General features: G+C 64.4%; 5 protein-coding genes across 17 annotated transcripts in view; 1 reads left to right on the forward strand and 4 right to left on the reverse strand.

The window, feature by feature from the left end:
* Window positions 1–15514, forward strand: part of WNT1 (Wnt family member 1) — a 19248-nt gene extending 3734 nt beyond the window's left edge. The window contains exons 2-5 of one of the 2 annotated variants that reach the window (XM_065575964.1): window positions 7067–8625; window positions 10475–10728; window positions 12281–12546; window positions 14076–15514. In XM_065575964.1, the coding sequence (XP_065432036.1) occupies window positions 8525–8625; window positions 10475–10728; window positions 12281–12546; window positions 14076–14564 (1110 nt within the window). In that variant the 5' untranslated portion in view covers window positions 7067–8524 and the 3' untranslated portion in view covers window positions 14565–15514. Of the gene's footprint in view, window positions 1–7066; window positions 8626–10474; window positions 10729–11751; window positions 12547–14075 lie in introns of those variants that run through there. The other variant, XM_065575965.1, reaches the window with a different exon arrangement.
* A 13508-nt stretch (window positions 15515–29022) lies between these two features.
* On the reverse strand, window positions 29023–35342 carry DDN (dendrin). Of its 3 annotated transcripts, none has more exons than XM_065576032.1 (3): window positions 34181–34923; window positions 32823–32909; window positions 29024–32305 (listed from the first exon to the last, which is right to left on the reverse strand). In XM_065576032.1, the coding sequence occupies exons 2-3, from the start codon at window positions 32894–32896 to the stop codon at window positions 30412–30414; spliced, it is 1968 nt and encodes a 655-aa protein (XP_065432104.1). In that variant the 5' UTR covers window positions 32897–32909; window positions 34181–34923; the 3' UTR covers window positions 29024–30411. The 3 variants fall into 3 exon arrangements, with proteins under 3 accessions (XP_065432102.1, XP_065432104.1, XP_065432103.1); XM_065576031.1 differs by lacking the exon at window positions 34181–34923 and adding an exon at window positions 34930–35342 and having other exon boundaries at window positions 29026–32305; XM_065576030.1 differs by lacking the exon at window positions 34181–34923 and having other exon boundaries at window positions 29023–32305; window positions 32823–34173.
* Window positions 35343–42456: 7114 nt separating this feature from the next.
* On the reverse strand, window positions 42457–53070 carry PRKAG1 (protein kinase AMP-activated non-catalytic subunit gamma 1). Of its 2 annotated transcripts, none has more exons than XM_065575853.1 (12): window positions 52926–53070; window positions 49621–49669; window positions 49050–49156; window positions 48691–48772; window positions 48528–48586; window positions 48179–48224; window positions 47848–47902; window positions 47435–47561; window positions 45818–45983; window positions 45413–45450; window positions 44409–44555; window positions 42457–43334 (listed from the first exon to the last, which is right to left on the reverse strand). In XM_065575853.1, exons 1-12 carry the CDS (start codon window positions 52932–52934, stop codon window positions 43230–43232), a joined length of 990 nt encoding a protein of 329 aa, XP_065431925.1. In that variant the 5' UTR covers window positions 52935–53070; the 3' UTR covers window positions 42457–43229. The 2 variants fall into 2 exon arrangements, with proteins under 2 accessions (XP_065431925.1, XP_065431926.1); XM_065575854.1 differs by lacking the exon at window positions 52926–53070 and adding an exon at window positions 50593–52404.
* A 605-nt stretch (window positions 53071–53675) lies between these two features.
* Window positions 53676–99008, reverse strand: KMT2D (lysine methyltransferase 2D). Of its 8 annotated transcripts, none has more exons than XM_065575851.1 (56): window positions 98858–99007; window positions 93583–93661; window positions 92638–92755; window positions 92064–92281; window positions 91591–91700; window positions 90723–90885; window positions 90104–90269; window positions 89672–89786; window positions 89098–89252; window positions 88657–88793; window positions 88055–88171; window positions 86900–87873; window positions 86376–86489; window positions 85653–85763; window positions 85337–85441; window positions 84747–84928; window positions 84199–84363; window positions 83245–83354; window positions 83082–83129; window positions 82004–82219; window positions 81207–81350; window positions 80870–80986; window positions 80513–80637; window positions 80172–80361; window positions 79854–79934; window positions 79005–79109; window positions 78178–78342; window positions 77568–77652; window positions 77111–77355; window positions 76641–76714; window positions 76478–76528; window positions 74433–76187; window positions 73794–73967; window positions 73185–73333; window positions 70519–72596; window positions 69166–69289; window positions 68982–69069; window positions 68616–68682; window positions 68147–68379; window positions 66861–67451; window positions 64194–66677; window positions 63914–64057; window positions 63001–63165; window positions 62649–62805; window positions 62184–62265; window positions 61751–61926; window positions 61313–61440; window positions 61019–61154; window positions 60750–60889; window positions 59339–60488; window positions 58923–59059; window positions 58501–58631; window positions 57971–58256; window positions 57764–57837; window positions 57083–57191; window positions 53676–56679 (listed from the first exon to the last, which is right to left on the reverse strand). In XM_065575851.1, exons 2-56 carry the CDS (start codon window positions 93629–93631, stop codon window positions 56587–56589), a joined length of 15606 nt encoding a protein of 5201 aa, XP_065431923.1. In that variant the 5' UTR covers window positions 93632–93661; window positions 98858–99007; the 3' UTR covers window positions 53676–56586. The 8 variants fall into 8 exon arrangements, with proteins under 8 accessions (XP_065431923.1, XP_065431924.1, XP_065431919.1 ...); XM_065575852.1 differs by having other exon boundaries at window positions 64194–66641; window positions 66828–67451; XM_065575847.1 differs by having other exon boundaries at window positions 66720–67451.
* Window positions 99009–107531: 8523 nt separating this feature from the next.
* RHEBL1 (RHEB like 1) lies at window positions 107532–116779 on the reverse strand. Of its 2 annotated transcripts, XM_065575821.1 has the most exons (8): window positions 113257–116779; window positions 112093–112164; window positions 110643–110710; window positions 110061–110143; window positions 109501–109557; window positions 109131–109178; window positions 108836–108920; window positions 107532–108378 (listed from the first exon to the last, which is right to left on the reverse strand). In XM_065575821.1, the coding sequence occupies exons 1-8, from the start codon at window positions 113582–113584 to the stop codon at window positions 108289–108291; spliced, it is 831 nt and encodes a 276-aa protein (XP_065431893.1). In that variant the 5' UTR covers window positions 113585–116779; the 3' UTR covers window positions 107532–108288. The 2 variants fall into 2 exon arrangements, with proteins under 2 accessions (XP_065431893.1, XP_065431894.1); XM_065575822.1 differs by lacking the exon at window positions 109501–109557.
* Between the last annotated feature and the right edge of the window lie 864 nt (window positions 116780–117643).

The following is a 117643-nucleotide window of genomic DNA, read 5'->3' on the forward strand; positions in this document are numbered from 1 at the left end:
AGGGACTCAGCCCGTGCGGTGCTGAGGGTGGTGTTTCACGGTGCTGCGTGGCAGCCCCTTGCCGCCCGCACCGCGTTGGGGGAGCCGGGTCACGTGGGGCGGAATGAATTGGAATCGCGACGGTGACACGAGGAGAGGTGCACAAGTGCCGTGCGGGGTCACAGACACCCCTTTCCAGGGCTGAGCTCCGCAGGGGGTGAGGATCCGTCGCAGGCCTGGGGTGGGTTGTCTGGGGTGGGCTCCGGGGGGGGGAAGCAGACCCCCTTTGCTGTTCCTGCCCGTAAAGGGGGAAACATGCCAGAGCACCCCCTACAGCCAGGTCCCAGCGCTGCAGGGGTTCTCCCACTCTACCCCCCCTTTGGTTCCCAGTCATAGAGCTGAAGGCCAGAAGCCCCACCAGACCACGGAGGCTGACCTCCCAGCACCCACACCCTAATCCAGTGGGTCTCACCCTGCGGCCCGTGGGCCACTTGTGGCCTGATCAGCGGCCCATGGGACGTCCTCCGGGCCGGAGAGGTAGGATGGGATGCAGCCCACAATGGTAAATAGGTTGAGAGCCGCTGCCCAACAACCGAAAGGAGACCAAAGCCTCAGCCCACGGGGGGGCTGGACTCTTGTGTGTCACAGGCCGAGAACAGGAGACGGAGTGCACCAGTGTCCAAGCCCTTCCCGCCACAGGGACCACTGCGGGGGACAACTAACGAACAACAGGGTCAGGAGTGAAGGTCACAGGTTCATTCAGAGGGGGACAGCGAGCCGAGAACCCCAGGCAGCGCCCACTGCTCCTCACAGCTGCCTAGGGAGCCAGGGGACGCCGCCCAGAGGAACTCTGCCGGGTGCGTGAGACCGGGGAGAAGTGGAAATAGGCCCCCCTGTCGCAGAGCCCCTCCCTCGTCCAGCATCCTTCTCCTGGGGTTGAAGACGGGCACTTTGGCCAGGGCCAGGAGGAGGTTGACGAGGTCTCGTGACTTGGTGGGGCCATGGACAGGGTGTGTGAATATAAACAGGTGTGGGGAAAAGGAGGAGCCGGAATAGGGGCTTCAGCCTGGCGGGTGCCAGGTTCTCCCTCACGCCGCAGAAGGGGCCGGTGTGAACCACGAGGGGTGAACCACGCCAGGTACACGCCCGTGCTCACAGCTCCATGAAGGAGCCAGAAACCCATATCCCCGGCATGGGACCAGGGTGGAATAGAGGCAGGGGGCAGTGACACTGACCAACCCCGCCATTGCCTTAGCAAAGAGATGGTGTTCGGCCCCTACATTGCTCACGGGCTCTGTCCCCGAAGAGCTCTGGAACAGGCTAGTTGGTGCATTATTGGCATGCTGGGGCAGCACGCCGAGGGCAGAGTTAGGGTGGTGTTGCAGGAGGAGCATGGCCCTTAATGCTGCATTTCCTGGGTTTCAGAGGTTCGCATTTAGCCACATTCCACGTTCTGGAAAGCTGCCCAGGTGACGGCCTTTGGCAGCCTTAACTCTGCATTGACAAGGATTTGAGCATTTAATTTCCTTAGTTTTTAAAACATTAAATCTCACACACACACCCCATGTCCCACAGGCCCCCTCTTCCCTTCCGCTGCCTCCGGCTTCTTGGCAACAATTACCCCAGCCATGGAATATCCCTTCCCTGCCCCTGCAGTGTCTCCTCAGGCCACACCGCCCAGCCGGGTTCTCCCGCCCCACGGGGCAGGACCTGCGGAAAAGGAGCAGAGACTAGCATGGAGTCGGGGGGGATATTTTTTAGAGGGGGTGGGGGGTACTGAGGGAGGGCAGCAGGACAGTCCAGTGAGTAAGACCTGGCATGTGGGAGACCTGAATTCAAGTCCTGGTTCTTCCACAGTACCTGGGTCAGACTACACCAGAAGTTATTCCCGTAACCCTCAAAGCCCCGTGTGCTTAAACCAGCGAAAGGCCCCGTCCTGGGGCCTGATCCCCGGCTGTGTCCCTAGTGTGGTAAAGGCCCCCCGACCGTATGCTGGGGGTCTGCACTCCAGCGTCTCTGCCCCCTAGCGGAGATGCAGCAAACGGGTAGAAGGAATCTGCCCCCACCATTAAACCATCTCCCCCCAGGCCCGTAACGAGCCACAGCACAAACGGAGGGGGGTGAGGGGCTGCTGCTTCCCAGCCTGACAAATGGCAGTGAAGTCTGGGGGGGTTCAGACCAGAGCCTCCTAGACTGGGTGCTTAGGGGAGACGGGGGAGGGGCTGTCATGTGCTGGGGCCCCGATCCCGGCAAGGGGACCTCAGGTAAGGCCCCTGTGCTCTGGGGGGAGCAGCAGTAGGTGGGGAAGTGGGGGCACCGGTGGGGCAGTGGCGGGAGGGGGCTGGGGGTCCATGAGGTGGGAGAGAGGGGGCTCCCTCGGGTGGGAGGTCTCTGAAGGACCTGGGGAGCAGAGTCCCTGTAGGGGAGGAAATGAGGGTCACTTGGGGGGAGTGGGGGGCTCCCCACAGCTGCAGCAGGCTCGGCCCCTGGGCTTTGTCTCCCCTGAACTGAGGGGATAAACGCCCTCTGCGGCGCGTGAGAAGAAAGGGCCATTAAAGGCAGTGAAGGGATTGAGCGGGGCTAATCCATCCCGCGCGCATGACTGACCCGGGGAAACGCGCGGGGCTGGGGATTAGACCTGGGGGGCTGGAGGGGGCCGAACAGCGGGGCCTGAGCGCGGCTCATTTCACAGCCAACTAAACCCAGTTCAGTGCCCAGCACACCCTGGAGCCAAGCGTGGGGACGGGATGGGACGGGGCCTGGTCCGGCCTGGGGGGGAGCAGCGTGGGCTGCAAGCCTGGGGGGGCTAACAAGGGTGTCAGTGCCCCCCCGTTCATTGGGGGGGGGCAGCCCTGGACAAACTCCTCCACCTGGCAATCCGCTGCATAGAGACCCGTCAGCCACTGTCCTACCTCATCCCTCCACCCCCCACCTCCTCCATCCCTCATCTCTACCCACTCCTCCATCCCCTCACCCCCGCATCCTTCCCATCTCCCCCCTCCATCCTCCCCACCCCCTACCTACCTCCTACCTCCCCTCACCCCCTATCCACCTAATCCATCCATCCCCCCCACTCCCCCACCTCATCCATCTCTCATCTCTACCCACCTCCTCCATCCATCCCCCCCACCCCTACCTACCTCCTACCTCCTCGATCCCCCCCACCCCCACTACCCACCTCATCCATCCATCCCCCCCAACCCCTACCTCCCTCCTACCTCCTCCATCCCCCCCACCCCCTCTACCCACCTCATCCTTCCCATCTCCCCCCTTCATGCTCCCCACCCCACCTACCTCCTCCATCCCTCACCCCCCTCATCCTTCCCATCTCCCCCCTCTGTCCTCCCCACCCCCTACCTACCTCCTACCTCCCCTCACCCCCTATCCACCTCATCCATCCATCCCCCCCACTCTCCCACCTCATCCATCTCTCATCTCTACCCACCTCCTCTATCCATCCCCCCCAACCCCTACCTACCTCCTACCTCCTCGATCCCCCCAACCCCTCTACCCACCTCATCCTTCCCATCTCCCCCCTCCATCCTCCCCACCCCCTACCTACCTCCTACCTCCCCTCACCCCCTATCCACCTAATCCATCCATCCCCCCCACTCCCCCACCTCATCCATCTCTCATCTCTACCCACCTCCTCCATCCATCCCCCCGACCCCTACCTACCTCCTACCTCCTCCATGCCCCCCACCCCCTCTACCCACCTCATCCTTCCCATCTCCCCCCTCCATCCTCCCCACCCCCTACCTACCTCCTACCTCCCCTCACCCACTACCCACCTCATCCATCCATCCCCCCCACTCCCCCACCTCATCCATCTCTCATCTCTACCCACCTCCTCCATCCATCCCCCCCAACCCCTACCTACCTCCTACCTCCTCGATCCCCCCCACCCCCACTACCCACCTCATCCATCCATTCCCCCCAACCCCTACCTACCTCCTACCTCCTCATCCCCCCCACCCTCTCTACCCACCTCATCCTTCCCATCTCCCCCCTCCATCCTCCCCACCCCCTACCTACCTCCTACCTCCCCTCACCCCCTATCCACCTAATCCATCCATCCCCCCCACTCCCCCACCTCATCCATCTCTCATCTCTACCCACCTCCTCCATCCATCCCCCCCACCCCTACCTACCTCCTACCTCCTCGATCCCCCCCACCCCCACTACCCACCTCATCCATCCATCCCCCCCAACCCCTACCTCCCTCCTACCTCCTCCATCCCCCCCACCCCCTCTACCCACCTCATCCTTCCCATCTCCCCCCTTCATGCTCCCCACCCCACCTACCTCCTCCATCCCTCACCCCCCTCATCCTTCCCATCTCCCCCCTCTGTCCTCCCCACCCCCTACCTACCTCCTACCTCCCCTCACCCCCTATCCACCTCATCCATCCATCCCCCCCACTCCCCCACCTCATCCATCTCTCATCTCTACCCACCTCCTCCATCCATCCCCCCCAACCCCTACCTACCTCCTACCTCCTCCATCCCCCCCACCCCCTCTACCCACCTCATCCTTCCCATCTCCCCCCTCCATCCTCCCCACCCCACCTACCTCCTCCATCCCCTCACCCCCATCCACCTCATCCATCCATCCCCCCCACTCCCCCACCTCATCCATCTCTCATCTCTACCCACCTCCTCCATCCATCCCCCCCAACCCCTACCTACCTCCTACCTCCTCCATCCCCCCCACCCCCTCTACCCACCTCATCCTTCCCATCTCCCCCCTCCATCCTCCCCACCCCACCTACCTCCTCCATCCCCTCACCCCCCTCATCCTTCCCATCTCCCCCCTCCTCCCCATCCCCCTACTCACCTCATCCATCCCTCATCTCTACCGTAGCTCTACCTCCTCCATCCATCCCCCCACCCCCCTCTACCCACCTCATCCTTCCCATCTTCCTCCTCCTCCCTCCCCCTCCCTCCCCCCATCCCCTACCTACCTCCTTCCTCCTCCATCCCCCCCACCCCCTCATCCTCCCCACCCCCCTACCTACCTCCTCCCTCTCCCCCATCCCCTACCCATCTCATCCATCCATCATCTCTCTCCCTCTCACCTTCCCCATAGGGCCCATCTCTTCGGACAAATCCCCAGCCCCAGCCCCTGCCCTCTGCGTCTGGGGGGTAGCCCAGCAGCTCCCCAGACCCATGAGCGCTCACACTGCGGGGGCGGGGGGGGGGAACTGGGAGACTCTTTCTTTTTCCCAGTGGAAAATCCCCCCCCCCCCCCCCGCCCGGCAGCTCCCCATCGCTGTCTGGGGCCGGCCTGGCACCTGCCTGCCCCACTCCCAGCTAGCCCCATGGCTATAGCCAAGCCAGCAGCGGCCCCTGCTGGCCAGACAGGGAACAGCACCCTGCTCGCCCATTCCACAGGCTGGGGAAAGGGGATGTAGAAAAGGTGTGTGTGTGTGTGTGTGTGTGTGTGTGTGTGTGTGTGTGTGTGACCCCCACATGGGGGTGTCACTCCTTGGCCTTGGATTGTTCTATGGTGGTTCTCCTCCCGCGCTGGTTTCCGTGGGATCGGCGCTCGGTGTCACTCCGGAGTGGTGGGTCTGGGAGCGCTGCCCGCGGCGGCCTGGACATTCCCACCCCGGTGCGGTCAGTTCCCCCTGCTGGTCGCATGGGTCCGGCCCATAGCAAACGGGGAGGCCTGGAAACGTGCAGGACTTTGTGGGGCAGGGTGGGGCTGGGCACGGATTGACGTCCCAGCAAGTGAGCGGCGAGGTAGAGTTACAGGTGTCCGCCCAGCCTGGCAGCCACTTTAGGCCCTGGGCCCTGATCTCTTACAGCCTGAGCCCTCCTGGGCTGCTTGTGGGTGAGCCCAGCCCCACAGCCCCCGGGGGGAAATATCGCCTCCTGCATTCTGCGCCCAGCGGCGCCCCAGTGACAGCTCGAGGCCCTGAGTTAAGGCAAATAACATGAACGTAACCCCCCATGTCTGCAAAATCCCCAGCCGCTCTTTGAAACGACAAGCCTGCATGATCCAGCCCTTGTCCCAGCCTCACCCCCCGCGAATCTAGCTGTGCCGAGGAGACCAGTCACTACGCTCATAAAGGGCCCGATCCGGCTGCTCTTGAGACCAAGGAAGGTGCTGGTGGGGGAGGGGGGGGGGAGACCTTGATTTTAATGGCAGCAGAATCAGGCCCCAGGTACAAATGTCCACATCAGATTAGCCGAGACCCCCAAACTTGGAGAGAGGAGCCAGGAGCTGTGAGCTGGACCGTGAGCCATAAGGCCAAGGTGCCTGAGCACAGGACGACGCTAACAGCACCCGGGCTCACCCCGTTTCTCTCCTCTCTTCAGCGCCTGCCCCTCCCGCTCACCCCACCCCTTCGCCCTCTGGGGGCACCCATGGGGTGGACTTGTCCTGCCCTGCAGGGGTGAGGCTCATGACATACAAACCCTATTGCTGACGGGAAGTCCCGCTCGCTCTGGGTTCGGGGAGGGGTGGGCAGTGCTGCAGGGTGCCAGTCTGTGTGTGTGCGGCATCGTAGCCCTGCTCCCATCCCGGCCCCTCCGGGATGGCTAAGGGGGGGGGGGTTCTGCTCTCCCCTCCTCCTCGGCCCCTGGGGTCAGCTTCATTTGAGACCAAACACATCCCTGATTCAACATCACGGACGACAAGAGAGTCACTTGGGAGGAGCATGGCCCCGTCTGGGTGTCAGTCCCAGGGTGACCGCGCGTCCACACATGACACAGGTGTCACCTACAACTTACACGTGAGAACATGGCCCTTCCGGCGGAGACCCGCGTCTACCGCCAGGGATGGAAGAGGGTCCAGCTGGGGTCTGATCCTCAGCGGGTGACCTGGAGCGACAGGATGAGAGCGAGCGCGAGGGGGGGGGGTGCACGGCGCCAGGCGGAGAGAGACGGGGTGCCAGGTGAGGGGTGCAGGCCTTGGGCTTTATCTGGCCATTCCAGTCCCCGCCCACCATTAACTAACGGCGGTGGGCACCGTTCCCGTGTGCCCTCTGGCCACCTGTCTGAGGCAGGGCCTCGCAGGGTCCCAGCCCGGCCCCATGGATTGTCCCCAATGCCAACGTTTGATTCGTTTCTTTTCCCCTTAGGCAAACCCCCCAATGCTTCCCTCTCCAGCCCGGCGCTCCCGTTCGGGGAGGTCTCAGCAGATGGGATGGAAAACCCCAGCTCCAGCCCGTTAGCTGCTGTGCTGTTAATTTGCTACATCTGGTCGCCGGGGATGGGACTTGCTCAGTTTTTATCTCCCCGAGCTTCTGCCTCGAGCGCCAGCCCCATGCGGTGAAAGGACACCGTAAATACTGCCAAGCCAAGCACACACGCGGCCAAGAGGGGAGCGAAATCAGAGTGGGAACGAAGCTGCCGCAGAAGCCTCAGGCGCATTCAGAAGCCAAATGTGGCCACTGGAACCCCAAGCGTTGCTGTGAGCGCAGCCGTGCCGGAGAGACGGGCAGAATGAAGCTGCAGGAGTCCACCGGCAGACCATGGCCCGTCTGATCCCGGGCCAGTCTCAGCAGGGGGACCTGGACCCAGCCCAGAGACCCCTTCTCCTGCAGGGAGATCTTAGCTCTGGCCCCCCTCCCCGGCACCCCTCACTTCTGGACTCGGATTTCCCTTGGGATAGTGTCAACTCTCCTGCTTCTAAGGTCATGGTCGCTTTGGGGGCCTCTGGGGGAAAATGAGTTGGAAGAAACCTCCCGGACTCAGCCAGCGTCGAGCAGATGCTGCTGCATGGAGCTGGCTAGGAGAGGGGTAGGGTGGGGGTGGGGTGAGGGGGGCGTGTGAGTGACAGACACTAACATTCATCCCCCTCATCTGGATTTGCTCCCATGCAGAGAAGGATTTTGGAGGAACCGATGGATTTACAGAGCCCGGACACTTGACAGAATTAATCTCAACCCGAGTGATGGACAGTCAGATGGCCAGATAGCCCCGGCGCGGGCTACCCCATAAGAAGTGATGCATCTCTTCCACTTCCCATTGTTAGCATGAGAACACAGCCTGGGTCCTACACAGAGGTACCGTTCCACAGAGACCCACCTCGCTGCCCCTATAAGAAGGAAGGGGCTCTCCGAGGCACTGGAGATGGCTGGAGGATGCGACGCACTCAACAGCAGCCGTAGACCATCAAACTTTTTCCCCTAGTGGTTTAATTCCTCTCTGGGGGAATCATCTCTACGAGGCTGCCAGAAACCAGAAGCTTGGAGCCTTTCCTCCAGCATTTTCATATTTCTGAGGATGCCAACACTACTGCAAACTCCACTGTGACACGAGTTTTTCTTTAGGTTCTATTTTTAGGGGTTGAGTTTCTATACATATATCTCTATATTTATGTATCTATAGGTTTCTATACGGCCATATCCACAGACACCCCATCTTTCTTGCGCGCCGTGTGGCTGTGGATATAGCTTTCGAGATACAACGATTAAGCCAAAGAATTTCTTGTAGGATTCTCCTTGCAACAAGACTTTCTAGCGCAATCATTTTTTGTGCCCAGACAAACTTCTCTGGGGAAGTTTTGTACGAGCCACTGCCCTGCAGCCCAAACAATGAGACCTGTGGCATTAATTGTAGGGTTTAAGACATTGTGGGTTTTGGCATTTTCGTCTCTTTCCAACACTCTGGCGGTGAATAACAGTGGGAGATGGTGGTAAGTCTCTGCTTTTGCCTTTATATCCATCCTGTTCATTCTCCTTTTGCGACTAGAGCAGCCGTGGAGGGAGAGAGAAATCCAGCAGACAAGTGCAGAGAGGGGGCTGCTCTCCGGGCAGGAGGGAACGCAGCTGCTCTCCACAGCATCCGGAGATGTCTGGGGAGACATTGCAAGAACTCAGGTGTTTGCTTCTAAGGATGAAAGAATAATGATACTCGGCGTTGATGAGAAAAGGCACCTTCCAAGGGGCTTGGACCCAGGGTGTTTCATCCAACCCCAGCACACCTGGCCCCTCCGGTCTTGGTTCTTTTTCCTGTAGACAGATTTTGATATTTCTAACCAGATTTGTTTTCCCTTCTCTGTGCTCCTCTGTCCGTCATGGGCTGGGGTGGGGGGGAGTTGCTGAGGGAACTTGTTGTAACTTCCCCACTAGCTAGCGATCCATTCATCCCCATCCCCATCCCCAGCTGGGCACGGTGCTGTACAAAGACAGGCATAGGACGATGCACACAGCGTCTTGGGCTAATTCTATGGAGCGGGGACTGTCTTTTCATTACGCGTGTCCAGTCCGTGCCGGTGCACCAGGCGCTAAGCCCATACTAGACACAATCACCAGAGTAGTCTGGCTACACACGCTCGCCGTATTGACACCTACAAACTGAGGCACTGTGTAGACACGCGCCTACCCCCAGCTCTCCAATACACACCACCCCTTGGTGTGTGCGCACTAGTTCTGCTTCCCATTTGGGAGCCTGGACACCCGTATTCACGGGTGAGATTAACCATCCACTGTAGTGCAAGCCCTGCACTGACATTTCACACTACGTGTGTACACGCACATGCAGACACACACACACACACAGAGCAGCAGGTATACCGCGCTATGCAATAGCTTATGTATATACACACAAAGAGACACAGACCCACATTTACGCCATATCATATGGGCCACAGGTGTGTGTGTGTCTGTTGTGTGTCTGTGGGCTGTGATCGCTAGCTGCAGCGCGGGATGCGTGGGGATAGACGGGCGGGTGGGTGCATTAGGCTCTGTTCTATGTCCCCCCCCCAACACCGCCCCCCCAGCGGACACACACTTGTCCCCGCTGGGAACTCTCATCCCTGCCGTTGCTGGGGGGCAGGGGCAGCTCCTTCCCCTCCCCGGCCGGCTCCGGGGGTGGCTTCCCTCTCCTCTGTTTTAATGACTGCCTAGTCCGGGCCTGTCAGGCTGATTTAGGGCTGGGGGGGGGGGGGGTTGCAGCACTTGACCGCTCTGCGTGAAACAGGCTGCTTCAGAGCACGGCCGGCCAGGACTTAGAGCCGCCTGGAGCCGGCCCCCTGCCCCCTGGCATCTCGGAGCTGGGAACCCAGGGCTCTGCCCATACCTGGAGCCTGCCTCTGGGGCCGGGCCTGAGCCTTTCCCGCATCCACGCACTGGCTGAATGTCCTGGTTCTACCCCTTGCATCTGGGAGGGGAGTCAGAGCAGGGGGTTGGGAGCCAGGACTCCGGGGTTCTCTCCCCAGTGCGGGGAGGGGAGCGCGGTTAAGTGGTCAGAGCAGGGGGTTGGGAGCCAGGACTCCGGGGTTCTCTCCCCAGTGCTGGGAGGGGAGCGAGGTTAAGTGGTCAGAGCAGGGGGCTGGGAGCCAGGACTCCGGGGTTCTCTCCCCAGTGCTGGGAGGGGAGCGAGGTTAAGTGGTCAGAGCAGGGGGCTGGGAGCCAGGACTCCGGGGTTCTCTCCCCAGTGCTGGGAGGGGAGCGAGGTTAAGTGGTCAGAGCAGGGGGCTGGGAGCCAGGACTCCGGGGTTCGGTCGGCCCTGCGACGTGGCACCTTATCCCCGCTGTCCGCAGGGGCATCATCAACGTGGCCTCTTCCACCAACCTGCTGACGGACTCCAAGAACGTGCAGCTGGTGCTGGACCCCTCCCTGCAGCTGCTGAGCCGTAGGCAGCGGAAGCTGATCCGCCAGAACCCCGGCGTCCTGCACAGCGTCAGCAGCGGCCTGCAGAGCGCCATCCAGGAGTGCAAGTGGCAGTTCCGCAACCGCCGCTGGAACTGCCCCACCACCCAGGGGCCCCACATCTTCGGCAAGATCGTCAACCGGGGTGAGGCTGCCGGGGGCTCCCGGCGGGGGCAGGGCTCGGAGCGGGGGCGCCCGGCAGTGATCGTGGCCAAGAGGAGGGGGAAACTGAGGCAGAGCAGGTGCCAGGCCCTGGCACACCCAGGAAGGGGCTCCGGGTGCCACGCGGCCCCCTCCTACCACGTGTTGAGGGCCCCGCCCCCGCGTGCCATGCCTCGTGGGTCACGTGCCCCCCCATGCATTGTCCCCCCCCCATCCCCGTGGGTCACACAATTGGCCAGATAAGTGCCGCGATGTCACCTCTCCTTCCCTGATTGGACGAGCTCCCCGGCCAGGCCTGCCCAGGGGATCCCCCAGCCCGGACTCCGTGGGCATTTCCCTGGGCTGGCAGCGAGGGCTCGGCAGGGGCAGGGCCTCAGGCCCACATGCCCAGAGCAGCCCCTGGCCAGCCAGTGGGGCGACTCCTCTGCTCGGGGGCTGCCAGCCCCAGCCCCGGTGCCACCTCGGTCAGCGTTTTAAAAAACACTTTCCAAACGATGGCCCCGTGGCCTAGTGGATGGCGCCTGAACTGGGCTCCCCGGACTCCTGGGATCCATCCCAGCTCTGCCACCTTCCCTCTCTACCCCACCGTTTCCCCTCCCGCCCCTCGCCTAGACTGGGAGCTCCCTGAGCTGGGCCGGGGTCTGTGCAGCGCCTGGCGCGACGGGCCCGATCCCGGCTGGGCTGTAACGCCCACGATAACGCCACGGCCCCTCTGTGGCGTGTGGGGGAGCTCGGTCGTACCCCCACCGAAGGGCAGAGCTAGCCTCACCTCTGCCAGGGTGAAAGGGCCGGTGACCCTGGGGGGGGGGAGGTTGGGCTCCTTTCTAAGGCAGAAATCCCACCCTGCGAGCCGGCTCCCCTGGCCCAGCCCTCTGCCATATCCAGCCCGGCCAGTCAGGTGCTCCCCAAACTCTGGGTCTCCCCCACCAGCTCCTCCCCACCCAGCCCCCTGCTGCAGCCCCTCCCCCAAAGCCAAGCTCGTAATCCCCCCCTGCTCACCTGCACAGGGACCCCCGCCTCCGCAGCAACACAACAGGAGCTGCAACTTCCTGCCACCTGCCCCTTCCACCTGGCGGCCGGGAGGAACCCCCCTCACTTCCCCTCACCGCCGCTAGGGGGAGCCAGGGCGCTCAGTATGCAAACGAACCTGGCCGCAGGTGGGAACACACCTTTCATTTCCCCCTTCACCTCTAGAGGGAGCCAGGGCGCTTCCCCGAGCTGGCACCAGGTGTTCCCTGCGCTGCACGGACACAGGGCGAGCCAGCCCCACCGTACTGCTGGGAGACAAAGTTACTCAGGCCTGGCCTGGCGCAGCCCCCCGCCCCCCCCCCCCCGCCTCTGGAGTGAGCCCCTATCCTCTGGCTCCCCCCCCCCCCAAGCCAGGCTACCTTTTGCACGGTGCCCGCTGCTGCGTGGGTGGGCAGTGTCTTGGGTGCCCTGCCAGAGGCAGTGGGTGCCCTGCAGCGCCCTGGGGCGCTCAGCGTCAGCCCGCACGCGGTGCCGGTGCCCTGAAGGCCTTGGTTCCCTGCCCCCAGGCTGTCGGGAGACGGCGTTCATCTTCGCCATCACCAGCGCCGGCGTCACCCACTCCGTGGCCCGGTCCTGCTCCGAGGGCTCCATCGAGTCCTGCACATGTGACTATCGGCGCCGCGGCCCGGGGGGCCCCGACTGGCACTGGGGGGGCTGCAGCGACAACGTCGACTTCGGCCGGGTCTTCGGGCGCGAGTTCGTGGATTCCAACGAGAAGGGGCGGGACCTGCGCTTCCTGATGAACCTGCACAACAATGAGGCGGGACGGATGGTGAGTGTGCACGCGTGGGTGTATGGGCACGTGGGGGTGGGGAGACTGTGTGTGCATGTCCGTGTGTGTCCATGTGTGTGTGTGTGTGTGTGTGTCCATGTGTGTGCATGTCCGTGTGTGTCCATGTGTGTGCATGCGTGTGTGCATGTCCATGTGTGTTCACGCATGTCTGTGCATGCATGTCCATGTGTGTGCGTGTCCATGTGTGTTCACGCGTGTCCGTGCGTGCGTGTCCATGTGTGTGCATGTGTGTCTGTGCAAGTGTGTGCATGCGTGTCCGTGCGTGCCCGTGCGTGCATGTCCATGTGTGTGCATATGTGTCTCTGTGTGTGTGTGTGCATGTCCGTGTTGTCCATGTGTGTATATGCGTGTCCGTGCGTGCGTGTCCATGTGTGTGCATGCGTGTCTGTGTGTGTGTGTGCGTGTCCATGCGTGTGCGTGTGTGCGTGTCCCTGTGTGTATGCATGTGTGTGTATGCATGTGTGTGCATGTGTGTCTCTGTGTGTGTGTGTGCGCATGTCCGTGTGTGTCCATGTGTGTATATGCGTGTCCGTGCGTGCGTGTCCATGTGTGTGCATGCATGTCTCTCTGTGTGTGTGCGTGTCCATGTGTGTGCATGCGTGTATCTTTGTGTGTGCGTGTCCATGCGTGTGCGTGCGTGCGTGTCCCTGTGTGTATGCATGTGTGTGCACGTGTGCGCTGTGGGAGGAGCATCATCTCTGGGGCTCTTTTCCAGCCCATGTGGTCTCTGCTTTGCAGACAGGAAGCTAATGGGCTCCAGCATTCAGAGGGCAGCTGCAGGAGCCCCTGGGCGGGGCAGGTTCCTGACCTGCGACTTCTCTTCCTGGGGGCATCAGCAGAGGGCCCGGGGTTGCCGCAGCCTCTAAGCAGAGGGACGGCAGGAGGGCAGGGGGTGTGCAGAGGACAGAAGCGCCCTGGGGGACAGAGAGACCTGTCCTGCCCTCCTTGCCCCCTGCGAACTCCCAGCTCGGGGGGCCGTGGGACTGATCAGAGGAGAGGAGGGAGCCCGGGGAAGGCAGGGTGGAGGCGCGATGAGTGGAGCAGGGTTGGGGCAGAGCCGGGACACGCCAGCTCTGACGGGTGAAGCCAGGGCTCCTCGTCCAGGCGTGCTGCTGTGCGTGGCCCTGCCGGCCTCCAGCACATGTGGGAGGAAATGATGCCAGTTCCTCTAATTGCAGTAAAACCCCACTGGAAAGGAGCCCTGGGAGCCGCCGCGGGCTGCCTCGGGTTTCCAGCGCGGGGGCGGGCGGAGCGCGGCTGGGGCCAGCGGCTGCAGAGCGCTCCCGGCGGAACGGTTCTGCCCAGGGCAACCCCCGCGACCTGCTAGATGCTGGCTAACGAGCGTTAACAGGGAGGGCCCACGTGGAATGGAGGCCGAGGGGGGCACTGCCGTGGGAGCGCTCGCCACCCTGGGGTCCCACCTGGGCACCCCTACAAGGCAGCACCTAGCGCTGCGGCACTGCTATGGGGAAGCTCGCAGCGCTAACCGGGCCGGGCCTGTCTTGCAGACGGTCTTCTCGGAGATGCGGCAGGAGTGCAAGTGCCACGGCATGTCGGGCTCCTGCACCGTCAAGACCTGCTGGATGCGGCTCCCTACCTTCCGCACGGTGGGCGACTTCCTCAAGGACCGGTTCGACGGCGCCTCCCGCGTCATCTACGGCAACAAGGGCAGCAACCGGGCCTCACGTGTGGAGGGGCCCCACCTGGAGCCCGAGAACCCGGCCCACAAGCCCCCCTCCTTGCACGACCTCGTCTACTTCGAGAAGTCGCCCAACTTCTGCACCTACAGCGGCAAGACGGGCATGGCGGGCACGGCTGGGCGCTTCTGCAACAGCTCCTCCCCCGCCCTGGACGGCTGCGAGCTGCTGTGCTGCGGGCGGGGCTACCGCACGCGGACCCAGCGCGTCACCGAGCGCTGCAACTGCACCTTCCACTGGTGCTGCCACGTCAGCTGCTTGAACTGCACCAACACACAAGTGTTGCACGAGTGCTTGTGAGCCGGGGCCAGGTGGGAGGAGGGGGACAGAGGCAAAGACCTTCCCTGGGGGGGGATCAAAATCAGGGCCCCACCCCCATCCCGCCTAGCAAGGGCACCGCACCCAAGCAGCCGCCGCAAGCCGGATTCTGCAGCCCCGTGACCCGGAGCCGCTGCTCTCAGTGGCAGACCCGGCCCCCGAGAAAGGCGAGGGCCTGGCAGACGAGGGGAGGGGCCGTCCTCTCCAGACCTCTCCAAACTCTTCCAGGCCAGGACACCTGCAGGGGCGTCAGCGATCACCCAGCGGTGACCCAAAGGGCCCTGTGGCAGCCCCCTCCCTGCCACCCCGCAGGGTCTATCCCTGGGCGCATTTGGGCGAAAAGGCCTGGATCAGCAGCCTGGATCCCTCTCCCTGCCCCGCGTCCCGTGCCAACGCCCCTTGCGGGAGGTGGGGGTGGGTCTCCACAGCCCAGCGCTGGCCTCTGTGCCGAGCCCCGGCCTGGGACCCCCACCCCACCTCCCCGCTGCTCAGTCACTCCCCGCCTCGGGCAGGATTCGTCCATCCGATGCGACTAGCCTCCCCCCGCCGCTGGGCTGGCCAGGTCCATGCCGCTCGTTAGCTTCTGGACTTGGCGCATTGTGCCAGGAGCAGGGTAGAAAACGCTGGCCGGGCACCGTTCGCTGGGCTGACGCGCGCGGTTGGGAGTTTGGTATGTAACGTGCACTGAAGAAGTGGTCGGAATCGCCAGTTTTGTTTTGTAAATAAAATATTTATTGTGAATGGTTTTATACCCCTTAGTGCCGGCCTGGCCTTGCCAACCGGTGGGTCTCCTAGACAATCCCTCTCCTCTGCCTTCGACAAAGATTCCCCCCCTGGCCTTTTTGTTTCTAATTCAAAGAAGAAGAAGAATGCTTTGTCACGGATCTCATTCATAGTGGGCTAGAGACAAATAAAGGATCTATTTTTATCAATCCAACGGAGTTTAATTTTTTTTGTGGGGGGGGTTGGAGCACTGGGGCACCTCATCCCTGCCCAGCGCTGGGCAAGCCGTGTCATCATTAACACCAGTGCAAAGGGCGTGGGAGACGCTGCCACACTGAGTTGGCAGCACGTTCCACGCCTGTCGCACTAGTGTCAGCGAGGACACCAGGTGCAGGGCATGAGGGACTCCGAGATCTTAGGGTCAGAGGGGACCATTCGGATTGTGCCGTCCAGACGTGTGTATAACCCAGCCGGGGACCCTCCCCCAGCGCCTCCTGCGTCCAGTCCCAACGCTCCTGCCGGGAGAATCCAGCCCCAGCCCACGACAGAGGTTCCAATGGTCAGTTCCCCTCGCTGGGTCTTATTGGCAGTTTGAGCTGATCCCCGCAGGGATCCTCAGACGTCTTGTTGGAACATGCGTATTAACGGTACGTCTGGAGCGAACACCAGTAGGTTTGCTGCATGGCTATGAACCAGCCGCCACACTCCACCCCAGAGGTGGCTGCATTTTCCCCGCCCCAGTGCTCCTCTCCGCCTCCTGCAGAGGATGCTCGCACTCCGTTGTGCGGATCCCGGAGACCACAGCCCCTGGGACGCGTGGCCCCGCCCCCATCCTGGCAGCTGGTGTGGGACCTGGCTGCACCGTGGGCTGAGAGCGGGCGTGAGCCCAGGAGCTCTGCAGCGTCACTTGGAAGGCAAAGCAGTCAGGCCCCAGGACGGCGATTCCCCTGCGATGCCCCCGCCCTTGCACACTCTGCTCCCCACCTGCTTTGGGGTTTCAGGATCTTCAGTGAGTGTGTTGGGAGCCGGGAGCCTCAAACCCACAGCTCGCTCCTGAGGAGGAGAAAGAAAATCCCAAGCCCCCTCCCCGCGCCGTGCGGGATCAGCTAGAGAACGAACCGGCCTCCCGCCAGAGCCGGCGCTAAGTGGAAGCAGGTGACGAGCTGGGGAACTGCCCGGCTTTCATGTTTGGGCGGGGTCCGGGGCGAGCCGCCGATCGCACCCCTTGAGGTTAAACAGGGAGGCCCAGCTGCTGGTTCCCACCGCCCGGCGTGCAATGCCGGCTAAGGCCCCGCACCGGCACCCACCGCCCGGCGTGCAATGCCGGCTAAGGCCCCGCACCGGCACCCACCGCCCGGCGTGCAATGCCGGCTAAGGCCCCGCACCGGCACCCACCGCCCGGCGTGCAATGCCGGCTAAGGCCCCGCACCGGTTCCCACCGCCCGGCGTGCAATGCCGGCTAAGGCCCCGCACCGGTTCCCACCGCCTGGCGTGCAATGCCGGCTAAGGCCCCGCACCGGCTCCCACCGCCCGGCGTGCAATGCCGGCTAAGGCCCCGCACCGGCACCCACCGCCCGGCGTGCAATGCCGGCTAAGGCCCCGGTGCCAGCACCCACTGCCCGGCGTGCAATGCCGGCTAAGGCCCCGGTGCCAGCTCCCACCGCCCGGCGTGCAATGCCGGCTAAGGCCCCGCACCGGCACCCACCGCCCGGCGTGCAATGCCGGCTAAGGCCCTGCACCGGCTCCCACCGCCCGGCGTGCAATTCCGGCTAAGGCCCCGCACCGGTTCCCACCGCCCGGCGTGCAATGCCGGCTAAGGCCCCGCACCGGCTCCCACCGCCCGGCGTGCAATGCCGGCTAAGGCCCTGGTGCCAGTACTCACCGCCCGGCGTGCAATGCCGGATAAGGCCCCGGTGCCGGCTCCCACTGCCCGGTGTGCAATGCCGGCTAAGGCCCCGGTGCCGGCTCCCACTGCCCGGTGTGCAATGCCGGCTAAGGCCCCGGTGCCGGCTCCCACTGCCCGGTGTGCAATGCCGGCTAAGGCCCCGCACCGGCACCCACTGCCCGGTGCGCAATGTTGGCTAAGGCCCTGCCCCGGCTCCCACTGCCCGGCGTGCAATGCCGGCTAAGGCCCTGGTGCCGGCTCCCACGGCCCGGCGTGCAATGCTGGCTAAGGCCCTGCACCCGCTCCCACCGCCCGGCGTGCAATGCCGGCTAAGGCCCCGGCACCGGCTCCCACCGCCCAGCGTGCAATGGCGGCTAAGGCCCCTATCCCGGCTCCCACCGCCCGGCGTGCAATGCCGGCTAAGGGCCCTGCACCGGCTCCCACCGCCCGGCGGAGGAGCAGTGCGGATGGCGATGTGGAAGAGGCCAGGACTCTCTAGATCAGGGGTCAGAAACCTTTCAGAAGTGGTGTGCCGAGTCTTCATTTATTCACTCTAATATAAGGATTCGTGTGCCAGTAATACGTATTAACATTTGTAGAAGGTCTCTTTCTATAAGTCTACAATATATAACTAAACTATTGTTGAATGTAAAGTAAATAAGTTTTTTAAAATGTTTAAGAAGCTTCATTTAAAATAAAATTAAAATGCAGAGCCCCCCGGACTGATGACCAGGACCCGGGCAGTGTGAGTGCCACTGAAAATCAGCTCACGTGCCGCCTTCAGCACGTGTGCCATAGGTTGCCTACCCCTGCTCTAGATTAACACCCAGTTCCTCCTGACGTGCTACACACACAGGAATCACCATGCCTACCACTGAATGCAGCCACCTCTGGGGTGGAGTCTGGTAGATGGTTAATAGCCACACAGGAAAGATGCACAATAGTTTGGAAATCTAGTATATTTCATCCTGCATCCAGGGGCCGCTTGTGTAATCTAATCCATCCATCTAAGGCAGTGGTTCTCAACCTTTTGTACTGGTGCCCCCTTTCACACAGCAAGCCCCTGAGTGCGACCCCCCCTTATACATTAAAAACACTTGTTTATATATTTAACCCCATTATAAATGCTGGAGGCGAAGCAGGATTTGGGGCGGAGGTTGACAGCTCGCGACCCCCTGAGAGGTCCCGCCCCCCAGTTTGCGAACCCCTGAGCTAAGGTGTGTCCATCTCCTAGCTGGTCTCATGGGCCCATCGCCATGACAGCCAAGCACTTGGGCACAATGGGGCCTCTGGCCTCTGGCCTTTGCTTGGGACGTGGGGCTGGTTCCCCTTAGTGCCAAGGGGTCATTAATGACCTCTGGAGGCCAACGATGACAAGGCAGCGAATGAGCATCGTCCAGCACTGTCCGCTCTGGGGAAGCAAGTGAGGGAGCCGGAGTTTATCGTATGGTGCCCTGCTCGCGCTGCTGGCCCAGAGACCCAGGAACGCTGAGGTGCCCAACTCCCTTTGGGTCAATTCCAGGAAAGGCCCAGGGTGGTGGGTGCTGAGCTCCTGGCACTCGATCCAACACCTGGGGAGGGGTTCCCCGGAGGGGCTGGGCCGGGCCGGGGCAGTTAACCCAGACAAACGCCAGCAGGAACGAATGCCCGCCCGCCGGGTGCTGAAGGGACGCGGATTCGCCGTGTCTCCATGGCTCCAGCCGCAGAGCGGAGGGTCTGGACGATGCGTTAGCCAGCCCCACGGCACTAGCCAGGGGACCTGGGGGCAATCGCTTGGCCTCTGTGAGCCAGGAGGGCCCATGAGCTGATCTCAAGGTGCCTGTTCACCATCCGAGCTCGGGGTTTCCTGCGCGGGACCCGGGCGATGAGCCGGCGAAGCGGCACATCGAGTGGGACAGTGTCAAACGCTCAGCGGTGGCGCTGGGACATTTCCAGAAATACCTTCTCGTGGCGCTAGCGGAAAAGTTGATGCTTAGAAAGAAAGAAGAAAAAAAAGATTGTCCCTTTTTCTTGCCAAGGTGCAAAACACTCCCTGGTGCGGTAAAATAAAGAAATGCACAGAAAAAAAAAAGACTGGAAAGAAACACATCCCGAAATAACCCTCCTGCAGCATCACCGTTGTCTGCTGGGAGCTATCGCTCTGCTAAATTCTGCCGTGCACCGGGCATGAAAATAACCCTGTTTGCCTGCGGTGGCGAGTTAAGAATATAGATAATGACATTGTTATAAGTCTCCTCTGTTACTCAGTTTTTCCAGAGGGCTCGCCGAACCGTATCACACCTTCAGCCGCCAAAGCCCCCCTGAGATAGACTCACACACACACACAACCGGGCTGAAGGGTGCAAATTAACAGGGCTTTTATAAATACACTGGGTGGCTTTAAATATAGCTCCCCGCCCCCTCCCCCTGCGCTGTCCTGGGCCTGAGCTGGGAAATGCACGCCCTGCCCCCCCCCCCCCACCCAGTGGAAAGCCCATCACAGCTGGGCAGCTGTGAAACATCTGGAGCCCTTCGCCACTGGCTGTACTTTCGAGAAGGGTTTTTGGTGTGTGCGGAGGGGGGGTTGGTAGCTGAGCGCTGAAGGAAACGCTCCAGCTGTTCAGTGCATTAAATCGTGTGTGCTAGTGTCATATGCACACTCACACTCACCCGTGTCACACCTTCCCTGTGAACAGCAAGTGGGGTCCAGTGGCGGGGTCCGAGCACTGGAAAAGCTGGGCCAGAAGCGCTGCCCATCTGTGGGGTGGGGTGGGGGGCTCTCATCCAGCCTGCAGAGCGAGAGAGCTGGGGACGGGAGCATGGAGGCCGCAGTCTGTGCAGGGAGCAGACAGAGCCCAGCGGCCCTGCCCCGGGAAAGGCTCAGGGGGCAATGGGTGAAGCGCACACGACATCGGGGTGCGCGGGGGGGGGCATGGTGAGAAGAGGAGACGTCACCTTTAGCTCGCCGGCCCCCTGCGCTGGCCTCAGGCTGACTGGGCTTTTGGGGCGTGGGGGGCACACTTCCTGCGTCAGTACAGCGCTGGCGCCTTGCTGGGGGGCGCCCTGCCACCACAGGCTCGGCCTGTCACATGGGACCAGCCTGTGGCTTCCCCCCCAGCGTCCTGGCTAAAGTCCAGTGTGGGCAATTCCCCCCTGGTCCCGCCCCATCCCCTGTGGGCTCCAGCCAGGCATGGCACCGCTGTGCCACGTTCCATCCCAGAGGTGGCTGCCTCTCAGCAGTGGGGGAAGCCACAGGAGTGACAGGCCGCTGGCTGGCACCAGCCCTGCCTCTCTCTCCGGGGGAGGACAGCGGGGTTCCCACCTCTGCAGCTACATTGGGGCAGACTTCCCCCAGCTCCACAAGCCAGTTTGTGCCTGTTGCCCCCGGACTCCAGCGGGTGCTCAGGAGACCATCAGGATTGGGACCACGGCAGGGGAGGGGAGTCCAGATGTGGCGTTTAGTTCATGTGCCGCCAGCCACATCCTGGCGAGGGGAGGGGGCTGTTGTGGGAACGCGGGAGCCGCTCCCCTGCGCCGATTACTCAACGTCAGCTTTAGCTCAGCCCGGTTCATATTAATCCTCGGAAGTAATTTAGCCGTCTCCGCTCACAGCCCCTTGCCTGGCTTCTAATTAACTCCTTGTGCCTCCGGTTTTGTGTCCCGCGAATACCCCACCTTGTCGGGCCCGCCTCTCCGCTTCCCCCCTCCCCGGGAGCATTCCTGTCCCGACGGGCCAGGGCGCCCCAGCAACCGTGGCCAGGCTCGCCCCTAATCCGCGGCCCGCCGGCATCTGCTGGGGAGGCAGCCCGTCACCTCCTGGCTGTTAGGTGACCAAGGCCTGAGAGAAACAATTAGGGACAAAGCTGAGCGCCCCAGGGGTCTAATACAAACCTTCATGGGACGGTTGTGTGGCATTTGGGGAGTTTAATGAATTGTCCATCATGCTTTTCAGGCCTGGTCGGCGGGGCTGGATTAATCTGAGAAACCACAGTGGGTAGGAGCCACTAAGCCTGTATTTATTACTCTTCCATTGTAACTAATTGAGGTAATTATCTGTGACTCCAGCCCCGCTTAACAATGCCGCATTCACGCCGCAAGGCTGTGTCTCCCCCCCGCCCCTCTCGCTGAGCCGAGGGGCCGCACCGCAGAGCACCATGGGACTGCCCACAAGGCCCTGCGCCTGCCAAGGGGCAAACACACAGCCCCTGGCTTCTCCCAGCTCAGCCCCCGCGGCAATAAAGCCCCCAGGAGCACCTGGGCCATGCGGGGTGGGGATGGAGGCCCTGGACCCACAGGCCCACTCCTTTACCATGTGCATTTGGCACTGGGTTGCAGCTGGCCCTCTGGAGTACGGGGAAGACAGGGGGCTGGTTTGCCCAAGCTGCAGGGCCAGGGCAGGGCCCATGTGTTCCCGGTGAGTCCCCCAGCTCCCGCCCAGCGAGGCTTGGGGACCCCCACAGCTAATGGGCAGGTCGGGGGGGTCAGTGCCAATCCTGCAGCAATCTGACCCCTTCAGTGCCTGGGGGCTGTTCTCCCCCCCTCCCCTTCTGCCCTGTGCTCCTCTCTCCTGCAAGCACCTTGCAAGGGGTGAGAATTCGCCCCCACGAGGTTCCCATGCAGCCCCCCCCCCCGGCCAGGACTGTCGGGGTTGGTCTACTGCACAGCGACATCGTGTGGCCATCGGTGGGAACTGCACGCCGGCCGGCGCTGGCCCCAGTGCAGCTGCCATGCTGGGGGCAGTGGAAGTGTGGGGGCGGGGGAGCATCAGGCCTCGCTCACCTACATGCACCCTGATCCCCCCCTTTATTTGCCCTTCCTACCCCCCCCTCCAGCCCCTGCTGCCTTCCCCACTCCAGCCAGCAACCCGCCTCCCTCCCAGACTGGCCCGCGTGGTGCTGAACCTGGGGGGTCCCCCCAGACTGCCCCCCCAATTATCCCCTGGGGGGAGGGATAGCTCAGTGGTTTGAGCACTGGCCTGCTCAACCCAGGGTTGTGAGTTCAATCCTTGAGGGGGCCATTTAGGGATCTGGGGCAAAATCAGTACTTGGCCCTGCTAGTGAAGGCAGGGGGCTGGACTCGATGACCTTTCAGGGTCCCTTCCAGTTCTAGGAAATGGGATATCTCCATTAATTGATTTATTTATCCCCACCCCGAGCTACACCATCAGCTCTGCCCCACCCCAAAAGCTGGGAGCTGCCAGCCTGGGGCCAGGATCAGGGAGGAAGTATTGGGCCGGGGGGGGGTCCCGTTGCAGGACAGACCAGCGCCCGCCTTCCCCTGCCTCCCAGCTCTCCCCGCCAGCCCAGTGGGTGGGGAAGGGGCAGGGGCAGGGGCAGGGGAAGGATGCTAGGAACAGGTGAGCCAAACACCAGGCCCAGCTGTCAGCCCCACGGCTCACGAGTGAGAGAGAAGCTTTTGAGTTGGGGCAGGGAGCTACCGGCACCCCAGCTGCCCCTCGCCCCCAGGCACCCCAGCTGCCCTGCGGCTGGGTGCCTCTCTCCCAGGCCGGCACAGCACAGGACAGGGAGGCGGGCAAGGCCAGGTGCAGAGCGCTCGGCTCCGGGAGGGCCTGGCACATTCTCGTGGGCAGCCCACCCCCCGCCTGCAGCTCTGCGCCCCCAGCCCAGCCCCCGCCCGCAGCTCTGCGCCCCCAGCCCAGCCCCCGCCTGCAGCTCTGTGCCCCCAGCCCACCCCCCGCCTGCAGCTCTGTGCCCTGAGCCCAGCCCCCACCCGCAGCTCTGCGCCCCCAGCCCAGCCCCCACCCCCGCAGCTGTGCCCTGAGCCCAGCCCCCGCCCGCAACTCTGCGCCCCCAGCCCAGCCCCCACCCCCGCAGCTCTGCGCCCCCAGCCCAGCCCCCGCCTGCAGCTCTGCGCCCCCAGCCCAGCCCCCGCCCGCAGCTCTGCGCCCTCAGCCCAGCCCCCACCTGCAGCTCTGCACCCCAGCCCAGCCCCCGCCCGCAGCTCTGCGCCCTCAGCCCAGCCCCCACCTGCAGCTCTGCACCCCAGCCCAGCCCCCGCCCGCAGCTCTGCGCCCCCCCACCTGCCTGGATAACTATCAGGCATATGGAGCCCCCCCCCCAAAGGTTTGTCAGCCATGTGAGTTGCACCAGGGCTCTGTCGGTCGGTCTGCAATGTGCCCCCAACCCTGGTATCTGGCATCAGCCTGCCGCTTGCACCACACTCCTGCTTGGCCCAGCAGGAGACAAGCTGGCTCCTCCCCCAGCTCCTTCGCCCAGGGCCAGGCCCGGCTGGCTCCACGCCGTGTGCCCGAGGCCCCGTGGCCGGCAGAGGTGTGGCTGGGAGCCAGGCCTGAGAGGGTGGCTGTGGGTGAGCGAGCAGCTGTTCCCGGCTGTGGTGAGTCGGGGCCCCGGGCGTGCCGCTCGCTCGCGGGAGCCGTTCCCTGGCGCGGGGCAGTTCAGCGAGAGGCCAGACCCGGCCCTCCCTGCCCCCAGCGTGTGTGGCCAGCGGGGAGGGAGGCCGGGGCTCCCCAGAGCCGGAGGGGAGCGGGGCAGGGGAGCTGTTCCAGCCGCCCAGCGTGGAGACACTGCCCGGGCCCGCTCCCCAGCCAGGCCCCTGGGCTATTGCCGGCTGGGCCCCGAGCCCCTGGGACTCACTGCACGCCAGAGACAGAGTGCGGGGGTCCACAGACACACAACGGGGTGCAAGGCCCGCACACACACGTGAACACACAAACACCCACACGGGCCTACGCGGGTGCACGCGCACACTTGTTCACACACACACACGTAAATGCACACAGCCCCTAGGGACAGCGCCGGACGTTCAGCCTCGTGGCAAACAGCACGTGGGGGTGGGACCTGCTGTGACCCCCCCCCGCGCCCCAGCTGGCGATCGGCAGCAGCGACATCGCGACCTTCCTGCAATCAGGGCTAGATTGTGGCTGGGCCGCGCCGGGGAGGAGCCATTCGGGACAGAAAACAGTTCCTGCAGCTCCAGGGTGGATGGGAGGGGGAGGGGGAGGGAGTTTCGATCATCACCAGCCGCTAGAAGGCAGCTGAGACCTGGCCAAACTCGTCGCCTTTCTGAGCGTCCTCTGCTCCCCCCCAGCCGGCCGTCAGGTGAGGGCGGGTTCCTCGCTGCCTGTCTGCCCTGCAGGGACGCGCCAGGCCAGGCAAATTGGAAGCAGATTGCCCGGCCAGCCTTGGGCGGTACAGGAATGGGGCGGGCGATGACTCAGGCGCTCGCGCGGCAGGTTCACATCTGGATCCCCCCGGCTGTCTCACCACAGACACAACACCTCATGGCGCCCCCCCCACGCACCCAACCCCCCCCCCGCCCAGCGCTGGCTACGGCTGCTCGCGGCGCTGGTTTCAGGCCCAGAGTCGTACAGCCGGGCCAGAGAGCAGCGGGCACAACCTGGTGCCAGCAAGGGGCGCTGCGGGTGCAGGGCGGGAGCGCTGCCGGGGGGGCAGGGGGGTAGGGAAGAGGGCGGCAGGTCGGTTACCCGAGGGGCCGTGTGGATTTCAGTGTATTTGGAAATTCAGCACCGGGTTTGTGCCCCCTTCGCAGCAAGTGGGATGAGGGTGCAGGACCCACTCCCTGGGCATGGGGCGGGCCCAGTGCTTAGATCCAGCGGGGGGGAGGGGGGATACCAGGCTGGCCAGGACAACAGGACAAAGGGGCTTGGGGGAGGCAGGGGCCCCCCCTTGGCCTGGCCGAGGTCTCCCAGCTGCCCCCCGGGGAAGGGGGAGTTTTCCCAGCCGCAGCGGGGGTTGCAGTGGAGACGCTCCGGTGACGTTGCACTGCCCCGGGCATCCCAGACGAGAGGCCCCCGCTGGGAATTTGGGGCTTGTGGTCGAGCCGGGATCTGTCCTAATTGCAGGTCTGCCAGCGGGCGCGGGCAGCTCTTGTGTCACCCGGCACCGTCAGAGGCTGCGTGGCCAGGGCCCTGGGCAGCTCGCCCAGCCCACCTGTGGGCCCCGCCGCCCGCTCGCCCCCACCCGCCCCGGCCATGGCTGGGGTCACAGGTCAGGGGGAGTCCGCGGGCCCGGCCCGGTTCAGCTCGCAGAGAAAGAGGAGCAGAGCCGGAGTCAGCCCCTCTCCCAGCTGGTGTATTGTGCACCCCCCACAGCGCCACTCTGTGTGCGTCACACACACACCTACCACCTCACATACACACACCCGTACTGACACACGCTCCCCGCCAAGTGCACACCCACCCACCAATATGTGTGCACACACACAATCCATACACACGGATTGTGCCGGCACCTAAAGGCCACCATATGTGTTCCCAGGTCCCAAACACACACATGCACAGAGGGATGTGTGGGAACACACCCATGTGCACACACACACCCCGGGGCATGGGGCTTGTGGGGACAGCACCATGGGGCATAGGCGCCAACTTTCCCTCCTAGCCGGGGGGGTGCCCAACCCCCGGCCCCGTCCCAGGCCCCACCCCATCCCCACCCCTTCCCCAAGCCCCCGCCCCGTCCTGCCCCCTCCCGCCTCCTCCCCCTTCCTACCTGCTGCAAAACAGCTGTTCGCAGCCGGCGGGAGGTGCAGGAGTAGACTGGCGGGGCCGCTGGCAGATGAGAGGTGCTGAGGGGGGAGCTTGGCTGCCAGGGAGTGCTAAGCACCCACTAATTTTTCTCTGTGGGTGCTGCAGCCCTGGAGCACCCACGGAGCCGTGGGGAGGGCCCGGGGGAGGAGGACTCAGACTGGAGGCCGGGGCAGGGCCCCAGGGAGAGCTGGGCGAGCGGGGGGCTCGGCCCATCCTCCCCGGAGTTCAGCGGCTCGTGCTGGGTTTGGGGGCCGAGGGCAGCTGTGGTTCTGGCGCCGGCCGGAGCTGGATTTAGAAGGTCATTTTCTCAGCAGGGAGCTGGGAGGGGTTTGTGCAGTGCCCTCCCGGCCTTCCCCCGCAGTCTGTGGTGCGCTCATCGCATCGGCTTCCACTACCACGGAGCCGGGCAAGGGCCAGGGCAGGGGGCGCCCTCCCAGTGCCTGGGGGCCTGACACCCCCATTGCTCAGAGCGCCCAGCCCCCCCCCACTTGGCTTCACCTGAGCTTTGGGGACATTTCCAGCCGCAGCTCGGGGCTGGATCAGAAGCGAGCCGAGCCCAGACCCCTGGGGACTACGGCGAGACAGCGGGAGAGGAGTCTGAGCTTTGCGGCCCCTGCCACTCCTGCCAGAGGAGAATCTCTGCTAGCCGTCAGCACTACAGGGCTCCTGACCCACAGGGCTTAGTCCAAGCAGCGGTGGTCAGGGCTGCAGCAATCACCTGGGCTCTGCGGCCCATGTCCAAACCCACCCACCCCCAGCCTGGGGCAATAGGGGGCAGGGCTGATGGGGAAACACCCTGCATGGGGCAGGCAGACACCAGGGGGCAGCGGTGAAGCGTGGGCTAGCAGGCCAGGCTGGCTCGGGCGGGGTGGGCCGGTGGTGGGAGCCTCTCACCTGTGAGTGGCTGGTCCAGTCTAGGCCCCGGTCAGCGTCTCCGGCAGGTTGTTCCCTTTAGACGGTGCCGTGAGTCGAGTTTGGTGGGTCTCAGCTCACTCTGGGTGTCATGGAAGCCACACGCCGGATCCGCCCTGTCCTGGCAGACGGGCCAAGGGATGAAGCCGCAGCTCGAGCTCCCCACCGGCCCCTGGGCTCCCAGCAGTTGAGGCCAGTTGGACCAAGTGGCCCCTGGTGAGTGCCAGGCGGGTCCATCGCTCCGCTGCACCCCCAGAAATCAGGCCCTGAAAGTACCGCAGGCTGGGCCCCAAACCGCTCGCCCCCGAGAGCAGCACCCCCGTCCCGGCCGGAGCCCGGGCCCCCTTTGTGCCCCTCCCCACCCCCATGCTAGTGTCCCGGCCCCCCGGCCTTGGGCACGTCTTACCCCAGTGGGTGCAAACTACCACCTCTGTGCTTTGCATTTTGCTCTGGGGCAAGTGACCCCTGGGGGACGGGGTGTGCAATGCAGGAATCGGCCCCTGTCTCTATGTACAGCTCCTTGCACGGTGGGGCCCTAGCCCTGCTGGGCACCCCCGCAGCACCCAGCACGATCCACAACGACCCCACCGTTCCCGCTCCGTGTCTGGGACGGGGGTCACGTGACAAGCCAGGGGGGTGTAGAGCCAGGTGCTGGGGCCAGGGGAAGGTGGGGCTGGCCCCTGGGGGCACAGGGGCAGGACTCAGCCGGGGTGAACAGTAAAGGGGGTCTCATAGCACCTGTGGGTCTCCCTCGCTCTCAGCCAAGTGGCACAGACAGGGTCTGGCTCAGCCAGCTATGATGGGCCAGAGGCCAGGGTGAGGGGCTGGGATCCCCGGGCCGGAGACAATGGGAACTGGTCCTTCTGGCCCAGAGCTCCCCAGCTCTCCCTGGGGCCCGGCGTCCACCCAGCAGCCGAGACCGAGCAGAACTTTGCGTCTGGGCCGAGCCGGCCGGCCGGGAGCCCTCCAGCTGGGGGGGCGAGGGGTGGTTTTTTTAACCTGCCGCGGGGTCCCTTTAAAAGGAAACAGGGCGAGAAAGTCATTGCAGTCCTGAAATAGGGCCCGGCTGGCACCGCAGGGGGGCGGGAGAGTGGGCCAGCGCCAGGCCTTTGGGTTTGTGGGCGGAGTCCACCTCGAAAAGGCTCCTTAAAAAAGGAAAGTGAGTGGCTGGCAGCAGGATCCCGCGCTGGGGGTTATATTTACCCGCATGACTCAGCCCGAACTCACCCCTGCCCGGAATCCGGGACACCGCGCCGGCCGGGGGGGCCGGAGTCAGGGGCGCCAGGAGAGACGGGGTTAGCGAAAGGACAGCAAGAGATGATTCCCCTGCAGCGAGCCCACGGGGGGCTGGAATCTTTGCCCCAAGGGCTGGGGGGGGGGGGGGGGGGGACCGAGGGCCAGGCTAGGGCTCCAGCCCACTGAGGATTGGGGAGGGGAGGGGTCCAGGGCCTGGCACCCCACGGGAAATACAAGGAAAGGGAGGAGTTAAACCAGGTGAGGGGGATGACTGGGAGCAGGCCTGGGACACCTGGGTTCTATTTCCAATTCCAGGAGGGGAGTGGGGTCTACATGGGTTAGAGCCGGGGGGGCTGGGAGCCAGGACTCCTGGGTTCTCTCCCTGGCTCTGGGAGGGGAGTGGGGACTAGTGGGTAGAGCGGGGGGCTGGGAGCCAGGACTCATGGGTTCTCTCCCTGGCTCGCGGCGGGCAGTGGGGTCTAAGTGGGTTGGAGCAGGGGCCTGGGAGGCAGACTCCTGGCTCCCGTTCCCAGCAGTGGGTGGGGAACATTTCCAGCTGGGGCAGAGCGGGAATCAGTCAGGACTCCTGGGTTCCAAGCTCATTCCCCGGCGCATGGCACCTCCTGGCTGCCCCGGCCCTGAGCTCCCAGCCGGCTGCTGCAGACCTGTGTCAGGGAGATAATGACAGGGCCCGGGAGGGGGTGGAGCTGGTTTTAAATAAAGTGCAAATTGGACACATTAGTTGTGTGGTTTGTTTTCTTTCCAGCTGGGGGATCCTTCCCCCAGGGGCAGCATGAGTAAGAGGTGGTGGCTGTCCCAGCATGGGGGGGGGGGCTTTTTGCCATCATCCCCCCCCGCCCCCCGGGTGACTCACCCTCTGCAGTCCCAGCAGCTCCCCAGGTGCCCCGTGAGGTCAGAGCCCTCGGCCACAGCCCAAACCAAAGGGTGGCAGGGGAGGTGCTTCACTCATTCATTGCCCCCCCCTTGCCCACGGGGACCCAGAGAGGCTGCCAAGGGCCACGCCTCCCCCAGCACCGAAATACTCCGCCCAGGATTCATGCCTCGGGGGAGGGGGGGCAGGACTCCTGGGTTCTCTTATGGGAGGGGAGTGGGGTGGAGTGGGGGGAGGGAGCCAGGACTCCTGGGTTCTCTTATGGGAGGGGAGTGGGGTGGAGTGGGGGGAGGGAGCCAGGACTCCTGGGTTCTATTATGGGAGGGGAGTGGGGTGGAGTGGGGGGAGGGAGCCAGGACTCCTGGGTTCTCTCCCAGCCCTAGGCCTCCACAGACTCATGTTGTTCAGTAGAGTTTTGCTGGGGGGGGAGGCCGGGAGCTGCAATGGGGGTGGAGCGAAGTCCCCCCCAAGCAAAGAGCCCCAGAACCGAGCCGTGCCCGGACCCCCGCGCCCCGTGCCAGCGGGCCGGGAGCTGGGCCCACGGGCCGGCCCAGGGACTTCGCGGAAAGCGGATGAAAATTGGGTGTGTGCCGCCCTCTAGTGGCGGTTCCGGGAAAGGCGCCCTCCAGGCACCTCCCAATTATTTGGGGATGGGCATGGGGGGGAGGGTCTCTTCTACCCTCTCTCTGGGCATTTGGTTTTGAATCCTGGTGCCAGGAACGGGAACTCGCCCCCTGCCCGCCCCCCACCAATATTATTAATCGCCTGTTTCTTTAAGGCCTTTCATCTCAAAGGAGCCCAGAGCCTCTTTCCCCAGCAATCGCTCCACCCAGTGCTGAAATGCAGCTGCCTCTGGGGTGGGGTGCAGCAGCTGTTTGGAGGCACAGGGAATCCCTCACCCAGCAATGAAATGCAACCACCTCTGGGGCAGAGCCCTGCAGCTGTTTGTCTGCAAAGCTGCACAGGAGTTTGGGGCCAGACACTTAACCAAGTCCCAGGCCCGGGCAGCTGTCAGGGGTAGCCAGGGGTTGGTCAGGGTATAAACTCGCAGACACGGCAGCAAGGCCGGGGCACAGGCCCCCAGGGGGGTTTATTTTACAGCAGGTTCGATTCACACAGAAGAGTCCGGGGTAGAGACACAGACTGCTCCGTTAACTGCCCCCAGCAGGGCCGTGTCCAGGGCAGGGTGAGCCGGGTGCAAAGCCACAGGGGGGTGGAAAAACGATGACCAAACCCGATGGGCGTGTGTGCAAATACGCTCGCTCACCGCGGGCGCTGAAATGCCTTGTTACGGCTCTGCCCGGAACGGCGCCAGGGCCTGGGACGCCACGCTGGCTCTGAGGGGCCCGCCCTCACCCCCACCGGGGAGGTGCACCCCCCCAGGCTACACAGGAGCCCGGCCCGGGGTCCTAGCTGGGTCTAAGCCGGTCCTCCCCTTCCATCCGTCTCCTCCCAAAGCTAAGGGGTATTTGAGTTGCCAGGCTCGGCCCTGCCCCACCAAGCCACACCCCGCCAGGCCCCGCCCATCTCGGGCAGGCCGTACCAGGCCCCGCCCCTCCTGGGCACGCCCTACCAGGCCCCGCCCCTCCTCGACATGTGAGAAGGCGAGAGGAGGGCAGGGGCGAGGGAAGAAAAGCGCAGGGCACACGAGCAGGACAGGCCCCCTCCATCACCCTCACCCCCTTCTGGGCTCCGCTGCCCCACTCATCTCCACCCCCTCCTGGCCCCCGCCCCAGGCCTCCTGCCCTGGTTCCCCGGCCTCTGGCACCGCCCCCGGGGGTCCCCCTTCGCCAGCCGGGACGACGGTGGTGTCGGAGCCGCTGCTTTCCAGGCTGCTGCTGCTGTAGGCCAGGGCCCCGTGGCGCGGGCGCCCCCTCCAGGCCATGTGGCCGCGCGGGGCCGGGCCCTCGGGCTCCTCGTCCGTGTCCGAGTCGGGCGCCGTGTGGCGGCGGATGCGGGACACGGCCTCGCGCAGGTCGCGGGTGCAGAGCGCCGGGCGCTTGGCGCAGGGCCGGGTTCGGGGGGGCAGGGCCTGCGGCTCGTCCCCAGGAGCCTCCCTGCCCCAACCCGGCCCCGGCCCCGGCCCCACAGATGGATTGGTGCCGTCCCCAGGGGTCTCCCTGCCCCCCGGCACCCCAGGCGGCTCTGCGGGGGAAGCGGCCGGACTGGGCAGCCCATGTACTCTGGGGCCCCCCACCAGCGGCTCTGGGCTGCCCGGAAGAGCTGCTCCCGCCTGCTGGCCCCAGCGCCCGGGGTCCTCTCGCTGGGCACAGGCCCCCTGTGGCCCCTCCAGGCCCAGCTCGGCCGCGGGGAGCCCCAAGATCCGAGCCGCCCTCTCCCCCAGGGAGCCATCCCCGGGGGAAGGGGGTGGGGGCCCTGCCGCCCGCTCGGAGGCCCCAAGGTGGGGTCGGCTGGCCAGGAGCAGCCTCTGGCATGGAGAGGCTGAGTCCCGGGGCGGGGGGGACCCCAGGAGCCGCACCTGCTCCCGCCGCGGGGGCGGGATGTACTCGGCGCGAATCACCACGCAGGTGGCATCGATCACAAAGACACCCCCATGCCGGCTTCGGCCTTCGGCTCTGGGGGACTGGTCAGGTGCCTTCCCCACGGGGCGGGGAGAGGGGGGCGCCCTGCGTTCTGGCCGGCCCCTCTGCTCCCAGCCCTCCCGCTGCCCACTCCTGGCGCTGCCCGCGGAGCTGGGCGCGTAGCCAAAGCCCCAGCCGGAGGGGAGTCGCTGCCGGCCCGGGGCAGAGCCAGGCCCCGCTGCATCCCAGCCCCTGGGGCTGCGGGCCCTGCCAGCCCCTCCGGCTGCCCGGGGCAGCGTGTGGCTGCCACCGTCTGGGCTGGACAGCGGGCGGAAGAGGGACTCGGCCGAGCCGCCCCGGGCCGTGGACTGCACTGCGCCCTCCAGCCCCGACCTGGCACGGCGCCCCAGGGAGCCCGACCCCGCGTGGTAGCTCCAGCCACCCAGGACCTCATGGGGGAGCGTGGCCAGCCGCTGCCGGGGGCCGCCTGAGCCGGGAGCGGGCTCCGGGCTGCCTCCAGCGGGCCCTGTCCCATGGGGCGCTGGCCGGCCCCGCTTGGCGGCCGGCGGCTTGGGGGCGGTGCGGGGCCGCTTGGTGGGGAGGGTGCGGTGGGGCGCGTCGTAGGCAGGGGGCGAGATGTAGGGCGGGGGCCGTGGCGCGTTCGGCTTGCGGCTGCCCTGCCCCGCCCGGAGCCGTCTCAGCATGTGGGTCTCATAGCTGGGGGGCCCGGCTGGGAGCACCTCCACGGCACTCCCTGCCAGCCGCCTCCTGCCCAGGACGCCGGCCGCTGCCCCCTGCCCCCTCCTCTCCGGGGGGGCCGCCCAACCCAGGCCCCTCCTGCCCTCCGAGCCGCCCCTCGGCTTCCTCTCGCTGGGGGCGTCCCGGTCCCCTCGCGCCCCCTTCCCCAGCAGCCGCAGGCCCCGGGGGTCGCTGCTGGAGGGTGGCTGGGGGAGAGGAATCGTCTTGCTCCACGTGGGGTCCTGGTGCCCACGGGGCCCCGGGCGCCGGGCCGGCCACAGCTCAGCCGCAAAGCGCTTCTCCAGACACCTGCAAGGCAGAGAGAGACTCGCTCAGGGTCCGGCTGCCCCACCCACTGCTAGGCTGGTGGCGGGGGGGCACAGAGGTCCCGGATAGCTCATTGTGTGTGGGGGGTCCCGCTAACTGGGGGGGCACACTGGGGTGGAGCATGGGGCGACCCTATTCCTAGCACTGCCCCTCCCACCCTGGCAGACACCCCCTGGCTCTCCTGGCCCGTGGGGCCGGCAGCAGTGCCCTGGGTGCCCACCCATGGGGTGGGGGATAGGCAGGGATTGCAGGGGGGTGACTGATGGGACTCAGGGGGCGGGGGCGCCCTGTTGGGTTGATGCCAGGGAAAGGGGAGATGCGTCCCAGTGCTGACCCACAGCCCCCTTCTAGTCCAGCCCTGAGCTCCCCCCATCACACAGCTCTGCCGGTGCCCCTCAGTCCTGACCCGCAGCCCCCTGCTCAAGCCCGCGAGCCTAGGGAAGCGGTGCCCTCCGCCCCCGCCGGGAGGAATGATCTAGTGAGACAGGCCCTGACTCACGCGTACTCCCCCGAGATGCTCCGGTAGATCCAGGGGGTGCCGGAGCCCCGCGCGGGCCAGTGCCCTGGGTCCATGGCACTGCCGTGGCTGCAACAAGAGACCGTGTTAATCTCCACCACCAGCAGGTCCGTGCGCTTGCAGATCTGCAGGTGCCCAGTGCCCGGTGCCCCCCGCTGCCCATGGCCCCGCCGCACCGGGCAGCCCAGCATGGTCCCAGGGGACTGGCTTGTCCGGCGGCAGGGAGCCGGGCGAGCCCCGAGGGAGCGCTGCGCGGAGAGGGAGGGCTGGGGGCTGCCTGTGCCCACGGGCTGCTTGCGAGCTCCGCGCCAGGGCTGTGTCGGCAACATGCACCGGGAGCAGCTCTTTGTGCGGGCGGGTGAGTGCCAGCCTGCCAGCAGCCGGAACAGAGCGTGCACACGGGGAGACAGGCACGCAGCGCGCGCACACACACACACAACACTCAGAGCGCACTCACACACACACACGCAAGTGCACATATGCACACACACAACACTCAGAGCGCACTCACACACACACACGCAAATGCACATATGCACACACACAACACTCAGAGCGCACTCATACGCACACATGCACACGCGCACACACACAACACTCAGAGCGCACTCACACAACACTCAGAGCGCACTCACACACACACACGCACAACACTCAGAGCACACACACGCACACACACACGCGCACACACACAACACACACGCAGACGCACACACACACAACACTCAAAGCGCACTCACACATGCAGACACACACACATGCAGACTCACACAACACTCGGAGCGTGCACACCCTGAAACACACACAGCATGCGCGCACGTGCACACACACAACACTCAGAGCGCGCACACACACAGACGCACACACACACAACACTCAGAGCGCACTCACACACAAACGCACACACGCACATGCACACACAACACTCAAAGCGCACTCACACATGCAGACACACACATGCAGACACACAACACTCAGAGCGCGCGCACACACGCACACATACACACATGCTCGCACACGCACAACACTCGGAGCACGCACGCACGCACGCCCTGAAACACGCGCAGCGTATGCACACATGCACACACACAACACTCGGAGCGCACACGCAGCCCCTCAGCAGGGCCTGCAACACGGCCCCTCTCCCAGTGCCCTGCAGACGCCCCGCTGCCCCCAGAACCCACTGGGCGCGTGGCTGGGCCCTGGGCGATAGCAGCACCTGCAGGTGAACCCCGTGACTGCTGCCGGCTCCCCGACTGCTCTGCGGGCCACTCTGTGGTCCGGGGGGGCTTGTTGGTAGGGGACACCCCCTTCCCAGACCCCGAGCTGCCCCCACGTACCTGCTGACGGGCTCAGTTCAGCCTGGGGCCCGTGCAGGGTCATTGCTGGGTTAATGGGGATCCCGCGCTGGGGCCTCTGCAAGGCGATGGAGTGTGGTACCTGCCCCCCTCATCTGAAAGGGCCTCCCCCCGCCGTGTCACGTCACCCCCCCAGCCCTGCCGGGGGAGGGGGCAGCTCTGTTTAGTGGTTAGAGCCAGGACGCCTGGGTTCTCTGACCCCTCTGGGAGGGGCCTGGGGGCTCAGCACTGAGCCTGCCACACGGGGTACGGAGGAATGAACACGCTGAAGGGGGGTCAGGGCTCAGGCCCCCCCAGGCTTTACGCGGGGACGCCCCCCCCCCCATCACCCCGAGAGATGCTGCAAGTGCACAAATTACAAGGTTTGGCACAACGTGCTGCAGCCCACGCCGGCTCCGAGCGAAACCTAGCAACCAGGCGCCGGCATGGCAACGGGCCCCAGCCGGGCTCCAGCTCTGCCCAGGGGGCTGGGGGGGCTCTGCCGAGGGGATGGGGGGGCGACGAGTCGGGCTGGGGGCTTGTCCCTCTGGGTAGAGCAGCTGGGGGGCGGCTCCGATCTGCCCTGTCCGGGGTGTGCATTGGTGACAAGGGTCCCTGACCGAGAACCCAAGCGACCGGGACGGGCTCAGGGCTCTCAGGCGCCGTCCCCCAGGGCAGGAAGGTCCCAGGCCGCGCCCAGTGCTGGAGACGTGCCCACCCCTCAGCCCAACCCCGGCCGTGCCCCCCGTGACCTGGCTGCCTGGTGCCGTCGCTCGCTGGGTGCTGGCCTGGGCTGGAGCCGGAGCTGCGGCCTGGCCAGGGAGCTCCCTGCGCCTTCACCCCCTCCTGCCCGCGCGGCTCCTGGACCCCGACCCCGGCCGACGGCAGCACTGACAGGAGCAGGCGGCTCCCGGGGTTATTACACAGCCCCCCCCGTGTCCCTCGCAGCCTCCCACCCGGCCGGGAATGTGCCTGGCTCAGCACCGCCCGGGGAGGCGCCGGGGCTGTCGAAGCCTCGCCAATGGCAGGGGAGCCGGGGCACGAGATGGGCGAGGACTGGGGGGGATGAAAGCGGTGGGTCACCCCCCCCCCAAGTGCCCCATCCTGCAGCTGGCACCTTGCTCCCTCCCCGCCCCCCCTGCAGCCTGCAGCTGGCACCCCCCTGCTCCCCCCATCCTGCAGCTGGCACCTTGCTCCCTCCCCACCCTGCACCAGACATCCCCTTCCCAGCCCCCCCCCTGCACCTGGCACCCCATCTCCCCTCCCATCCGGCACCTGGCACCCCCTGCCCTCCCACCCTCCACCTTGCTCCCTCCCCACCCTGCACCAGTCATCCCCTTCCCTGCCCCCCCAGCCTGCACTAGACATCCCCTTCCCAGACCCCCCCCCCCCCCTGCACCTGGCACCCCCCCAGACCCTTCCCACCGTGCAGCCGGCACCCCCCACTGTCTGCGCCTGGCAGCCTGTCCTGAGCCCCCCCAAGACAAGCGGCGGCTAGTTAAGTTCATGCCCCCACTCTCCCTGGCCCCCCCCCAGGTCAGAGGCGGCTCCAGCCCAAGCCGTGGGACTGTAGTGGCTGCTGGGGGGGGCAAGGCCCAGGTAGTGACAGGCCGATGCCTTCGGGCGGGGGGGGGGTTGACAGCAGCTGGGCTCCCCAGCCTGTGCCAGCATGGCCCTGGGGCCATGTGCAGAGCCAGGCCGGGGTCGCCGGGCCCTGAGGAGGCTCCTGGGAGCAGAGGAACCCAGGAGTCCTGACTCCAAGAGCCATGTACTTACCTCTCACTCGGGCTCAGAACCCAGGTGTCCTGGCGCCCAGCTCTGACCACTAGGCCACACTCCCTTCCTCCTTACCCCTCCCCACAGACGCCCCCAGAGCCACCGCTGTCCTGGGCTGCCTGGCCACCCGGCCCGGCCCACGGCTCCCCTGCTGGTCTCTGAGGCAGGGGAACCAGGGATGGCGCCTGGAGGAGCGGTCCTACGCCCACCCCACCCCCCCCCCGGCTCTTTCCATCCCTTTTAGAAAACCCACTGGTGGAACAAACAGGGATTTCCGGGCTGGCCACCGGCGCAGGCTCAGCGGATTCCCGGCCCCAGGGAGGGTCACACTGTGGGGCAGGCAGGGAAGGCCCGCCCCATGTTGAGCCGAAAGCCCCCAGTTCCCCACTGGGTCTGGGGGGGGGGGTGGGACCAGAAGGCCCCGCTCTTTGCTCCAGCTGGGCCAGTTCCCAGGGGTCCCGCTGTAGATAAATCTCTGCATGAAGCTTTCCTGGGACTTTGTACGATGCCTCTATTTGCCTACAGCTTTGTACCAGATCCTTCTTTAGAAACCCCTGTATTGAGCCTTGGGCTCCTGTGAAACATGGCTTCCCCTCCCCCCCGTTAATCAATTGCCCTGTTGAATGACCACGGTCTGGATGAGGAAGGCAGCACCTCCAGCCAGCTGCACCCCTTGGAGAGGGGACGGGAACCAGACCCAAGGCCAATAACACATGGCCAGGGGGCTCACTGAGGCAGAGCAGACCCATTGACGGCCTTGGGGGTTAGGAGCGAGCCCCTGCTTTTGGGAACCCCCTTCGCAGCATGGGGACAACCCCCAGAGGGGAGCAGCACAAAGGACCAAGGGCCACAGACCCAGATTTGCAGGAGAGGAAAGCTGCTATAATTGTGAGGGGTCTTGCACTGGACCCTGGGTCTCGTCTTGTCAACGTGGAGCATCGAACCGGCTCCACCCTCCCCCATCTAACTCACCTGGCCAGTGCAGTCCAGGGGAGCAACTCGTCCGTAACAATGGAGAGTGTGTGTGTGTGTGTGCAATATATCGTATGCATATGATCGTGTTGATTGATACGTGTATTACCAATAAATGGCGCTTTGCCTTATTCCCCCTGAAAAGAGCCTGGGTGGTACTTGAAGTACAACACCTCAAGGGACCGGGGCCCAAGCAGAGCAGGGCAGCGACTCGGGTTCAAACCCCCCTGCTGGGATGGGGGAAGGGGAAGAGGGAGACGCCCCAGCACTGAGCGCATCCCCAGGGCAGCTGTTTCAGGCCATAGTGAGGCTCTTACAAGGCCCAACTCAGGAGCTGGTAGAGGCCAGGCCCCAGACAGGGTAACCCACAGGGCTGGGCTGTGGGTCGGGAGTGAGGGGCACCGGCAGGGCTGGGGGTGGGGAGCTCAGGGCTGGGCTAGCAGGGGCTGCGGGTCGGGAGTGAGGGGCACCGGCAGAGCTGGGGGGGGGGGGGGGGAGAGAGCCCAGGGCTGGGCTAGCAGGGGCTGCGGGTCAGGAGTGAGGGGGCACTGGCAGGGCTGGGCTAGCAGGGGCTGTGGGTCGGGAGTGAGGGGGCACCGGCAGGGCTGGGCTAGCATGGGCTGTGGGTCGGGAGTGAAACCTGGCCTGAAAACCCTCCTGAACCAGCAATTCCACCCGCCCTTGGACCTGGTCCCAGAGCTGAGCTGCCCGGAGCCTCGTCTCCAGCCGCCAGCCCCTTGCTGGCCCTGCCTCCCACTTGCTGCCCGTCCGCCCCAGCAGATCTGCAGCGTTCGCAGGTCCCCCCTGGCTCCAGACTCCCCGGGCCGGGTGTGAACCGTTCCTCCCAGGCCAGAGGCTCGAACCCTTGGCTTGTTCCTGGTGCTCTGCTCTGACCTGTCCCGCACTGACCCCCCCGCAGTGCGGTGCCGAGACCAGACCCAGCGCCGAGCAGAGTGGGACCACGCCCGGCAGGGCTGACGTACGACGCTCCCTTTAACACCCCCCAGAACGCTATTCGCCTTTTCCCAGTGTGACGAACTGGGACTGTTCTTGCTGGGGTGTGTGAATGCTGACAGGGGAGTGTGACTAGGATGGTCTGCATCGGGGGATGGGAGCCGGCCCAAGGGAACATACCTGAGCTTGTAACATGAGAGCCCAGGAGGGGGTGGGAGGTCAGGTGACTCCGGGGCCCGGGAAACTGAACAAAGGCTGTGGGAGGGGTCGCTGAAGGGGAGTGCTGGAAGCAGGCTGGAAGCAGGCTGGAGAGATGGCTGGGAGGCAGAGATGGCTCTGACCCCCCAAGGGGGGTGGGCTGGCATGCCCTGGGACCCCAAGCTGGACCTAACTGAGGGGGGCCCTGTTGTCTGTGCCTGCAAGACCTGTCTTGGACTGTATTCCTGTCATCCAAATAAACCTTCTGCTTTACTGGCTGGCTGAGAGTCATGGTGAATCGCAGGAAGCCGGGGGTGCAGGGCCCTGAGTCCCCCAATACTCCGTGACAACTGGTGGCAGCGGTGGGATCTACTGCACCCCGTGGACGGCGCTTCCTGCAGTAAGTGACTGGGGAGCAGTAAAACGAAGGGGGATTGACGGGGACCAGGCACGCTGAAGAGTGGGAGAGAGACGGTTATTACCCCTGGGAGTGTGTGACCAGCGAGAAGGACTTTTGCAGTAACAGGGTCCCCCGGGGGGATCGCAGCGAGTGGTCCCAGGGGCGGAGGAGTCTGCAGCTCGACCCTGGCAGAGAGGTGGTGACCTCGAGAAGGGCTGGCACACTAGGGGTCCCCCTGGGAACTGTGGGGAGCTGTGAGCACACAGGCCGGTGAGTGGCCAGCAGGAAGATGTATGCCCAGCGGCTTAAGAGCGACCTGGTGGAGCTGTGCAAGCAGAGGCGGCTGCGCATTGGGAGGCTCACCAAAGAACAGCTCATTGCCCAGCTGGAGGCGGAAGATCGCGCGAATGAACCGATCCCTGTGTCTCAGGGAAGCAGCCTGGCAAATGCAGCGCAGGCACCAGTGTCTGTCCCAGCTGGGAGTGGTCAGCCCGCTGCTGAGGGCTTCCCGAGACCCCTCCTTCCTATGCCTAGGGGAAGGGTGGGGAGGAGCCCAGCAAATACCGAAGGCGCCGTGACCCCCCCGGCCAGCAGGGGGTCCCCCCGGCGAAGCTCGCCGGCCAGCAGAGGATCCTCCCGGCGACGTTCAGCATCCGGGGAGCGGAATTGGCTGGAATGGGAGAAAGAGCTAAAACTGAGGGAGCTGGAGGATCGTGAACAACAGAGACAGCATGAAGAGAGACAGCGTCAGCATGAACGGGAGGAGAAAGAGAGACAGCATCAGCGTGAACGGGAGGAGAATGAGAGACAGAGACAGGAGAATGAGAGACAGAGACAGGAGAATGAGAGACAGCATCAGCGTGAACTGGAACTGGCGAGATTGAAGGGCAGCGAACCCCCGGCTGCGGTGAGTGAGGGGGGACCCAGGACTGCACGGAGCTTTGATAAGTGCATCATGGCCCCATACAAGGAGGGGGAGGACATGGATGACTTCCTGGAGGCCTTTGAGACGGCCTGCGAGCTGCACCGGGTGGATCCCGCGGACAGACTCCGGGTCCTTACCCCCTTACTGGACCCCAAATCCGTGGCATTGTACCGCCAACTGGGAGAGGCAGAGAAAGGGGACTACGAACTATTCAAAAAGGCCCTGCTACGTGAGTTTGGGCTGACTCCTGAGATGTACCGGGAAAGGTTCCGGAGTCAAGATAAAACCCCTGAGATCTCCTATTTGCAACTAGCCGTCCGCATGGAAAGATACGCCAGCAAGTGGGCTGGTGGGGCCCAGACGAAGGAGGACCTGATTAAACTGCTGGTACTGGAGCAACTGTATGAGCGGTGCCCATCCGACCTGAGGCTGTGGTTGGTGGACAGAAAGCCAGAGAACCCGCGACACGCCGGGCAGCTGGCCGATGAGTTTGTAAAGAGCCGGTCAGGGGGTGGCAGGGAGGAGCCCCAAAGGAACAGGCCCGCCGCGATGCAGAGAGAGAGTCACCCTGGGACCTACCAAAGGGGGAATATGGGGAATCCCCTCCCACGGGGAATGCCCAGCGTCAGGGACAAACGACCGGCTCGAGGGGACCCACAGGACATGAGCTGCTATTACTGCGGCCGAAGAGGCCACGTTCGGGCCCAGTGCCCCAAGCTCAAGGACAGACTGAGCAGACCGAACCCGCATAGGGTTAACTTGGTAGAGGCCCAGATGGACGAGGGGCAGGCTTCTCACGCAAGAGGGGCTGGCAGCTTATCAACTGCTCAAGAGAGAGAAGGGCCCCAGGCCAGCTCCTCTAGGGGGCTGGATGCCCCAGACTCAGGGTTTTTGGTTTATACGGTGGGCGCGGGGCTGTCCCTCCGGAGAGAGTACCTTGTTCCCCTGGAGGTGGATGGGAGGAAGGTCAATGGATACTGGGATACGGGCGCAGAGGTGACGCTGGCCCGGCCCGAGGTGGTGGCCCCAGATCAGGTGGTGCCCAACTCCTACCTGACCCTGACGGGGGTGGGCGGAACACCAGTCAAAGTGCCCGTGGCAAGGGTACACCTGAAGTGGGGGGCCAAGGAGGGCCCCAAGGATGTGGGGGTACACCCGTATTTGCCCACTGAGGTATTGATGGGGGGGGACCTGGAGAACTGGCCAAGCAACCCCCAAAAGGCACTGGTTGTGACCCGCAGTCAGAGCCGGCGAGGGGCCCTGCGCCCTGGCCTTGGGGGGGGTGCCTTGCCTGAGGTGCAGGACCCTAACCTGGTGGGGAGGGAACGCCCAGGGACGCGGCTCAGGGAGGCTGCAGCTTCGGACCCAGCGGGCGAGAAAGAGCAGGTGGCCATCCCTGTCCCAGCTGCTGAGTTCCAGGCCGAGTTACAGAGAGACCCCTCCTTGCGGAAGATAAGGGACCTGGCCGACCTCAATGCGGTACAGACCATGGAACGAGGTGGCCGGAAAAGGTTCCTGTGGGAGAAGGGGTTCCTGTACCGAGAATGGGCTCCCCCAGGGAAAATGGAGTCAGGGGGGATCAGGAGGCAGCTGGTGGTACCCCAGAAGTATCGCCGCCAGCTGCTGTGCCGGGCCCATGACATTCCCCTCTCAGGGCACCAGGGAACCTGGCGTACCCAGCAGAGGCTGCTACGGAGCTTTTACTGGCCTGGGGTCTTTGTTACTGTCCGACAGTACTGCGGATCCTGTGACCCCTGTCAGAGGGGGAGGAAGGCCTGGGACAAGGGGAAAACAGCCTTAGGACCCTTGCCCAGCATAGAGGAGCCTTTCCGGAGGGTGGCCAAGGTAAAAAGGGCGGCTCTGAACCAAGAGAGCCCAAAGCACAGACCTCCAGACTGGAGCGCTGGGAGAAGACCACAGCCCAGTTGGAACCCCAGAGGTATGGGGGTGGAAAAAGGGCACAGGCCGCATAAACCTTCCCACAGGCGAACTGCGAGTGCCATCAAGCACCCCCGACCTAAGGGGGGGCGTGGAACGGAAGGGGCCTGGTGTAACTCCCACCAAGGAACTGGAGGGATGCGGGGGCATCCATGGGAACGGGGGTAGGTTCGAACTTCCCCGGGTCACTGGCTAAAGTGACCCTGCTCAGTTCGGTCTCGAAGGGGGGAGAGATGTGACGAACTGGGACTGTTCTTGCTGGGGTGTGTGAATGCTGACAGGGGAGTGTGACTAGGATGGTCTGCATCGGGGGATGGGAGCCGGCCCAAGGGAACATACCTGAGCTTGTAACATGAGAGCCCAGGAGGGGGTGGGAGGTCAGGTGACTCCGGGGCCCGGGAAACTGAACAAAGGCTGTGGGAGGGGTCGCTGAAGGGGAGTGCTGGAAGCAGGCTGGAAGCAGGCTGGAGAGATGGCTGGGAGGCAGAGATGGCTCTGACCCCCCAAGGGGGGTGGGCTGGCATGCCCTGGGACCCCAAGCTGGACCTAACTGAGGGGGGCCCTGTTGTCTGTGCCTGCAAGACCTGTCTTGGACTGTATTCCTGTCATCCAAATAAACCTTCTGCTTTACTGGCTGGCTGAGAGTCATGGTGAATCGCAGGAAGCCGGGGGTGCAGGGCCCTGAGTCCCCCAATACTCCGTGACACCCAGCTACACCTTGTTGGCTCAGTGCGTGGTTCACCCTGAGCCCCGGCTCCTCTCTGGCCGTGCTCCCACCTGGCCACTTCTCCCCGGGTGCAGCTGCGCACTAGAGTTTTCCTTCCCCAGGGAAGTACTTTGCACTTGTCTTCATTGAATTTCAGCGCGTGGAAGGTCATTGTGAATTCAAATCCTGCCCTCCAACGTGCTTGCAGCCCCACCCAGCCTGGTGTCAGCGGCCGATTTTCTAAGCATCCTCTGCACCATCATCCATGTCATGAATGAAAACACGGAGGAGCAGCAGCCCCAGGCCTGAGCCCCGTGGGACCCCGCTAGAGACGGCCTCCGACCTTCACAGCAGCCCTTGCAGTCTGGTCCGTCACCCACCTGCGCAGCCCCCGCGAGAGTAACTTCCTCTAGACACAGGGCTGGTCTTTATTAGACTTACAGTAACCGAGCAGTGATAGGTGCAGACACCGCGGGGACGGAGCCCCGGGCATCTCCTCCCCCAACATCCCCACGGCTGCTGGCCCAGACTCCAGCCGCCCGTGCTGGGCTCCCACCCTGGGGCAGCGAGAGGAAGAGTGAGTGAGCCCCCCCCACGCCGCATGTTCAGTAAAAACAGCGTTTGGACTTTCTTTAGGGAAGGGGGGAATCACGGGGGAGTGGGGGGGAGTTTCAGATGCCCGGGGGCAGGGCCGTGTGGCACTGCAGGGCAGGAGCTGGTTGAGATCTGCGCCCTGGGGGGTGGGGGATGAAATAAGGAAACTGTTCCAGCCCCCGGGGGGTAGACAAAGGGCCCCAGGGCGCAGAAACGGGACCAGGTCCAGCACTGGGGGGCAGCTCATCACACAGGGCTTCCCTGGCCCTTTCAGGAGGCGCTGGCAGCACCCGTGCAGGGTGCCCCCGGCCGCGTGATGCCCCACACATGGCATTGTCGCGCTGGTGGGGCCTGGGGGCCAGCCCTGCCCCACTCCCTGTGGATGGAGCAGCCCAGCCTGTCCGGGGGAACTGGGTGGGTTTATTGCTGGCTTTGGGCTGGAGTGCAGCTGGCTCGGGTGGCGTGATGCTGGTGGAGCAGTGGCAGGGCCAGCGCGTGATGGGTGGCCGGGGGGGCTTGGTATCCTTGGTCCCTGTCACTCAGAGCCCCGCCTCGGCGACAGTCTCAGACAGGCAGCGGGGCGCCCCCCTCAGGGCCAGGGCCCGCCCGGGAGCACCAGCGCCTGCAGGATGTCAGAGAGGGAGACGATGCCCTTCACCACTTCGTTCTCGTCCACCACCACCAGCCTATGGACCTACGGCAGACAGACAGAGCGCAGTCAGGCGGGGGCCCTGCAACCCAAGGGAGCTTGGACCCCCCAGCTCTGACACTGCGGTTTGGGGGAAGCGGAGCCGTGGGCAGGGTGGGGTGGGATTGGCTAATGCTAGTGCCCGGGGGCCAGGCTGACTGGGAGGGAAGAATTGTCCCCGCTGGGTTGGACTGTGTCCCTCCCCGGGGGGTTTACAGGGAGGGGCCCCGTGGGGCAAGGGGGGGCCATGCGAGGCTCAGGGGGGACATGGGGGATAGGAGGGGCTCCATGAGGCAAGGGGGGCCATTGGGGGCTCTGGGGGGATGGGAGGGGCCCCGCAGGGCATGGGGGGGCCATGGGGGATAGGTGGGGCCCCACAGAGCAGGGAGGCCATGGGGGGATAGGAGAGGCAAGGGGGGCCATGGGAGGGCCATTGGTGGCTCCGGGGGGCCATGGGGGGATGGGAGGGGCCCTGCAGAGCATGGGGGGCCATGGGTATGCTCCGGGGGCCATGGGGGATAGGAGGGGCCCCATGGGGGAAGGGGGGCCATAGGGGGCTGCGGGGGGCCCTGCAGGGCATGGGAGGGGCCATGGGAGGCTCCGGGGGCCATGGGAGGGGGCCATTGGTGGCTCCGGGGGGGCATGGGGGATAGGAGGGGCCCTAGGGGCATGGGGGGCCATGGGGGGATGGGAAGTGCCCCGCAGGGCATAGGGGGGCCATGGGAGGCTCCGGGGACCATGGGGGGATAGGAGGGGCCCCGCATGGGGGGCTCTGAGAGGGCATGGGGGAGTAGGAGGGGCTCCAGGGGGGCATGGGGAGGGCCATGGCGGGATAAGAGGGGCCCTGCGGGGCATTGGGGGCTCCAGGGGGGCATGGGAGAGTAGGAGGGATTCCAGGGGGGCATGGGGAGGGCCATGGGAGGCTCTGAGGCCCATGGGGGGATGGGAGGGGCCCCGCAGGGCATGGGGGGGCCATGGGAGGCTGTGAGGGGCATGGGGGGGCCCCATGGGGGGATAGGAGGGTCCCATGGGGGGATAGGGGGCTCCGGGGGTAGGAAGGGCCTCGCGGGGGGAGGTTACCTCGGCCTCCACCAGGCGGTTGATGATGGTCTCCAGGGTCTCATGTTTGTAGCACTTCAACACCCCCTCGAAGTAGTGCGAGCGATGCTGCAACGCCTGCGTCACCGTCACATCCAGGTTGTTGTACGTCTTCTCGGCCGCCAGGTTCTGGGGACAGGGGGTGAACGGGGGAGCTGCACTCGCTGGCCCCAGAGCAAACCCCGCCTGCTGCTCACTGCGCCCCACAGGAACCTGCCCCCCGGCGGGGCTGACCTCCGCCATGCCCAGCAACGACAGCCACCCCCGGGCAACGCCCCAGGGGGGTCTGTGTGTGGCACCCACAGGCCAAGTGGGGAGAGCATCCAGTCCCACCAGCCAGCCCAGGTACCCCCCAGCTCCTCCCCCATCCCACCAGCCGGCGCAGGTACCCCCCTCCCCCCCAGCTCCTCCCCCATCCCACCAGCCGGCGCAGGTACCCCCCATTCCCCCCCTCAGCTCCTCCCCCATCCCACCAGCCGGCGCAGGTACCCCCCATTCCCCCCCTCAGCTCCTCCCCCATCCCACCAGTCGGCGCAGGTACCCCCCAGCTCCTCCCCCATCCCACCAGCTAGCCCAGGTACCCCCATCCCCCCCTCAGCTCCTCCCCCATCCCACCAGCCAGCCCAGGTACCCCCCAGCTCCTCCCCCATCCCCCCAGCCAGCGCAGGTACCCCCCATTCCCCCCCTCAGCTCCTCCCCCATCCCACCAGCCAGCCCAGGTACCCCCCAGCTCCTCCCCCATCCCCCCAGCCAGCGCAGGTACCCCCCATCCCCCCCCTCAGCTCCTCCCCCATCCCACCAGCCAGCGCAGGTACCCCCCTCCCCTCAGCTCCTCCCCCATCCCACCAGCTAGCCCAGGTACCCCCCAGCTCCTCCCCCATCCCACCAGCCGGCGCAGGTACCCCCCTCCCCCCCAGCTCCTCCCCCATCCCACCAGCTGGTGCAGCCCCCCGCCCCCCAAGCTCTGCATTGGGGACGGTACTCACAATGACGTCAAACTTGGAGTAAATGTCCACGACCCGACCTGAGACAGAGGAGGGGAGGGGCTGGTGAGACGGGGACGGGGCCTCTGCGGGCCTGTGCTGGGAGCCGAGCGTGGGAGAGGGATATGGGAGCGCGGGAAGCAGGAGCCCGGCTGCGCAGACAAAGCTCTGGTTTGGAGCCACGGCTCGGGATTGGCGTGTTCCTGTCCGGCACGCTGCCCTGGGGGGCCTCTGGCTCTGCATGGGGGGGGGGGGGGGGTGTCTCAGCTTGGCATGGCCCCCCAGGGAGCTCGCAGGCAGTCCAGTCCAGAGCTGCGTGCCGAGGAATGAGCCGCACCCCCAGGAGCCCCCACCCTCTGGGCCTGTCGCCCGGGGGAGATACGGAGACACACCCTCTCCTCCCCTCACCTGACTCGTCCACCACGGGTAGGGCAGAGACGCGGTGCTGCACGAAGATGCCCAACGCCACGTAGAGCGGCGTGTTGGGGCGCACCAAGGCGATGTTGGCGTAGGTGCCAATCTTCAGCTGCTCCAGGGTTTTGGCCATGAATTCTGGCTTCGGGACCTCCGTTATCTGCGGGGAATACAGGGGGGGTTGTGACAGTGTACCCCATAAGGCTTTATGGGGAGGGGGTGCTTATAAATGTATCTATGACATAACTGGAATATGTTTTGTGCTGCCTGTGCCTTGTAACATATCTCCGTAAAGGTTCTGGTCTACTATATCTATTCATCCTATTTGTACACATAGATCATTTTCTACTCGAGGTTAAGAATATGGGCTGTATGCTGGCCTGGTTTCTAAGTAAGCTTTGGGAGGCATTTGGTCAGCTCCTTTAGGAAGGAATTCGCCAGGTTAAGTACCCGATCAGGAAACACTTGGGGAACAATGCATGTTGGAATGCTCCAATCCACATGAGAAGTCTTCCCGGAGACATGCAAGATGCCATGTGGACAATGGCGTCGGCCTGTAAAGACTGAGTCATGCAGGGACATGTGACTCCAGAACTCCATCTTGGAGCTGGACTTTGCATAGGAGGAAGGAAGGGGGTCTCCACCCACAAGAGAGAGTCTATTTAAACCTGGGGGAGACCCCTCCATTTTGTCTCCAGCTGGCTAAGGAAGGAGCCTCTCCACCCCCCCAGGATACTTGAAGGGAACTGGAACAAACGACAGTAACTACAGGGGGTGTGAGTGATTGCTGGACCCAGGCACAAAGGAGATTAGCCTGTAAAAGGGAGCACTCTGGAACTGGTGAGGATCTCATCTGTATTCAGTTTGATTAGACATAGATTTGTGCATTTCATTTTATTTTACTTGGTGACTTACTTTGTTCTGCCTGTTACTGCTTGGAACCACTTAAATCCTACTGTCTGTATTTAATAAAATCACTTTTTATTTAGTAATTTACTCAGAGTATGTATTAATACCTGGGGGAGCAAACAACTGTGCAAATCTCGCTATCAGTGTTATAGAGGGCGAACAATTTCTGGGTTTGCCCTGCATAAGCTTTATAGAGGGTAAAACGGATTTATCTGGGTTTAGACCCCATTGGGAGTTGGGCATCTGAGTGCTAAAGACAAGCACACATCTGGGAGCTGTTTTCAGGTAAACTTGCAGCTTTGGGACAAGTGATTCAGACCCTGGGTCTGTGCTGGAGCAGACGGGAGTGTCTAGCTCAGCAAGACAGGGTGCTGGAGTCCTGAGCTGGCAGGGAAAACAGGAGCAGGGGTAGTCCTGGCACATCGGGTGGCAGCTCCCAAGGGGGTTTCTGTGATCCAACCCGTCACAGGGGTCACGGTGGGGAGGGGCGGGGGGGGGACCCCTGCAGCCAGCGGAGAGCGGAGCTAACCACCACCTTCTCGGCGCGGCGGCAGGGGCTGGGCAGCGCCGCCTCGGGCCGAGCGGGGCAGATGCAGCTGTTCCTTGGCGCCGGGTGAGGCGTGTTCCCGCCGCGGGCGCCTGACCCAGGGCAGCAAATGGGCGGATTCCGCCGCCCCCGGGACCCCGGCGGGCAGGACTTACAAACAGCTTGAGGAACTTGAGGATGCGTTTGTGTGTGAGGATGTAGAGGGTGTTCCCCGAGTCCGGGTCGATGACGGGCAGCCGGTGGATCTTGTTCTGGATCAGCGAGGAGACGGCGTCGAAGAGGCTGCGAGACAGACAGGGGCGGGGTAGACTGGCGCCCCGAGCAGGGGCAGAGCCCCCCGGACTCCTGGGTTCTCCTCCCAGCGAGGGTGGGGAAGGCCAGTGGCTGGTGCAGGGCTCCTGGGCTCTCTCGGCAGCCCCAGAGCCTGTGACCAGAGCGGCCCAGCCCCCCCCAGAACATGTCTTGGGCCAGGCCTGGGCGATGCAGGTAAACAGTCCCCCACCGCTCCCTTTCCCAGAGGGCACGGGGAGCCCCCAGCGAGCCGGGCGGCCAGCAGCCCAGCTCTTACCTGGCATTGGGGGAGATGCAGACCAGCGGTTTGAAGGAGTCTTGCAGATACACCTCTGTGGGGGAGAGGAGACGCACTCAGCGAGACACCGAGCGGGGCTCACAGCGCAGGCTCGGTCCCAGCCAAGGGAGGGGGGCACCGTGGGGCCTGGGGCAGCTTTCGGCTCCGGTCGGAGACAGTCCAGCTCTGCCCTTGGCACAGGGGGTCCCAGGCCCCCACCCTTGGCACGGTGCCCCTCAGCTCCCCCCACCTGGCACCACTGCACCTCCCCCACACAGTACTCCCCCCTTCTCCTTCATCCTCACCCCCCAAACACCCCGCCCCCCCTTACCTCGCCACGTTTCGATTTTATGCTCCTCCAGCTCGTAGATTTGAACCTAGACGCCGGGGGGAGGGGAGTTAGCCTCAGTCATCTCGGCAGTCGGCCCGAGCGCGTCTTGGGGGCTGCGTCCTGGGGCGGGAAGGGGGGGGCAGAGACCCCAGCACTAACGTGCCCAGCGGGACCAGACGCCCAGGAACGAGGGGCATGACCCTGGTGGTGGTGGGACCATTGCTGGGGGCTCGGTTATAACTCTCAGCCCCACGGGAACGAAGCTGGCCGGGGCCGGGGCCCATGCAGCCCCATGGAGCCAGGGCGGGCACCCATCTCTGGCGCCGGGGGTGCGTATGCCCATCCTTACCATGGCCGACTTGTAGTAGCGATGGAGGATGTTGATGAAGTCGGTGATGGTCAGCATCCCTGGAGGGAAAAGGCCAAGTGAGTGGGGCAAGGAGCCTCCGGGCAGCCCGATCCCCAGGGCCCTTCTGATCCCCAGTGCGCCCCTCGCCCTGACCCCGACTTACCCACAAAGCTTTGCTTCTTGCTGTCCCAGAGCGGGGCGGCCCGCACGCCGTTGGTGACCAGCGCGAAGAAGGCTTTCTTCACCTGCAGCCCAACATGGACGCACGTCAGACTGGGGGGTGGGGGGGCAGTGCCGGACAGAGCTCCCAGGGGGTGGGGGGCAGGGGAGGTCGTGGGAGGGGGGCACCCTGTGCAGCCGGGGGGCTGGAGCAGCCAGCCCTGGGGGCTGTGCCCAGGGAAGCCAGTCTCGGGGCCTCCTGCCCCCCGGGGTGAGCCCACATGTGCCGTGGGGGACCCACCCTGGGGTGTGGGCACACACGTAGCCAGCGCCAGTCTCGTGCACACCCCGCGGAGCACCCACCTGCAGGGAGGTGTCGAAGACGACCAGCTTGGAGCTGGTGGGGATCAGGTCGTAGCAGCGATGCGACTTCATGAAGCAGGAGTACACCCCGCTGCTGGGCTCCACGTCTGGGGGGAGAAGGCGCCGTCAGGGGGCTGGGGGAGGGGAGCTCAGGGGCCTGCTCCAGCTGTGCCCCCAGGGTGTGTGTGAGGGGAAGAGCCGGGAGTGCAGAGGGGAAGGTCTGGGGGGTCATGGGAGTCCTGTTCCCGGGAGCAGCTCTTGCTCCCAGCCTGGGCGCATGCCCCCTCCCCTGCATGGCCCCTGCAGCCCGTGCCCAGCTCAGGCTCCCCCAGCACTGGGCGCCGCGTGGCGAGGGGCCAACAGAGCGACGGAGCAGCCCCAGGAGTCGCGAGGACAGGCTGAAACCCTGGGGAAGAGGAGTCGGGGCTGGCAGAGGAGGGTGATAAATCGTTCTCCGTCCCGGGAGGCTGGACAAACCCCTGCTAGGGCTGGCCTAGCTAACACAGCGCAGGGGACTGGACCGACACCCCTTCCTGTCTGAGGCACCGGGCAGCCCCGGCCCAGCCCTCACCTTCCGGCGCCAGGGGGCACTTCTCAGCAACGCTCTCCGGAACCGGGCCCTGCAGACAGACAGAAATCAGAGACTCCCCAGCCACCCCGAGACGAGACCGTCCCCCAGAGCAGAGCAGCTGCTGGGAAGAGGAGAAGCCACAGGGGACACTGGCTATAAGACGGGCTGCTCTCCCGCCCCGTAACACGGACTCATTGCTTTGGGAAAGGACCATGGCAGCCCGGCTGCTGCAAGCACCCCCCCCCACTCTGCAGGCATCACCCCCCGCCCCGCAGGTAACCCCCTCCCCACTCTGCAGGCAACCCCCTCCACACACAGCAGGCACCCTCCCCACTCTGCGGGTAACCCCCCTGGCCCAGCTCCCGTAGGCACCCCCCCCAGCCTTGCAGGTAACCCCCTCCCCACTCTGCGGGTAACCCCCCCCCCCCCACACACACAGCAGGCACCCCCCCCCCGGGCCCTGCGGGTAACCCCCTCCCCACTCTGCGGGTAACCCCCCTGGCCCAGCTCCCGCAGGCACTCCCCCCGGCCCTGCTCCTGTAGGTAACCCCCTCCCCACTCTGCGGGCACACCCCCCCCGGCCCTGCTCCTGTAGGTAACCCCCTCCCCACTCTGCAGGCACACACCCCCCGGCCCTGCTCCTGTAGGTAACCCCCTCCCCACTCTGTGGGCCACCCCTCACTCCCCAGCAGCTCTGCTCCTGCAGCACCTTAAAAAACCTCTCTAAGAAATCATTTGTAAAGTCCCCCTGCCCCACACGCAGCTGCGCTGTGCCCGGAGCTGCCCGCCCCACGGTGCGCACGAGGCAGGACAGCGGGTTTCCTTCCCTGCCCATTCCCAGGGGAAATCCCACCCCACCCAGCCAGTCTCCCGCCAGCCCCAGCAGCGATGCCTGGGCCCAGCTGAGCAGGGTGAGGCAGAGCCGGGTGAGAAAAGAACCCAGGAGTCCCGGCTCCCGGCCCCTGCGCTAACCCGCTCCTTCCCTAGTGCAAATCATGTGCAGCGCTGGGTTTCTACGTGGGGCGGCTGGGGCCATAACCACCCGTCGAGCTGCAAGGCCGCCTTAGCCAGGGAGCTGCCGAGAGGAAGCGAAAGCCAAGCCGCACTTTTCACTTTCCTTTTCAGAGAGGGAACCTGGCTCTGGCCCAGGGCTGGCCTGGCTCTCGAGGAAGCTCCGGCTGCTACGAGGGAGCGACCACTTCTCTTTCATCTCAACTTCTCTCAGCGCGCTTCGCAAACTGCCCCCGCCTCCGACAGGCAGCCGCCTCTGCGGCAGAGCCCGGCAGCTGGTTACCCGCACGCAGCAACACTGCCCCAGTGCTTGGGACAGGGAGGGAGAATCCTGCCCCCAGTTCAGGAAGAGAAGGGGCGATGGAGGGGGCAGAGAGGCCCCAGCCGGCGTGTGCCCAGGACACAAGCCTAGCACCTTGACAGCCCCTGGTGGCCACGCCGGGCCGTTGGACGAACCATTGCGGCAGAGGGAGCCCGAGAGCCAGCTGGCCAAGGTGTGGGACCAGTCCCAGATCCAGCCTCACCCCAGCATGGAGACCACGGGGACATTTCTCCCGCAGGAACCAGGCTGAGTCCCCCCAGCTCATCCCACCACGGCCACGGCCACCAGGCCTGGCACCCCATCCACAATCCCACTAAACCCCCAGGGACGGTCGCCTGGCTGGACTCCCCAACAGCCCTAATCTGGGGGTTCTGTCCCTTTAGGTCGGGCATCCTGCAGCCTTCCTGAAACGCTGACAGCACTGGCCCACGGGCACTGCCCCAGCACCCAGATTCAGCAACACCCCCAGCCTCTCTGCTGCAGAGAGCGCATGGGGGGGCCTGGCCTGGCCACTTCCAAGGTGCTCCCCCAGCACATCCCAGGGGACAGGACTGCCCCATGCAGCAGGGGTGGGAGCAAATACCACCCGGCCCTCTGGCCTCCAACCTCCACTGGCTGCCCTGGGCGGGGATTTCAACCCCTCGGGCGCTCACAGAGCAGGTGGGCAGGGACCGCAGCCAACCAAGCCCTGAACGCTATTTCCAGGCCATGAGCCCCCAGAGCCTGGCAGACCCCCTCTCCAGGCTGCAGCATGCATCATTGTCTCGGCTGGGGCAGCGAGGGAGCTGGCCGGAGACACACCAGAGTCCCCAGCCGGGGGCTCAGCGCAGCGAAGGCCCGGGAGGAGGAAATGGGGGATCTGGGCGCAGGCCGGGCTGGGCACGGAGCTCACACCACCGAGCTGGAAGGTAACAGAGCCCTGGGGTGCGGGAGGAGCAGCCCCCTGCCTGCGCACAGCCCAGAGGAATCCATGCCCAGGCCGTGGGTCTGGGCTGTAGCCCCAGAGAGGGGCCCCCCAACTCCCTGGCAGGGCTACGCGGGCAGAGGCAGGCAGAGCTGGAGCCATGGGACAGAGAGAGCTCCCAGGATATAAATAAGAAACGGGCTTTGGGCAGGAAAGGTCACTGCTCACGCGCCAGGGAGAGGAGGCCGCAGGCCAGGCTGACAGGGGGCACCCAGCTGGGCAGGGCGCCATCGGGCCACAGAGAAAGCCCTGCTCACCTGCCACCTCCTCTGGGAAAACCACCTTCCAGGTGACCCGGCCCCGGGCCAGCCTGACTCTCGGGTTGGTGCCGACGAGGGACACGCGGTGCCACTCGCCCGGGGGCGGCGCCGGAGCTGGCCTGGCCCGGGGCATTGGGCGTTTCGCTCTCGCCCCCCAGCCCCGTCTGGCTCTGTTCCCGCTGGCGTGGCCTGTCCAGGGCACCGGGTGCCCGGGCTCGGTGCAGACGCCGTTGGCGGCTCACGCCAGGGTCTGGGCCCGGAGCAGGCGGGAGACACCGGGGGGGGGGGGGGGGGCAGGTCTGCACCCCGAGGAGCAGCATCGACTGACGCCGGGCACCGCGCCGGGCACCCAGAGAATCGCTGCCCCGGGGGGGGGGGCACCTACTGGGGGTCGCTGCTCCAGGGGCCCCTCCCGTTAGAGGGGACCCCACAGCCACCCCTACTGCAAGGGGAGTTAATGGGGGTGATGCATCCCGGGGGGGGGGCAGTCTCTGGGGCAGCAGCCAGAGGGGAGAAAGGGGGGGCCCGCTGCAGGGGGGGAGGGCCAAGGGGCCCGATCCGGGGGGGGGCAAGGGGCGCGGGGCCCGATCCGGGGGGGCAGGGACCCGATCCGGGGGGGCCCAAGGGGCGCGGGGCCCGATCCGGGGGGGCAGGGACCCGATCCGGGGGGGGCTCCCCACGCGGACCGACGGGGGGATGCCGCTCCGGGGACCTCCCCCCTTTCCCGGGGCCCCGGCCGGGCTCTTACCGCCTCCATGGCCGCGGCTCGTCTGGCTGCCGCCGAGCACCCGGGGGCAGCAGCAGCGGGCGGGGCCGGAGCCGGTTCACTTCCGCCCGGATCTACTTCAGCCGCTTCCGCCAACAGAGGTCATGTGACCGGAAGTAGACGCGGGGAGGCACCCGGCTGATAAAATCACCCCTGCACCGTGACCTTTGACCCCCCCCCGCGGAGCCTGAACGTTCCTTCCGGTCATGGGGGGGGGCGGGGGTTTCCCACGCTCGGTCTCTGCTCTGAGCCGAGCCAAGGCGGCGCTGGGCCCGCGGAACTCCCCGCCACTGGACCCGGCCCTCGCCGCCCAGACCGGCCCCGCCCCGCCTTGGCCCTGAGGCGCAGGGGCCGGGCCTGGAGCTGCATTGAACCCGGGGGGGGGGGGGGGCCGGGACCCCCACAAAAAACCCACACGCGGCACTCCAGCATCACCCACTATTGAAAATGCACTTTTATTTTTTTCCTTTAAAAACAAACTCAGAGAAGCAAACTTTGAAACTCACTCGGTGCCTCTTGGAACATCACTTCTATACAGTTCAAACGTCCATCCCGTACAAAACATGCCACAGACAGGTTCAGCTTCGTGTTTCTTAAAAAGAATAATTGTATCCCCCCCGCCCCCCGCGCGTTCTTTTCTTTGTTCCGAAGGACAACCTCGCTGTACGGGATTCACACAAAAAATAAACCCCCCACCCAAAGGAAGATTCCTCACAGACTCCACGCTTGCCATAGTTTCATTTTAAACTTTATTTTTTTAAAAAACCCAACAAAATAATAAATGGTTATTTCAGGATCATAAAAGGTAAAACTTAAAATAGAATATCTGCAACTGTAAACAAACAGAAGTATTGGACAAGGCTTTGAATGCGAATTTACAAGCAGAGAACTTTAAAAAAAAAATCAAAGATCAGCTCTGGGACTGGATTATAGTTTATATAAAAATTAAAAACTGTATAGGTTTTCCCCCCTCCCCAGCTAAAATCTACAGGACTATTTTATACTCTAACCATAGTCTAAAAAGTCATACAACCTGCTATAGTCTGTTATTTTCTTTACTCTTGCCCAGCTTTAATCCTTTTTTTTGTAGTAATTTTTTAAAGTTTTATTTTATACACTTTACAGCCTTCCAAGTGAATGGAAAAAACAAAACAAAAGTTATACTGGCTTTTTCTCTCTCGCACATCTTTATTTTAAAATAACATCCAGTGGTTTTATTATTGGTAAAAACGTTTTTTTCTCTCTACACAGCTCCCATTTTATTTACAGTTTTAAATTTAAATTTTGTGTATATTTTTTATTTTATTATTCCCTGCCCTCACCCCGAGTTTTAACATTTCATTTTAAACCTTTTGCAGCTTTGAATAGTTGCAGAAGCAGCTTTTTAAAAACGCGACAGTTCTTCTCTCTCACTTGAAATCTTTTGATTTAAAAACATAAAATGCCCTGGGGCCCCCCTCCCCCAGATTTCACTCCCCCCAAAATAATCTCACTTCATTGAATTCCCTCTCCCGCCCCAGGAGAGGAAGGAAGTTTAATACAAAAGAGAACCCTCCTCAGCTGAGCCAGGCAGCTGTGGCATGGGAGAGCAGGTCAGGAGTTTGTTTCTGCTTCTTTCCTCACAACTGTGCCATTCCCTGTGCCATCCCCGAGGGGGTGGGGGTGTTATGCCTTTGTGCGTTAAGAGATGTCAAACGATACAGTTTAATGGAAAGGGGCGGCGAGCGCAGGACCTCCAGCCCCCTCTGGTTTACAGCAGTCTTAGAAGGTCCCTCCCGGATGAGCATTCAACCATCAGCAATAGGGTGCTGTAGCAGGGGGAGGCTGGAGGGGAGAAGTGGGGCCTGGTTTGTAAAGCCACCAATCTCCTCCCCTCCCCGGGGAGCCCACGCGTGGCAGGAGGCTCCTGGACCCTGTCACGTACGGGGTTTCTATTTAACAATGGAGGAAAGAGCAGGGAGTGGGGAGGATGTTTGCTCCCCCCCCGCCCTCCCCACCAAGATCTCCCCTCCCCCACAGTCCAAAATCTCAGCCAAGCAGAGCACAGGAGAGAGAGCCCCCCAAGGTTCTACTATATACAAGCTAAGGTATAAATAGATAAATACCCCCCCTACCATGCCGACATTACAGACACAGACAGCCTCCTCAGGCCAGCCTAGAGCAGCAGTTCTGGTAGTGAAAGGGGAGCTGGGTAGTGGGGGAGCAGAGTGGCTCAGGCAGGGCCCCCTGCCCCACCCCCAGACTCAGGAGTATGGCAGCAGCAGCAGCAAACTCAGCCTGAAGTGAGGCTCCCCCCTGGAGCTCAGCTCCTCCAAACCCAAACGCCTGGTCTCTCCGCCACGCTGTGCTGTGCTGTGCTGTGCTGTGCTGGGAAGGTGGGTGGAAGCAAGGCCAGGGTCTTGGCACATTCTAATTAAAGCCCCGAACCCCCACCTCTCCTGGGCCCTGCCCCTCGGCTGGCAGCAGGGTGCCCAGCTTTGTGCAGGGTGGGGGAGTCGCCAGGAACACTCCTGTGCACCCAACCGGGCGGGGCCCACAGGCGGGGGGGAGGGGATCCTGGGATATTTTATGGGCTCTCCTTCCAAGCAGAACCAGGTCAGAGCTCAAGGCTACAATCTCCCTTGACCCCAGGCTCCGCCCACTACCACTCCTTGGGCTCCCCAGGCTCCGCCCACTGCCACTAGTTCTCATTGGGAACTAGGAAGGTTGCGCGTGGTCAGGCTCGGAGGGAGGGTCACATTGAAAACAGCAGAATCTAACACTTAAAATGAGGTAGGTTTGGGTGCAGAGGCTCCTTGTGTCCATCAGGGGGGGAGGGGGGAGCCCTTTTCTGCACGCGGCTCTCCCCAGCTCTGCTCCGGCAGCTGGTGCCTCCTTCACATGCTCACGGTGCTTTCGTTGACAGAACAAGAAATAAACCGAAGCCCAAGCGAGCTCTGGCTGTCTCCAGAGAGCCGGGCTGGGAGGTTTGGGATTGTCAAGCTCAAGGAGTCTCTTTGTTACCTTGGTAAGTTAGCGAGCAAATATTATTCGTTTTTTTGTTTTGTTTTTTTTAAACAAACAGACTGGATCTGAGCTCCCCGTGGGTCTGATACCTCGGCTGCCCTGCCCCGGACTCCGAGCTGGAGCACCCCGATCGCCCTGCATCCGTCCAGTTATTTACAGTGAGCAAGGTGGACAGAGCAGGTTTTGTTGGTGCCACAGGCCCTGCCCTCCTCGCAAAACAAAGAAAACCCTGAGTTGCCAGTTCATCAGTTCCACTCATGGCGCTGTGGCCACCCACTCGGGAAGAGCAGCGCCCTGCCAGCAGAGGCCCAGGGCCAAGGCGCGCAGGGCTGGAGTGGCTAGGGAGAGAACCGAGGTCCCTGGTCTTTTCAATACGCCCTCCCTGTGGAAGTTAGTTGGACGGCATCCGATGGGTGTGAGCGAGGACCGGTGCCCCCTGGAGCCACCTCGCCTTTGGAACCGAAAGTGGCCCCGGCTGACCCACCTGCACCAACCTCACTTCCTGGGTTCCAGATGGGGCCGTTTCCCCTACGCCATCTCTGCTTCCCCCGCCCCCAGCATGGCAAAGGGGGAGGAGAACCCGCAGCAGAGGCCTCCTTGCAGCAGGGGCTGCCTGCGACTGGTGACCCCGTGGCGGCTAGTTCATCCATTTCCTGCAGTTCCAGGCTCCGCAGTGGCAGGGGATTTTATGCTGATCGTCTTCGAAGTCAAACTGGTAGTCGTAGGTCAGCTGGGGGCGAGAGGGGCAGAGTCACACAGCCAGCAATGCCCTGGCAGTCACGCCACCGGCTGCCAAGCCACACCACCCCTGCAGCCCCCCCTCCTAGCACATCTGCGGGAGGAGGGGGCCTGGTGTAGCCCTGCCCCCTCCTGGCCCACCCAGACTCTGCTCTGATTGCGGGGCCGGTGCTCTCCCCAATGCTCTGAACAGCTCAGGGGCGAGCCTGTGAGGCTGGCACGCGGTGGGGGGGGGGGGGGGGGGGGGAGATCCTAGTTCTGTTCAGAGGAACAGCAGGGGGGTGCTGCTGGGGGCGGGGCAGGGTGACCTGCAGGGCAGGGGCTGAGCCAGGAGGCAGCACTAACCACACGCCAGGAGCCCCTAGGCCAGGCTGGGAGCACACCCAGTCCCCTACCTCCTCCCCTTTGGGAATCCGGCGGCTGGAGATGATGATAATCTTATCTTCCTTGTCGAAGGTCACGACCTCAGCCACACAGTTCGGGGCGCACGAGTGGTTAATGTACCTGGCGGGAAGGCAGAGAGGAGGGCATCAGAGTGGGGATGTGGGGACAAGGGGCAAGCCCAGGTGAGGGGTCAGGCCCTGCGTTCCCCTCTCCCCGCAGCAGGCACAGCTTGGGGGACTTGATATGTTGAATCAATGCCAGATACCCATCGCGCAGCTTGGGAGGGGAGAAAGGGTGCCTGACAGAGTGGGGTGGCTGGAGCCAGGACTCCTGGGTTCTCTTCCCAGCTATGCCACTGCCAAATCCCTTCCTCGCTCTACTTGGGTTTCCAAGTTCCCCACAGCCCCCGGATCATGGGGCTGACGTGGGTTCAGAGGGCGGGATGTGACTGCGCTCACCCAACGGCGCAGGTACCCCTGTGCGCTGGCCTTTCAACCGGAGATCGCGCCAGACTTGAACCCAGCACCTTCCAGATTGTAGGCGAGTGCCATAAGCCCTCAGCCACTCCCGTCCGCACAGCAGGAGGCTGGGAGTGTGTGTGTGGGGGGGGGTCAGTGACTGCAGAGCACCCGGCTGAACAAAGCTACAGGGGGCAAGCGGCTCCCAAGGGGGCATTTGCCCCACACCCTCACCTGGCTGGGCCCCCCGTCAGCGTGGCGTCGATGACGTGTTCATTGTTGATGCGGAACATGTAGATTCCTCGGTTCTGGGGCCGGAAGAGCAGAGACAGCCAGTTATGCAGCCGCAGAGGCAAGGGTGTCCCTGGGAGCAGCCCAGGCTCTGAGCCTGCAGGGTGCTCCAGCCCCCACCCCCCCCAACCCCGGCCCCACTCCTCACACCTGCTCCTCGTAGATCTTCTCGCGCCGGTTGGCCACCTCGTTGCGGATGATGGTGCCGATGTACTCGATGACCATGGTGTGCTTCTCCAGGTCCTTGGCAGCGTAGAGCCCCAGCCCCTGGATGCGGGAGCGCGCCAGGTACACGTTGTTCTTCCACTCGGTCTTGAGGCGGCGGTACTGCGAGGACTTGGAGTGCACGAACTGCTTGCTGTAGGGCGTGTTGGTCTCACCCGTGAAGGTGCTCTGGTAGGCCTTGGACATGCTGGTGCTGTTCAGGGTGTGGGGCCTGCGACAGGCGGAGAGCATGGGCACGGCGGCAGTGGGGCAGATGGGGGTGGGGGGAGGGACCAGCACTGACCCCCACCGCCCAGCACATGGCAGAGCCCAGCCCATTGGGGCCCAGTTTGCAATCCCCTCCTCCCCGGCCCAGCCCCAGGCCTGGGGAATCCCAGCTCCAACCCAGGCCAGGGCCCCTCCCTCACAGGTGGCCCCCACATGGGGAATGGCCCTCCTCCCTCTCCCCCGCTAACCGTTTGTAGTGGGTGAGGATCTTGGGCTCGGAGCGGGCGCAGCCGGTGGGGTTGATCATGAGCGGCAGCTCCATCAGCGGGTGGCGCCCATAGCGGAATAGGTAGTTCTGGCAGCTCTCCACGCCAGGCAGCTGGGAGGGACCAAGCAGAACCCGCCGTGGGTCGGCTGCCAGCACCACAGTCCTGGTGCCTGCAGGGGACCCACTGAAAAGGACGAGCCCTGTTCCGCACCCCCGTCCCCTCGGGGAGCTTCCCTGAGTGTGCCCAGCTGGCACCGGCACCGACCCCCGTGCTGGGCCAGGGTCCCCGGGGGAGTCCCGGCCGACGTGGTTCCGAGCGTATCGTCGGGGGCTGTGTCCCTCCCACCTCCAGCCTGCCCCTCCCATTGGGTGAGGGGTTCAGGGCTCCCCTCCGGTACATACGGACTCGGCGATGCGCAGCACCGCGTGCACCGTGAGGCCAAAGAGCTCCTCGCCCTTCAGGTACTCGGGGAAGAGCCGCAGCATGTCTGCCTCCTTCCTCATGGCCGCCACCGGCTCGATGATGCGGTTCCAGACGGCTGGGGAGGGAGGGAGGGAAACATGAGACTTGGCTTCCTGACCTGCTCCCCGCCAGCCCCCCTCACCCTCAGCAGTGATTCCCGGTGGCCTGGCAAACAAGCCCAAGGCATCAGCTCCCCCACCACTGTGAAATGCAGCCACCTCTGGGGCGGGCTGCAACAGCAGGTTAACAGCCACAGACGGGTCACCCAGTGCTCCAATGCAGCCAGCTCTAGGGTGGGACACAGCAGCTGTTTATACAGGGATCCCCCCCCAAAGGCCGAGCCGGGCCGTCTCACCCTGTGGCGAGGAGTCGGTGAAGACCAGGTCCTCCAGGCCCTGCTCGATGACCTGCACCACGAACTCGGGGCGCCCGTTGTTCTCGCAGATGGTGCAGCGGTAGCAGCAGCGGCGGTTGTTGGTGCGCAGGCTCCAGTAGATGCGGGTGGCCTCGAAGCCCACGGGGTAGAGGGCTGTGACGCTGTGGAAGTCGCCCATCTGGTGGGGCAGCAGCTGGCCGATGGCATGGAAGAGCAGGCCGCCCACGCGGAACATGTGGAGGCGCTCGCCGCGCTGGATGATGCTGGCGATCTGCTTGACCTCGTCGCGCTCGATGTAGACGCGCCGGAAGACGGTGAAGGTGCTGAGCTCCTGGTCGCAGGGGCCTTTGAGCTTGTGCAGCGGGCACAGCATGGTCTTGTCCTTGAAGAACATGCACTTGGCCCGGATGGCGCAGGCGAAGTGGTAGACGCTGGGGCAGCGGATGCGGTTGCAGCTGTTGGTGGCGCCCGTCTTCTGGCACAGGGAGCACTTGGTGAGCAGCCCACGGTGCAGTGCCCCCTCCACGTTGATCAGCGCCCCGCCCTGCGTCTCGTACACCTCACTGGACCACAGGGCGCAGTTCAGGTGCACCCAGAGGTCCAGGTCAAGGTTGAGGAGGCGGGCGGGCCCATCGGTGGCACCATCCCCCTCCTCGTGGCAGAAGCAGCACTTGCGCAGGTCCCGGGGCACCTTCTCGGGCCGCAGGGTGGTGCCCAGCTTCTCGATGAACTCGGAGATCTCCTTCTCGCCGTCCTGCTTGGCGCCGCCCTTCTGGATGGTGATGAGGAAGCGGAGCCGCTTCCACCGCACCCCCTTCCACTTCTTGAGCCGGGGCCGGGGCTCCTCTCCCTCCTCCGGGGGCCGCGAGCGCTGCTTGAGCTTGGGCGGCGAGCGTGCCGCCTCCTCCTTGGAGGGCGGGGAGAGGGCTGGCGGGGAGGGGGGCGCGGGGGCCACCTCAGGGGGCGCCTCTGGGATCCTGTCCCCGTCGGCGGGGCTGGCAGGGGAGGGGACAAGGGGCGACAGGGGCGGGGACGGCTCCTGGGGCAGGATGGAGAGCTGACGCACGTCCAGGTTGGAGACGTTGTTCACGTAGCAGTGCTGCACGGCCTTCTCCAGGCCCGGGCTCTCCTGGGGGCACAGAGCAGGGCTGATCAGAGCACGGCCGCAGGGGCTGGGCCCAGCGCTTCTCAGCGCCTCCCCCCCACCCCATAGCCAGCCAGCCTCCCTGGGGGGGCTCACCCAGGAGATCAGCCCAGCCAGAGGCTGCCAAGCCAGAGTGCGGCTGGCCCTGTGCTTTGACCCCCGCCCGCCCCGATTCCGGCCCCGGGCCAAGAGATGCCCGCCCGCCCCCCCCCCGTGCCTGAGAAGCCCCCGCCGCGCGTCACGGACCTGTTTGAGCAGCGTCAGGATGTCCAGCTCGTTCTTGAGGCTGTACCCCGGCAGCATGGCATCAAACTGTTTCAGCCACTCGGTGCCAGCATCGGGGGCTTTCACGGCCAGTGCCGCCCTGGCCTTGCTGCCGAGCCCACCTACGAGAGAGACGGGTCCCCATGGCTGCACCGCAGGCTCCCAGCGCCCGGGCGGGGGGGATGGAGAAACCCTCTGTCCACAGGGCTCCTCCCCCAGAGAGGGGGTCCCAGGGCCTGCCCGATACTCACCAGCCCCGTCCGTCTCCACCTTCTTGGCCTCAGGCCCGGAGCCCCGCACCGGGCTCTCGGGGAACAGCACCTCGTAGGAGCTGGGGATCTTCACGCGGAGCAGCTCGGCCACGGCCACCATGACGCCGTTCAGGTTCTGGGGCAGCAAGAGGCTGGGTCAGAGACGCCGGGGCAGGGCCCTGCTCCCGAGCTCTCCGGGGCAGGGCCCGGCGAGACGATGCCAGGGGGCTCTCCGCATGGGCCGAAGGGAGCCCCGGCCCTCCCCACTCCCCCCACACGCGGCGCCTCCCCCACCTTAGCAGCTGTGGCCGAGACGGTCAGCATGACTGAGACTTCGCTGCCTTTCCCCTTCTCCCATGCGACGCCCTGCGCCAGGGCCACCTTCCCGCCGTGCTCCTCGGGGGGCCTTGGGTCAGGGAACACTGAGAGCAGGAGGAAAGACAGTTTAGGTGTGTGCAGCGCCCACCCCCAGCTTCCAGGGACCCCCATGCACCCCCCAGGCCACCCCAGCCACGCCAAGAGGACATGCCTCCTGGTCCCTCCCTGGGTATCCAGCCCACTTCATAGGGTCCCCCCATACACGCTGACCCCAGCCTCCAGGCCAACCCAGCCCACACCCCAGGGCCCCCTATACACACTGCACCCAAGCCAACCCAGCCCTTAAAGGGGCACTCGCCCACGGGGATATCCTCCCCCCAGCTACCCAGCCCACCCACCCCTGCCCGTGCCCACCTGGGATGCTGGCCCTGGGGATGATGGGGATGACGGGCGACAGCACCCGCTCCGGCAGCTCCGGCTTCACCTCGGCCAGCAGGGGGAAGCGGGGCGGCTCCTCGCCCAGGACGCTCTCTGGGGACGAGGCGGGAACGATGCTGTCGGGGGAGTCGCTCTCCTCATCGCTCTCCATCCTGAGAGGGGGGACGTTGGTGAGACACCGCAGACCAGGGACCCCGCTGCCATCACTCATGAGAGCCCGGGGGGCCATTGCCCCTCCCCCACTACACCCAGGAGATTCCCCACAACCCCAGCCCCCCCAGTACAGTGCTTGGCATGGCCAGGGGACACCCCCACCCTCCCCAAAGGAACTGGGGAGGGGCAAAGCAACGGCCCAGCCCAGGACGGGAGCCCACCCCTGGCCCAGCCGGCTGCTCCCCCAGCCCCTCACCTCACGTCCTCGGTCTGGTTGTGCGGGGGCGTGGGCAGGGCCGCCAGCAGGTCCAGGCTCTTCACCTCCACGGCTGGCGCGTCTGGGCGAGGGAAGGAGGGCGAGGGTCAGGGAGCACCAAGGCCTGGCGCCAGGAGCCAGACGCTGTCCTGCCATGGGCATGCGGCCCAGCACATCAGCCCCGCCCCCGGCCCTACAACTCCGCCCCCGTCAGCCCCGCCCCCGGCTCTACAACTCCACACCAGCCTGTCAGCCCCACTCTCCCTGGCAGAAGCTCCTCCCACATCCCATCCGTGCTGCTTCTGGGTTGGCCAGCAGGGGGCACCGAGTACCCACACAACCCCCCTCCCCCCCCCAGAGGTCATCGCCCCCCGCAGACACTGCTCCCCTGGGGAGGGGGCAGGTTGCCAGCTCCAGCCTGGGCCCCAGCTGTGGGACTGGGCGTGTAGCCCTCGCTCGCCTTACCCTTCCGGCCTTCGGCTTCCCGGGCCTGGTCCGGCTCCTTGGGCTGCTCGGCCAGCTCCTCCGAGGAGGTGACGCCGTTCACCATCTTCTGCTGCACGGAGGGGGGTGGGGTGGGGGGCAGCGAGGAGGGCGGGGTGGGCGGGTTGCTCAGGTTGTTCTGCCGGAGAGGATCCATCATGGATGGTCACTGTCAGGCAGCATCCCGCCCCGCCCCTCCCTGCCCCCAATCCCTGCTCTCCCTGCCCCTCCTGCCTCCCCCCGTCCCCCCAAGCAGGTGGCTCTGCTCTGTTCGTTCACCCACAGATGGGGAGACTGAGGCACGGGGCCTTGCCCACGCTGGGGCGGGCGGTACCTTGGTGAGCAGCTGGGTGTAGTAGTCGGGGACGCTGTCCAGCACGGCGCTGCCGAACGCCCCCTTGAGCTGGTTCTTGCCGTTGATGGGGCTGCTGCCGAAGGGCGCGAAGAGGCTGAAGTTGGCCGTGATGGTGGGTTCCACCAGGGGCAGCAGGGAGAACTCCTGCGGGGGGAGGGGGGAGAGATGCAGTCAGGATGGGACACCCCCGAAACTGCCCAAGCCATGAACGTGTGGGCAGCTTCTCCCCTCTGGGCTGGTACAGACAATGGTACCACCCCCCCCCCCGTTCCCTCTCAGTTTGTACGTCCATGTGCAGAATGAATTTTGTTATGGGCACCAATATGGAGGTGACACGCACAACAAAAATCATGTGGTGCAGGTGGGGCCGAGGGATGAGGAGTGCTGGAGGGAGCTCAGGGCTGGGTGCAGGGGGCGACGGTTCCCACTAGGGGTGAAGGCCCTGGGACGGGTCTAAGGGCTGGCACAGAGAGTTGGGGTGGGGCCGGGGCCAGGGATGAGGGATTTGGGGTGCAGTCTGCCCAGGGGCTGTGGTGGGGAGAGAGAGGACTCCCCCCAGCCCCCTCTCGCTGCAACATCTCGGGGCCGGGGGAGAAGTGCCTTTTCCTGGCTGCGGCAAGTCCGGGGCAGGTCCATGCTGGGGCCGGCGGGGAGAAGTGCCCCCCCCCCCACCCCTGCCCTGAGCCCCTGCACACGGCTTAATAGGCAGCTGCGCGGTCGTGCAGCTTAGAGCGAACTTAGCCCCCCACCCCACCCCCGGATTGGGGCCCCCTGGCGTGCGACCCAACCAGACCAGACCAGACCAGGAGGCCTTGGGAGACCCAGTCCCAGCCCCTGGAAATGGCAGGGCCAGGTCGGGCTACGCGAGGTGCCAGGGGGCGAAGGCCGTTACCTGCTTCAGCTGTTTCATTAGGGCCTCGCTGGATTTGAGCCCATCCTCCTTGCGCAGCTTCTTGCGGGAGGCGGCCACCCGCTCCCCGCTCTTCTGGGCCCGTTTGGGCTTCGGGGCCGGAGGCTTCTTGCTGGCGGAGGGATCCTGTGGGGAGAGGGTGAGTCGCGGGGCTGCCTGCTGCCCCACAGGGCAGGGGCTGGGTGCGTGCCCTGCACACCACTGGACTGACGCCCCCACCCGCCGTACACCCCCCCACACACCCGGCATGGCCCCCGCTCACCTCTCGGCCAGGGGGAGCCGCCTGCAGCCTCTGCTCCAGCCCCGAGAGCTTGCCCTCGCTGTGCCCGTTGACCTCGGCGCGCAGCCCCTCGGCGGAGCGCTGCGACGCCAGCTGCACGTTCTTGGCCCGCAGCAGCTTCTGCAGCAGCAGGTGCCCGGCCTCAGACCTGGCGCCCGCCAGCAGCTGGCTGCCCATCAGTAGATTGTTGGCCGGGGCGGGCGCCGGATCCCCGTTGGCCTCGCGTTTCACAGCCTGGCCCCCGCCCAGCACGCACTGCGCCGTCTCCTCCTTGGGCTCCTGCTTGATGCAGACCCCGGGGGCCTGGGCTGGCAGGGGAGAGGCCTGTGGGCCTGGCCTTTCTACCCCCTGCCCGTTGACTTGACTCCCGGCCGGTGGCTTTCTCGATCCATCCGTGGGCTCCATGCTGGGAGAGGAGTGGGGACCCTGCGCTGCCGGCTCCCAGTGGCCAGGGGTCCTGGCAAAGGACTCCTCCCCTGTTTGGCTGGGGGGAGGCTTTGGGACCGCGGGCACCGGCTCCGCCAGGAGGCTGTTCTGGGTGGGCGTCAGCCTGTGCTCGGGCTGTGCCCCGGGGCTCTGTGCCACACTGGGCGGCCTGACCAGGGTGGGCGGGGAGGCTTCCTTTGGCTCTTGGGGGCTCTGTTCCCGGCTGGGGCGGGGGTGCTGCTGCACAGAGCCCAGGCTCACCATGCTCATGGGCGGCTGGACCGGGGCAGCTGCTGGTGGGGCAGAGAGTCTGAGCACCCCCTGCTGGGGACTCCGTCCCGCCAGCGCCGTGTGCACCAGCTCCGCCAGCGGCTGCTGGGGGGCGCTCAGCGGCACTCTCTGCTGGCCGGCGGACGCCTGCTCCATGACAAACCCTGGCTGCATCTGCTCGGCAGCAACGGAGGGGCCGGCTGGCCGGACCTGGAACACTGTCCCCGGCTGCCTCGGTTGCTGGCGCACCATGGAGGCCTGCAGGGCTGAGGGCGGGGGCGGCCCCTGCTCGACGGATGCCTGGGCCTGCCCCGGGAAGGGGCTGGCCTGCCTCAGCGCCTGGCTCTGCTGCAGCAGGGTCTGCTGGTGGCGCTGCACCAGGAAGGCCTGGAGCTGCTGCTGCTGCTGCGGGGTGAGGTGCCGCAGCTGCGGGTTTTTGGAGATGACGCCTTGCAGCTGCGCTCGGATTTGGCCCATCACGGGAGCGGACACCTGGCTCAGGATGCTCTGTGCGTGGGACACCTGCGGGACCAGCATGCTCTGCTGCGGCTGCCCCACCAGCCCGGCCTTGTGCTGCCCCGCCGGGCTCGGCAGCCGCTGGCCCGCCAGCCCTTTGGCTTGCTGGTCTAAGCTTTGTGCTGGCGGCTGGCCCACAATCCTTTGCGGCGGCGGCAGCTGGACCATGATGCTTTGCCCCTGGCTCGTCATGCTCCCGGGCTGCTGTTGGGGTTCTGCCCCTGAGCTCGGCGGGGCCAGCAAGCGAGGCCCCTGGGCAGGGTCCGAGTGCGGCTGCTCTGGCCTCATGGTGCCCCCCAGCTGCGCCAGCCCCGCGCTGTTCTGCAGCGGTGGATGAAGCAGGTTGCCTTGCTGCAGGCCCCCCTGCATTCGCTGCAGGGAGCTCGCCATGGTCTGCTGCGGGGAGGGCAGCGAGCGGGGCTGCTGCTGCCCCAGCTCGGGCTGGTGTTTCTGCGGCTGCTGCTCTCCGCCCAGGGGCGCCAGCTGCTCCTGGCTGGGCAGTGCCAGGGGATTGAGGTTCTGAATGCCCGGCTGCTCCTGAGTGCCCATGTGCGGCTGCCCCCCGAGGTCCTGGCTGCCCGGCCCACCCATAGCGGCCGACAGCTGAACCGGATGCTGCCCCCTGCCCTCGGCACCCTCTGGGGGCAGCACAGCGCTCTCTGCCCCTCCCTGCTGCTCCTTGGCGGCCGTGCCCTGCGGGGCTGGCTGAGCTCCCTGACTCAAGTGCAGCATGGAGGGGGACTGGCCCAGGGCCCCATGCTGTGGAAAGTGCTGGATCTGCTGCTGGGCGGCCTGCCCCTGCCCCTGCCCCAGGAGGCCCGGCTGGGCGGCCTGCCCCTGCCCCTGCCCCAGCAGGGCCGGATGCTGTGCTAGAGAGCTCTGCTGCTGCTGCTGGGTCAGCAACGTCCGTGACTGGCCCAGAAGTCCCGCCTGCTGCTGCTGCGCTGGCGATAAAATCAGCCGGTGGCCCATGAGGCCGTGAGTTTGCTGCACCAGCTGCGGCGAGCCCAGCACCCTCTGCTGGTGGGGGGCTAACAGCACCTGCCTCGGGGGGGTCTGGTGGCCCGCGACGCCCTGATGCTGCAGCATGGACACCTGGGAGTGCCCCATCATCCCCGGCTGCGGCTGAGGTGAGAGCGGCTGGACCAGGATCCCCTGCTGCTTCGGAACCATGGGCTGCCCCCCACTGCCCTGCTGGGGAGCAGGGGGCTGCGACACCTGTCCCAGCATGCTTTGCTGCTGCTGCTGCGACACCTGTCCCAGCATGCTTTGCTGCTGCTGTTGCTGCTGCGACACTTGTCCCAGCATGCTTTGCTGCTGCTGTTGCTGCTGCGACACTTGTCCCAGCATGCTTTGCTGCTGTTGCGACACTTGTCCCAGCATGCTTTGCTGCTGTTGCGACACTTGTCCCAGCATGCTTTGCTGCTGTTGCGACACCTGTCCCAGCATGCTTTGCTGCTGCTGTTGCAATGACACCTGTCCCAGCATGCTTTGCTGCTGCTGCTGCTGCAATGACACCTGTCCCAGCATGCTTTGCTGCTGCTGCAATGACACCTGTCCCAGCATGCTTTGCTGCTGCAGTTTCTGAGCCAGCTGCATCCTCTGCAACTGCCTCTCCTGCATCAGCCGGCTGTCGGCGGCCAGCCCCCGGAGCGCGGGATTCCCAGGGAAGAAGCTGTTGGACGTGCCGGGGACGGCTGCGTTTCCCAGCTGCTGCTGGCCCATGAAGGACAGGCCCTGCTGCACCGCCATGGAGACGCCGCCCTGGGGCAAGCGCACGTTGCCTGCTTGCCCTGCCAGCTGGTTGGGCTGCTGGCCCAGGCCTTGCGCCCCCACCATGGCCCCAGTTTGCTGGGGGAGCTGTGGCTGGACGCCATGGGCGGAGAGCAGCTGGCCCGGGAGCTTGGCCATGAGCCGGGGGCTCTGCGAGGGGCTCAGGGCCATAACGGCGGAGCTCTGCTGGTGCTGCTGCTGCTTGTTGCGGTATTCGGCCATCAGGTTGGTGTGCTCCTTCTGCTGCTTCCGAACCTGCCGAGGAGAGGGTCGTCAGCGCAGACGGGCGGGGGGCACCCAGCAACGTACCAGCCTGGGCCTCCCGCCCGCCACAGCCGTCCGCAGTGCCCCCCGCCCCTTCACACGCCAGCCCGGGCCTCCCGCCCACCACAGCCATCCCCAGTGCCGCCCTCCCGCCCATCACACACCAGCCCGGCCCTCCCGCCCACCACAGCCGTCCCCAGTGCCGCCCTCCCGCCCATCACACACCAGCCCGGCCCTCCCGCCTGCCACAGCCGTCCCCAGTGCCGCCCTCCCGCCCATCACACGCCAGCCCGGGCCTCCCGCCCGCCACAGCCGTCCCCAGTGCCGCCCTCCCGCCCATCACACGCCAGCCCGGGCCTCCCGCCCGCCACAGCCATCCCCAGTGCCGCCCCCCGCCCACCACACGCCAGCCCGGGCCTCCTGCCCGCCACAGCCATCCCCAGTGCCGCCCTCCCGCCCGCCACACGCCAGCCCGGCCCTCCCGCCCGCCACAGCCGTCCCCAGTGCCGCCCCCCGCCCATCACACGCCAGCCCGGGCCCCCAGCTTTGCCCAGTCCCCCCCCCCGCCCCATCACACGCCTCTACCCAGACTTGCGCCACCCGCAGGCGAAGGCTGTCCGCCCCCCCCACTGCCCTCGTCTCCTCCGGCTGCCCCCCCCCAGCACCCCCCATCCCCCATCCCCCACCTGGTCCAGCTGCTTCTGGATCTTGCTCTGCTGCTCCGTCACCAGCTTGAGCTTCTCGGCGTCGGCCTCGGGGAACTCGCGACCGGCCTTCTTGGCCGTGCGCTGCTTGGCGCACAGGGCCTTGCGGGACTTGCGGTGCACGCCGATCTGCTCCTCCAGCACCTTCAGCTGCATCTGCAGGAGCTGCTGGGTGTGGAAGAGCCACTCCTCGTACTGCCGCTGGTCGGCCTCGTCTGCGGAGAGGGGCACCGGGGTGGGACAGAGCCGGGGAGACGCCCCCCCCAGACACTGCCCCCCCCCAGCCAAGATGGTCCCCCGTCCCCCCCCTCAGCTGGGTCACTGGGGCTCAGAGAAAAACCAGCATCTCCATTCACAGCCAAGCCCCACAGCAGCACCCCATACAACCCTCCAAGCGAACCCCATCCTGGCAGGGGGCCCCCACGCTGGACCCCCCACACGAGCTACTTACTGATGACGCCCTGAGCGAAGGTGGGTGGGTTGGGGCGGGTCTGAGATGGGTCGCTGCCACTTCGCTCCTAGGAGAGACGGAGAGTGTTTATGATGATGTGCGCCTCCCCCACCCACACAGGTTATTCCCCCCTCTCCCCGGTGCCACACGCTGTCCCCTGCCCCAGACCCACACGCTGCCCCTCACACGGACACCTCCCCCTTGCAGCCTCCATGGCCGTCCAGCTGCGAGGGCGATTCCCAGTGCAGACGTCCGTGACTCATCGCACCCACGAGCCCTGGCCCGGCGGAGGAGACGCCTTGGCGCTGGGTATTTGCTGGGCAAGGCAGCGTGGGGGCTCCCCGGGGCAGACAGCCACATGCTCACCTGTCCGCTCCCAGCTGGGACGTGGTTCTGCATTTCGGCCGCGGCCGTGGCCCCCGAGAGCCGCTGAGCCAGCAGGGACACCTGTTGCCTTTGGAACCAAACCGAGAGAGAATGAGCCAGGAACCACTCCTGCCCTGCCCTCAGCTGCCTGCCCGCCCCCCTCCCATGCGTGCTCCCCCCTTACCTGTTCATTCCAGGGGCCACCCCAATGCTTCCCTGAGCCATCACCTTCTTGATGCCCTTCAGTGCCACCATCTTCGCCTTGGCGATGGGGTCCATGATGTCCTCGGCCGCAAACTTATCCAGGTCTGCGAGGAGAGAGAGTGTCAGCCAGAGCCCACTGCACGGCTCCCACCAAGCCGGGCCAGCTGCTTCCCCATGGCTAACGCCCACCAGGCTCCCAGCCCGCAGGAGGAACGGCCACCCCCCTGCGTGGGAGTCTCAGTGCTCCCAACCCAGAGGGGTGGTGCAGCTAACAACAGACGTAGCTAGAGGGTGCCAGCTGCCAGAATCCATGCTTGGCGGGCTGTCATGTTGTTGACTTGAACTGGGACCGTATAGAACATGGTTGCAAGCAAGGTCCTGTAGTGGCACCAAATCTCGTATAAAGGGGGTCAAATGAGGTGTCTAAGACAAGGTTATGGTTTGCTGGTTAGGATTATGCTGTCTATATGTGTGCATCAATTTCGTAGTTGAAGTTATGAATATTGGCTCTATACCGTCTGTATTTCAAACTTATGCTGTGCTGCTGGGTGACATCCCAGACAAACTGGTGTTAGCTCTGCCTAGCCTGCTTGATGGCCCATTAAGGACCATCAGCTACAATTGACCCATTGAGAGAAGGCAAATACGCCCTGTAACTCAGCAAAGTATGCAGGGACTGGCCCATGTGACTCCAGGCTCCATTTTGCTGTAATTTTCCACAGTAAGGACAAAGAGGTGTTCTTACACCTGGAAAAGACTATAAAAGGCTGATGCCTCATTTCCATCTTGTCTTCAATCCTGCTTCTTACCTCTGGAGGGACTTTGCTACAAACTGAAGCTCTGAACAAAGGACTGAGGACCCATCCCAGATGGGGATGTTCCAGAGACTAGATTTTGAACCTGCAGTTTATTCTATCACTGCTACAAGCCTGAACCAAGAACTTTGCCATTACTGTATGTAATTGATTCCATTTAATCAATTCTAGGTCTCATCTGTATCTTTTTCCTTTTATGAATAAACCTTTAGATTCTAAAGGATTGGCAACAGCGTGACTTGATTTGTATATTGACCTGGTCTAGGGCTTGGTCCTATCGGATCAGGAGAACTTTTCTCTTTTACTGGGGTATTGGTTTTCAGAACCATTTGTCCCCATGACGAGGGGCACTGGTGGTGATACTGGGAAACTGGAGTGTCTAAGGGAATTGCTTGTGTGACTTGTGGATGCTCCTCCTCAGAGACACGCTCCCTTCAAACGGCTTTCCCCAGCTGCGGGGCCAGATCCGAACCCAGGACCGCAAGATGTGCCATCCTCTCGCCCCCGCTGGCACCTACCTGTGTCGGGGAAGAAGCTGTTGGCCAATTGCTGCTGTTGCTGTTGCATGACGAGCTGCTGGGGTTTCATGCCCATGGGGGTCGGCTGCACCCCAGGTATCTGCTTCTGCACCAGCTGCTGGTTCGGCTGTGGGGTCAGCGCCGGCTGGACGCCGTGCTGGGCCGCGAGGACGTGGGGCTGAGGCTGGGGCTGCGCCATCGCCATGTGTGGGGCCAGCACCTGGCCCTGCTGGGGTCCCACCACCCGCTGCTGCTGCGTCATTAGCTGTTGGGTGGGCACCAGGTTCTGCTGCCTGGCGATGAGGCCCAGCTGCAGCTGTTGCTGGGGCCCCACCAGGCGGGGAGCCTGCCCGTCCGGGGGCTGGGCCGGCCCTGCAGGGTGAGCCAGTACGGAGTGCTGCTGCTGTTGCTGCACAGTCTGGAGGTGCTGGGCACCCCCCGGCAGGTGGGCCGACATCTGCTGCTTTTTCTGCAGCTCCTTCTTCTCGTGCTCCAGCAGGTCCTCGATGAGCAGGGGCAGCTCGCTGGCCACCAGGGAGCTCTCCATCTTCTCCAGGTCGTCAGCCTGCGAGTGCTGGGCGTTGGCCAGGCCCAAGGCCCCTCCACCCAACTCCAGCAGGGCAGGGCTCTGGCCGGGTGCCAGCCCGCGGCCCGGGGCGGCATAGGGGCCCTTGTCTGAGCCAGAGGTGGCAGCTTGGCCGTTGTTAGGGAAGGTGGCTGTGCCGAGCCGCACGGGCCCCGCTCCGGCACTCAGCAGGTTCTGGCCAGACTTGAGGGTCAGGCCTAGGGAGGCAGCCATTTTCTCGGCCCCCTGGAGGGCCTCTGACTTGACGGGGACCGGGAGGCGGTCAGAGGCGCCAGTGTTGAACTGACAGGGGGATGTCTTCAGGCAGCCTTCCTCCAGCTTGGGCTGGACGCTGGACGGCAGGGAGGCCGGCTTGGCTTCCAGGATGCTGGCCTGGGCCTTGAAGGTTGGGTGGGGAGCCGGTGCCGTGCTGGAGGGGCAGGGGGTGGGCGGCAGCCCCTCCCTGGGGGGTGCCAGCTCCTTGGGCTCCCCGGGGCCCTTGGGGCAGGGCCCAGCCGGCTCCCTCTTGAGCAGGGCCTCGCGCTCGGCCTTCTCGTTGGCCGACTCCACTAGGCGCAGGTGCTCGTTGAAGATGTCCTTCTTGTCGCCTGTGTCCAGCTCGGGGTCGGTGTAGGCCAGCAGGTCGAACTCATCGCCGTTCAGCAGGTCGTCCAGGTGGGGGTCGTTGGTCTCCAGGTTGTCCAGATTGCCCAGGTCGTCGTCCCCCTTGGCCACGTCCGGGTCCAGGCTCAGGTTGGCCAGGTCGTCGTCCTCCAGGTCCTTGTGGGAGTCGAAGTCATCGTCCAGGTCAGGCTCCACCGGCACCTCGCACGGGAGCCGCCCACCCTCCAGCGCCAAGTGGCTCTTGCTGGGAGCTGGAGCCGGGACCGGAGCCAGTGGGGGCTCCATGGCGGGGCTGTCCTTGGGGCCGTCGGGACGCAGGCCGGAGCCGGAGGATGACAGAGGGCGGGGTGGGCCATGCTGCAGTTCCAGGCCGCTGGGAGGCGGGGGCACCGGAGGGCCGCTTTTGGGAGGAGGCTGGTGGCTCCGCTCAGCCCCCTGCGGGGAAGTAGCGGAGGGCGGCAGAGGGGCCGGCAGCTTCTGGGGCTGCAGGACTGGGGCTGGCAGAGGCATGACGGAGGCACGCAGGGCCTGGCTGGAGCTCTCGTCGCCGGGCAGGAAGAAGCGTGGTCTGGCGGGGGGGCCCTGCTGGGCAAAGGGGGAGCCCATGCCCCCGGCTGCCCCCTTCTGGGCGTTGTGCCGCAGCTCAATGAATTGGGCCCCCACGGCGCCGGGCGAGGACGGGATCTGCTCGGCAGGGCCCGCCATGCGCCCAGCCAGGCCCCCCAGCGCCGGCCGGCTGAGCTCATGGCCAGGCGGCTGCTGGAAGCGGGCGGGGCCGGGGAGCCGCACGGCCGCCGCCTGCTGCTGCTGCCACATCTGCTGCTGCTGTGGGGAGGGCCCCTGGAACATGCCGCGTGGGAAGAAGGTCTGGGGGGCTCCCACCGACGGCCTGCAACAGACAGGGAGGGTCAGGGAGCGGCCCCTGCCTCGGGCGTCCCGGGAGGTGCAGCTCCTGGCCAGCACAGGGTGCCAGTGCCACCGTCCACCGAGGGCAGAGCCGTAGCCAAGGAGCTCGCTCGCTCGCTCGCCCCCCCCAGGGGAAGGTCAGCAGCAGCTGGGGGTTCTGGAAGGGGACACGGGCTGGCCACGCCCCAGCACGGCGTCGCCCCACTGAGGGGCTCCTGTTGGACAGGCTCAATCCCCACCGGACCTGCCGACAGCTTCCCCCGCCCACATCTGATGTCAGGGGATGGGGGCTCAGCGGCGGCACCCTGCCAGCCGGGACCTCCCAGCCCCCCACCCCCACAGTGGGGGAGCGAGGCTCGGTGACTAGCTGGGCCAGGGGGTGGGGGTGGGGGGCTGGGAACGAGGATTCCTGGGTTCTATTCCCAGCTCTGTCACAAACTTGCTGAGTAACAGTGGGCCTCAGTTTCCCCATGTGTAGCTGAAGGCGGGGTCTGATGGGTAAGTGAAGTGCCCTGTGAGTGCAGCAGGCCCAGAGCACCGCTCGCCTCCAGCAGCCTGGGGGGACACGCACCTGCCATTGAGGTCCATGGCGGAGGGCGTGGCAGCGGGAGGCGGGCGGGAAAGCCGTTCGTCCGGTGCGAAGGCCGCGGGCACCATGGCTGGCCCGGAGAGTTTGCTGCTGCCGGGGGCTGCGGGCAGATTCCCAAGGGCGCTCTTGTCCTGGGAAGGAAGGAAGGAAGGAGAGTGACTCTGCCTGTGCCCAGACTCTGCAGACCACACCCTCGCCTGCGCCCTGCGCCCTCCCCCTCCAGCTATGGGGGATCCGGACTCTCCTCCTGACCCCAGCCTGGGCTCAACCTCCTCTGCAGCAGGCGACTGGGAGCTCTAACTACTGCACCTCGCTGCCCTTGTTCGGGACTAGCCCCAGCCCCAGCCAAATCTCCCACGCGCTTTATCTGGTGACCCCCTGCAGCAGGAGCTCCCCGGGTCTGTGCCCCCAGGCCCCGGCCCTCTGTCCCATTCACAGAGGGGCCCTCGCGGGAGGCCGGGGCTTGTCTAAGCGCTGTTCATCAAGGGCTGCGATGACCAATGTGCAGAGCCCTTGGGGGCCAGGCCGGCAGCCCTGGGGCCAGTACCATGCGGCCCATACGGCTCCGGAGGGGTTTGGCCCCAGCCCCACCTGTGCTGGCTGGTAGGGTGCCAGGCCCCGGAGCTGCTCGAAGGCCTGGCTGCTGGCTTCGGCGCTCCACGCTGCCTGGGAGGAGCTGGTGGCGGCGGCCGCGCTCTCCTTCTCCTGCCGCAGATTGTTCCTCTGGATTTGCTGGCGGATGAGGAGCTCGCGGAGTCTCTGGCGCTGGGAGAGGAGGGATGCACCATTACAGCAGGGCCCAGACTGCACCCTGGGAAATCACCGCCCTACCCCGAGCATCTGGGGCATGGAGCAGGGACAGGGCACCCATGGCAGCTTGGAGACTCTCTGCCCAAGTTGACTAGATGGACACAGGTGGGAGGGGAAACCGAGGCACAGGGAGGGCGAAAGCCTTGCCCAAGTCATCCAGCAGGTCAACGGCAGAGCCGGGAACAGAACCCAGGTATCCCAAGCCCCAGGCCATGCAAGTAAAGGAGACTAGAGGGCAAAGAGCCATTTCCCTGGCTCCAGCTCTCCTTTGTATCCTCTAGAACGTCAGAGTGTCCCTTGGCTCAGCCCCCACCCGCACGCCCGCGTCCTGTGCCTGGCTCTGGGAGGGCAGTGGAGTGCAGTGGTTAGAGCAGTCCCAGACAGCATCCCCAAGGGCCGTGGAGAAAGCGGAGTGCTCACCTGTCTCTGCTTCTCCAGCTCCGACTGGCTGATGCTGCTGACGGCGCCCTCCTGGCTGACTGGCAGTTCGGGCAGCTCCCGGCTGGGGAGAGCAGAGATCCCCGACACCACCTCGTCCCGCTTGTCAGCTGGCGGCGCCATCCCGGCTCGGGGCAGGTAGGTCAGGGAGCCGTCCTGCTGCTGCTGGGGGTGGGGGGGCTGCTGCGGCAGCACCGAGGGGGGCCGCAGGGGAGAGAGGGTGTAGGTCTCAGCAGGGCAGTTGCCAGGCCCCAGGGGGCTACCGGCCTGGTGGAAGCCGGGCGAGGAGGCATAGTTGGCGCTTTGGGGCTTGCCCATGGGCTGGCTAGAGGCAAAATGGCTGTTCATCCCGTGGGGTTGGTGGGAGGGGGAACCCTTGAGGGGCTCCGAGACAGCTGAGGGGAAGGTGAACCGCATCTGGGCCTGGGCGCCAGCGAAGACGCTGGCTCCAGGGGAGCGGGCGAAGGGGGGCTGCTGGCTCCCCGGCCCCTTGGAGTGAGGGTCACTGGGCTGGGCCGGAGGGAAGCCACCACCAGCTGGGGGATTGTGGGAGATTGGGATCGATTTGAAGCCGGAGTCGGGCATTTGGGGCCGTGGGGGCTTGTGCAGGGGGGCAAAAGGGTCCCGGGACTGGGGGCGCGAGGGGGGTCTGGAGTAGGGGTCGGGTGACTGGAAGCGAGGGGTGACGGGTGACTGGCAGCAAGCCTCATTGGAGAGCGGCCGGGGGGTAAGAGGGGACTGGGAGCTAGACTGGGACTGCGGGCTGGCGGGGACGCGGGAGAAGGGGTCGGAAGGCAAGGACCTGGGGGGCAGGGCACAGCAGCTGTCGGGGGGCTGTGGCCGGGGCGTCAGGGGAGGCTGGGCATAGGGGTCCGAGTAGCAGGACACGGAGGGCGACTGCCTGTAGAGGTCGGGGTGGCTGGGAGGTGAGGGGGCCAGAGCCTGGGGGTGGGGATGCGCCAGCCCTGGGCTCTGTGGCTCTACCTGAGAGACCCGTGGGGTCAGGGGGGCTTTGAACACGTCGGCTGCCTTCAGCTCGGCGGAGGAGAGGTGGGACGGGGAGTCAGCGTAGCCCATGGCGGCCATGTAGCCAGGAGAACACACTCCCGGGCCCCCTTCCTCCTTCTTCACCTGCAGCCCCCCAGCCTCCAGGCTCCTCTTCTGCTCCCCGAAGGGAGGGGGCGAGAGCAGGGGCTCGGGGGGCCTGGCCCCGGGGCTCCCTGGCACTGACAGGTTGTCCAGAGAGCCACTGAGGCAGCGTGGTTTCAGGAAGGGGTCTGGGGTGGAGGGCTGGTGCCGGGGGGTCCCGGGGGAGGTGGGGTGGAACTCTGGAGGCTGGGGGCCCAGGGCCGGCCGGGGAGTGGGCAGGAGCTGCTGCTGTTGTGTGGGGAAGGGCTGGAAGGCAGCTCCGGCTGTGGGGCTCTGACCCAGGGGCGAGGGGAAGCGGGGCTCCAGCGGGTAGCTGTAGGGGTCGTGCGAAGGCACTTGGGCTGGGGACTGGGAAGGAAGCTTGAGGAAGACCTCGCTGGACTCAGCCGCAGCTTCGGCGCCAGCAGGGGACTTCAGGAACCCGTCTGCGGAGCCGGGCAGGGCCACCGGGCTGTTGATGTAGACGGGCTGCCCCGCAGCACCCGGCAGCGCCCCCTGCTGGGGCGGGATCCTCAGGTGCAGTGAGGGTCTCTCAGGCTTGCGCAGCACCTCCCCTTTGGTCTGCTTGTTGATCTGACTCTCGGCCTGCTGCAGAGACAGCGCGGGATGGGGGTCAGCGCCAGGGGAGCCCAAGACGGCATCGGGTCGCCCCTCCCCCACAAACACACCCCACCTTGGGCTGTGGAGGGGGGCTCGGGGCAGGGAAGGGAGGATCCGGCAGAGTCAGAGGAGGGGCCAGTTGCTCCAGTTCCTCCCTGGCCCAGTCTGGGTCCCCAAGAGGCCCAGCCGCTCTGCCAGGCAGGCCTCGGGAAGGAAGGCCAGAGAGGGGCCCCACAAGGCTACTGCCCGTGTCCTGAGCACGCTCCCCCGGCACGTACCTTCTGCACCTTGTTGATGCGATGAGCCGCCCGGTTATCTTTGGCCTTTTGCTGCACAAAAAACAAATCAATTCTCAGAGCGAGGCTGAGAGATCCCCCGCGAGCAGGTCGCGCTCGCCGGCCACAGCCCCCAGCGGGGAGCGGGTCCGCCCAGGAGACTCACCAAGTAGGGGGCTTTGTCCGGGGCTGGGACCTTTCTCCAGAGCTTCATGATCTGTTTGCAGCGGCTGGACCAGTCTGGGAGGGGGACAGAGACTGATGTTACAATCGCCCCCAAATCACCAGCTGGCGTCTCTGGAGCATCTGGGGTTTACGTCCCAAGCCCCAGCCGGGTCAGGGCAGGTGGGGGCCATCCCCCCAGCCTGGGCTCCCCAAGATGCATGAGCAGGGGCTTCATGCAGCCAATGGAGCTCACGCCAGAGAGCTCTATGGGTAAAGAACTTCTGAGCCAACGCAGAAATTTCTTGCCAAGAGGACTATGGGTAAGGAACTTCTCCACCGATAGGAGAAAGTGCTCAGTGCCCTCATACCAGAGAGGACTATGGGTAAGAGCCAAGAGATCAAGACAAGCTGGTAACGGAGCACCCCTCCCTCCCCCAGGGGGCATCCAGAGGGGCGAGAGCAGCTGCCTACCTGGGTAATCCTGCTTGAGGCTGGGGAAGTTCATGTTGGCATAGAGGACGGGCGAGATGGTGGACAGTTCGCCCAGCTCCTCGTCCTTCTCCCAGCGCTGTAGGCTCCGCTGGTTGTAGGAGAGCCCATCCCCCTCACCCTCCGTGGTTGGGGTGGTGGGCGTGGAGGGGGTGGTGGCAGCCGAGCTGCTGGCCCAGGGGCTCTCAGGCTCGCAGTGGTCTGGGCTGAAGAAGCCGCTTCTCTCCCTGCACCGGGGAAAAAGCACATGGCTTGAGTCACCAGGGCTGTGGGCAAAGCCCAGGGCACATGCCAGCTGGGACAGATTCCAGCCCCTGGATTGAAGTAGCAGCAGCCCCCAGCTCCTTAGGGACCAGCATTCACCCCATCTCCTGAAGGACCCTGTGCCCTGCCCCTCCCAAGAGCACCAGCACTGCCCGCCTGGCACGCACCAACATACCTGTTATCGAGGAACGGGGACTGGCAGACTCCTGAGTAGGACTCCATGGGGACAGCGGAGGAGAGCGAGCCCAGAGAAACACTCCCTGTGAGGGAAGGCAAACCGTGTAGCAGAAAGCTGGCAGTGTGAGTCAGAGCCGGCCCCCCCAATCCCCAACACCCCCTCCCACCTGCCCCCATGGGGCTCCTAGAGCCAAGCCAGGTGAATGCCTAGCTCCTAAAGAGTCCTAACACCACTCTCCTCCCCCCCCAGGAATCATCCTATTTATTGCACATGGGGAAACTAAGGCACGAGAGGGGTGACCTGCCCACAGATCACATGACACATCTATGCAGAAAAGAGAACCCAGGAGTTGGGTCCCCCAATGCTGTCCTCCAGCCCCTAGATGGTGCTGCCTCTGCTCAAACCAGGCTCCACAGCAAAGGGCTGGAGATGGGATCATACGCCCAGGTTTGCTCTCCTGTGTCCTGCCAGGAGTAACAGACAGCGCCCCCTGCTGGCCCTCCCTTTCGCAACCGGCCCCAGAGGGCAGCCCTTTCACACCAGGAGCTTTTGGAGGGGGGCTGTAATTTATCAGCCACCCTCGCCACGCAGGGGATAGACAGGTCACCTTGCAGGAACGGCCTCTGGGAGAGCTGCGCTCGGTTGGGGTCTCGCCCTCCCATGCCGGCCTCCATCCCTGCCGCCACGCAGTTCAGTTGCTGCTCCCGCTCGGCAGAGCCCAGCACATCCTTGAAGAGCTGCTGGATGTCTTTGCTCTCCATCTTGGGCAATTCTGGGGGCGGAGGAAGATCACCGTGAGCACAGGGCTGTGGAGCTGCACGGCCTTACGCCCCATGTGCGGATCCACCCCGTCCCATTCTCACCACCTGCCGGGGCGAAACCGAGGTACAAGACTTCCCCCACACTGCACGTCAGGAGTCCTGACTCTCGGTCCCCCTAGTCTAACTACTAGACCCCACCCCCTCCGAGAGCCCTTCTGAAGCAGATCAAAAAGCACCCGGTGCAGGCTGAGAAAACAGTCTCACCACCATCCCCTGCTTGGTCGGCAGCTGTTCTGTGCGACAAGCTCCGGGGACTGGTCTCCTCGGATCACCAGGGGCTTCGGCAGAGGGGAGCAAAGGGATCTGACTTGCCCTCCAATCCCTAGGGATCCCTCACAGGACTGAACCACTAGCCTGGGCAAGCCCCTTGCCTTGGGAATAGCCCATGTCACCCTCTGGGGGAGCTGGCACCAGGCTGGCAAGACCCGTTTTGGGCTCCAGTACATGTTTGCTGGGGCCCCACCCCCTCCCATTTCACCCCAGTGACAGACATTTGGGAGGCCCCCTCAGCTTGGGGCCTTGGTTCAACTGTCCCCTTTCCACCCTTCTCGCCAGCCCTGGCTGGCCCCCGCATAGAACCAAGGGAGGTGTGAGGGGTGTCGGGCGGCCTGACCTTCTGTGGGGATCTTGTCAAGGTCGGAGCTCAGGGCACCCTCGCCGGGCGTCGCCGGCTTCTCGCTGTCCCCAGGATCCGGAGAACCTTTCGGCTCCTCTGCCCCTGGGAAACAAACACACACGCCACCACATCACCTCAGCCAGGGGTGTGCCGCTGGATATCTTCCTGCCCCACACAGCCCCCCATACGATGGGGGCAGACATGCCATGGGGATGCCTGGGCCGTGACCCCCACCCCGTCAGGGGTGGGCGTGCCAGGGCCGTGACCCCCACCCCCACCCCGTCAGGGGCAGGGGTGCCTGGGCTGTGGATGACCCCCCTCCCCCCCCCCAGTAACTGGGAGCCCCCGCCTTCAGCACCCTCCCCCCCGAAATGAATAAGATCTGAGGGTGATGTTCTAGGCTACATCTCTATGGCTCCGAAGGTGGGGGAATCACTCTAGGACTCCAAACCATAGAGACTCCAGAGTCCTCCAGGTCTGACCATAGACGCACCTTGCCTAGATAATAGCCCACAGCCATAGAGATGTAGCTAGAGTGGCACAGCTCTATGGCCACGGGCTGGTTGGAGACTACACTCTAGGCAGGATCTCTATGGTCAGGGGAGTTGGTCAACAAGATGGGGAGCTCCAGGCTGGTTGAGGTTATACAAATAAGGTCATGCATATTCAGATATTCAAATAAGAGGGTCACTCTATTTGCATAACCTTTTCAACTCTCTGTACCAGCCTGCCATAGTGCTGAGTCCCATCCCCACAGGGAACACCCCCCAGCCACGGCCCGGACACCAGCCCCCCCCCACAGCCCCTGCTCCCCACCCGCGGGCCAGCCCGGTGGGAGGTGCTCACCTGGGTCCTCAGCCTTCGCTTCCGCCCCTTTCGGGTCCTCCTCTTGGGCCACCAGGGCGCTGCTGTCCATGCTGTCGTCCCCTGGGGGGGGGGGGGTCACAGGAGGGGGACGCTGAGCCAGCACACGGCCCCTCCCTCCGTGACGCCAGCCCCTTGGCTCCTGGCACTACCCACCCCAAGGGATGGCGCTTCCTACACAACCCAGGTGACCATGCCCAGCCCTTCAGATCCCTCACCACCAAGCCAAGTCCCACCAGCCAGCCCTGCCCCCTGCCAGCCTCCACCCAGAAGCCAAGGACATCTCTGCAGCCCCCTTACCTTTCAGATGGGCAGGGGTCTCCTTCCCATCTCCAGGCACCCTCTGGAGTGTTCCGGGCACCCCAGGGTCCACCCTGGGTCTGGGAGCACCCTGGCCAAAGGGGGGGCAGGCAGCTCCATCCCCCACACCCCCTGCGGCCAGCAGGGCCTTCCGGCTCAGGTCCATGAGCGCCTTCCCGAAGAACGCTTCCTGCCGAAGGAGTGGGGAAGGGGATGGGAGGGAGCCAGGGGACATGTACCAGAGTTAACAGAGGAGCCAGACCCCTTCCCCACTCTCCCCTCCCCCTCCGCCCCCAGCAGCGGGAGCTGGCACGCCCCTGTCCTGCCGCAGCCGGGCTTACCTGGAGGTAGGCAGGGAACATATCCTCCAACTTGCTCTTCTTCCTGCCTCGGCGTTTCTTCTTCTCGTCCCCCTCCGTGGTGCCCTGCTCTGCAGCGCCCTCCGCTGGGATCTCCGCCGGCGCCCCTGTGAACAGCAGCTGCTGTTACTTCCGCCCTCCTCAGGAGCCCGGAGACATGGGGCCCTCCTGGAACAAGCCAAGCCTTGGGCGGGGGCTTCCCCATCGCCTCCCCGCCCCCCTCCAGGAGATCCCCAGAACTAAAGCGGAGGGGGGGGGGTGTTCTGTCCCAGCTATACCCCGTGACACCGAGGTTAATGCCAGAGGGCCAGGCGCTGCTTGGGCGCACGTGACTCCTACCGTCCTCCGGGTGCCCCTCGGCGCTCAGCACCTCGCGACATGCCTCCACCAGTGCTGCCGAGCCCTTCTTCAGCCGCGTATGGGACTTCCGCTGCCGCACCATGAACCCACCGATCCCTGGGAGGGGGAGAAAAGAGGAGCGGTGGGCGGTTACAGGGGAAGGCCTCAGCCCTGCTTGGCCGGGGTGGTTTCACTCCACAGAGGCCAGGGCACCCTCCGGCTCCCGCTCTGATGGGCTAGGTCCGGCGGGACGGCTCCGTCAGCCACCACTGACGAGGCTCGGAAGAGCCCAGCCGATTAGCCATCCCCAGCCATGGATCAGCGCAGGAGCACTCACCTGGGCGGTAGGGCTTCCGCTTCCTCTTCTTGCACTCCTCCGAATCCTCCAGCCCCTTCCCCGAGTCCACGTCGGCCCCTCCGTCCCGGTCGGGGCTGGCCGCAGCTTCCAGCTTGATCTCACACTCCATGTGCTCCACGCCCACTGTGCACGGGAGGGGAGGGGACGAGACGTTAGAGCAGGACTCCCCCCATGCCCCCCAGCCCCACTGCGGCGGAGGGAAAGTCAACGGATGATCCAGACTCCCTGAACCTCCCACCCCCTCCTACACCCAGCCCCACACATCGCTAGCCAAGCTGCGCCCCTTCTCCCCATGACACTGCCCCTGGAGGAGCCGGTTCAGCCCATCAGTGAGAGAGGGGGCCCCCCGGGTACTCCTCTCTCTGGTGCATCCTTCCCCCCACCAGCCGTGGGCCCCTGAAAGCCAGCAGCCATCCAGCTGGGCCCAGCAACAGCTTCCCCCCACCCCACCCCACGCAGTTCTTCCCTCCCTCTCACACCTGCACCCCCCCCCCCCAGCACACATGCCCCCCAGCACTAGAGGCTCCCAGCTCCTCTGGACACAGCGTAGGGCCCACCCATCACAGCGCCAACGCCCTCAGCCACCGAGCAGAGACCTGCCGTCCCAGGCACTGCAAGAGCTCTCGGTTCGGTGGGTTCCTGGGTGCTGACCAGGCCTGGCAACGAACCCAGGCGGCCTGGCCCCTCTCCGAGCACAGTCAGGGAGCAGGCACCAGCACACCCGCGTACCGCGCCAGCCGGCGGTGGGGAGCGGGGGCCACGTGAGGGGAGCGCACCTTCACCCTTCAGCAGGTCGTCCCCATCCAGATCCCCGTCCTTCTTCTCGTCCGTGCCCAGGGGGTCGCCCCCCTCCAGGCCCCCCTCCCCATTCAGGGTGCCGAGACGGGTCTTGCGCTGCCTGCGCTTGTGCAGGGGGGACATGGACAGGTTGCGCAGCACGGCCATGCCCGTCTCCGTCAGCCACACGCCTTCGAAGCGGAAATACTGGGGCTCTGCGGGGGGAAGGAGGCAGGGCCAGAGTTAGGAGCGCACACTCTCCAGGCTGGCCTAGTCGCCAGGGTGCTGGACCAGGAGTCAGGATGCCTGGGTTCTATTCCCGGCTCTGCACTGACCCACTGGGAGACCTCAGGCCAGTCCCTGTGCCTCTCTGTGCCCTTCGTCTCGCCCGTTCAGACTGTGAGCTCTTCAAGGCAAGAGACTCCTTGTCCCCCTGCTCCATCTACTGGATTCCACAACACTCCCACGAGCCGGGAACGGAACCCAGGAGGCCTGGCTCCAGCCCTAACCGCTAGACCCCACTCTTCTCCCTGAGCCGGGAACGGAACCCAGGAGTCCTGGCTCCCAGCCCTAACCGCTACACCCCACTCTTCTCCCTGAGCCGGGAACGGAACCCAGGAGTCCTGGCTCCCAGCCCTAACCGCTAGACCCCACTCTTCTCCCTGAGCCGGGAACGGAACCCAGGAGTCCTGGCTCCCAGCCCTAACCGCTAGACCCCACTCTTCTCCCTGAGCCGGGAACGGAACCCAGGAGTCCTGGGTCCCAGCCCTAACCGCTAGACCCCACTCTTCGCCCTGAGCCGGGAACGGAACCCAGGAGTCCTGGCCTCTGCAGCACACCCCTCCCTGGGAAGAAGGTAACACAGCCCTGGCAGGGCTCAGCCCTTCCATGGCAGCTTCTGCCTTCCAGCTGGGAGAGGGACAGACCCTCCTGTGCCCCCCGGGCTGAGGGCCCGGTTCAGCCAGGGGCCCTTCGAGGGGACAGGGCACGGGGCACGTGCTGGAACCCCCCAGTGGGGCAGTGAGTGCAGCTCGATCACACAGGCTGGAGAGCGGGTCCCCTTCCCCACGTGCTTACCCGGCTCCTTGATCTTCACTGGGATAATCTCTGGGGGGGCGACTGGAACTGGGGAGGAAAACACACAGCGGTGAGTCCCCATGGCTCCCTGGCCCACTCCCCCCACCCAGTCCCTCAGGCCCCCCCCCCCCCCCAGCACCTGCCTCCCGGCGCAGGGACCTACCGACTGGCTTGACCACGTAGGGCTGGCAGGAGCTGCAGTCGAAGCCCTCGTCTGCTGCCTGTTCCACCTCCTCCTCCGTGAAGAGATTGTTGCACACAGCATGGAGCCACCTGGGGGGACAGGGATGGGTAAGGGACGGGGCCCGGATCCTCCCCGTGGGGACAGGCGCTTGGCTCAGGAATTCCCTTCGATGCAGGAAGTCGGATCCGCTGGACTGGGCCAGGACGTCAGAGCTCCGCTGCTCCCGGAGGCACCCCCACATTAACCCCGAGCGCCCCAGGGAAGCCTCCCAGCGCCCTGTCCTTGGGACATCACTCTGTCGGGAGGCCCCAGCCCCAAACAGGGAGCTCTTCAGGGACTAGCAACTCTGGTGTCTCGGCTGGACCCCCCTACGGCAAGGTCAGGGCCCCAAGCACAGCCCCATGTGTCCCCCCGAGGCAGAACCCTGCTCCAGATCTTACACACCTTTCTGACCCTAACATTTCCAGAGACCTTTCCAAAAAAAACCCAAATGACCCACCCAAGAGTCTGCAGAGAGCCTGAAACAATAGCTCCTGGAGGCATGAACTGACCTGACTCCTCACAAAGGCTGTTGACTCTGAAACTTAATGGTGCCATGGGTGGCCTATGGAGCAGCGAAGGTGTGTGCCAGTGCGGATTAGATCGAACCCAACAGCCCAAGGAGCAGGGATTAGGAGGGCTGTGTTGTTCATTTGCATATTTCACTGGGAGCTGTCCCAGAATTCCCAGAGGCTGCTCCCAGATCCAGGGACCAGCCAGTGTTTAGGCCCAGACTGCATGAAGCAAGGGGGCTTGGCGCGGGCTCCGGGGGGCAAACACCGGCTGGGATGCCAGACCCCCTGGGAGATGCCATGGCAGCCGTGTGCAGCCCCATGGCTAGCTCCCTCCCACACACACACACCTCCCCCAGGCAGAAAGGGGGCTGGGCCTCACCGGTCGCAGTGCCTGCACTGGATGAGCAGGTCGTCCTCCACGTACTTCACCCGGCAGACGGGGCAGGTGACAAGGCTGGCGCAGGGGGCGCAGTGCGTGTAGTTGTTCTGCCACTCACAGTGGAATCCAGGGGAACCCGCCCCGCACTGCACGCAGCACACGCACCTACCAGAGAGACGGGTCAGCGGCAGCACCACTTCATCCCCTCCATGCCCCCTGGCCCATGCCTCTGACAGCCCCCCACGCACTGCACTCCCCCGCCGGCCTGCCCCTTCCTTCCCTTCCCCCCCCTCCCCGAGAGCCCCCCAGCCACTGCCCATCTCATGCCGCACTGCATCCCCGCCGGCCTGCCCGCCTCCCCCTCATCCCCCCCCATCTCATGCCGCACTGCACGCCCACCTCAGGCCCCACTGCATGCAGAGAGAGATGGATCAAGTCGGGGGTCAGAAGAGGCTCCCCCCACCCTTGGCAAGCCCCACGGCATCGCTGCTGCCCAACAGGCTCCCCCCCTCGCTCAGCTGGGTCGGGGCCCCGGCTCCGGCACTCACCACTTGCACTTCCAGCCGCCCTTGGGCACGGTGTGCAGCGGCGGGTCCAGGCAGTAGGTGTGGTAGCTGATGTCGCAGTCGTCGCAAAGCAACAGGCGCGAGGGGTCCGAGGCCTTTCCGCACACCTCGCAGACGATGCACTCCACGCAGCGCCAGCCCTTCAGCAGCATCACCTTGGTGATCTGGGGAGCACAGCGGGGCTGGCACGGTGAGGGAGCAGGCAGGGGAGCCCCGCCCCCCGCAGGGCTGGCACCAGGAGGGGAACCCCGCCCCCCACAGGGCTGGCACCGGGAGGGGGAGGATCAATGGGCACAGAGGTCACACCCCTGCCCAGGACACCAGACCCAGCTCAGAGCACTTCTGCTGGGGCAGAGAGGAAGGCGTGTCCAAGGCCCAGGCACGCAGCCTACGGGACCTGCCCTAGGGCCCCCAGCCCCAAGCTGGAAGGGGCCCAGCAGCACTGGGGCCCATGTGAAATGGCAGCTGACGGGAGAACCCGGGTGCAGGGGGAAAGCTGCTCCCAAAGGTGCACCAGGGCAGGGGGCCCAGACTGCGGCTTGGGGGATCCAGTGCCTCCCACTCCGCCTTACCTTGCTGTTGACGCAGTAGGGGTGGTAGCACTGGGAGCACTGGGAACAGGCCAGCAAGTGCCCCTCCGCCCCGCGCCCGAAGCTGCCGCACACCACGCACATGTCCTGTCGGGGAGAGACAGATGTCGGGAGGCTGGGCAGAGACACAGAGTCCCCCGGCCGAGCCCAGAACCCGGCTCCCCTGCTCCTCCCCGCCCAGGCCGAGCCCTGAACCCGGCTCCCCCGCTCCTCCCCCCCCCCGGGCCGAGCCCTGAACCCGGCTCTTCTGCTCCCCAGAACCCCCCTCCTTCCCCGTGAGGCCCATCTGCTCCCCCACCTGCATGAGGACGAACTTGTCCGTGTTGGAGAAAAGCACCACGGTGTTCTGCATGGTGTCATCCTCCTCCTCGTCATCCTCCTTGCTGGGGGAGCTGTCGATATCCGCTAGCTGGGGGAGCGGGCGAGACAGGGCGAACACGTCACCGACGGAGCAGGCACGGACCCCCACACCAAGCCGGGCACCCCAGGGCAATGCTCAGTGCCAATCCGGCCAGCTGAGCCAGAGATGGAAGCACCAGGTTCCCCCTGCAAGGCTGGGGAGGGGCCTGGCTTAGACACTGGGGGAGAAGGATGTGACGCAGCACCCCGCAGCCCACGAGGGGAAAGCCCCTGTCCTCCCTCTCTCCCCACCCTAGAGCTCATCAAACCCAGAGCCCCCTGGAGGCATGTCCCCCCCAAGCCAGCCAGTCTTCCCGGCCTGGGATCTGAGCCGGCACCCCCTAGAGGGGAGAGGGCCCCCCATACCCACCAATTCCACCAACTGCCCAATGGAGAGATGCTACCAATTCTGGTTTGAGCCACTGGAGGTTGGGGGGTCAGAGCCCATCAGTACAAGGCTCCTAGGAGTCACTCACCAACCCCAATGCTCCAGATACCGGTAGTGGCCTGGGCCCCCCACAGATCCCACCCTGGGGAGCCAGGGGACCCACAGCAGCCGCTTCCAAGGGCCGGGGGGGGAGGCAACGCAGGGACGCAGAACCCCCCCCCAGCCCAGCCTTACCGCGAGGGTCTCAATGGACGAGGTGGTCGACTTCAGCCGAGCTCGGCCCCGGCCCCGGCCCCCCTGGGTCCCGCCTCGGGGGCGCCTCCTCCCCGGGAAGCTGCTGCTGCGACCCTAGGGCCGAGGGGAGGGGGGGGGTTACAGCAACACCCAGGCTTCCCAGAGCCAGGGGACCTGCTCCAGCCGGAACGGCCCCCTGCCCACTCCAGGGGCACCAGGAGATGGCACAGCCCCCGGGACTCGTGGGCGGGCCGGGACCCAAAGGGGCTACCCCTCTTCCCCCTTGTCTCCACCCGGCACCTCAGCAAAACGGCCAGCAGGGGATGGCACTGACAGCTGGGGGGGGGGTGCAGGGAACAGCCTGACTCAGCTTGGCAGGGGGTGGCGCACAGCTTGTGGTGAAGGGTTGCCCAGAGCCAGGCCCGATCCCAGCAGGGACAGCGAGAGAGCCCCCATCCTGGTGCCCCCGCCACGCCCTGTTCCCACGCCCCCCCTTGCCTGCCCGTGCCCCAGTCCCCCCTTACCTGTTTGACGCGGGAGCGCCCCGGCGAGCTGCGCCGACGCCCCTTCTCCCCCTCGCCCTTGGCCCCAGCGCCTGGCTCGAAGAGCAGCGAGTCGTCCGTCTCGGCCAGCGAGTCGGTGCAGTGGGGCAGGGAGCCGGCGTCGTCCTTCTGCAGGCTGTCAGTGGAGGTCATGCCCAGCTCCATGGAGAGCGAGCCCCCGCCCTCGGGGTCCGGAGAGCCCAGCAGGGGCTCCGAGCCGGGGAAGCTGCTCCTGGTGTCGCCCTGGCTCAGGTTGGAGATCTCGTTGACGATGTCTGACTTGATGAGGGTGGGACGGGGCCGCAGGATGGGGGGCTCGGGGCCCACTTCCTCCCCACGCTCCAGCAGCTTCCCGCCCGTCCCATACACCTCCATCGGGGTGGCTGGGCCCAGCTCCTCGGGCTCCAGCAGCATGGGGGACCCCTTAGGCTCGCTGGTGAAGCTGACCGGGGTCTGGCTGGACTCAGGGTCCCCCCGGCCCCGGCTCTCCTCCAGCCCGTCCTCACTCAGTGGGGGAGAGCCCCTCCCCCCGGCCCCTGCCTGCTCCAGCCCGGCAGCAGTCTCCTCCTCTTCCTCCCCCGCCAAGCCTGGGAACGGCCCCAGGGCCACAGCTGGGGTGGGCTGGGCGCCATCCTCCGCAGGGCTGGCCAGGGACCCCGCCTCGCCCCCTGCCGTGTCCATCCCCTCCTCCTCCCCACACTCCATCGCTTCCCTGGGCTGCGAGGGGCCCAGCTGGGGAGCAGGGGAGCCCGGCAGGGGGGCTGCGGGGGGCGTCTCTGTCCGGGGTGGGGAGGCGGCAGCAGGCGCCTTTTCCATGGGGGGCTGGGGGCTGCCCGCAGGCTCCAGCAGGGCCGCAGTGATGGCAGGGGGCCCCGCTGGCTGCTCGGGGGCCGGTTCCTCTTTGGCATCCGGTGGCCGCTCCTCGGGGCAGGCGGGCGACGTGGCAACGGGGGGGTCTGGGGAGAGAATCAAGGGCGACGGTCACTCTCGTGGGGGTGCAGAGCCCCCAGCCCCCAGAGGGTTAACAGCGCCCTACTTCATTGGTCGGCTCGGAGCCTCCCAAGCAGAGGGCCCATCTCCCAGAATGGCAGAGCTCGCAGACCCACCCCCAGGGGGGTTCATGGGGCACCCCCTCACCTGGGGGGGCTGGGGGTTCAGGGGCCGTCTCGGGGGGTATCGGCTCTGTCGCCTCGTCCTTGGCAGGTGCTGCCGGGCCTGGCGCCTCCTCCGGCTCCTCCTCCTCTGGAGCGGGACCTGGGGGACAGGACAGCTGGTTGTGGGCGGGCAGGAGGGGGAGACCCCACCTCGCCCACTCCCCAAATGCAGCGCCCAGCACCCGCAGGCCAAGCAGCGCCACCTAGTGCCTCCTGGCAGGCAGCGCAGGGCCACTGGGCTCTGCCTGGGCTCCCACCCCCTCCCTCAGGGATGGGGGCGCAGCCTGGGGGACACGCAAACACCCCACTTGCCCCACGTTCCCTGGGCTCTCCCAAGCTCCAGCCTCTCTGCAGGGCCACCCAGACAGAAGCAAATACGACCGCTGGCTTAAAGAAGGGGAGAAACTGAGGCACAGGGGGAGGGACGGGCCCAAGGTCCCGCAGCAGGTCAGTGCTGGAGCTGGGAATAGAAGCCAGGGCCCTTCCTCCCAGCTGTGGTGAAGAGGCTGATGGAAACTTGTGGCACCAAGTAGCCAGGGCCCCCCCAGTGCTGTGGGGCCGGCGTGGGGTGGGGCATGCGCTCACCTAGTGGTTTGGCTTCACACTCCGCGGGCATCTCTTCCTGGGGCACGGCCCCATCCGGCTGCGGGTGCTTCTGCTGCCCTTGACACGCCAGGCAGGTGGAACCCCCTGCCATGTCGCTGCCATCCGGGGGCAAGGGCCTGGGGGGATGAGCCACATAAGGACTGTCTGAGAGCCCCTGACCCATCCGGCCGGCCAGAGATGCTGTGAGGATCCTCCCCCCTCCCCGGGTCCCCACACTGGGGCTGCAGCTAGAACACACTCTGGACCCAAAACCACCCACCCGGAGGTGCCCACGGCCCCTCCCCTGGCACCTGCTGCACTGGGCTGAGCAGCTTATAACTGGGGGGGCGGGGAGGGCTATCCAGCACAGCCAGGCCCAGACCCTCCTGCCCCCCTGCAGGACCCCCACGCACTTCCAAGGGGACCCCCTTTGCAACTCACTTCTGGCAGCTCTGGCAGCGCCGCGCGGCATCGGTGCCTCCCGCCGCGTTCCGGTGCCGCTGACACCCTTCACACACCGAGTAGTTCTCATACCAGTGGCACCCGGGGTCGAGCGCCGCTGGCCGTGACCCACAGTCAGAGCACACCCGGCAGTTCTGCAGGGAGACAGACAGTCAGGGGGGCAGAGAATGGGACACGGGGCCTTCCCCCTCTAGGGGGCAGTGGATCTGATCTGACCCCAAGGCAGGGGTCAGGGCTGGCTGGCTCAGTGGGGTGGGGAATGGGGCATTTCCCCTCTGGGTGGCACCCGCTCTGACCAGGCCCCAGGGCAGGAGTGGGGGACTGGCTGGCTCAGGGTCGGTGCTGTGCAGGGATTTCCTCCCCTTGGATTATGGGGGAGGTGGGCCTGGGGGTCCTGGTCCCTCCCCCGGGGGCGCTGGCATCAGGTGAAGCAAAGCAGGGCCAGCTCCGTGGGACGAGCTGCCAGGGCCCCGGAGCAGATGCCACCCTGGCCGTCGGCCGGGCCCAGCCTCCCCGGGGCGCCCCCTGCAGGCGATGCAGGTGTGGAGCCCACCTTGCACTTCCAGGAGTCCGTGGGAAGGCTCTCAATGGCCGGCTTCAAGCAGAACGTGTGGTAGCCCTTGTCACAGGCCTCGCACACCAGCATCATGGAGTCCGCGCCGGGCTGTCTGCAGGGAAGACGCTGCTGTCAGACAAGCCCCAGGCCCCTCACAGCTCTCTGGAGAGAGCAACGCTGAGGATAGAACCCAGGAGTCCGGACTCCCAGCCCCCCGCCTCTAACCCACTAGACTCCCCTCCCCGAGCTGGGCATAGAACCCAGGAGTCCTGGCTCCCAGGCCCTGTCCTTGCTGTAACCCACTACACCCCACTCCTCTCAAAGAGCTGGGGATAGAACCCAGGAGTCCTGGCTCCCAGCCCACCCTCCCCAGACCAGGAAGGCTGGTGCGGGTCACACAGGGCCCGTACCCGGGGTTTTGCCACCTACCTGCATGTTTGGCAGACTTTGCACTCGGGACACTGCCAGCCAGAGCGCTTGCGTGGCGTGACGGGGACGTCCAGGCAGGTGCCGTGGTAGTGCAGCCCACAGCTGGTGCAGAAGAGCAGGTCGCGCAGGTCCCCCGGCCCGTCGCAAACCATGCATCGCGAGTCCTCTGGGCGTGGGGGGCAGGGAGTCAGGGAAACAAACCCTCCTGCACCCACACTGCCCGGGATGCCCAGCCTCTCCCTCTCCCCTCAAAGCCCTGTGCCATAGACCCTGCCCACCCTCTAGGGCTTCCCCCTGGCTAGCAGCATCCTCAGCCCCCCCACAACACACCCTCCCCCTCAAGGATCTCACACCACCTCACCGACATCCATCACAGCAGTGACAGATCCAGGAAGAGAACCCAGAAGTCCTGGCTCCCAGCCCCTTCCCACCCACTCTAACCACTAGACACCATTCCCCTATCTGAGTCCTGGCTCCCAGCCCCCTGCTCTAACCACTAGACCCCACTCCTCCAGCTCCTTAAGCCTCCCATTATCCCCTCCAAAACTCCACCAACCCAGTGGCAGAGGTGCCCCCAAGCAGCCCCTGTCCCTGCCCTTCTTCACGGGGCGGCACCTACCCATCTGCACTGCCTCGGTCACGTGCTCCGGGCACAGGAGCCGGAGGGTTTTCATGGACTGGAAGGAGCCGCTGGCCGCCGCGCACGGGAAGTGGTAGTGCCGCACACACCCCTCCGAGTGGCACTGAATGGTAGCACCCATCCTCTGACAGTGTTCACATTTCTGAAAGCAGCAGGGACCCCAGCCCGGGTTAGAGATGCGGATGGATGGACGCTGCCGCAGCTTGGCTCCGCCGGGGCAATCCCCAAGAGCCCACCAGCCCCCACATGCGGCCACCTCTGGGGTGAGGTGCGGCAGCTGCTTAGCGCTATGAAGCAACATGAGGCAAGGATCCCTCATCTGGGGCTGAGATGCAGCCACCTCTGGGGTGGGACAGAGCAGCTGCTCGCACAGTGATCGCTCACGCAGCACAGATACGCAGACACCCCCAGAGGGAAGCAGGGCACCTGATTAACAGCCTGGCAGTTTAGGACAGGAAGTGAAGGAGAAGCCCTTAGCGGGGCGCAGCCTGTGGGTGGGAAATCAGGGAGGTAAATGCAAACACCCCTTTGGTGTTTGCCCAGGAGGCCAGGGTTCGTGTTGAGAGCCCCAGGGGCAGGGCCTCACTTTTACACCTCTTATGGGGGCAGTGCCTGTGGCAGCATCGGGACCCCTGCGCTGGCAAAGGGGAATGTCCCGTTCCCCCACTCCGTCCCTTCCTCAGAGCTCTCCCCTCCGGAGGGGCAAACACTGGCTCCACTCTGATTAGCCAGACACCCCACATGAGCGCAGCCCAATGGGTCGCCTACCCCCACCACAGCCGCCCCAATGCCGGGGGCCCACAGGCCCTCCTTCCCCTTCCCATTTGCTCGCCCCCCACCCCCTCACCTGCGAGATCCCTGAGAAAACAGCTTTGTCCACGTCGCTCAGCCCGGCTCCGGCCTGCCGCTGCACCCCCGCCGACCAGGCAGCACACCAGTGGTGGGCCCAGCAGTGCCCTGCGAGGGGAGGCAAGGTGTTAAGGGGGGGAGGGTCGGGGGAGGAGCCCCCCCATCCTTCTCCAGAACTCTGCCAGTGAGTGGGGAGCCCTCCACAGAGACATCTCGGGACCCCACGGAGGGGGCACAAAGCGCCTGAAAAGGAAGGAGACACCCGAGCTCCACAGCAGCCTTTGCGCTTGTGTCCCTGGGCGGGGGGGCACTGGCAGAACGAGGGGGTGTGAGAGGCTGGGGTGGCAGGGGCAGCAGGGGGCACCAGTACAGCTGGGGGTGGGGAGCCTAGGGCTGGGGCAACAGGGTGCAGGGGCAGCAGTGGCACCAGCAGACCTTGCGGAAGGAAGACGCTCGCCCCATGCTGCTTACCTGTTGGCTCGAAGAGCTCTCCTGGCGACACCCCCTCCGCGAAGCCGATCAGGGACAGGTCGTCCCCAGGGGCCAGACTCTCGCCAGGGCCCCTCCCGGCCGGCAGCCCGGAGAGACGCTCAGTCCAGTCGGGCGCCGGCTCGAAACGCTGGAGCTTCCCCTGCCCATGCAGGCGCCACTCGCCGCAGTTGCAGAGGGCGCAACGCCTGGGCAGGGCGCTGGGGGCGGAGACGAGAGCAGAGTCAGTGGGGGCAGGGTGGGGGGCCCCCAGAAACACATTCCCCTCCCCCCCTCCAGTCACGACCCCTCCAATGTTCTCCTGCACCCATGTCTCCTTCCCGTCCCTGGGGGGCAGAGGGCATCCCGGCATCCCCCTGGGCTTTTGGGTCCCAGCACCGATCGGGCAGCTCCATTTGGCTTCCCTACAAGACAGGGGATCAGGGGCATCATTCAGGTGGGACGGACCCACTCCCCTCGTCTGCTCCCTGCCCTAAATCACAGCACCCAACTCCTGGCTCTGCTCCCCTTCCCCCCCACACCCAGTGTCGCAGGTGTCCCATCCCCCAACGCTCACCTGCAGGCCTGGGGCGGCTCCTTGGCTTCCGGCTCCTGGGCAGTGGGGGCCCCTTCCGGCGGCTTCAGGGGGTCTCCTTCCACGCCACCCCGCTCTTCCAAAGATGCACCCCCGTCGGCTGCAACAGGGGAGCTGCCCCGTCAGGATCCCAGCAGCAGAGGTGCCCCCCCACTGTTACACCAATCTCCCCCCTCCCCACCACCCGACGCCCCCACAGGCACAGCCCCTGCCACCGCTCAGCACGGCCCTTCTACTTTCAGGGCACCAAGTGCATCCCCCTCACCCAGCACAGGCCGTCCCACTGGGGGATCCCTCTGCACCGGGCGGCTGCGTGTCAGCCCCACCTTAGCCCGGGCAGCTCCCCAGGATGCACCACGGGGCTCTAACAGGACAGTGCAACGCCTAGTGAATCACCTGCCTCACCAGTCACATCCCCAGCATGGCGTGGATCATTCATCCATCGGCCCCCTCCAGGCCCTTCGCCCACGGCTCACCGCTGCTCCCTGGTTACTGGGCTGGGCCAGTTTCAGACCCATTGCTCTGATGGGGAAACTGAGGCACTAGCTCACGATCAAACAATACAGCTGGGGAAAGAACCCAGGAGTCCTGGCTCCCAGCCCCCCAGCTCTAACCTCTCAACCCCACTCTTTAGGGGAAGGAGTTTCAGGTAAGCGGGGGACGCATAGGAGCTGGCAATTCCCATGTAACAATGCCCCAAAACTCCAGGTAAAACGTGGCCAATTTGGCTGTTTCTGTGGGATGGAGGATGGGGACGTGTGGCCCCATCTCACCAGGCATGGGCCGTACCCCTGTGCCGTGCCACGCTGCAGCCCTTGGCAACGGCTCAGGGCAGCCACCAGCCTCCAGGCCAGACAGCACCGGCAGAGCTGCAATGGGTGCCCCCAGCAATGCCCCATCTGGCTCCACCCCCCGCCCCGGACTCACCTGGCACCTCACAGTCTTTGGCCTGGCTGGGCGGTTTCCGATCATCCATCCCGTCTCCTGCCGTCCCTCCCAGAGAGACCTGCGGCGGGGAGGAGGGGACACGTCAGCTCATTAACACCGGCCATGCCCTCGCCCCCCGTGCCCTTCATCCGCCCCCAGCCCTCCTCCCATTGGCACGCCAGACCCTCGGCCGCTGGCACAGACCCCGCACCGCGAGACCGAGCCACTCGCCTCTGGGTCACTGTCCCAGGCCTGAGGAGCGGCCGCAGGCATCACTCCCACCAGACGGCCGCTCGAGTGGGGTAGGTCTCGGCCAGCTCCCTGCAGGCAAGGGCCCATGTCACAGAAACCAGCCCCACAGCCCCAGCAGGCCAGGAACTCTCTAGCCAATCCCTCTCCCTGTCCCCACCCCACAGGGGTCAGCTCCCAACCACCTGCAAACCCCAAGGCCTGTCTGGGGCAGTGCCAGCCCCACAGGCCTGGAGTCTGCAGCTCTCTGCTTAGCTAGAGCGGGTGCAGCCAGGGCAGGCTTCCCTGCCACAAACCCGCTCCCGACCCTTCACTCGCCTGCTCAGCGCCAGACAATGCCCAGAGACACCCCCGCATGTGCATGGGCACCACCACTGGGCTCATCACATAATCCCCCCAAATCAGAACCAGCCCTGTGCATCAGCAGCTGGGATACGGAGAGGAAGCTCCTCTCCCACCCCAGGGTGGCTCTGCAGGGCCAGGCTGGCGGGGCAGCTGGAGGCAGGACTCTGTCACCAGGGTCGTCAGACAGGCACCTGCCGGCACCACAAGAACGACCAGCGTGCGCCCCACGGCGGGTCTGTTCTGGGGAGGTCTGGTCAAATCCCAGGCTTGTGCTAAAGTAAGCAGGACCAGAGAAACTGGGGGGTGGGGGGGAGGAGGAGGATCCCAGCATGCTTTGCTCCGAGCACACATTTCACAGGACCCGTGTGCCAGCCGGACACACCTCCCACACTCCGAACCCCTGCCTGGTCCCACAACCCCAGCTGCCCGCCTCTCCTACAACGCTACCCAAGGACAAACGGAACCAGGCCAGCTGCAGCCAGCACCCAGGTGCAACCTGGGAGATGTAGTTCTACCGGCTGGCCACGGCCGTGGGCCCAGGAACAGGAAGGGGTCGGCGCAGCGTATCTGGGGCAGGGTGTTCCCAGGCGAGGCCTGTGGCATCTGCAGGGACTGACCTCAATTAGAGCCACCGGGGATGGTAGCCGCCAACTTCCTTCCTAGCACAGCCCGCAGGAGTGGGCACCCCCAGACGCCAGCTGGCTCATGGGTTCAGGGGGGGCCAGGCCTCGCTGAGAAGCAGCTGGCCCAGTGGGGGCACCAGGCGATGCCACCTTACCCACCACGCTGCAGTCCAAAGCTAGAGCGAAAACAAGGGCACGCGGACGCGCTCAGGGCTCCGTCCCCTGCCACTGTGTGATCTTGGACAAGCTGCCGCCTCTCCGTGACTCAGTTTCCCCATCAGCGTCACAGGCGGATGCTGCCCTCCCCAGCCCAGTCCCTAACGAGCGCGTCAGGCCAGAGGGCAGTGTTTGTTTGACCTTCCCCTGGGCGCACAGACTCTCCTAAGTGCAGTGGGATTGTTCCCTGCGAGCAGCCAGGGTTTGAAGTGTCACCTGAAGACGGAGCTTCCTGGGGCAAAGTCCCCCGGGGACAATGGCGGAAGGGGAAGAGCACGCCCCCAAAAACATCCTAAGGTGCTCTGCACCCGTCTCCCGTCCAGGCAGTGATCAGCCCTGACCCTGCTTAGCTTCAGAGATCCACTGAGCCCTCAGCTGGGGCTGGCTGCATGGACAGTTCACCTGGGGGGAGACATCACCTCCCCCTGGCCCTGGAACAGCTGGCCCCAGGCACTGTCAGAGATGGGGCACTGGGCTAGACGGCTCCTATCTGCTGGAGCCTGAGGGATGTTCTGTGCCACCTCCCCAGCCGCGCTTCCTTGGGAGGCAGGGCACCTGCTGGTAGAGTCGGCCACGAGCCCTGACCACCCACCCCCGGCCTTTGCCCCCGGAGTCCTGGAAAGCCAAGTGCAGCTTTACCCAACCCACGCCAGGCATCGCCAGCCATGAGGACAGGAGAGGATGAGAACTAGGTCAAAGTATGGGGCTGGAGGGTCAGAGACAGCAGCTCCCATGTTAGCACGCTCCAGCCGCCATGTCTGCGTCTGGGGGGAAGCAGCATGGCCTAGTGTTCAGAGTAGGAGATTTCTCTGGGGAGTGGGGGCTGGTGGGTTAGAGCAGGGGAGGGGTGGGAGCCAGGACTCCTGGGTTCTCTCCCCGGCTCTGGGAGGGGGCTGGAGCAGTGGGGCTGGGAGCTGGAACACCTGGATTCCGTTTTGACTCCCATTGTGACCTTGGGCCAGTCACTTCTCAGCACCTCAGTCTCCTCCTACTGCAGAAAATGGGTAGATGAGGCATGACCTGGCGAGCTGCCAAGCCACTCCACTCCCCACTGACCCCAGCAGGACCCAAGGGGCATGCAGCCCCCCAGGGCCAAGCCAGGCATTCACAGGTTGCTTTGAGGTCCCCTAAAAGAAAGTCACTGGAGAAAAGGCCAGGTGGGATGGAACTGATGGCACCAGAGGCGGGACAAGGACGAGGGAGCCTTGCAGGGAGACTGGCAGGGCCTGGGTACGCCCCTGCCAGCATCACCAACCTCTCGCTGGTGCCACCAGGGTCAGCAATGGACCTTCCCGGAAAACCTGGGCTGAGAACGAGACCTCCCAGCGCCACGGGGGAGGGGCAGGGAGAATATGAACTGAACCATTGCTGGCCGTTTCTCTGTTGGATGCAAAAGATTTCGAGGTCTCAGTGAGCAAAATCAGTGCACACGAGCACCTTGGGCCCCGATCCCACAAGCGGATCCCTGTGGGCAGATCCCTGCATCCACAGCGGCTCGGCAGGGGGGCAAAGGCTCAGCCCTCATGGAGCCGATTGCAGAAGCAGGGCCATAGAGACAAACCCCCACTGAATCCTGGACTGAAGGGCCACAAACCCAAACCCACCCTCAAGATTCCCAGAGACGTTTTCCTTCCCAAGCTGCAGGATTTGCCACAACCACCAAGTTCTGGATTAAGAAACAATTTGGGCAGCTCCAAGCTGGCGCCAAAACTGAAACGTCTTCAAGGGATTGTGTCGGGGGCAGATTTCCTGTGACCCCCCCCTCAGAGCATCACCCCCCCATTCTAGTGCATGCTCCAAAGGCCAGGGCAGGGGGCCGTAATTTCATTGCTCCACTGAGCCTCACCCCAAGGGGCTTTTGTGTTTTGTTTTTAATTAGACCCTGCAACATCCCACCCTAAAAAGACCAAATCGGAGATGGGACCCCGGACCCCCTCGCTACACAGAAAAATGGCTCATGGGAGATGCACAGCCACACAACCACACAACCACACAGGGAGCGGGGCTGAGAGCGCGGTGAAGGCCCTGGATGGAGCCAGGACGCCTGTGTCCTACAGGCGGAGTGTTGTCAAGTGGTTGGAGCAAGGGCCTGGGCATCTGGTCAGCAAAAAAGAGACTCAATGCGCCCCCCAAAAGAACTGGGTTTAGGTGGATTGTGAACACTGCAGCCTGACCAGACCCGACACGGGATCCCTTCCCTCTGACCCCCCGCTCTGCCGGCGTAAACGTGGAGTAACAATGCCAGCGGAGCTGCTCCCGTTTTACACCAGCGCGATGCAGCTCAGAACCTGGCCTGCAGCAGTTCTAACCTGGCATTAATTTAAGCAGCACATGGTGTCCCTTTATATTGATTGGGGGGGCCCGGGGGGCTGCCTTTGAGCCCGGACTCTGGAGGCGAAATATGCAGCGAGCCCGGCCTTATTAAGCAGAATGCACGGCCCGGTTCCAGCCCTGGTACTGCAGCCCCTGGGACTCCCGGCCATTGTGTCTGTTTATAGGGGGGCAGACCCAGCATTACTCCCACTGCGTGCCCTCCCCAGTATCCTCTCTTCCCCATGCGACAGGAGAGGCGGCGGGAGGCGGAGGCTGGAGGCAGCACCCATGGGGAACAGCACATACAGGGAGAGCAACAGGTGCAGCCCGGCCTGTCCTGAGACCAGAGACAGAGAAAGTGTTTGTGGATTTGCTGGGGGAAAGGGCCCCCCCCCAAACACACACACACTCTCATCCACCACACCGGGGAAGCTCAGACAGGAGCCGGATTTAACTGGGGGGGACAGGCGCAGAATCTGGGCCCCACGGTCTTTGACGCCAGTGATGGGGGAGGGGTGGGAACTGCCTACCCACGGCTGTGGGTCCTGGTCCCCTGAAGCTCAGGGATCAAAGGGAGAAGCTACTGGGGAACAAAAGCCTGGGAAGCCCCATTGCTGCCTGGGAAAGGGGGGAGAACTAAGCAAGAGCTCTGCCCCCCACCCCCACCCCAATCCCACCACTTTCTGTTTGAGCAAATCTCCTCGGGCTCCCTGCTAATCCTCTGGAGATTGCACTCAGCCCAGGAGAGCCGCAGGCCGCCTAGGCCGCACCGAGGGTCACTCTGTTTCTGGGGGGCACCACCCCCCAGCGTACACTTCCTAGTAAAGGGCAGTGTGAGGAATTGAGGGGGGAGCAGCCGGAGGAGGGGGGGAGCCCCGTTCCCTCACCCCCGGTATGTTTACAGGAAGCAGGGGGGAGAATACAGCCAACCACCTCGGAAGGGCAGGAGGGAAGGGGGAAGGGAGTGAGCAGAGTCAGCCCCCCCCATAATACCCCCCTGCACCCCCCCCTTCGGGACAGGGGTCAGCCCCTCTTCCCAGGCTCCCAATGCAGCAGAACGTGGGGGCGACACAGAGAGACCCTGCCCCATGAAGAGAAAGCTCCACCTAGGCCTAGGATCGGGATTTATACATAACAAAAGCTCCCCCCAGACCCCCCTGCAAAAAACAGACTCACCCCCCCCATGCCCCCTCATCCCCCTTCCCCCCCGCCACACCCCAATCCCCCCCCCCCCGCCGAGATCCATGGCTGTGCAAAGGGATCCCCACCTCCATCTGGGCCCTGGAGGGGGATGAACAACAGAACCACACAACGCCCCCCCCCAACTCCTCTTGGGGGGCTGGGGGCTGCACCCCACCGCGGGCCGGGGGCGGCGCTCGGACCGCTCCCGGGGGGAGCCGCGGCGCCAGGAGAGGCCTAGGAGCAGTTTACTCCGCTCGCTTCCTCTCGCCCCCCCCCCCCCGGGCATGGCCGGGACCCCCCCCCCAGCGCCCCGGGGAAGGGGGGCAGAGCCGGGGGACCCCACTCACCGCTTCACAAGGCCGTCCAGAAACCCGCCCCCGGCCCCGTCCAGCGCCGGGCGGCCGCCGGGAACATTGTCCACCAAATAATGAAAAAAAAAAAAAAACCAAGCCCAGGGGAGGGGGGGGCGATTGTCCTTCCCCCCCCCGCGCCGGACAAAAATCTTCCCCCGACGGCCGCGGAACCGGGTGGGCCGGAGACGCCGCTAGAGCCAAATCCGGGGATCACACCGGGGGGGGGGGGCAGGGCCCAGCCCTCCTCCGGGGGGGGGTCACTTCCGTGGGCCGCGGCCCCCTCGGGCGCCCCCAGCCCGCGCCGGAGCCCGGGGCGGACACAAAGGGAGCCCGGGCGCCGCGGGCCGCTCCCTCCGGCGGGGGGGGGGGGAACCGGGGGGGGGGAAGTTTGGTGCCCCGGGGAAGCGAGCGCCCGCCGCGGGCTTGGCTACATTGTAACCTCCCCGCCCGCGCGGGGACCGAACCAGACACGCAAGCGCCGGGGCCCCCCCCGCGCCGGGCCCGGCCCCCTGCTCCGGCTCCGGCTCCTGCTCCGGCCCGGGGCGGCGGCAGAAGTGGGGGGGGGGGGGGAGTCCCCGCCCCCGCTCGCGGCCGGCCCCCCCGCGGCTGCTGGGGGGGGTTCAAAGGGGCCTCGCGGGCGGCCCCGGCCCCGCCGCCCGGGCTCAGCGAGCGGAGCGGAAAGTGTCCGCCGAGGCAGCCATTTTCGGAGAGGAAAGTAGTCCTGCTGGGCCCCCCCCCTGCGAGGGGCGGGGGGGATCCCGCGTGGGGACCGGGCCCCTGCCCGGGGGCGGCCCCGGGGGCGGCCCCGCGCGGGGGGGCGGGCGCGGGGGGGGCTGCACACCGGCCCCCTTCCCGGGGGGTGGGGGGGCGGAGGGAGGGGGGAGAGGCTCTATTTTGTGTTGGGCCCGGGCGGAGGGACACGCTCACGCAGCCGAAGCTTTTCGGCAGGGGGGGATGTGACGGGACGGAACCGCAGCGCACGCTGCCCGCGATCCCTCCGCGCGGGTTAACCCTGCCCTGGCCGGGCCGGCTGGTGGCGCGCACGTGGGCTGAGCGCTGCTCCCCCCCACGCCAGCTCGGGGGGGCTTCGGGCCGCGGCCCCTCCCTGCAGGGAGTATGGGGGGCAGGAGCGCCTCTCCCCTGCAGCAGGCATCGCCTCGCCCTGTCCCCCGCGGCCCTGCAGCGCGCAGAGATGGGTCCGGGGGGGGGGGGCTGGTTAGCGCCCCCCCCGCCAGGCTGGAGGGCAAAGGGCTGGTGCAGTACCCCTGCAATCCCCTGGGGGGCGCCCTACCCCAGGCACATGGCTCCGGACGCTGCAGAGCCAGCGAGCGCGGGGGGGGGGCCAGGTCCCACAGCGCCCCCCAGCGGTGGGAGCCCGCCCCCTTGTCCGCTCTGCCCCCCCCCTCGGTGTAATCCCCTGCCCCTCGCGCCCCCACGCACAGGTTGGCACGGGAGCCTTGGAACAGGTGTGCGCCACAGGACGGAGACTGGGGTAAAGCCCGGGGGGGGGGGCAGGAGATTTGTCCGTCCCAACACGTCTCACTGTCTGTCTGAGCTGGGTTCTGTTCCCAGCGTGCTGTGCTGCTCCGTGCCTCAGTTTCCCCACCTGTAAAACGGAGGGCCGGGCCCGTGAAGAAGGGTGATGCGGCTTCTTGGATGAATATACGGCACCGACAAAGTGGGCGAGGTCATGATATATTTTATTGGCCCAGCTTCTGTGGGTGGACGAGACCTGCTTTCATGCTGCACAGAGCTCTTCTTCAGAGCCAGAGCAGGGAGAGAACAGTCCCAGCCCCCCCCATTCCCCCCAGCTAAAGGAGAATCCCCGTCAAGGGTTCGCAGCATAGACCCTAGGATGCATGGTTGAGCAGTTCTGATTCCATCCAGTAGAGGGCAGGAACCAGCATGTTCCAGGGGAGCCGGGGAATACCTGAGCCTGCAACACAGGGGTGAGCTTATGGCAGGGAACAAACCCTTTAGGACTGCAGCAAGGTCCTGGTGGTGAGCACATTACCCCGTCCCCTCCCGCAGGGCGCAGGGACACCGCTGAAAGGCACGAGGGCCTGCTCAGTTAGTCGCTAGGTATGAAGTCTAAAGCTCTGGAGAGGTGTATATTGGGGGTGTGCACAGACATATACACACAGGAGATGGGGCTGGCCGTGCTGTTCCACCTCAGATCGTTATGCACTGAAAGCCAGGAGAATAGGGTGCATCTTCTGCATATCTGCAGCTCTTCCTCTCTGCATACAGGATGAATTGGGCTATGAATGCAGGTACTGTGGCCGGGGGGTTGCTGGTTACTGCCCCAGCACCGTTTGGATGAAGGAGCACTGCAGCTGGAGAATGGACACGTGGACTTTCACAGGCAGAGAATTTCAAAGCCGCCTTGTGGGATTTAAATGCCCAACACCCATTGAAACAGATGGGAACAGTGTGTCTAAATCCCCTAGATGGCTTGGAAATCTCAGCCTTAGGCCCTGATCCTGCAGTGGGCCCAACCAGGCTGCATGGCGCTCGTGCAAGATTGGAGCCTGGCTTTCTAAAAGAACCCAAAATGCAGCCTGTGGAGGTATGACGGCGCCATGGCAGGTTTCGGTTGGTTTGGGATTTTTTGCTGGCAAACCTAGACGCTTCAACGGAAACTTCCCTGCAATACAAATCCCTGGGAAAACACATCCGTGGCCAGGGCAGTGTCGGACATGAAAGGATCTGGGTTCATTCGCTTTGCTCTCACAGGGGTCTGGAAAAACCAGATCCGGCTTCGTCACCGTCACTAGGACTGGACGCCCGGCCAGAGGGGGGCTGGAAGTGGGATCTCCCAGCTCCCAGGCCCCACCCCTCCGGCTCAAGGATCTTCATTTGCTGTTACCTGTATAGGGCAGTGCATGCACTTGGCCAGTTCTGATTCCCTCCAGGAGAGGGCGGCGGTGCCCAGTCGATTAGTGAGCGCTACGCTCCCATGGGTTGGGGGGTCTCTCCAAGCTCACAGCTGTCTAGAATAGCGGGGAGGGAGGGTTCCTTCCCCAGCTTCCCAGGGCAGAGCAAACCCAATGCAATGGCTGGGAGACCCTGCCTCCACTTTATAGAGAAGCAGGCGAGCCTCAGCCCTGTTCCAGAGGGGAGAGGGGCCTCGGGTCTCAGCCGCCCCACTGTGTCCTGGGCCTCTCTGCCCGGCTGAGGGGGCCGATTGGGACCGATATTGGCGCTTGTGGGAGGCTGCAAGCGCGTTGCACTGAACAGCCATCACCCGGGAGCAGCGTTTAGCAGCTGCTGTGGCCCTCGGCTGGGCTTTGCCCTGGCAATCCACAGGGGAAGAGCTGCGTGCCCCAGGCAGCCCCCCCCCCCCCCCCCCCCCCGAGCACCCTCTGACTGCAGAGGAGCAAAGCCCCAAGCCCCGTGAAGCTTTTGGCTGGATCCCCCACTCCCAGCCAAGCCTTCACCGGGTCACTTGGGCTCTCTCCTGCTGCTGGGTGGATGCAGCCCCCTGGCCTGCTGAACCCTCCCCACTCCAGCCAATGGCCCCTTGGACAATCGGGTCCCAGCTCAGACCCCAGCTGGAGGGTCACGGAGAGCAAGCAGGAGGCTGGAGAATGCAGCCCTATTAGGGGCGGATCCGCCTCCCCCAGCCCAGGGGAATAACCACGATCAAAGCTACCCCGTGAAGGGATATTTCAAAGGGTGCCGAGGCGGGAGCCTGAGCCTTGAACCCGACACTGATCCGGGAGGAGGGGGAAGAGGGCCATGCCCTGGGACTGGAAGGGAGAAGGCAGCCCCGGCACACTCACACCAGCCTAATGCTCCTTCTAGCCAGGCACCCCTGGGAGACCTGCAACCAGGGGGAAATGAAACCCTGACCCTCCCGGCCATGGGAGTTTTACAATAACGTGTAATAGTCCAGCTGGTTCTGTGCCCTCCTCCAGCAGCTTCTCAGTCACGGAGCTCAGAGCATGTCACAAGGAAAGTAAACCCCATGACCTCCATTTCACAGAGGGGGAAACTGAGGCACAGAGCAGCGATTCACCTACGCTCCCTGGACGAGTCGGGAATAGAACCCAGAGTCCTGGCACCCAGTCCCCTGCTCTAACCACGAGACCACACTCCCTCCTAGGGATACAGCCCAGGAGTTCGGACTCCAAATAGTGGGGCACTAATCCCTACCACAGGCTGCTGCCCTACATTACGTGTCCTACAAACTTTCTCTTGCAACCAATTTCCACAACAGTCGGCCTTCTAACCTCATGCCCTGGGGCTTTGCTTGGGGCTGGGTCAGGGCACCACTAGCTGCATCTGTTCTTAGAGAGTGGGGGAGAAAAGGATAAGCCAATAGGAAGGACATTCCTAAACCCAGTCCTGTGCTCGATATAGGAAGTGCTCCACCAACCACTGAAATGCAGCCACCTCTGGGGTGGAATGGGCAGCTGTCTAACAGCCACACTCTGCAATGGTTTAAAACAGGAAGTGAAGTATCGTCCTGCATCCCCCTGAAACTGCAGAGGGAGTAGAGAGGTCAGAGCCCAGGGGGATGGGAGCCAGGAGAGATTAGATAGGTGTGGGGGGGACAGAAAGCTTACATGGGGTGGATGAAGCGGGGAAACAATAGTAAATACTTTTCCAAGCCCCACCCACTAAACAACTTTGCCTAGTTAAGATGCCAAACAAGAGTCCAAGGAGATTGTGCAGATGTTCAAAGTACGATCCTGCCGGCTCTGGGTCCTTGTGCTTAGCACCAGAGGGGGAGCTCAGACACCCACAGGGCTCCTGCTTGACTGCAGGAAAAATGTAAGAGTTCGGTGGTATTCAAAGCCCCTCCCCTCCCCCTGGTTGAGCAGTTACCCAAACTATATTTTGCAGATCTTCGTAGTCTGCTCCTGCTCCTAATCACTCGCCAGAGGCTTCGGGGGCAGTGGGCTAGATAACAGTCATGCTGAAAGGATCATCTTTGACATTGGCGTGAGCAGGGACTGGGGTGAACAGGGCAGTTCACAGCTAGGGTTTCAGGCTCTCTGCAAACTCAGGCAGCCATTGCTGCCCCGCTCCACCGGAGTCACAGTTCCTAGGGGAGCCACGAGGGCTAGAAATCTCATAAACGAAAGCTGCGATTGTGGAGAACACAAGGGCAGTTTGGGAAAGGCGCTCATCCACGGTGCAGCCATGCACTGGCCCAGTTCGAGCCCTGGCTGGACAGCCAGCCAGCGGCTGGAATGAGGAGGGCCAATCCAACCAGTCTGAGCGCCAGTAACGATAAGATGCAGCGTAAATCGCTCCCGGGAGCGGAAGCCCAGCGTAAGGGCTCAGCCTGGGACTTTCCACTTGGCGGCAGCAGTTCGGGACAGAGCCACAGCCAGGGACACACGGACAGAGCCATGGGTTTCAGCAAGAGGCCGAGGGAAAAGCAAACGCAGATCTCAGGGGCCAGGGAGAGCCGCAGGGCTGGGGCTGAGCAGGGAGCCGGCCTGGGCCCAGATTAGTGCCTGCGGCCAGCTCCCAGCTCCCTGCCAGCCTGCTGGGCTCTGCAGAGTGGGATTAGCAAGGCCTCCATCTGCCGCTCCTGCCGCACTGGGATGTCCAGCCTCCTGAGCCTGGCACCCTGGGCCTGCTGGGGACGAGGGCCTGGCTCCCACCGTCCAGGCTGGCCACCGTGTTGCTGCCTCATCGGCGCGTCCGCTGCCCTCACAGCCCCCCCATTCTACTGCAGGCAGGCTCCCCTGTGAGCATCTCTCCCCCACGGGCTCTGGGGCTCTCCTCCCCCCAGCCCCCTTGGGACGGCTTATGCTGGGAGCCTCCAGCTGTGCCCAGGGAGGGGGCTGTTCATTCACGGCTCCCTGCTTTCCTGACCCGGGGGGCAGAGTGGGAACCAGGACCTCTGGGGTTTAGTCCCAGCTTGAGTAGGGGAGCAGAGTCCAGCTGCCTGGGAAGCAGGACCCCGGCCTTCCATTTCCAGCTTGGGGGAGGCGTAACGGGGAGGGGTTACAGCAGCAGACTGGCCAGGACTCCTGGGTTCCATTTCTGGCTTTGCCATCGACTCACTGCATCACCCTGGGTGAGCCCCTTCCCCCCTCTGTGCCTCAATTTTTGCACCTGTAAAACAGGGGAGTTGCCCCAGGGCTCCTACCTCCGAGGAGGAACCGGCCTGTGTTATTAGCTAACACCACGAAACCTCTGGGGGTACAAAAAAGCTCTTCCTAGCTAGCCTAACTGCAACTGTTCCTATTATCCCTCTAAACGCCCAAGCCGGATTTTGAATCCAAGTAAGCTCCTGGCCTTGGAATCCTGTGGCAGTGAGTTCCACAGGTTGTTTTCGCACGGCGTAACCTTTTAGGACTTGGCAGCATGTTACCCTTGACAGGGTTTTTTTCATCTCAGGCAGTTTCCTTGCACTGATCTCACAACACTTTATGACCAGATTCTCCCACCTGCCCCAGCAGGCAGCTCGGCCTGAGCCCCGCTGCAATGCACAAAGCAGGGGTGTTTCCGAAGGGAGTAGAGACAGGAAGGCACCAAGCTCCCCAGGGGAAAAGCCTCCTCTCCACTCTACAGCCCAGGATTTGTGGCACTGAGGAGTGGCTGGATGCTGGGACGTGGAGCCGACGCTGCAACAAAGGGGGGCTGTTCCCCGTGCCGAGGGGAGGGGCACACAGTGCAACAGGCTGTTGGCAGCACTTGAACTCGCCCTGCCCAGCGTCAGGGCCCCGTCCTGCCAGGCGCTGCCCAGCCCCTTGGTGAGACAGCATCTGCCCCCCACAGCAAACTGTCTACAGACTAAGAGGCCCAGAGGCAGCTCCACCCAAGGTCCCCCCAGCAGGGCAGTGGCTGAGTCTCCTGCCTCGCCCCCTGCGGCCCTGCCCTCCCCGGCCGATTCTCCCCAGCCTGGCAGCTGTTTCCAAGGCCTCGTCTAGGCTGGCGCAAAATCGAGCTTGCACCAGGGTGAGCCGCACTAGTGCAAAGCCCATCTCTTACTTGTGCGGTGTTCATGGCCGCATCCACGCGGCCCCCGGGGGCTTGAGACCGCTGCTCCTGCTTTGCGGAGCCAGTCGCCCAGGCACAAGGGTCAGCGACAACCCAGGCGGGGCCGCTGATGCCCCAGCCCCGCCCACCCCTGGCTCTCGGGCTGAGCCATGTCCCATCACACCCCTGCTCTCTCGTGGCGCTTTAACAGGGTGCCTAGCACAGGCCCGCAACCCTCACGTGAGCCCCTGCCCCACGCCAGAGCTCTCGCAGGTGAGACGGCTCCTGGGCTGGGGGGCTGGACACCTGGGTTCAAAAAGCCCTGCCCCAGACTTCTTGGTCGACACTTCGGTGCCTCTCTCTGTGCCCCGTTCCCCGTCCGGGGTGAGCTTTCCCTTTCTCCCCTCTTGCCTCTGGAGAGTAGGGGCTCGTCGGCCCCCAACACAACCCAGATCCGAGAGCGACCAGCTCCTGTTCATCCCCGAGAGTGCAGAGTTTCCATGCCGAATTCCCTCGCTCAGACGCTGTAGAGGCCCAGCTGTGGGGGATCCGGGTCCCAGCCTCCAGGGGACGAGACAGGAGTGACCTGGACACGGTGCAGCTGGTTCCGGAAGACAGCTCCGAACACTGAACGGCCCTGGGGGTGTGGGCACGGCCAGCGGATCCCCAGCCCCGCTTCACCCACCTCTGGGGTGCAGCCCCCAGAGACCACTCCTGAGATGCAGCCCCAGCTGGGGTGGAGTGCAGCAGCTGTTTAACACCTGATTGGGAGGAAGATCCCGTCTGAGGAATTTTAAAGGGAACAGGACAGTGGTGGTTCCAGCGGGAATTTGGCCAGGGCAGCGGGAAGCTGTTTTACATTTTAAAACACAGATGTGTTCACCGCAGCGCAGCATGGCAGAGCTCTTCCCAGGAGGAATGAGTTACACCTCCCTGGGCTCTGGGAGACGCGCCCTCGCCCACAGGAAAGGAAACGGAGGCACACAGTTTCTGACCAAGCGCCATTTGCCAGGGGCTACACCCCCTTCAACACCCCTCAGTTCCTGGCAACGGGATCCACCCCATTCACCCTGCCCAGAGCCTGGCCCTCTCAGGGCTGGGGCAGGCCCCTCCCCATGCATTTATGGGGCTAGTTAACCTCCAAACAGTCCAGGCAATTGCTTTCACCTTTTGAACCCTTAGTTCCTTGGTTCCTGTTCCCCTACCCCCCCCCCCCCCTGCCACCTTGGCCAGACCCCCCAGCGCACCACACATGCCTTCCCTTCGCTCTTCAGCCAAGCGGAGGCAGAGCCGGGGCCCCAGGACACCTCGGTTCCAACCTAGGCAGCATGTTCCCAAGCAGGTCACTTACTCCTTCTAACTCAGTTTCCCCTAAACCAGAAATAATTCTGACCTACCCCTCCAAGGGCTGGCTCCGTTCTTCCAAAGCACTAAGATCCGCTGACAGGGCTATGTGCATGCAGAGTGTTAATCCAGGCCCGGTGGATGTTGACTCTGAAACCTAATGATAACACTATTCCATTGCCCATCTTTTTTGCAGCGGCTCTGAGCTGGTGGGTGAAGCACACCACCAATTATTTCCCCCTCCCCCGACTACTCTAAGGTTTTATATACAGCACCCAGCACCAAGGTCTCAGAGTGCTGACCAGCTTCGGCGAACATTCCCCATGTTCCCCCACCCCCCATCTCGCTCTCAGACCCTGAGCACAGAGACTCCAGGAAATTCTTTTTGCATACAAAACAAAGTTTAATTGATCCAGCCACCCCCACCCCAGCTCCCACCCATGAGTGTGGCCCTGTCAAGAGGGCTTGGGGAAGAGACTCCGACATCAGAAAAGAATCCATATTCAAATCCCCTTTGTGGCCTGAAATTCACAACCGTTTCTTGGTTTTAAGGAGAACTAAGGCAGCAGATGGCGAGTCAGGAGGGTGGGCGGAACCCTGGCCGGATCAGGGTTCGGCTGCCGCCGCTGGCACAACCAAATTGAGACCAGACCAGGTCTTGGAAGGACTGTAAAACAGATTCCGGTTCCAGCAGCATTAGAAAAAAAAAAGGGAGTCCCGCAGCCAAGGGGAACTGGGCCCATGCTGGGGACCGGGGCAGAGACTGCTGTAAACATGTGCGTGCAGGCTTAGACATCGGCTATAAATATCCAAAGCTCTCCCCCCCCCGCCCAACCCCCCCCCCCCATAAATACATTCGGCAAGAGGAGCCCCTTCCATAAACGCAGTGCGCTGGATACACACGGGCTGCTTCCAACCTGGGAATGTGCAAACGCAGGCCCTGCCCGCCGTGGGGCGCGGGGCCAGGCAGTGAGGTACAGTGTGTTTGTGGGTTACCCGTAACAACGCCAGGCCAGGGGGCTCTGGTGGCATCTAGCCCTGGGTTCCCCGCTCCCGGGGCTGCGAGGAAACTTCTAGGTAGAGGCAGGGAGGCGGCCACTCTCCCTGTCCCCGCAGGAAGCTCGGGGCAGCAGCGCTCACATCAGGAGGCAGCTGCGCTCGGCGCCGTAGGAGTTGTCCACCCGGTCGATCTCCTCTATGATCTTGGTGAAGATTCCCCGGGTCATCTGTGGGGATGGAGTGGGGGTGTGTGTGTTTGAATGACAGCCGGGAGGCCAGCCCCATGGCCCTCTGAAGGATAGGATCATTGGGGAGCCCCCTTGGGGGAGGTCCTGAAGGAATCCACCCCGCCCAGCATCTGCCGGCCCCCCCACTGCCCCCACCCCCCAGGAGCGCCTCTATTCCGGCAGCAGCTGCTGGGTTACATCAGGCTGCGCTCGGGGGGAATTCAGTCACTCCTGTCTCCGCAGTGCAGGGACCTCACCCCTCTGTGCAGCCCCCTGCCCTCCCCACAACCCCTCAGCTCTGCTGGGAGGGGCAGATCCCCCTCCCCGCCCACCCCAAGCCTGCGGGTACCAGGAGATGCTGCAGAGTCGGTCCATAGGCCCCCGGGGCCATTCAGCATCTCACTCTCTCCCCCTCCCGCCCCCTGAGTGTGGGACCAAGAGGTGAAATATACCAGACCTGGTTCTCTTTGGCCGACGACTCCAGGAACACGGCACCCCAGGAATCCGCCAGCTTCTTGCCCTCGTCTGTCTTCACCTCCCGGCTAGACACACGACAGGGGGTTGAATGGGAGCCAGATGAGGAGTGAAGATCCCTTAGACCAGAGCTGCCCACCCCCCAGGAACGCGTGAGAGGAGGGAGGGGGCAGCGGGCTGGAGCCCAGGGCTTGGCAGGGAGCTCTAGGGAGATGGGGTGCAGGGAGGAACCGGCTGACAGACCACAGGGCCATCACAACAGCAGAGCCACTTCTTACCTCTCCATGGAGAGATCGGCCTTGTTCCCGACCAGCACCACCGGCATCCTGTCAGAAGAACAGAGTGAGCTGGGATCCGGCTGCCTCCAGCCCACGCCTCCCCAGCTCCAGTAGGCCATGGCCCAGGCACACCCAGCCGGCCAGGTGTCCAGTCCTCCCTGAGGAGGACCCCCAAGGCCATGGCCCGTTCACCCAAGGGGCCCAGTTAGCATCCACAGCCTCGGTGGGTTGTGGGGCAGGCACATGCCCCATTTGGAGTCTGATGGCAGGGGATGGAGTGGGTCCACTCAGGGCAGCTGCAGACCCAGCCTCTCCCCGAGCCCCCTTGTTGGGACAGACCGGGCCCCGGACAGGGGAGGGGAACTCTTACCGGGTTTTCCCTCTGCTTTCGTACAGCCTGTTGTGAAGGGTCTTAACCACCTGGAAGCTGCAGAGGGGAGACGGGGAGCGGTCGCTAAGGAGAAGCCACGGAGCTGCGCGCCGCCAGGCTTGGCCCAGCAGGGCCCTGCAATGTTGATGACAGGATTCGGGGCGAACCCTGGGGCTGGGCAGGTTCTGCTCCAAAAAGTGACTGTTAAACTGGCCTATCCCTGTGTTGAGTCAGGGTGGGCCCAATCCCCCTGCACAGTCGGCTGGATCCCAGCCTGGAGCTGGCCGAGCCATCGATTAGCCTGGGCAGCAGGCAGCCCCTGTATTGCTGGTGACGACCCGTGAGCCTGGAAGGCCCCCTCCAGATCCGCTACCCCAGGGGCAGTTTGCTGGGGCAGTTGGGAGAACATCCCCCTCTCTGATCCAGAGTCGCGGCCGAGGGCACGGGCTGGCTGCAGCGTGGGGGCTCACTGAGCTCCCAGCCCTGCCGCACGGCACAGCACGTCCCCTCCCCCGCGCTGGAGCCAAGCCCTGCCCCCCCCCCGGGGGGGGAGCCCTCACCTTCTGAGCGAGGTGACCGAATAGACCAGCAGGTATCCATGGATCCCGATGCTGAAGGAGGGGGGCAGGATGGTGTACTCGTCCTGGTGAGCCGCGAGCACAGCGTCGGGTGAGAAACAAACACAGACATGATCACTCCCCCCCCTTCATCACGGGACCCCACCCCACTGAGACACAGGAGCCCAGTCCAGGCAGCACGCGGATGGAAGACCCCCAGCAGGCTGCAGAAAGGCAGAGCGGCATTTCAAGGTTTCACTAGTGCCCCCTATGCCCCAGCACCATGCTAAAGGACAGCGTTGGTGCTGGAGATGAATTCCTTTGGAAACACCGAACCTCTCACAACAGGTGTTATTTTGGGAGGGGGAAGGGCCTGACCAAATCCCCCCTCCCTAAATTCCCTCTGGTCATCAGACATGAGTTCCCCCTTCCTGACCTAAACTGCTGCCTTGATAGGTGATGGGTTCCGCCCCAGAGATGGCTGCAGCACGTGCCGGTTTTGGGGGTGGACAGGGAAGACCCATCAGGATAAGGCACCGTGGAGAAAAGCTACACTAGTCCCTCCTCGCTGCCCCAAGGCCTTACCTGCCCTGCTGTATCCACTAGCTGGAGGTGAAATTCATCCTTTCCCACCATCAGCATTTTGTTGTAGGCTGGAGGGAACAACGGAGCAAGAGTCAGTTACAGGGTGTGGCCCCCCCGGCTCACAGCCCCACGGCTCCCTGCTGCCCTCTGGTGGCTGGTTTACGAGTCCACTACTGCCCCATAGCGAATGGGCCTGGTCCTTTGGACTCGGCGGGCCCAGGGTCAGTCCCTGCGGGACGTCCCCTCCTACCTCAGGGTTCCGGCTGCTGCAGGCAATGAGGCCCCTGGGAAGTTGGAAGCTTCTGTACGCAACCCGGGGGTTCAGCTACACCAGCCCCCCAGGCTGAGATCCGCTCCCATGGGCACAGCCTCCTGCCCTGCCCAGCCAGCTCCACGCGGCAGAACCAGAGCCGAGCCCGGAGACAGGAGCTGGCGGAGTCCCAGCGGCCTCAGCTCTCTCCATGGATGTTCAGGCGAGGATGGATTTGAGCCCAAAGCCTGACGCAACCCCAGCCCTGTGGCAGGCCAGAGAGGCTCCGCGGTGAGCTAAGGAAGGAGAAGCCCCGGAGCAGGGCTGGGATGGAGACCAGCAGGTCTCCTGCGATTACACACACAGGACGAGCTGCTCCAGACACACTCAACACTGCGTTTCCTGACAACAAGCAGACCTGAATAAAGGTCCACCCAACCTCCTCGCTATTGGCGGGGCTGAGGTCTCCTGAAAGGCAGGAAGGGGCTCGAAACATCCCAGGGCAGGAAGGAGGGAGGGGTCACAACAAAAGCAAAAGGAAACATCCCCCTCCCCCACCCACCCACCCACCCACAGCACGTGGCCTTTCAGCTTAAAGGCCCCTTGTCTGGTTATTCTGAGCCAGATTCTCGCCCTCGGTGGAGATCTATTTGAGTGAAACCCCAAGCAAAGCTCAAGTGGTTTCCATTCATCCTAAGCAAAAGCAACTAACCGGAGCTGGCAACAGAGCCCTGCTGGATACCTCGCCCCGGGCCCCTCCCTGCCCCCTGCAGAAGGCGCTGGATGCTAGGCAGGGAAGCCACCTTCGCCCCCATCCCATCCCCAACAGCAGGCGTCCTGGCTGGCGTTTTAACACGTGGGCGTGAAAGTGAGTGCGAGTTGTAGCGTGGACACCGCACACTCCTAGTCCTCTCCAAGAATAGCAACATGCAGATCCCGCAGCCTGGTCGAGCGGGTGGGTTCTGTCCAGGACTCTGCCACATCACTTTGCCAAGTCCCATCCCCTCCTTCTTCGGTGCCCCCCCACCCCATCTTTAAACAATGGGGGGAGGGGATCTCCACAGCATCTCCCAGGGAGACAGGTTTTGGTGAGGCCTCTAGACATATGGGGATAAATATAATGTGCAAAGACAACTACAATCCCCAGGGTAGAGACGCCCGCTACAGATGTAATCAGGCCTGAAAGGGCCCTGCACTCACTGCTTTCCACTGTAGGGTCGTAGCACTCCAGGAATTCCCCGTCCACAAACTGATGAGCCAGGGAAGTTTTACCTGGAGGGGAGAGATTTGAAACCTCGTTGCCGTGAATGCCGCAAGCCTCTCAGCGTACGTCCACACTGCAATCAGACGCCCGGAGTTGGCCCGTGCCAGCTGCCTTGGGCTAAGAGGCTATTTAACTGCGGTGTAAAACAGGGTCCTAGAGCCTGAGCTCAAACGTCTGCCCCACAACTAAACAAGCCCCTTCGCCGAGTCAGCCCAGCAGGGGCCAGCTGCGGGGCGTCTGATTGCAGTGTGGACGTGCCCTTCAAGGCGGCTTTGTCCACGGCTAGGAGCCACCCACAGAGACAACAGGGCGAGGCCTGCCAAGTTCGCACCCACCGAATGCGCACCAGCGCGAAGGGGGGCAATCAGCCGCCACGGGTGGGTGTTTTTAGGCAACAGCTTGATCAGAAAAAAGAACAGGAGTACTTGTGGCACCTTAGAGACTAACAAATCTATTCGAACCCCCCCGCCCAGACCCCATCCCGAGGGGAGAGGAAACGTCAGACACACACACACACACACACACACACGTGTGGGGCAGGCCCCCGGCTGGACACCCCCGCACACAAACTGCTGAACGTGACACACGAAATCTAAGGAAAGGAGTCAGTCCCCCGAGCGCGACCTCTGACCCCGGGTCATTTCCTCTCTCCCTTTGCCTGCCATGTGGTTCAATGGCAAACTGACCCCGCATGACCCCCAGCCCCCCCAGGATCAGAGCTGGGGGGGGGCCCAGCAAAGACACGGAGAGTTGCACACCCCAGAACGTGGCCATAACCCCCCCCCCCCGCCCTGGGGCGCGCCTGGGGCAGGGGGGGGGAAGGACCCCCCGCTCCCAGCCCCCCCGACTCCCCCGCCGATGCTGCTGAGCGTGTGACGGGCTGGGCCAGGAAGCAGCAGGAAAACCCGCAGCGCAGGCGGGCCCGTCCCCTCCTCACCCCCCGCCTCTGCAGGCCACCACCAGCCCCCCGCCCGCAGCCCCTCGCATGCTCCGTGCAAAGCCCCTGGTGCCCCACGCCCTGCAGCCGGCCCGTGCATCCCCCCCCCGACCCCGCATGCACCCTGCGCCCCTGCAGGGGAGCCCCGCCCCGCCGGACTCACCCACGGAGCGGTAGCCCAGGATCACCACCTTCCGGTAGCGCACCAGCGGCATGGCCCGCGCGGACAGCACCGCGCCGCTGAGCCCGGCGGCGGCAGGACCGGGGGGAGAGCAACGCGGGCGGGCCCGACAACCTGCGCGATAAGAGCCCGCCCGGGCGGGGCCGTCACCGCAACCACAACACCCGGCCTCCCACGTGACCACAACACTGCGAAAGCCGCCGCGGCTATTGGCCGGCGTCCCGGCCGGAGGGGCGGAGACTCCCCCGAGGAGGGAGGAGGAGGGCGGGGAGCAGGGAGGGCGCATGCGCGCTAGTAGGGCAGGCTCCATTCATTAAAATGGAGGGGGCGGAAAGTGGACCACGTGGTTTTACACTTACACACACACACACACACACAGAGGCACAGAGCACGTGGGGGGGGGCTGTCTCCACAGCCTGACTCTGCCCCCCCCCCGGAATTGACCCCCACTTCCAGAGCTGCTTCCACACACTGACTGCCCCACCCCCCGCCCTGCGGGGCATCTGCCCCCTTCTGCCCCCCCCCCCCAGCTCTGGTCCCCTCCCTGCCCCATGGGGACCTGGCCTCCTCCTTGTAGTCCTGTCGCCTTCTGTCCCCCTGCCATTCTGCTCTGCCCCCCCCCCGCACCCAGAACCTAGGCACGGCCAGACTGGCTCAGAGCACTGGTCCAGCGACCCAGGGTCCTGTCTGCCGACAGCGGGTGCCGGGTGCTTCAGAGGGAACGAACAGAACAGGGCAATTACCGAGTGATCCCCCCACCCCGTGTCGTCCACTCCCAGCGTCTGGCAGGCCGAGGTTTAGGGACACTCAGAGCATAGCCATTGATGGACCTGTCCTCCAGGAACTGATCTCATTCTTTTTATACGTTTGGCCCTCACCACATCCCCTGGCAACCGGCTCCACCGGTGACTGTGCGCTGTGTGAAACAGAACTTCCTTTTGTTTGTTTTAAACCTGCTGCCCGTTCATTTCATTGGGTGGCCCATGATTTGTGTGTTATGTGAAGGGGTAAATAGCACTTCCTTATTCACCGTTTCCAAACCAGTCATGATTTTATAGGCCTCTATCATATCCCCCTCACTCGTCACTTTTCCAAGCTGAACGGTTCCAGTCTTTGTAATCTTGCCCGAGATGGAAACTGTTCCATCCCCCTACGCATTTTTGTTGCCCTTCTCAGTACCTTTGTCAATTCTAATATATCTTCTTTGAGATGGGGCGGCCAGCACTGCAGGCAGTGTTCAAGGTGTGGGCGTACTGGGGATTTATATTAGCGGCGTTAGGATATTTCCTGTTTTGTTATCGATCCCCGTCCTAATGGTTCCTAACTTTCTATTCGCCTTTCTGACAGCTCCTGCGCACTGAGTGGATGCTTTCACAGAACTATCCACAGTGACTCCAAGATCTCTTTCCTGAGTGCTAACAGCAAATTTAGACCCCATCACTTCATATAGATAATTGTGAGGATGTTTTCCAATGTGCGTTACTTTGCATTTATCTACATTGAATTTCATCTGGCATTTTCTTGCCAAGTCACCCAGTTTTGTGAGATCCCTTTGTGGTCTGCTTTGGGCATAGCTAATTATGTATCTGCAAACTTTGTCATTTCACTGTTCACCCCTTTCTCTAGCTCATTTAGGAATCTGTCGAACAGCACTGATCCCAGTACTGCTCCTTGGGAGACCTGGATATCTGTCTCTCTTTCTGCTGTGAAAACTGGCCATTTATTCCTATCTTTTTTTCCTATCTTTTAACCAGTTACTGATCCATGAGAGGACCTTCCCTCTTATCCCATGGCTGGTTACTTTGCTTAAGAGCCTTTGATGAGGGACCTTATCAAAGGTTTCTGAAAGGCAAGTACACTATATCCACTGGATCACTCTTGTCCACATGTTTGTTGACCTCTTCTCTTCCCAGAGAATTCTAGTAGATTGGTGAGGCATGATTTCCCTTTACAACAGCCATGTTGACTCTTCCCCAACAAATCATGTTCATCTGTGTGGCTGATAACTCTGTTCTTTACCACAGTTTCAAACAATGTGACTGGTACCGGTACCCTGCCAGCGCAATACCCAGGATGCACTGCCCCCCCCTTTCTGTAGGTCCCCTGGTCTCCATGCTAGTATGATAGGCATGGCTGGCCACAGAGGCCATGACCAGCACTAGCCAATATTCTAGGGAGAGGGTGGATTGCCATCTCAATGGGGAGAGACAGCCCCAGTATTCAGGGATTCCCAGCCCACAGTGGAGTCGGGACTTACCCATGCTGAGATGGAAACATCCCAAGCTGTTATGTGACAATTAGCTGCCCTGAGCCTGGCCTGGGTGTGTGTGTGTAATAAATTAACTTTCCCTGTAAATAAACCACATGCCAGATAAGACTAGGGGCAGGTGGGAGCCTGTTTTGTTCTTTCCAAAGCGGACAGCCACGCAGTTGGGGGGTGGGGTGGGGTGGGCACGGGGAGGGGGAGGGGGAAATATGTGGAGGTGGTGGAAGAGTTTTGCTTGTAAACAAGTGTAAAGGTCCTGGCTGGAGCCTGCCCCAGGGGCTGGGCGCTCCTTCCTCGGAGAAGTGTCCGAGCACATCAGCTCCTGCTGGGTCTGTCTGCAGCAACCAGCCTTGTTTAGTGCAAGCCCAGCAGCAAGCTTCAGGGCCTGTCTACACTGCAGTTGTCAGCGGGCTTGGGCCGGGGCCGGCTTGGGCCAAGGGCCTTTTCCCCCCCGGCAGGGTCCCAGAGCCCAGGCTTCAGCCTGAATGTCTACACCACAATTAAACAGCCCCTTACCCCGAGCCCCACGAGCTGGAGTCAGCTGGCCCGGGCCTGCCGCGGGGGAGTGACTAGTGTAGACGTACCCATTGGCACAGTGCTCGGCCGTCCCATCCTCAGGGCGGGTTGGGGCAGGGAGGAAAGCAGCCGTGGTAGGCTCAGGGTGGGGAGGGGGGGCCCTTCTGCGATATCCCCTTTTAGTCTGTATCAGACTGAAACATGCCTCTCACCTGGGACAGACACAGTCTCCCCACGTCCCCGTCCCCCCCACAGCCTAGGTGAGGGCAGCCTGGGGGACAGGGTGGGGGAGCTTTTGGTCTTGCCCTGCGTGTAACCGGAGGAGGGGCCCAGGCAGGAAACCAGGGTCTTTCTGCAGCAGGGCAGCGATCCCTGAGGTCTGTGGCACCCGCAGCTCCCAGCCCCAGGGCCCTGCTCTGCCCTTCCCCTGTGACACACCCTCAGCAGGGGGCGATGCCTGCGCTCCAGGGCAGCGATCTGGGGCTAGTTCCCTGCCTGTGTGCTGGTCCCTCGTGGCCTCCTGGGCACCCGGATGGCAGGGTGGGGATGGAGCCTGGAGGGGAGAATCCTGCCCCATTGTGCCGGGCCTGGCTCTGTGTGGGGATCCCAGCCACGGAGATTTAACCCGTCTTGCCTCTGCCCCCGTTGGCCTGGGCCACGGGAGGGGCGAGGTCCCGGGGCCCTTCCTGGGCTCTGCTCCGGGCACTGGCAGATGCCATGCAGGGCCCATTGCCTCCAGCTGCAGGCCAGTCTCCTGCATTGTTCTGCTGGGACACTAGGGGGCAGCCGACACCAGCTCAGCCATATCAGTGTCTCTAAACACCTGTACGCCTCCCCCTCCCCACCCCCCACCGGGGGACAGGTGGGAACTGGCAGAGCCCAAACCTGGGAGATGCGGGGCAGCGGAATGGATCCAAACACCTCTGGGTCGCCTGTTCGAATCCAGCCCCTGGCCGTAGCACTGGTGTGCGGCCGCTCACCGGGGAGATGAGTTTGGGGAGTTCTCAGCCCAGCTCCCACTGGGCAGCCCCGCGGCAGAGACACCAGCTGGCCCTGCGGGGGCTGGGGCTGAAATGGGCAGGCTGGGGTGGGGGGTGATACGGGGAGAGATGAGATTGCAGGGGACATGGGCAGAACAAGGTGACTGGGGGGGTGCTGGGAAACGGGGACGACGGGGCATTGGCAGAGCCAAAGGGGCAGTGGGGGCGGGGGAGGTTCTGCCTGTCTTATCCCAATTCCTGCACAGCTCAGCCTCCCCTGCCCCCTCCTCTGCACTCCCAGCGCTAGCCAGCCCCCTGGGGCCTGTGGGCAATGAGACAGCCTGCCCATCTCCCGGAGGAGGCTACTCTCCAGAGGACCCTTTCCTCTCAGGGGCAAGGCCTTGCTCGGTTTTGGTTGGGGCAGGGGTCAGCCAGCAAATGGTGGGGAAGGGGGTTGATTATGCAAAGGTGCCCACAGTGATCCAGGGAGGAGGGGTGCCTCCGTGGGTGGGGGATGGGATTTGCTAATTCCTGCTGGGTGTGGGTTGAGATTAGCCCTGAATCTGGGTCAATTTCCCCCCACCCCGCCTCACATTTTCCTCCAAGG

This window comes from Chrysemys picta, chromosome 22, assembly GCF_011386835.1.
Source record: "Chrysemys picta bellii isolate R12L10 chromosome 22, ASM1138683v2, whole genome shotgun sequence".
Taxonomy (NCBI): Eukaryota; Metazoa; Chordata; order Testudines; family Emydidae; genus Chrysemys; species Chrysemys picta.

Bases quoted from the DNA above. Each gene is read 5' to 3' on its own strand.
- RHEBL1 (XM_065575821.1), bottom strand. From the start codon at position 113,584: ATGGAGCCTGCCCTACTAGCGCGCATGCGCCCTCCCTGCTCCCCGCCC. The intron at 109,558-110,060 runs GTGAGGGCTCCC...TCCCCTCTGCAG, and splicing joins TCGGTCACCTCGCTCAGAAG to CTTCCAGGTGGTTAAGACCC. The intron at 108,921-109,130 runs GTAAGAAGTGGC...TCGTGTGTCTAG, and splicing joins GCCGATCTCTCCATGGAGAG to CCGGGAGGTGAAGACAGACG.
- KMT2D (XM_065575845.1), bottom strand. From the start codon at position 93,631: ATGGATGATCGGAAACCGCCCAGCCAGGCCAAAGACTGTGAGGTGCCA. The intron at 87,874-88,054 runs GTGAGGGGGTGC...TTCTCTCCCCAG, and splicing joins TGAACCCCCAGCCCCCCCAG to ACCCCCCCGTTGCCACGTCG. The intron at 60,890-61,018 runs GTGAGTATCGGG...TCTCTCTCGTAG, and splicing joins GGTGGAGACGGACGGGGCTG to GTGGGCTCGGCAGCAAGGCC.
- DDN (XM_065576030.1), bottom strand. From the start codon at position 33,415: ATGTGTGCGTATGAGTGCGCTCTGAGTGTTGTGTGTGTGCATATGTGC. The intron at 32,306-32,822 runs GTGAGTCAGGGC...TCTGCCTTGCAG, and splicing joins AGCATCTCGGGGGAGTACGC to GTGTCTGGAGAAGCGCTTTG.
- PRKAG1 (XM_065575853.1), bottom strand. The intron at 49,157-49,620 runs GTGAGGGCTGGG...TTCTCCCCCCAG, and splicing joins GTGCCCCCTGGCGCCGGAAG to ACGTGGAGCCCAGCAGCGGG. The intron at 43,335-44,408 runs GTAACCTCCCCC...TGTCTGCCGTAG, and splicing joins ACCGCCTGGTGGAGGCCGAG to GTCCATAGGCTGGTGGTGGT.